This window comes from Scyliorhinus torazame, chromosome 11, assembly GCF_047496885.1.
Source record: "Scyliorhinus torazame isolate Kashiwa2021f chromosome 11, sScyTor2.1, whole genome shotgun sequence".
NCBI lineage: Eukaryota > Metazoa > Chordata > Chondrichthyes > Carcharhiniformes > Scyliorhinidae > Scyliorhinus > Scyliorhinus torazame.
Window position 1 is genome coordinate 74,267,833 of NC_092717.1, and position 144,179 is coordinate 74,412,011.

The 144,179-nt window shown below is 49.1% G+C and overlaps 1 protein-coding gene across 1 annotated transcript; it reads right to left on the bottom strand.

Annotated features, from left to right (window-relative positions):
* Positions 1-14,385: 14,385 nt before the first annotated feature.
* Positions 14,386-102,340, bottom strand: LOC140385346 (proton-coupled zinc antiporter SLC30A8-like). The gene is made up of 7 exons (XM_072467413.1): positions 102,165-102,340; positions 73,286-73,432; positions 61,671-61,824; positions 52,510-52,696; positions 32,021-32,126; positions 22,539-22,673; positions 14,386-14,659 (listed from the first exon to the last, which is right to left on the bottom strand). The coding sequence occupies exons 1-7, from the start codon at positions 102,181-102,183 to the stop codon at positions 14,514-14,516; spliced, it is 894 nt and encodes a 297-aa protein (XP_072323514.1). The 5' UTR covers positions 102,184-102,340; the 3' UTR covers positions 14,386-14,513.
* Between the last annotated feature and the right edge of the window lie 41,839 nt (positions 102,341-144,179).

Consider the following 144,179-nt stretch of genomic DNA (forward strand, 5'->3'; position numbering starts at 1 on the left):
CAAGAGGTACACGGCCACACTCCCCTTCGAAGTTGTGGGCTCATCAAAGGACTCGTTACTGGGCGCACAAGCGTGTAAGGTCCTTCACCTGGTACAGCGCATTATGTCTCTCTCTCCAGATGAGATATCCGACTTCCCGGATGCTGAGTTCCACGCGAATCTCCATTCCCTCCTCGCTCACAACCAGGAGGTTTTTGAAGGCATGGGGACATTGCCACACACGTACAAGATTCGACTCAGACCGGACGCCATCCCTGTCGTTCACGCACCTCGCAGGGTTCCTGCGCCTCTCAAAGACCGCCTCAAGGCACAACTGCAGATTCTTCAGGACCAAGGGGTCCTATCCAAGGTCACGGAGCCCACGCCATGGGTCAGCTCCATGGTCTGTGTAAAGAAGCCCTCTGGCGAGCTCCGTATATGTATAGATCCAAAAGATCTGAACAACAACATCATGCGGGAACACTATCCCATCCCGAAACGAGAAGACCTCACCAGCGAGATGGCGCGAGCCAACCTATTCACTAAATTGGATGCGTCCAAAGGATTCTGGCAGATCCAACTGGACCCGGCCAGCCGAAGACTATGCACATTCAACACCCCTTTTGGCAGATTCTGCTACAACCGGATGCCATTCGGCATCATTTCGGCATCTGAAGTATTCCACCGCATTATGGAGCAGATGATGGAAGGCATCGAAGGGGTACGTGTATATGTGGACGATATCATCATTTGGTCCACCACTCCGCAGGAACACATGCATCGTCTTCGACGTGTCTTTACCCGCATACGGCAAAATGGCCTGCGTCTCAACCGTGCGAAGTGTGCTTTCGGCCAGACGGAGCTGAAATTCCTCGGGGACCACATCTCAAGGTCCGGGGTCCGTCCCGATGCAGACAAGGTTAGCGCCATCACAGCCATGCCACGACCGGCTGACAAGAAGGCTGTCTTAAGATTCCTGGGCATGGTCAACTTCCTTGGGAAGTTCATTCCCAACCTGGCTTCTCATACAACAAACATGCGCCATCTCGTAAAAAAATCGACGGAATTCAACTGGCACCAATCGCATCAGCGGGAATGGGAGGAGCTCAAGCACAAACTGGTCACGGCACCAGTGCTGGCCTTCTTTGACACGACTCGCCCTACAAAGATCTCAACAGACGCCAGCCAATCTGGTATTGGAGCGGTACTCCTGCAAAAAGACAGCACGTCATCATGGGCCCCGGTTGCGTATGCCTCACGAGCCATGACCCCTACCGAACAGCGCTACTCGCAAATCGAAAAAGAATGCCTGGGCTTGTTAACTGGACTGGACAAGTTCCACGACTATGTGTATGGCCTGCCACGATTCACGGTCGAAACTGACCACCGCCCCCTGGTCAACATCATTAACAAAGACCTGAACGACATGACTCCTCGCCTCCAGCGCATCTTACTTAAACTCAGGAGGTACGATTTTGAACTGATCTACACTCCGGGGAAGGAACTCATCGTGGCGGACACTCTTTCCCGAGCAGTGAGCACACCACCAGATGCAGAGGGGTTCGTGCGTCAAATTGAGGCACACGTGACTCTGACAGCAGCAAATCTGCCAGCTGATGATCCTAGTCTGGCCCACATACGCGCAGAGACGGCGACTGACCCTCTGCTGCAGCGAGTGATGCGCCACATGACGGAAGGGTGGCTAAAAGGGCAGTGCCCCCAGTTTTATAATGTGCGAGATGATCTCACCAATATAGACGGGGTCCTTATGAAATCGCATAGGATCGTTATTCCACACAGTGTGCGCCAGATGATTCTTCGTCAACTACACGAAGGCCACTTGGGCGTCGAAAAATGCAGACGAAGGGCCCGGGAGGCGGTATATTGGCCGGGTATTAATGAAGACATAGCCAACATGGTGCTCAACTGCACAACCTGTCAGAGGTTTCAGCCGGCGCAACCTCCGGAAACACTTCTACCACACGAGATGGTGACGTCCCCCTGGGCGAAGGTGGGTGTTGACCTATTTCACGCGCTCGGCAGAGATTACATTGTTATTATAGACTACTTCTCAAACTACCCGGAAGTCATGCCTCTCCATGATCTGACGTCGTCCGCAGTCATTGGGCCTGCAAGGAAGCGTTTGCTCGCCATGGCATTCCAAGGACTGTCATGTCAGACAATGGACCTTGTTTTGCCAGCCGTGAATGGTCGTCCTTTGCCGCAGCATATGGTTTCACTCATGTGACATCCAGCCCTCTGCATCCACAATCGAACGGGAAGGCTGAAAAGGGTGTCCACATCGCAAAGCGGCTCCTGTGCAAGGCGGCTGATGCCGGATCGGACTTTAACCTTGCCTTGCTGGCCTATCGATCGGCCCCGTTATCCACGGGCCTCTCGCCAGCGCAGCTACTAATGGGTCGCTCCCTCAGGACGACGGTACCTTCCGTCCTGGCACCGACAACAGACCATGAGGCGGTTCTTCGGAACATGCAACTGCAGCGTGATCGCCAGAAAGGTCGGTACGACACACGAGCGACGGACCTGCCCCCCCTGTCCTCCGGAGACAAAGTACGCGTCCATCAACCGTATGGTGGCTGGTCAGCACCGGCCGAAGTCCTCCGACAAGTGGCTCCCCGCTCGTTCCTGGTTCGCATGCCGGATGGTTCCGTGCGCCGCCGCAATCGGCGCGCCCTTCGCCGACTTCCACGCTCACAGCCACACAGCACGCCAGATCCTCAACAGGCTTCCGAGGATGACTTTGTGGAGCTGCCGCACATCACGCCCTTTCCATCGCCACCCATGGCCATGCCTGCACAGCAGCCGGTGGTTCTTGATCCACCCTTGAGGCGGTCAACCCGAATTCGTCGCAAACCCATTAGAATGGACTTATAATACAGTTCATATGTTTAATAAGTTGCACAATTTTACATGATAACCTGTTGTTGTTTATCGTTCCAGATGTCGTCTGACTGGACAACTGTTCAAGTTTTTTTTTTCTTCTTCTCTCGTTCGTATTTCTGTTATGTTATCGTACAACTGGATTCATGTGACGCACTCGACATCGCCCCATGTACATAGTTCCGTCATAGACACATGCTGCACACGGCACGCACACACTCTTAGATGCACTCACGTCACGATCATATTTAATACCACGTAGGCACATATCTTTGTAAAAAGGGGGGATGTCATGATATTCAAACACACACATCATGATGGACACACTAACAGGCAAATCAGAGTACACAACACCACAACCAATCACAGACAAGAACACCAACCACATAAAAAGCACGAGCACGACACCTGGTGGTCAGTAGGTCTGGGGAGAAGGGAACAAGAAAGAGCTGTTGAAACGCCACAAGCAGGGAGCCCCCCACGTGCAGAGTCCAAACTGTAAATAGTGAGTTTAAATAAAGAAGCGTTGTACCATATGCAACTGTGTTGGCTCATCTGTGTGTCAGAACACCCAACACCACACTTCTCTTTACAAGTTTCCTCTTCAAAAGGTTTTTGGGGAGGTTCTTTTTTTATTCCTCTCACTCACCCACACGCCGGGTTAGGAGGGTCGAGAGAGAGGCTTCTGGCTGGGCCGGGTGTCCTCCTTTGTTCCGCCGCCTGCCTCGTGGTCGCTGCCCGGGGGGGGGGGGGGTTGATCACTGCCGCTGGCTCGATCCCCGTCGCTGGCTCGGCCCTCGCTCGGTCCCCGCGTTTTTTTTCCTGCCGTGCGCGGGGGGGGGGGGGGGGTGGGAGCACACCGGTTGGTTTGCGCGGTTTTTTTTTCTCTCTCCCCCGGGATCAGGACGTGACTGTCGGAACTCCGTCACCCGCGACCGCACTCCTACCCCGCCGGAAGCCCAATCCGTCAATGAACTTTCAACAAATAATAAAACCTTTATTGAACAAGAAGAAATTAACAATAATACTGTACAACTTAACCCCAACTATACCTTTACAGATATACATAGATTTGTAAGGTGAACAGAAGTTTCAAACTCTTGTACTCCATCGTTATCGGTAAGTACACAGTCCATGTAAACCAATAGGTGAAATGGGTCAGATAGCCCTCACTCTGAAGCCAAGTGACAGATACCAAACAAAACAACCTCTGTGCATTTCCCATCAAATCCACACACCCCCGCCCCAGACGTCTATTACACTGTGAGATAACTGGTCTCACTGGAACTCTGACACTGACCTGATGGTCTCCAAACTCTACTCTAGAAAAACACAGTTTGGAACCTCTTCCCATACAATGCTTACTCTCGGATCCCTTCACCAAGTCTCCACATCCAGGATTTCAACCTCTCCTTTCAGTATTCCTCTGGCTTGGGCTGTAACAGGCATTCAAGCTTCCACACAATTTCTCAGATATTCAACTATGCCAACAGAACACAACTGCTTCACAGGCTGTATTAAAGTTTCACCAACCTTAGGATCATTTCGGATGTTTGGTTTCTTGCTTGCCGACATCTCCATCTGCACCTTTCAACCCTGTCTTGAACTGAGAGCCTCTCTCTTCCCCTATTTTTAACTTAAGTGGCAGTACCTTGTTTGTATTTTTGATTTTTCTCCCTTTGACTTCACTCTTCCTGGGACTCCACTTTTCATTCTCTGGTTACTGGAACTTTCTGTTCTTTAGCTTCTGGGGCTTGCTTTCTGCATCGCTGTATTATCCTGCCTGTACTGGCAGCTTCTACGGAAAGCTTCTTGCTTCTCGATTAACTGAACTCAAATACTTCTGCTTTTCAATGTGATCCTCTGGATGTCATGCAACAGCTTAGCTTTTTTTTAAAAGGTTGTTATTGCTTTTACAATGCAGGAAAAGTTTAAAGTGAAACTAAAAACCATGGACTTGCCAGTACCCTTTTTTAACATGAAGTTAAACTCAAGTTTTAACTCTTTCTTAGCACACAAATAGAGAAATATAAATAAAGCTTGTGTCGTATTTATAAAACACTCAATATAAATATAAATTACTTGAACTATCTCTATTTCCTAACACATGAGGGTCAAGTTTTATCCACAAAGGATGTGGCTGGTGACGCCCATATGGTGGCCTCAGACACTTGCTGAAGGGAAGTACAAAGAGGTTCATGCCACAACCCTGACTTTGGTGGAAACTATCCTAGGGATCCTGAAAATACGGTTCCAATGCCTGGACAGATCTGGCAACACACTGCAGTACATTCCCCAGAGGGTGTCACACAACATCATGGTATGCTGCCCTGCACAACCTGGCACTGCACAATGAAAATGAAAAATGAAATGAAATGAAAATGAAAATGAAAATCGCTTATTGTCACAAGTAGGCTTCAAATGAAGTTACTGTGAAAAGCCTCTAGTTGCCACATTCCGGCGCCTGTTCGGGGAGGCTGTTACGGGAATTGAACCGTGCTGCTGGCCTGCCTTGGTCTGCTTTCAAAGCCAGCCATATAGCCCTGTGCTAAACAGCCCCTCCCCCAGTGGGGAGGAGCTGGCAGATGAAAAGATGGAGGAGCTGCGCATCTCCTCCGGTGAGGAGGGCATCAAAGGCGATGGTGCTGATGAGCTCCTGGGATCTGACAAAGAGGCCATTGCACTAGCCAGACAAGGCAAGCCCTCATTGCCAACAGTTTCCAGGATGAGGACGCCGCACTTTACATCTTTCTGGAATAATTCCAGCCGGAAAAATCCGTAAATCATTAAGTCAGTATTTTTGGAAAATTAATGCCTCAACAGAGATTGACAATTACAGCTATTGAAGTTCAGCTCAGTCAATTTGAGCTTTTGATTGCCAGATGTGGTATCATTAGACTCTTGTCCTGCATATCCACATAACAGTGCAATGAAGGGAAACATTAACAGAAAAGGAACAAAGGAATCATTCAACATTTTGGAAATTACTTTTTCTCTCTATTAGAATGTTAATTTAAACTTGCAATTATTGGAATCAAAGAAATAAACCTAATACAATGGAATATTTCATAACATTTGCTTGAGTTCACTTATGTAAAACTTAATCTAGAATTAAAAAGATGACCTACTTTATCACTTTGTTTTGGAGGATTCCTAATTACATAACTGATGTAACTTATGAAACGTATGATTAATTTTTCATGATCTGCGATCATTAGTGAACAGAAGAAATAAACAATATTCAGTTAAAGCTTTTATCTTGCTGAGTAAGAATGATAAGTTTTCTGGGGAACTATATGTAAGTCAGAATAACAATGGTTTTCTTGTCTGATACTTTCACCACAGTCTTTGAAGATTTAGAGTCCATGGTTTTCACAGCTCTAGGGTCCCAGGTTCGATTTCCGGCTTGGGTCACTGTCTGTGCGGAGTCTGCACGTTCTCCTTGTGGCTGCGTGGGTTTCTTCCGGGTGCTCCAGTTTCCTCCCACAAGTCCCGAAAGACGTGCTTGTTAGGTAATTTGGACATTCTGAATTATCCCTCAGTGTACCCGATCAGGTGCCAGAGTGTGACGACTAGGGGATTTTCACAGTAATGGTAATGCAGTGTTAATGTCAGCCTACTTGTGACAATAATAAAGATTATTATAGTTGGAGTTTCTAGTGGGGGTGGAGGGGGGTATGCCTGATTCTAGTAGAAGGGGTCTCCGGAGGTCCCCCGTCTGGCTGGTTACATTAGAGGGTTAAATGGTCTGGTTTAAAGGTCCAGGGTGTTTGACCATTTGAAGAGTTTCTGCGCAAAGGTAGTCTTCTTGCAGGAGATGCATTTGAGGGTTTAGGATCAAACGAGGCTAAGGGATGGATGAGTCAGGTGTTCCACTCAAATTTTGATTCAAGGTGGAGAGGGATGGCGTTCTTGATTAACAGAAGGATGGATTTTACAGCAGCTAGTATTTTGATGGGCCTGGGGGGGGGGGTTGCGCCGGCGGTTTTAGTGAATATATATGCACCAAATTGGGACACCATGGCGATTGTAATATCAGACCATGCTCCACATTATACAGATGTGCGATTGGTGATGGGCCGAGCCTGGTTGCCACTCTCCCCCTCCGCCCCACCCCCGCGAGGTTAGCTACATCACTCCTTGCAGATAAGGGGTTTTGTGAAAGGGTAGCCTTGGCCATCGGGAACTACATAGATTTTAATCAAAATGGGTAGGTTTGGCCTTCCACTTTCTGGGAAGTGTTGAAGGCGGTGGTCAGAGGGAAGGTAACCTTGTAAAAGGCCCACCGGCATAAGATTGGTAGGGTGGAAATGCAGAGGTTGATTGACTCAATTTTGGAGGTGGATCGGCAGTACTCCACGGCCCCTATGGGAGAGTTGTTAGAGGAGAGAAATACACTGCAAATGGAATTTGAGCTTGAATTGCCGGGGAAGGCGGTGAGCCATTTCACCGCTCGCGAGCGACATTTTATGAGCACGGGATAAGATCGGCAGTTGGCTGCACGGGAGGTAGACAGGTTAAGGACGAGGGGAGAAGATATTAATGGTGGTTTTGAGACTTTCTATTGGGGTTTGTCAAACCTGAGCCACCGGAGGGTGGCTCTTGGATGGAGTAGTTTTTGGATGTGTTGGATTTCCTGTTGGCGGAGAGGGTGAAGAGGCAGGGGTTGGAGGCTCCGTTGGGGTTGGAGGAGGTTATGGATTGTATCAGCTCCATGCAATTGGGGAAGGCATCGGGAGGACGGTTTTCCTGTGGAATTCTACAAACAGTTCATGGCCTTGTTGGTACCACATGTATTGGGGATGTTCAATGTCAAGGGAGGTGCTGCCAGCCACCTTGATGCAGGCGTCGATCTCCCTGATCTTGAAAACAGACAAGGGTCTCATGGAGTGTGGGTCTTATAGGCCTATTTAACTCTTGAATACTGATGCTAAGATATTAGCTAAGGTTCTGGCGAAGTATCTGGAGGGGTGATCTCTGAGGACCAAACAGGGTTTGTCAAGGGCCAACAGTTGCTGACCAAAATCAAGAGAGTTTTGGACATAGCCCTTTCACTCTCCGTGGGGCAGGTATCTGAGGTAATCATCTCCATTGATGCAGGGAAGACGTTTGATTGGGTGGAGTGGAGGTACCTCTTCGAGGTCTTGGGACGATTGGGTTTGGACCAACATTTATCTCCCGGGATAAGACTGTTGTATGCCACTACGGCTAGTTCTGGAGAACTAGATGTGGTGAGATCAGGGTATTTCTGGTTATATAGGGACACGAGGAAGGGATGCCCGCTGTCCTCGTTGTTGTTCGCGCTAATGATTCAGCTGTTGGCCATCACGCTTAGATCATCAGGGGAGTGGAGAGGTATTGATATGGGGGTGCGAGTAGATAGGGTGTCCCTTTATGCGGTTCTGGGTCTCATTTTTTGAGACCATGTTGGAGATTTTGGAGGTTAGGCTGGAGCCATGTCAATTGGTGGTGGGCTTTGCGGTGTCGCACCTGTCGGAGCTTCTTAAGGGGAGGAAAGCTGATGTCTTGGCTTTCACTTCTCCGATAGCGCAGAGACGAGTCCAGCTGGGAGGTCTACCGCTATGTCTAGGTGTGTCGCCAGCATGCACATCTGAGGTGGAGGCAGCCAGTTGCTTACCACATCCCATAGCCTTCGATGCACCTGGTGGGCGTCCTCGGGGGGGCTCCGGGGCCAGGGGTACTGCCGCACCTGTCGGCGGCACATGCACAGCCGTGCGGCCCTGTCCCGTGTGCTGACCTAGAGATGCAGCCTCATCAGAGAGGTGGAACTCAGGGAACTGCTGGCCACCATCCCACTCCATGGGACTCCAGTTTGGCACCCAGTGCCCCCTCCTCCTGCTCGGTGACCATAGGGCCTCGGGGTTCACCTTGGGACAGAGGGGCAGCAGTTGTAGACCCGGCTGCCCCTGCATCATCTGCCAGCCCTGGAAGCAGTCCAATGTCTGCACCATCGTGTTGATGCCCTCGGCTTTGCTCTTCAGTGACTGGGCCATGCTCTGCAATGCTCAGGAATTCCCACCTACAACTGGGACAAGCTCCGCAAAGCCTCGGCTATTCCCATCTGAGAGCGGGACATGTCCCGCAGAACCTCATTGAGGTCGGCCTGGTAATGGGTCACGTCCCCGAGCGAGTCGGACATTCTGCCGAGGCCCTCAGCCATGGCTTGGACACCTTCTCTCATGCTGCGGTGTTGTACACCAGGCTTTCCACTGCGGTCACCACCCTAGCAGTGTTGGCCTCGGTGCCACACATTGCCGGCGACATCACCTGCACCCGTAGCCTCTGGGACTCCTCCAATCGGCTACGAATCTGCTGGAGTGTTGCTGACATCTCCCTTTGAATGTCAGGCCACACCCTAACATCTACATCAGCTCTAGGTAATCCTGTACCAGAGGCTCAGCATCAGGCTGGGACCCAGCTGGGACCTGGGATCCAGCAGACCTCTGACTGCTGTCTCGCCTGGGGGTTCCTGCCTCCACCTGATGTGCGTCTGCAACTGTGTGGTGCTCACTAGATTGTGCCCTAGAAGCCTGACAAACGTTTCCCACCGAGATATGTGTCTCTGCGCTGGTGGAAGGTGGGGATGACAGCTGTCACGCGTCGATCATGGCATCCTCGGAGCTCTCCTGGGAGGCAGGGGAGGGGAGCCACCAGGGATGGACTGCTGCCGTTGGTTGGAACTGCTGGAGCATGGACATGTTTACCACATGTCCATTGTGGACATGTGAAAAATGTTCAACATGTGGGAGGGATGGGTCAGTCAGTAAGGCAATAACAAATCAACGCGTGACAGGTCCTCCGGGTGGGGCTCAGTGGATCCCCACCTCTGCGGCATCCACCACCCTCTGCATTTTCTTTTCATGTAGTAAATGATCTGTTTGAGCTGCACTCAGAAAAATACTTTTCACTGTACCTCATGACAATAAACAAATCCAATTCAATCCATTGGTGATTGCTCCGTCCTCGGCCACCCCATCACCTCCAGGGCCCACTCTTCGAAGGTGGTGAGAATTCATATGTCCGGCACACCTCCACCAGTCTGGGCCCTCTCCCGGCGATTGTGCGAGAGCGTCACAGAGGGCATCATTAGTCACACATGTGGCTCAGTGGTGGGAGTGGCGTGTGAAGTAAGGGTGGGGTCAAGGGAGAGTTGGGAGCCACATGGAGGGTTGGGGGGATGGATGCTATTGTGGGGGTGGAAAGGTTTTGGGGTGGGATGGGCATTGGTGCAGCCCACTGTAGGTTGCTGATCTTCTTACGACACTGGAGGCCAATCCCCCTGGTCACATTCCCCAAGCTCATGGCTGCCTCCACCTCATCCCAGGCAGCACCGACTACCCTGTGGCTCACCTTCCGGAACCCTGGGAGGAATAGGACATCCCTCCTGGCCTCCACCGTATCGTGGAGCCTCACCTGGTCTACATCCCCGAATCTTAGGGCTAGTCTTCTTGGGGCCATGGCTGCGAGCGGAGTGGAGCTGGCTGTGCAAGTGCTGTTTAAGTAATGCTCTCGTCAGCGGGGGACTGGCGAACATGGTACCAGCGAATCGTCAGGTGAGCCTTCGTTTGCAGTGAGATGTCTGTGGGGCCTCGTTAAGTGGACCAATTAATGTTGAATAGCATTGCCGGCCTCGCTGGGCTGAGGGCTGGGAAGGTCGCAGCAGTTCCCGCTCGCTACCACACTTTGAAATCGTTCCAGAGAATCGCGCACGTAAAATTGAAGATCAGGCTAATTTGCATATTCTTCTTTACTAAATATGTCCAACACCGGGCTGCACCAATAAAGATTCTATTTAAATTAAATGTTTCATTTCAGGACTTTTATTCAGAACCACCTCCAAACTTAAATAATGACAGCCCTACAATTTTTTGCTGCTTACTTTAGTTTTAGAGTTCTGACATAAACAGAAATAAAACGAATGTGGCTAATGTAATCAATTAGTATATATTACAAATCAGAGATAAAATAATGTCGAATTTAAAGTCAAATGTTTCAATTATCGCACGTGACATACAGTTTACGTTTTCAGAAAATTACTCCAGTGTTGAAGATTTGTTCCGACATTTTTCATGAGGAAAAAATAAGTTTTATCCTATCATAGATTATCATAGAATTTACAGTGCTGAAGGAGGTCATTCGGCCCATCGAGTCTGCACCGGCTCTTGGAAAGAGCACCCTACCCAAGGTCAACACCTCCACCCTATCCCCATAACCCAGTGACCCCACCCAACATTAAGGGCAATTGTGGTTACTAAGGGTAATTTATCATGGCCAATCCACCTAACCCGCACATCTTTGGACTGTGGGAGGAAACCGGAGCACCCGGAGGAAACCCATGCACACACCGTGAGGATGTGCAGACTCCGCACAGACAGCGACCCAAGCTGGAATCGAACCTGGGACCCTGGAGCTGTGAAGCAATTGTGCTATCCACAATGCTACCGTGCTGCCCTTATTTCTGCTTATTTGCATTGTTTCTCTAAAAATGTTTTTTTTCTTAACCCTGTCAATGCTTCTCCATGACTGGACCAAAGATCAGGGAAAAGTGGCAGGTCTTCAAAGGATTACGTCTTACACACAGGGTGAATGGCCAGTTTTGCCTTCAGTCAAACATATTCTGGGAGCAGCAGAATAAAATGTGCACTAGACACAACTGGGTTAAAATTCTGTGTTCACCTCACATACTTTCACTTCAGCACAAGTGCAGCAGAACCTTTGGAAATTAGACCAGGACCCTGATACACTGAGTTGCGGCATTGCCTTTGTGTTTTATAGATTAGTTGCAGCAAACATGTACCCTAAATAATGTCATTATCATGAGGGGGCCGGGGGGGGGGGGGGGGGGGGGGGGGGGGTGAAAAAGCAATGATTCTCTGTGCGGTGGGATGCTGTGATCTTGGTTCTTAAGGGAACCCTGTGTTTTCTTGGCAATATATGTTTGATGAAAGCAATTTCCCCAACCCCCTCCGCACCTCTCCCAAAGTGTCTTTCAACTGCTCTGGTTGTACTATCCTACTTTCTAGTTGGAGGAGGTGCCCAGAAGTATCCTGTCTTATAGATCATGGACCTCTCCCCCAGATCCTGTAAACGTAGTAGCATCTCATGCCAATGTACATTGCACAGTAGATTTTCATTGTATTAACAATCTGCTTTTGCATTGCTCACAGTAAGTCAGAGGACAGTCTGCTTTATTCTATGTAACATATAATATATTCTAAGACCAATTTATTAAGCGCTTAGTTAACTAAATTTTAATTTTTATTCCAAAGTATCATGGGATCAGCAGTTGTATTTTCAGTTCAAATAACGCGATGATGTCAATACTTTTGTGGACATTATGAACAAGTGACCTTGATTATCAAATCCATTCATTAATTCACTTAGAATTGTGACAGTAAAGCTACTAATATTCATATATTTTTATCTTTCCATGTACAATTTAGCCTAATTTTTCTGTGCATACGCACTATGCTCTTTTAAAGAAAAAAGCTCCCAATTTTTCAACCCAGTAACAGGGAACTTTAGGACTGATATCAGGAAATTCTTCAACATTGAGAAATCAATTTCCAGAATAGGGGCAGCAAGAGTACTAGGAGCATTTAGGAAACAACTGCAGTGGTGGGAGAGAGGAAAGGGCAGAATGTTAAGATCTATCTGAATTAAGATAGGCTGAACAGCCTTCCTCATCCATAATATTTTGTGAATCCTGCTCCTTTACTCCCATCAAAGGAATGTTTATTTTATGCAGGAATTCAATGCAATAATTGTATTTGTGGTAAGAATGATGGAAAATCTAATGGGGCTCATCATTCCTTCATTAAATGCTGCTTTACATGCAGCTGGCAACTAAAGGGACAGATACCCTGCAAAAACATACCTGTATTAATATGATCCTATTGCAGAGCTCATCCTTGGCTGTCTTAAAACTGCTGAGAAAGGTGCAGATTGTTGAGATCATTATCTTGTGTGTAAATCTCTTTCTCAGTCTCTCTCATCAGCTACTGGTAGTTTTATTTTAAAGAACACAAGTACACACACACACACAAAGGAGGTGGGGAATATTCCACTGTATTTCACATGGGAAAGTTAAAATAATTTGTATAAAATAACCCAAACACTAACAGATCAAAATATCAGAGGTATGTGGATAAAAATGAAAGCACAGTACTAGATTACACATGCATGGTAAATAAGGCTGAGGGCTCATATTCACAATTGGATCTAACTATGGTAGACAAAAATGTACCAAAGTGCAGAAATAAAGTTGCAGACAAGGAGAAGTAATGATTCCTCGGCCCTCATAAGTAGACCTTAGGAAGCAAACTGCCTTATTGGAATGCAAATACAAAGCGGGGAATTATTTGGTTAGAGGTCCATGGTCCACTCACTATAGCTTTATGCCATTTCTTTGGTGTTTCTGTCAGTCTCCTGCTGGAGATGACCTTTAAAACCTGAGTGCTTCCAGGCCAATGATCGAGACGCAGTTAATTCATTTCTTTTCAATATTTGTTCAGTTGTAAATGTTAATTATATGGTCATATATTCAGCTTGGCCAGAAATAAAAATAAAAAGCACTTAGAAAACAAAAACACAGTGATGGACTGGTTGAAAGTGCAGCCTTTCATGAGTCCTTTCATTAGCCTATGAGCCATTTTTTCATATACAATTTTCAGCAAAACAGAATGGATAAGTTGTTATGGTAAAATGACAGTTCATGGGCGGGATTCTTCACTCCCGCGCCGAAGTGCCCACGCTGTCGTGAATGCCGTCGAGGCTCACGACGGCGCGAAACGGCCCCTATCCCGACCGATTCAGGGGCCGATAATGGGCTAGGAGCGGGGCCGTGTCATTTACACGCGCCAGGCCTTGTGCCGCGTAAAGGCGCGCCGCATACATGATGTGGCCGGCGCCGCATAACTGGCGTCACCCGCGCATGCGCAGTTGGCCGGCGCCAACCCGCGCATGCGTGGCTGCCGTCCTCTCCGAGTCCGCCCCGCAAGAAGATGGCAGACGGATCTTGCGGGGCTGCGGAAGAAAGGAGTCCTCCATCAGAGAGGACGGCCTGACGATTGGTGGGCACTGATCGCGGGCCACACCCCATTTGAGGTACCCCCCCCCCCCGGTGCAGGATCCCCCCTCCCCCCCCCCCCCCCCGCAGGCCGCCCCCCCAGCGTTCCCGCGCTGTTCCCAACGGCAGCGGCCAGGTATGGACGGCGCCGGGGGGAACCCGCCGTTTTGGGCTGGCCGCTCGGCCCATCTGGACCTGAGAATAGCAGGGGTGCCGAGAATCGCCATTTTGGGTGTCTCGGGCGATTCTCCGGCCTGCGGCGCGCGGAACTTGACGGGGCCGTTCCCGCCGCTTGGGAGAGCGTTGGACCGGCGTCACGGGAAAATTTGGCGGCCTAGGCGATTCTCCCAACCGGCGCGGGAGTGGAGAATCACGCCCAATGTTTCTGCCAACAAACAGATTCAATGTGTAACACATTATTTGCAAGGGTTTTAATGAGACATTTTCTTGGATTTTGTTGTGGTTTATAAAATGATAGTGGATTTGGCTTTATTGGTTTTGCCAAACATGCTAACAAAAATGGGCGCAGTCTCTTAATGCAGCTTTAATCTTTGGGTTCCTGGCAAAATAGGCATGTTGGTTCTTGGTCCGAATACTGCTCCACTTGAATTGTAATAGAATGAACAGTGAAAGTGTCAAAAATTATCTGTGTAATTTTCTTCAGTACTTGTTGAGGATTCACATCATCAGCTGTGGATCACAGGAAAAGTAATTATTGTTAAGCAAGTACTATTAATTCATTAAACATATGCAGATAGGTGGTTCTTAGCATTCTAGCTGATAAATAAACTGGATGAATCAGTGTCTTGATCACACTCTTAGACTGACAGCTCCAATGTCCCATTTCCAATAATTCACTGTGAATTCAGACTTATTTTTCATACTGTTTAGGAAAATTAAAATACCCTGTGTGCCTCTCCGAGGATACCGTTGGGCATCTGTCAACTTGCTCCACTGCCACAACTGCAATGTCTACAGTCCTCAGATTTCATGGCTCTGGATCATGAAGGTGACAGATGTCTGCTTTCAGTGAACAGTTGAATTTAGTCACTTTGACATCACAGCCAGATTGCAGAGGCACAAAGCCAGGGACTTGTACAGATTAGTTGGATTCCCCAGAGTTCAAGCAGCCACTACAGCATACACGTGGAAAGTAGAAACCAAGCAGCCACTGAGGTAAGTCAATAGAAAAGGGTGCCTTTCTCAGTACATCCAGTGTGTCTGTGATACAGACTTTACTGGCTGCTGCAGGGAGCACCCGAGAGCACATTCTAAGGGATACCTTCATCAACTGATCAACTGTAGTAGCAGCAACTCAGCCATTCCTTCTTCTGCACACCCTATAAGATGACACCAAAAGGGGCAACTTTGGCCCACCACGCCAGGGCCACGATTGTACAAACCACAAGTAAACCTCGGCCAGGTAGGGGAAGAGAGGACAGGCCCGCTAAATAGATGCAAATGGGTCATTACAACATTTGCATTTATTCACATATTCGTTCACACTGCCAGTGAGGGCTCAAAACATTGCATTCAGGTCGGCACCAATCTCTATTTTGCCCTGACGCCAGATTCTCCGCCCCATGGGCACCCTGTGACAGTGAATCCAGTCCTTGGTGTTAGTCAGGAAATTAATGCGTGCCTTTATCCAGAATACAGTTCAAAGGTTAGTTAGTGTTGTGAAGAACGAAGATCTCACTCTGTATAATTTTACAAAACATATGTAGAAATGTTCATTGCTTTTTTAAAAAATTTTAAACCGAACAATGTATTTTAAAATAGGTGAACCTATATCAGTCTTTGACCCTCAAACAAAAGAAGCTACCTAACAGTTTTGGGAAAACCTGCATCTCGTTATCTCTGACCAGCCACTAATGGCCACCTGTGGACTGTAAAGCCCAACTTCAAAAAGAGCTTCACAAAGGCGACCTGCATTTCAGAACCCAGGCTGGCCAGAAGGAGATGGTTTGTCTGTTAAGACAGAGGCCTTGTACACACCTGAAGGTAGCAGACCAGGTACACACCTGAAGGTGGCAGACCAGGTACACACCTGAAGGTGGCAGACCAGGTACACACCTGAAGGTGGCAGACCAGGTAAGACTGAGGAAACGGTGGGTAGGTCAGGTGTTCCACTCGGGGCTAGATGCCAAAAATCGAGGGGTGGCGATTCGAGGCGTCGAGCATTGTGGCAGATAATGGTGGTAGGTACATAATAGTAAGTGGTAAGTTGCAGGGAGAGAGGGTGGTACTGGTCAATGTGTATGCTCCGAACTGGTACGATGCGGGTTTTATGCGGCGTATGTTGGGTCGGATTCCAGACTTGGAAGTGGGGGGGGGGCCTGAGAATGGGGGGAGACTTTAACACGGTGTTGGATCCTGCACTGGATCGCTCCAGGTCTAGGACGGGTAGGAAGCCGGCGGCGGCTAGAGTGTTGAGGGGATTCATGGACCAAATGGGAGGGGTGGACCCTTGGAGATTTGCAAGGCCGGGGGAATTTTCATTCTTCTCACATGTCCATAAGGCTTATTCTCGAATCGACTTTTTCATTTTGAGTAGGGCGCTGATAGCGAGAGTAGAGGATACCGAGTATTCGGCAATAGCCATTTCGGACCACGCCCCGCATTGGGTGGACTTGGAGATGGGGGAGGAGAGGGACCAGCGCCCGCTGTGGCGCTTGGAGGTGGGGCTGTTGGCGGACGAGGAGGTGAGCGAGCAGGTCCGAGGAAGTATAGAGAGGTACTTGGAGACCAACGACAACGGGGAGGTCCGAGTGGGGATGGTATGGGAGGCACTGAAGGCGGTGGTGAGGGGAGAGCTGATCTCCATCAGGGACCACAAGGAGCGGAGGGAGCGGGGGGGAGAGGGAGAGGCTGGTGGGGAAGATGGTGAGGGTAGACAGGATTGTTGAGGAAGAGGCGCAGCCTGCAGGCCAAATTCGACCTGGTGACCACCAGGAAGGCGGAGGTGCAGTGGAGGAAGGCCCAGGGGGGCGGTCTACGAGTATGGGGAAAAGGCAAGCTGGATGCTGGCGCATCAGCTTCGGAAGCGGGACGCAGCTAGGGAGATCGGGGGAGTTAAGAACAGGGGAGGGAGCGTGGTGCAGAGTGGGGTTGGCATCAATGGGGTATTCAGGGACTTCTACGAGGAATTGTACCGATCTGAGCCCCCACGGGAGGAGGGAGGGATGGGCCGTTTCCTGGACCAATTGAGGTTTCCAAAGATGGAAGAGGGACTGGTGGCGGGACTGGGGGCCCCGATTGGGCTGGAGGAGCTGATCAAAGGGATAGGAAGCATGCAGGCGGGGAAGGCACCGGGGCCAGACGGTTTCCCGGTCGAGTTCTATAAAAAATATATGGACCTGTTGGGCCTGCTGTTAATTAGGACCTTCAATGAGGCAAGGGAGGGGGGGGGGGGGGGGGGGGGGGGGGGGGGCTTGACCCCCGACGATGTCCCGGGCACTGATCTCCTTGATCCTGAAGCGGGACAAGGATCCCCTGCAATGTGGGTCTTACAGACCGATTTCCTTGCTAAATGTAGATGCCAAGGTGCTGGCGAAGGTCTTAGCCACGAGGATTGAGGATTGTGTTGCGCAGATCATCCATGAAGACCAGACGGGGTTTGTGAAGGGGAGACAGTTGAACGCGAATGTGCGGAGGCTTTTGAACGTTATCATGATGCCGGCGAGGGAGGGGGAGGCGGAGATAGTGGTGGCGATGGACGCTGAGAAAGCCTTCGATAGGGTAGAGTGGGGGTACCTGTGGGAGGTGAAGAGGTTCAGGCTTGGGGAGGGGTTTGTCAGGTGGGTTAGGCTGTTGTATGAGGTCCCGATGGCGAGTGTGGCCACAAATAGGAGGAGGTCCGAGTACTTTCAGTTGCACCGAGGGACGAGACAGAGGTGTCCCCTGTCCCCCCTGCTCTTCGCACTGGCGATTGAACCCCTGGCTATGGCACTGAGAGAGTCAAGGAACTGGAGGGGGTTGGTGCGGGGTGGGGAGGAGCATAGGGTGTCGCTTTATGCGGACGACCTACTGCTGTATGTGGCGGACCCGGTGGGAGGAATGCCAGAGGTAATGAGGATTCTTAGGGAATTCGGGGACTTTTCGGGGTACAAGCTCAATATGGGGAAGAGCGAGCTGTTCGTAGTTCAGCTAGGGGACCAGGAGAGGGGGATTGGCGAGCTCCCACTAAAAAGGGTGGAGAGGAGCTTCAGATATTTGGGGGTCCAGGTGGCCAGGAGCTGGGGGGCCCTGCATAGGCTTAACTTTACAAGGCTGGTGGAGCAAATGGAGGAGGAGTTCAAGAGGTGGGACGCGTTGCCGCTGTCCCTGGCGGGTAGGGTGCAGTCAATCAAAATGACAGTGCTCCCAAGGTTTTTGTTCCTGTTCCAGTGCCTCCCAGTGTTTATCCCGAAGGCTTTTTTCAGGCGGGTTAACAGGAGTATAATGGGGTTTGTGTGGGCGCGAGGGACTCCGAGGGTGAGAAGGGTGTTCCTGGAGCGGAGTAGAGATAGGGGGGGGCTGGCACTGCCCAACCTCTGTGGGTACTACTGGGCCGCCAATGCGACAATGGTGCGCAAGTGGGTGATGGAGGGGGAGGGGGCTGCATGGAAGAGGAATATTGTGGAGTGGAGACGGCATAGGGGTAAGACGGGAGCCTCGATGTGGTCCCCGATAAGAAATAACCATAGGTTTGCTCCGGGGAGAATGGATGGGGGATTTGGAACATGGCAAAGAGTAGGAGTAACACAATTGAGAGATCTGTTTGTAGATGGGACGTTTGCAAGTCTGGGAGCGCTGGCCGAAAAATATGGGTTGCCCCAAGGGAATGCATTCCGGTATTCCTGTGTCCTATGCACAGGACACAGACGTCGTCCTGTGTGGGTACGAGTCTGGGGGCGCTGGCAACGGTGCCGCTGGCAATGGTGCCGCTGCCGCTCCCTCCAAGGAGGTATACCACGAGCCCGGTGGTGGTGCCCCTCAAAATTTGGGGGCAGTGGAGGCTGCATAGGGGGGAAGTTAGGGCCTCGGCGTGGACCCCATTACGGGGGAACCACCGGTTCGCCCCAGGAAGAACAGGTGGAGGGTTTTCGGGGTGGCACAGGGCAGGGATACGAACGTTGGGGGACCTGTTTGTGGACGGGTAGTTCGCGAGCTTGGGTGAGCTGGAGGAGAAGTATGGGCTCCCCCCGGGGAACACCTTCAGGTACTTACAGGTAAGGGCGTTTTCCAGATGGCAGGTGGTGGAATTCCCACGGCTACTGCCACACACAGTACAGGACAGGGTGCTCTCGGGGGGGTGGGTGGGAGTGGGGAAGATCTCGGAAACTTACCAGGTGATGCAGGAGGAGGAGGAGGCTTCGGTGGTGGAGTTGAAAGGTAAGTGGGAGGAGGAGTTGGGAGAGATCGAAGAGGGGACGTGGGCAGATGCCCTAGGGAGGGTGAACTCTTCCTCTTCGAGCGCGAGGCTCAGCCTCATACAGTTTAAGGTGCTGCACAGGGCACACATGACCGCGACAAGGATGAGCAGGTTCTTTGGGGGTGAGGACAGGTGTGTTAGGTGCTCAGGGAGCCCAGCAAATCACACCCATATGTTCTGGGCATGCCCAGCGCTGGAGGCATTTTGGAAGGGCGTAGCGAGGACGGTGTCGAGGGTGGTAGGATCTAGGGTCAAACCGGGCTGGGGGCTCGCAATATTTGGGGTGGCAGAGGAGCCGGGAGTGCAGGAGGCGAAAGAGGTTGGAATTCTGGCCTTTGCGTCCCTGGTAGCCCGGCGAAGGATTCTCCTTCAGTGGAAAGATACGAGGCCCCCAAGCGTGGAATCTTGGATCAGCGATATGGCAGGTTTCATTAAATTGGAGAGGGTGAAATTCGCCTTAAGAGGGTCGGTACAAGGGTTCTTTAGGCGGTGGCAACCGTTCTTAGACTTCCTGGCAGAATGATAGACATTAGTCAATGGCAGCAGCAGCTCGGGGGGGGGGGGGGGTTACTTTATTTTTGTTTATGTTATTTACACTGGAAGGGTCTGAGGGGGTGGATACACCTGTTGTCTTAAGTCGGGGTGTTAATGTTAATTTATTATTTAGGCACGGGGGGGTTTGGGGGGTTGCTTTTTTAGATTGTGTTTTGTACTTAACCCTGTTGGGTTCTTTTTTCTTTCTCATTTTGTTATTGATATAGACAGAGGCCTTGTAACCTTTATTTCAATTTCTAGTGGCTGGGAAATTTAACAGTCTTTGGAGTTGAGATGATGGATACACATGGATAAAAGCAAATTACTGCAAATGCTGGAGTCTGAATCAAAACAGAAAATGCTGGAGAATCTCAGCAGGTCTGACAGCATTTGTGAAGAGAAAACGGAGCTAAGGTTTTGAGTCTGGATAACTTCATCAAAGCGCCTGCTGATCCTATTTGTGCAGGTTTCGGTGCGCCCAGGAAGTGTGAAAACACTTCATCAAAGCCATCTAACTAGCAGCCTCAAAGACAAAGAGCTCTGCCCAAGTAGAATACCTGGTCCTTATCTACAGTGCTTCTGCTGGAAATTCTGTACCATCGTCAATAAGACTCATTCATCTCTGCATGCCTATCTTATTGTGTGAAGTCAAGACTGTCAAAAAAGTTAATTATCCAGCATTGGTTATCCAGATGGTTAGCAGTTTCAATTTCCTAGGGGTGCACATCTCCAAAAATCTGTCCTGGTCCACCCACGTCGACGCTACCACCAAGAAAGCACAACAGCGCCTATATTTCCTCAAGAAACTAAGGAAATTCGGCATGTCCACATTGACTCTTACCAACCTTTACAGATGCACCATAGAAAGCATCCTATCGGGCTGCATCACAGCCTGGTGTGGCAACTGCTCGGCCCAGGACCGCAAGAAACTTCAGAGAGTCGTGAACACCGTCCAGTCCATCACACAAACCTGCCTCCCATCCATTGACTCCATCTACACCTCCCGCTGCCTGGGGAAAGCGGGCAGTATAATCAAAGATCGCTCCCACCCGGCTTACTCACTCTTTCAACTTCTTCCATCGGGCAGGAGATACAGAAGTCTGAGAACACGCACGAACAGACTCAAAAACAGCTTCTTCCCCACTGTCACCAGACTCCTAAATGACCCTCTAATGGACTGACTTCATTAACACTACACCCTGCATGCTTCATCCGATGCCAGTGCTTATGTAGTTACATTGTATATGTTGTGTTGCCCTATTATGTATTTTCTTTTATTCCCTTTTCTTCTCATGTACTTAATGATCTGTTGAGCTGCTCGCAGAAAAATACTTTTCACTGTACCTCGGTACACGTGACAATAAACAAATCCAATCCAACTCACCAATCTCCACGATGGAGTACTTCATTGGACTTTGATTCATGAAACTCACATGAAACAATGGACGGGATTTACTGAGTAATCCGCCATGGGAGGTGGTCTGCCATTGGTCTGTGGCGGGATCTTCTTGTCCTGCCGTTGTCAACAGGGTTCCCCATTGAATGCATCCCTTGCCAACAGGAAACCCGTGATGGGGATATACAGACGGCAGGACTGGAAGATCACGTCGACGTGAATGGCCAGAAATTTCCAGCCAATATTTATTTTCTCTGTGGTCTCTGTACTGTAGAACATTCTTTTTTCTATTCTTCCCGTTACTCTGAATATGGAGGCAACGTTGCAACCCTCTTTTCGTGTTTTGACTGTGTGCAATAAATAACCCTATTTAGTTAATCCCATCTCAAGTTTGCTTTAGAACCATTAATAAAAATTTGGATCACATAAAAGCAAAGGGATTGAGAAATTTGTCACCACTTATAAAAGGGACAAAAAATCAAAACACCTTTCTGTTATGGATGGGTAGCGAGAGGAGAAATTAGTGCTCTTAAAATTAATCCCCCTCCTATCCATATTAGTGTTGTGATTTGCTTTAAGAGGGTGAAGTATGTGGTGTTCAGGGGGATTGAGAGAGTGTGACACGCTACACTTGTCTGCTCGCTGCACTGTTGATCAGTTCTTGGCTTCAGAGAGTCAATGTCAATGTCTACTCCTTGTAAGTTTAATAAATCAAAAAGGCTGGAGCCTGGTGCTTATTTTGTGCAGCTCTTGGAAGTGGGTTTGGTAGTGTTCATCAGGGAAGAGAACTGTGCTTTTTCTGTCTGCTGCCCGGCATGGTGGTCATTTGACACAGCTAGAAACTGAATGGGTATGACTGTGTCAATCTGGACAGATGCTGTGATTGAAGGATGATATCAAATGATTTGCTGGAAATAGCCACTTCTCAGCCTTGCTGTTGCACTTCCGCAGAGTGCCTTGTTACTTATGCCCTTGTGCAATGGACGCTTCCTGGCAAAGAACTTACACTGATTCTACACTTAGGATACATCACAGTGACAGCAAAAATATTTACGCTAACTTACCCAGGATAGCTATGTGTAACTTTGAATGGCGCAACTTTGTGGCACAAAAAGCTATAACTGGCATTGAGGAAATTCAGAGCCCATATCTGTTACTATTACATAAAAAGTCAGGTGTATGACTGAATAAAGAACTGCATTTGAAAATGTTTCTTTACCGACCTGTGACAACATGAGCTGAAAGAATGACCTGGTTCATGGTGAGAGCCCAGAGATAAAGGTTGTGCACTGTTTCCACTCCATTAACAGCCAGAATCTTTTCCTTCACATCACTGTAATTCAGTCCAATTGGCACACCTTAATGAGAACCGAAATAGAGAAATGAAACTAAATACTATTCATATTTTATGTTTTTTACATTACACATATATACACATTTAGATATATAATCTAGACATTTTCATGGTGTTTCTAAGAGATTGAACATCTACCTGCCGATTGAACATCGCGCAGCACGGTAGCATTGTGGATAGCACAATTGCTTCACAGCTCCAGGGTCCCAGGTTCGATTCCCGGCTTGGCTCACTGTCTGTGCGGAGTCTGCACATTCTCCCCGTGTGTGCGTGGGTTTCCTCCGGGTGCTCCGGTTTCCTCCCACAGTCCAAAGATGTGCGGGTTAGGTGGATTGGCCCTGATAAATTGCCCTTAGTGTCCAAAATTGCCCTTAGTGTTGGGTGGGGTTACTGGGTTATGGAGATTAGGTGGGGTTATTGGGTTATGGGGATAGGGTGGAGATGTGGACCTTGGGTAGGATGCTCTTTCCAAGAGCCGGTGCAGACTCGATGGGCCGAATGGCCTCCTTCTCCACTGTAAATTTTATGTAATCTATGTACCTGCCCCGGACAACAAAAGAGCTTAACACTATGCATTTTCTCTCACCCATTTTCTGCCTGTTGTATCGTGTCTCATCACAAGACAAAATCCTTGAACTGTGCACATAACTTCAAATAGTTTTGGATGTGATTTGATTATGAAAAAAGTACTGGAAGTTACGAAGCATCAGTATTTTACTGTTTTCTCATCTGACTCTCTCAAATTCATTGACTCTCTATTATTGTAGTGTCTATGCTTTCACTAATCACAGATCTTCTCTTTTGTTCTTTCTTCCCTAACATTTTTCCTGGCTCTGTACTTGCTTAAATCTGTTACATTACTACTTTCTTCCAGTTTTGATGAACGTGGGCCAGTAAGGAACAATCAGAGTAACAAAGGTAATAAGGAATGAATTGTCATTGTTGATTCAAAGATGATGCCTACTCAGGGTTGTAAGTTTCAATCATGGGTCTCCAAAATGCCTGGACATGATGCAACATGTATTCATAGACAGGGCCCTGTCCTCTGCAAGCAGAAGGAACATGCCCAGGCCTTGCGCCGGTTTTGAATTAAACAAAAATCATGGGCGTTAATGTTTCTCAGGGATATTCACTATGGCAACGTCTTGCCAACCAATGAGCATCTTTTTCACATGCAGTAAAAATTATTGCTCTATTTAAAATGACTATTCTTGCATCTGTCTGGACGACTGCAAGATGAAAAGCTCCACAATCATGATTCTTTTTTCAGCAATACTCAAGAGTAATACAGTGATCATGGGAATTTTAATCTTCATACAGACTGGAAAAACAAAAATTTGCAGTAATAGCTGGAGGGGGAATTCACGTAATCTATACATGATAGATTTCTAGATCAGTATGTTGAAGAACTAATGGAGGAATAGGCTATTTTGGATCACGTATTGTGAAATAAGAAAGGGTTAATTATAGCATTATTGTAAAGGGGTCTCCAGGGAAGAGTCACCATAACATGGTGGAATTTTATATTGAGTTTGAGTGTGATTTAGTTAAGTACGGAACTTTGGTCTGAAATCTAAACAGACCAAATTATATGAATTTAATGGGAAATTTTGCTAAGTTCGGGAAATTACATTTGGGGATATTGCGGACAAGGACTGGCTAGCATTTCAACAATTAATAAATAATTTACAACAAATATACATCACAGGCAGTCCTCAGCTTTATGATGTTTGTGTTCCGTCAAATGGGACTTATAATATTTATAAATTGACACTAGGCAGGGTTCTCCATTTGGGAGATCCAGAAAGGATTTGCATGTGATTTGTGTACTGTCACAGGGCAACTTGGTATCCCTTGCCATGAAAGTTCATGCACAGTGAGGCATACGAGGGATTCCAGAGGGAATCCCACTATCGGGCCACCATTATGAGCGAGCGTCCTGATAGCGAAGTCCCGCGGTAGGCCCGCTCCCCCCGGCACACCCGTTGAAACAACACTGTTTACATAAGAACATAAGAACTAGGAACAGGAGTAGGCCATCTGCCCCCTCGAGCCAGCTCCGCCATTTAATGAGATCATGGCTGATCTTTGTGGACTCAGCTCCACTCTCCGGCCCGTAAACCATATCCCCGAATCCCTTTATTCTTTAGAAAGGCATCTATCTTTTTCTTTAAAACGTTTAAAGAAGGAGCCTCAACTGCTTCACTGGGCAAGGAATTCCAGAGATTCACAACCCTTTGGGTGAAGACGTTCCTCCTACACTCCGTCCTAAATCTACCTCCCCTTATTTTAAGGCTATGCCCCCTAGTTCTGCTTTCCCCGACCAGTGGAAACAACCTGCCCGCATTTATCCTATCTATTCCCTTCATAATTTTATATGTCTCAATAAGATCCCCCCGCATCCTTCTAAACTCCAATGAGTACAGTCCCAGTCTACTCAGCCTCTCGTCATAATCTAATCCCCTCAACTCTGGGATCAACCTAGTGAATCTCCTCTGCACTCCCTCCAGTGCCAATATGTCCTTTCTCAGGTAAGGAGACCAAAACTGAACACAATACTCCAGATGCGGCCTCACCAACACCCTATACAATTGCAGCAACACCTCACTAGTCTTGAACTCCATCCCTCTAGCAATGAAAGACAAAACTCGATTAGTCTTCTTAATCACCTGTTGCACCTGCACACCAACGTTTTGCGACTCGTGCACCAGCACAGCAGCATGTTTTAACATCTTACCGTTTAAATAATAATCCATTCTGCTGTTATTCCTCCCAAAATGGATAGCCTCACACTTAGCAACATTGAATTCCAACTGCCAGACCCTAGCCCATTCACCTAACCTATCCAAATCCTTATGCAGACGTCCGGTATCCTCTGCACGTTTTGCTTTACCACTCATCTTAGTGTCGTCTGCAAACTTTGACACATTGCACTTGGTCCCCAACTCCAAATCGTCTATGTAAATTGTGAACAACTGCAGGCCCAACACTGATCCTTGAGGGACCCCACTAGTTACAAGTTGCCAACCAGAGAAACACCCATTTATCCCCACTCTCTGCTTTCTGTTAGTTAACCAATCCTCTACCCATGCTACCACTTTACCCTCAATGCCATGCATCTTTAGTTTATGCAGCAACCTTTTGTGTGGCACCTTGTCAAAAGCTTTCTGGAAATCCAGATATACCACATCCATTGGCTCCCCGTTATCTACTGCACTGGTAACGTCCTCAAGAAATTCTACCAAATTAGTCAAACACGACCTACCCTTTGTGAACCCATGCTGCGTCTGCCCAATGGGACAATTTCCCTCCAGGTGCCCCGCTATTTCCTCCTTAATGATAGATTCCAGCACTTTCCCTACAACCGAAGTTAAGCTTACCGGCCTATAATTACCTGCTTTCTGCCGACCTCCTTTTTTAAACAGTGGTGTCACGTTTGCTACTTTCCAATCCTCTGGGACCACCGCAGAGTCTAGTGAATTTTGGTAAATTATCACTAGTGCATTTGCAATTTCCCTAGCCATCTCTTTTAGCACTTTGGGATGCATTCCATCAGGGCCAGGAGACTTATCTACCTTTAGCCCCATTAGCTTGCCCATCACTACTTCCATAGTGATAACAATCATCTCAAGGTCCTCACCTGTCATAGCCTCATTTCCATCAGTCACTGGCATGTTATTCAAAAAGCCTGTTCAGTTCCTCAGCCATTTCCTCATCTCCCATTTTAAAATCTCCCTTCTCATCCTCTAAAGGACCAATATTTACCTTAGCCACTCTTTTTTGTTTTACATATTTGTAGAAACTTTTACTATCTATTTTTATATTCTGAGCAAGTTTACTCTCATAATCTACCTTACTCTTCTTTATAGCTTTTTTTTGGTAGTTTTCTGTTGCCCCCTAAAGATTTCCCACAAATACTTTGTATCTATCTTCACTATACAAGACACAAAGATATTCTGGAAGTAATGGGTAACCAAGGATTATAGCAATAACAAGAAATTTAAAGAAATTAATATAAGTGAAGAATTAGTACTGGATGCCCTAGACCTGATGACCTGCATCTTAGGCTTTTAAAAGGGCAGAGATAGCGAATCGTCAGTTCTAATTTTCCAGAATTTCTCAGAATAGTTCCCAAGCTTGGAAGGTAGCAAGCATAACCTCACTATTTAAGAATGGAAGAAAAAAAGAAAATAGGTCAGTTTGCCTAATATACGAATTAGGAGGAGTAGGCCATTCGTGAACTCGAGCATGCTCCACCATTTAATAAGATTATAGCTCATCTGATTGTGGTCTCAACTCCACGTTCCTTCCTATGCCCTATCACTCGCTTGTCTATCAAGAATCTATCAATCTGCTGGAACTATTATCAGGGACGTGGTATAAGGGTACTTCAGAATCACAGAATTGTTACAATGCAAAAGGAGAATTGTTACAATGCTATATGACCCATCATGTCTGCACCAGCTCTCCGAATGAGCAACTCCCTTCGTGCCATACCTCCGCCTTCTCCCCGCAATCCTGCACATTCTTCCTTTCCAGAAAACCGTCTAATTGCCTTTTGAATGCTTCCATTGAACTTGCCTCCACCTATTTCTCAAGAAGTACATTACACTCACTGCATGAAAAAGCTTGTCCTCATATCACTTTTGTTTCTTTTATTAATTACTTTAAATCTGTGCCCTCTCATTGTCCATCCTTTCATGGATGTGAACAGTTTCGCCCTATCCACTCTAACCAAATCTTCATAATTTTGAATACCTCTATATAAATTCCTCTCAGTCTTCTTTTCTCTAAGGAAAACAATCTCAATCTATTTGATAGCTGAAGTTCCTCATCCATCAATATTTTCTGCACCTCTCGTATGCCTTTACATCCTTCCTAAAGTGTGGCACCCAGAACTGAATGTCACAGTCTCGCTGAGGTCGAACTAGTGACTTCCACAGAAGAATCGATAAAATCCCTACAATGCAGAAGGAGGCCATTCAGTCCATCGAGTCTGCGCCGACCCTCCGAAAGAGCAGTCTACTTAGGCCCACTGCCCCCCCTATCCCGTAATTTTGTGTATTGAACCTGACCAATATACCTAACCTGCACATTTTTAGACACTAAGGGACAATTTAGCATGGCCAATCCACCTAACCTGCACATCTTTGGACTGTGGGAGGAAACTGGAGCACGTGGAAGAAACCCACGCAGACAAGGGGAGAACGTGCAAACTCCACACAGTTAAATGCCGGAATTGAACCTCGGTCCGTGGATCTGTGAGGCAGCAGTGTTACCCATTGTGCCACCATTTCAATATAGTTCCATACACCTTAGAAAACCGCAACATGATTAAGATGAGTCAGCATGGATTTACCATTTGGAAATTGCGTTTAACAAATATGTCAGAGTTTTTGAGGATGTAACTAGTAGGGGCAACACGGTAGCACAGTGGGTAGCACTGTTGCTTCTCAGCTCCAGGGTCCCAGGTTCGATTCCCGGCTTGGGTCACTGTGCGGAGTCTGCGCGTTCTCCGCGGGTATGCGTGGGTTTCCTCCGGGTGCTCCGGTTTCCTCCCACAAGTCCTGAAAGACGTGCCGTTAGGTGAATTGGACATTCTGAATTCTCCGTGTACCCGAACAGGTGCCAGAATGTGGCGACGAGGGGCTTTTCACAGTAACGTCATTGCAATGTTAATGTAAGCCTACTTGTGACAATAAAGATTATTAAACTAAATGGATGTGAGGGAAACAAGTGGTTGTAGTCTATTAGGATTTTCAAAAAGCCTTCAAAAAAAAAAAAAAAAAGGTGCCAAAAAAGTGGCTATTACAAAAAATTAGGACTCATGGGAATGGGAAGCTGTAACTAGCAGAGCATTGCAAGGATCAGTACTTGGACCGTGGCTATTTAAAAGCTGTATTCATGATTTAGATGATGAGACTGATGTGACAACCGGAAGACTTTAGGATTATTGGATTCTACGTATTGGGCAATCTAAGGGTAAAAAGCCTGCGGTTAAAGTGTGGTTGACTGCAGTGGTCATTTTTTAAAAAAAATCTGTTTTGCAGGCCCTGGGTGGTTTTAGCAGCCAGAAGATGAAACTGACAAAGGAATATGTTTTTTCAGTCTGGACTAATAGACTGTGGTTTGACCTCGAATGTCCCTGGGGCATTAATGTACTTTACAGCCCGTAGAGATAATTTGTTTTTCAACTTGGGGAGATGAGGTAATTGTTGGGTGGAGCCAAGGAATGCAGAGAAACATTCTGAAAAGCTTTAGAGATACATTTTGAAAAGCTTTAGAAAGGCAGTTTTGTGTAGAAACTTTGGAGAGAGGAGTTGAATTTTGATCTGGCTGACGCTGAGTCCACAATTTTCCCACAGTAAGATAGATTGAGAAACGTATACTGTTGTTTAATGGGAAATTGAGTAGTAGTGGTTAAGGGGTAATTGTAAGCTGTTCTTTTCGGGTATGAACAAAGAACAAAACAGCACAGCAACAGGCCCTTCGGCCCTCCAAGCCTGCGCCGATCACGAGTCCCATCTAGACCAACCGTCTGTATCCTTCTATACCCCATCAGTTCATGTGCCTATCCAGATACGTCTTAAACGTCGCTAACGTATCTGCCTCAACCACCTCACTTGGCAGTGCATTCCAGGCCACCACCACCCTCTGTGTAAAAAAACTTTCCTGGCATATCTCCATTGAACCTGTTTAATATTGTATCCATAATAAAGTTTTGTTTTAAAAATGCACTGGCCCTATTATCTCATGCAATCACTCCTGGCGCGAATCATTCTTTATGCACAGTCTTAGAAATAAACTAAAATATTGGAGCTTCGGTCCAGTATCCTAGCTACTGTTAGGGTCTGTTCTGGGATCATAATAATGTTTCTAATGTTTCCAAGTTGGCTGACAATACAAAGTTAGATGAGAACATAATGGTGAACAAAGATGTTGCAGAGGAACACTGACAGGTTGGATGAGCTGGCAAGAATATGACATATGGAATATAATATGGCAAAGTTTGAAGCGATCTAATTTGGGAGGAAAAATAAGAAAAATATATTAAAATATTTTTTTTAAAAAAAGTTTTTGAATGGTGGGAAATGTTTGTATTTCAGGCAACCCTGATATCCTTGTATGTAAATCACAGAAAGTTAACATGCAGATGCAGCAAGCAATTGGGAAGGCAAATGGCATGTTAGATTTTGTTCTAAAGGGATTATGCAGAAGAGTGAAGAAATCTTACTATAATTCTGCAGGGAATTGGTGTGACCACACCTAGACAACTATGTGCAGTTTTGGTCTCTATAACCAAGAGAGCACAAACTTGCCCTCGAGGGATCGCAATGAAGCTTTGTTAGACTCTTTTGTTGAGAGTGTTTTATGAGGTGAGATTGAGCAGACTAGGCCTATATTTCCTGGAATTTAGAAAAATGTGAGATGATCTCACCGAAACACATTCTTAAGGGGCTTGAAAGAGCAGAAAAAGAAAACAGTCTCAGATTAAGGAGTCAGCCATTTAGGACTGCGATCACGAGAAATACCTCCACTCAAAGGGTTGTGAATCTTTGGAATTCTATATCCCATAGAGCTCTGGATGCTCAATCGTTGAGTATATTCAAGGCAGAGGTTGCTGGATTGTTTCATGCTCAGGGATTAAGGGCACAGTAAGAAGTCTTACAACACCAGGTTAAAGTCCAACAGGTTTGTTTCAAACACTAGCTTTCGGAGCACTGCTCCTTTCCTGAGGAAGGAGCAGTGCTCCGAAAGCTAGTGCTTGAAACAAACCTGTTGGACTTTAACCCGGTGTTGTAAGACTTCTTACTGTGCTCACCCCAGTCCAACGCCGGCATCTCCACATCAGGGATTAAGGGGATAGCGTAGGAAGGTAGAATTGCAGTAGAAGGTCAATCATTATCTTGTTGAATAACAAAGCAGACTTGAAGAGCCAAATGGTCTACACCAGTCCACTTTTCTTCTGTTGCTATGCTCTTGAACAAGGCAGTGAGGAGTTTAAATAAAGCAGTTAAGAATCAGTCACCTGGCATACAACTTCACCCAATAGTTGGTAAAGAACCAACTGTCAGCCTTAAGCCTCAGTTGAATTGTCACTATGGATCAACTGGCTGAAATAATTCCCACCCAAATTGCATTGCATTGAAGTCAAGGGAAAGGAAGAGTATGGAACAGGCGGCCAATCCAATACCATCAGTTTCCTGTACATGAATCAGTTCAAAAGAACCCCCCACAACATGTTACACATGGCATATGATTATTTCTATCTGTACTTGCCCTTCCCTGAATTCTAAGTAATAATTGGGTATTTGTTTTGTCCCTCTGTAAGGATGTTACTTGACTCAACATTAAATGGTTTATCTGGGAGTTAATGCCTTATTTCCACAGTTCTTCAAGGTAAATCTTCCCAATATCCAAAGTTCCAACTGTTTGTAAAACAGAAAAACAAGCAGCATAAATCAAATACAGAAAAACACCAAAGGATTCAAAGGATCAGTACCTTTTGATTGATGCTATCTTTCTACAACATTCATAGAATCAAATTTATAGTGCAGGTGGAGGCCTTCGGGTCTGCACCGGCCCTTGGAAAGAGCACCCTTACTTTTTAAAATAAATTTAGAGTACACAATTATTTTTTTTCCAATTAAGGGGCAATTTAGTATGGCCAATCAACCTAACCTGCACATCCTTGGGTTGAATGGGGTGAAACCCACGCAGACACGGGGAGAATGTGCAAATTCGCATGGACAGTGACCCAGGGCCGGGATTCGAACCCGGGTCCTCAGCACCGTAGTCCCAGTGCTAACCTCTGTGCCACCGTGCTGCCCTAGAGCACCCTTACTTAAGGCCACAGCTCCACCCTATCCCCGTAACCCAGTAACCCCACCTAAACTTTTTTGGACACCAAGGGCAATTTATCATGGCCAATCCACCTAACCTGCACATCATTGGAATGTGCGAGGAACCGGAGCACCTGGAGGAAACACACGCACACACGGGGAGAACGTGCAGATTCCGCACATCACTGACCCAAGCCGGGAATCGAACCTGGGACCCTGGAGCTTTCTTCAAACCCTTCTCTCTCTCGATACACAATTCTTTACTTCTTGAGCTCATTTATGATTTTTTCTTGTACCATCTTCTCTGTTGACGTAATTCACAAGTCCATTATTTCTTATTTGAAAATAATTCCCTTGTTACTCCTTATGAAAAGTGCTAGGAGGACATCATGAAGTCAGTGGTTATATACTTGATGAAAACTCAAACTGTCGCTAATCAGAACATATTCTTCACCCTCTAGAATTGAAATGACAATAGAACTAAAATGAGAATAGTAGAGATAATTACCTTCCATCAGCACCAGCAAAATATCCCGCAGAACTGTGAGCGTTGTCCCCAACACAAACACAGAGAAAATAAATGTGCAGATAGGATCAGCTACTTTGAATTCAGGCTGGAAGAGACAAGAATAATAATGCCAATTCTAAATCTTTATGAGAAGTATCCATGACTCCATGAAGCAGAAAATGGAGCAAGCAGTGCCTAATTGACTAATTCAAAGTTTCATGCTCTGTATTTCCATTCTCCCTCTTTAGGTCTCCGTGATCCATGTACCCATGACAAAACCTCTGCCTATGCTTTGTACCACCATGTCACAATATGTTGGTTGTTGGATCATCTCATTACAAATGCCTATGGTTATTAGCTTCGTGTAATGGAGATTTCACTATTTAATTCTTTGTCTAAAATGTAGATTATTATCTGAATGCAATGTGGAAATTCCCCAGTTATGGCCTACAAAGAAAAAGCAGGACAAATCCAATTCGGCCAATTATGGCCCCACCAGTCTTCTCTCAAACATCAGCGGTGTTAGAAGGTATCGCAGCAGCTATCAAGCAGCACTCACTCAGCAATAACTTGCTCACCAATGCTCAGTTTGGGTTCTAACAGGGCCACTCGGTTTGAGATCTCAGTACAGCCTTGGTTCAAATATGGACAAAAGAACGGAATTCTAGAAAATGAGACACAGGTGAGTGTTCTTGACATAACAGCATTTGACCGAGTGCGGCATTAAGGAAACCTAACAAAATTGAAGTCAATGGGAATGGAGGAAAACTCTCTAGGACATCTATGTGCAGAGCCACAAGAATTGGGTGAGATCCTGAATGAATATTTCTCATCGTTATTCACGGTGGAGAAAGGCATGGATGTTAGGAAACTAAGGGAAATAAATAGTGATGTCTTGAGAAGTGTGCTTATTACAGAGGAGGAGGTGCTGGAAGTCTTAAAGCGCATCAAGGTAGATAAATCCCCGGGACCTGATGAAATGTATCCCAGGATGTTGTGGGAGGCTAGGGAGGAAATTGCGGGTCCCCTAACAAAGATATTTGAATCATCGGCAGCCACAGGTGAGGTGCCTGAAGATTGGAGAGTGGCGAATGTTGTGCCCTTGTTTAAGGGCAGCAGGGAAAAGCCTGGGAACTACAGACCGGTGAGCCTAACGTCTGTAGTAGGCTAAGTTGCTAGAAGGTATTCTGAGAGACAGGATCTACAAGCATTTAGAGAGGCAAGGACTGATTCGAGGCAGTCAGCATGGCTTTGTGCGTGGAAAATCATGTCTCACAAATTTGATTGAGTTTTTTGAGGGGGTGACCAAGAAGGTAGATGAGGGCAGTGCAGTAGACGTTGTTTACATGGACTTTAGCAAAGCCTTTGACAAGGTACCGCATGGTAGGTTGTTGCAGAAGGTTAAAGCTCACGGGATCCAGGGTGAGGTTGCTAATTGGATTCAAAATTGGCTGGACGACAGAAGACAGAGGGTGGTTGTAGAGGGTTGTTTTTCAAACTGGAGGCCTGTGACCAGTGGTGTGCCTCAGGGATCGGTGCTGGGTCCACTGTTATTTGTGATTTATATTAATGATTTGGATGAGAATTTAGGAGGCATGGTTAGTAAGTTTGCAGATGACACCAAGATTGGTGGCACAGTGGATAGTGAAGAAGGTTATCTAGGATTGCAACGGGATCTTGATCAATTAGGCCAGTGGGCCGACGAATGGCAGATGGAGTTTAATTTAGATAAATGTGAGGTGATGCATTTTGGCAGATCGAATCAGGCCAGGACCTACTCAGTTAATGGTATGGCGTTGGGGAGAGTTATAGAACAAAGAGATCTAGGAGTACAGGTTCATAGCTCCTTGAAGGTGGAGTCGCAGGTGGACAGGGTGGTGAAGAAGGCATTCGGCATGCTTGGTTTCATTGGTCAGAACATTGAATACAGGAGTTGGGACGTCTTGTTGAAGTTGTACAAGACATTGGTACGGCCAGACTTGGAATACTGTGTGCAGTTCTGGTCACCCTAGAATAGAAAGGATATTATTAAACTAGAAAGAGTGCAGAAAAGATTTACTAGGATGTTACCGGGACTTGATGGTTTGAGTTATAAGGAGAGGCTGGATAGACTGGGACTTTTTTCCCTGGAGCGTAGGAGGCTTAGGGGTGATCTTATAGAGGTCTATAAAATAATGAGGGGCATAGATAAGGTAGATAGTCAACATCTTTTCCCAAAGGTAGAGGAGTCTAAAACTAGAGGGCATAGGTTTAAGGTGAGAGGGGAGAGATTCAGAAGGGCCCAGAGGGGCAATTTCTTCACTCAGAGGGTAGAGAGTGTCTGGAATGTGCTGCCAGAGGTAGTAGTAGAGGCGGGTACAATTGTGTCTTTTAAAAAGCATTTAGATAGTTACATGGGTAAGATGGGTATAGAGGGTTATGGGCCAAGTGCGGGCAACTGGGACTAGCTTAATGGTAAAAACTGGGCGGCATGGACTGGTTGGGCCGAAGGGCCTGTTTCCATGCTGTAAACTTCTATGATTCCACTGATTGGAGTCATATCTAGCACAAAGAAATATGGTTCTGATTGTCGAAAGCCAAACATCTCAGTCCCAGGACATCGCTGCAGGAGTTCCTCAGGGTAGTGTCCTGAGTCCACCCATCTACAGCTACTTCATCAATGACGTTCCCTCCCTCAAAGGTCGGAAGTAGGGGTGCTTGCTGATGATTGCAGTGTTCAGTACTACTTGCAGATCTTCAGATACTGAAGCAGTCCATACCTACATGCAGCAAGACCTGGATAACATTCAGGCTTGGGTTAATAAATGGTAGGTAATGTCTGCACCATACAAATGCTAGGCAATAATCATTCTGAATGAGAGAATCTAATCTCCCCTTGATCTTCAATGGCATTACCATTGCTAAAACTCCGTATCAATATCCTGGGGGCCAGAAACTTGACTGGACCATATACATACTGTGGCTACAAGAGCAGGTCAGCGGCTGGTAATTCTGTGGCAAGCAACTCACCTTCAGACTCCCCCCAAAACCTGTCTACCATCTACTAGGCACAAATCAGGAGCATGATACTTGCCTGAATATATGACAAACACACTCAAGAAGCTCAACATCATCCAGGACAAAGCAGGCCACTTGATTACTATCCCATCAAACACCTTAAACACTCACTCCTACCACCACCAGTGAACAGCAGAAGCAGTGTATACCATCTACAAGTTGCACTGCAGCAGCTCACCAAGGCTCCTTTGATAGCCCGTGGAAGTTGAAGAAACCATCAGTATAACTTCAAACCCATTGCATGATCCATTGCTGTCATAATATATTGCCGAAGGTGACCCAACTTTGAGGAGTCTGCTGGCTCAGCCTTTCTCTGCTCTCCCTTGAAAGTGGCTGCATTTTGTCAATGTATACATGCAAAGCATCTCTGAGACGCAGGGTGCATGTTGCTTTGCAATTTTGGGGGAGAGTGTTCCCAGTGCTTTTGAGGAAGGCTGTCAAGCAGATATTGTTTCTTACCATGTGGAGGAGATTTCCTTCATCATGCAGCAGCCTCATTTCCATCACCCTATTGCCCTTGCAACAGAAACAGGCGCACAACATCCTTGAAAGGCTATTGATGTGGTGGGAATCCAATGGTGATGTCTGCAAGGACCATGGACGTGAGAGCCATGGAGAATGCTAGGACCACATCATGAGAACATGTTGGTTTCAGCGAATCCTCCATTCCAGGGGCACATGACTGTGAAAGAAGCATTTGCAGTAACAGTGTGGTGGTGCTAGTCATGGATCTTGTGGAATAGTGTAATTTGGGGGTGGGAGAAGTGTTTGGAAAGTGGAGAGTTGCATCAGTGAGGAATGCCTAGTCTGACAGCATGCTGAGCAATGGGTTTTGTGGACAAGCCCATCAATAAGGAATGTTGAGGGTCTCCAGGCCTTCCTCTCATAAGCTTGTGTGTCTCACACTTGTTCTGGCACTGTGTCCCTACTCCGAGGAGCGCCTTGGATACCAGGAGGAGGAAAATGCATTCAAGGAAGCAACGTCACACCAGACTAGCTCAGTAGACATCAGGCATCAGCATAGTTACATGCACCTCAGTGGGTCCATGTGTGATTTTAAAATCAACGGCACTGGGTGATACGCACAGCACTAATGTGCAGAAGGATGTGTCTGAGGCAGAGGCATCTGTCAACAGTCCTGCTCAGAGTGGGGGACGACAGTGACAATGATGCTCTGCAGAACATTGAGCTAAGGCCCCAGGAGTCACAGTCTGGAGCTCATTATTTGGATCTGCAACAGATTTGTGACTATCTGACAGAGTTCTCTGAGGCATTGCAAGCTCATGTGTTGCAATTGGTGGAGTCTATGGTGTAGATCAGCTCAACCATCTCTTGGGAATTCTACCACAGGAGTTCCACCCATGAGAGAGTTGGAAACCTCACAGAGAACCACATGCAGCTGCAGTGAATGCAGGAGCAGCATGATGTCCTGCACAGGGTACATAGCACGTCTCATAGCCTGGGCCATTTAGTTCAGAGACTGGATCAGTCAGTTCAGGTCTGAGTGTGTCAGGTGTGGAGTACATGACGATCTGTGAACCTTGAACAAGACACTCTCGCAGGTGGCCAAAAGGTTCTCAAGATGGTGCCAGTTGACTCCCAGAAACTGACCCTTCTAAGCCATCAGGAAAGCACACCAACGGCTGAGGAATTCCATAGGAAAATGAGGACTCCATGCAGACTGAGGAAAGCTTCCTGAAAAACATACACGGACGTGCAGAAAGTTATTTATATAGTCACAGACTACGTGGACTTTGATGGAATCACTTCTCCTTCCGGTAATGAAGCTATCTGATCTTTCCCTGGGTCCCTTGATCAATGAGGTCTGCAACTCCCTGGACCTGAAGGAAGTGCCAAATAATGTAAAACCCATTGCCCTCTGCGTTTCTGATCTGCATCTTCAGGAAGCTGATGAAACACAATAAGCAGTGTGAGAGACCACATCCTGAGTGAGAGACAGTCCGAGTGAGTATATTTAGGAATTTGGATCAATGTGGGAATTCGGCGCAGAGGGCAAAGAGGTGCTCTTTTGTATTTGCTTTCTAACTTTTTCACTCATCAGAAAGTGGTCTTGCCCTGCTGCAGGAGTAGCGAGCTGTTTGATGTGTATCTGGTATCAATAGGTGCTTAAGGTTTATTTGAATTCTGAAGGTTTAAAATAGTATAGGAACTGTTATTTTGCAAGTTGAAAAAAGCATCATAAATAAGTAAATAATTTAATTAAGTAATTATTTGAAACACATCAAGGATGGCAAGACAGGTTAGGTGTCAAGGCTGCAGCTCATGGGAGCTCCTAAATAACATTGTGATCCAGGGTAAACATGTCTGCAGTGAGTGCTTGCGGCTTGAGGAACTTTGGCTCAGAATCATTGAGCTGGAGGTTAATCTGCGGACACTGCGACACATCAGGAGGGAGACAGTTACCTGTACACCTTGTTTCAAGAGGCAGTCACACCCCTTAAGATAGAGTCTTTTGATTTGGAAAGTGGTCAGGGACAGGGTGTGACTGCAGCTGAGGTAGGAAAGGGGACCCAGAGGGCAGGAGTTTCAGCCTCTGGATTTGTCCATCAATATTGAGGATCGCTCAGCTTCTTTGGATGAGAATGGGGGCTGCAGGCTGGATGAGGTGTCTGGTCCTGGTACTGTGGTTCAGGAAGCCATTCAAGTGAGGAGAGCAAAAAGGAATGTAGTGTCTGTAGAGGCCAGTATAGTGAGGGGGATAGACGGTTCTTGGCAGCAGAGCCAGAATCCAAATGGATATGTTGCCTGCCAGGATCCGGGACACCCGCTCTAGGTTAGAGAGGAATTTGCAGTGGGAGGGGAAGGATCAAGTTGCCTCCAAGCAAGTAAGTCTCAAGTCAATGCTCGCTACGAGATAGGCGCTCCTAGCTACCAGTCCATACCAGCTTTTTAATCCCGCAGACTCAGGACCTGAACGAAAGGCCATTTGTTCCCCTGACCTGGTGGGCCAGTCCGAAGCTAAGTATTGGCCTGTTAGCTATAGAAATAGCCTAGAAAGTAGAGTTTATGCATGAGTAGCGATTTACTGTGTATAATAAATGTGTTTTGATTTGAATCTTACTAATTGGTGTGTTGAGTTATTGATCATTACTTGAACTTGAACCTCGTGGCAGTATCATAAAGATACCTGGCGACTCTAGAGCAAAGGTTATAAAACAGCTAATTGAACCAACCAAAAGTTAGCAACAGGGCATTGGCATTCTTATTTGAGAACGGCGGGCTCGGGGTTCACAGCTCGTCATGTACTCCAAAGAAAATGGATATGGCAGCATTGCAAGGCAGATATTTAGGTAATGATACCAAGGGTGTGACAGGAAGAGACAGAGTGCGCAAACATTAAAAAAACAGCAAATAGGGTCAAAGGGGGACAAAATGGTAAAAGGCAAAATTATTGGCTCTTTACTTAAATGCAGGTTAGTATGTGGCACAAAATAAGGTTAATGGGTATTATTTTACAACCATTACAGAGATGTGGTTACAAGGAGATCAAAACTGGGAACCAAATAACCAGGGATATGTGACTTTTGTAAGAACAGGCAGGAAGGAAAGGGTGGTGGAGTAGCTTTGTTAGTACAAGATGGGATAAGTACAATAGCAAGAAGTGATCTTGGATCGAAAGTGTAGATTCCATATGGGTGGAGAGAAGAAATAACAAGAGGAAGGCTTCACTGGTGAGAGTAGTCTGTAGAACCCCTAACAGTAGCTATACTGTAGGACCAAGAATAAATCAGGAGATAATGGGGGCAGATAATGGGGGCAGATAATGGAGGCAGATAAAAAAGGCAGTACTTTAATCATGGGTGACTTCAATCTTCAGGTAGATTGGGAAAATCAAATTGAGAGGTAGCCATTAATAATAATTATTAGTGTCAAGTAGGTTTTAAGATTATGAGGGGCAAAATTATGAGGAGCATAGACAGAGTGGACAGTCAGAGGCTTTTTCCGAGAGTAGAGGGGTCAATTACTAGAGGATTTAAGGTACGAGGGGCAAGGTTTAGAGGACCAAAGGGCCTGTTCTGTGCTGTACTGTTCTATGTTCTATGTACGAGGCAAGTTTATTTACACAGAGGGTAGTGGGTGCCTGAAACTCGCTACCGGAGGAGGTGGTGGAAGCAGGGACGATAGTGACATTTAAGGGGCATCTTGACAAATACATGAATAGGATGGGAATGGAGGGATTGCGGACCCAGGAAGTGTAGAAGATTGTAGTTTAGTCGGGCAGCATGGTCGGCACGGGCTTGGAGGGCCGAAGGGCTTGTTCCTGTGCTGTACATTTCTTTGTTCTTTGTCCAAGCCCCTAGCACTAAGTGAGTCCCAGTCAATATTGGGGAAGTTGAAGTCTCCCATCACAACAACCCTGTTGCTTTTACTCCTTTCCAAAATACGTCTACCTATCTGCTCCTCTATCTCCCGCTGGCTGTTGGGAGGCCTGTAGTAAACCCCCAACATTGTGACTGCACCCTTCTTATTCCTGATCTCCACCCATCTAGCCTCGCTGCCCTCTGAGGTGTCCTCCCGTAGTAGCTGTGATATTCTCCCTAACCAGTAGCGCAACTCCGCCACCCCTTTTACATCCCCCTCTATCCAGCCTGAAACATCTAAATCCTGGAACGTCTAGCTGCGAATCCTGTCCTTCCCTCAACCAGGTCTCCGTAATGGCAACAACATCATAGTTCCAAGTACTAATCCAAGCTCTAAGTTCATCTGCCTTACCCGTTATACTTCTTGCATTAAAACATATGCACTTCAGGCCACCAGACCCGCTGTTTTCAGCAACATCTCCCTGTCTGCTCTTCCTCAGAGCCATACTGGCCCTATTCCCTAGCTCTCCCTCAATGTTTTCACCTTCTGACCTATTGCTCCGGTACCCACCCCCCTGCCATACTAGGTTAAGCCCTCCCGTGTGACACTAGCAAACCTCGCGGCTAGGAAGAATCTATTGGGGACAGTTTCCTCGAACAATGGATGCAATTTCACAGCCTCGTCACACTGACTTTGTGTCAGAACGAGGGTGTTGAATCTCATGAGAAGCCCTCTTGTAGGATTTGCAATGCTCAAAATGTCTCGCTGGATTTAATGGAGTCATACGCGAAGTCACAATTTGGATTTAGCCCTCACTGGATTCGTGGAATTCTCCCAATGCCTGCACGTTCTCGCCAGGGCACCATTTAGTAGCTTCCGCAAAAGTGGAACAGTCTTAATGGCACCTGGGAGGTCTCCCAGGCCATTAGAGAACACAGGGTGGTTGAGGACAGGGCAAGGTGACACCCAGGCACTGCCAGCCTGGTAGTGCCACTTGGCCACCCTGGCACTGAAATGGTGCCTGGGTAGCACTGCCAGGATGCCAGTGCCAGGCTGAAATGGCAAAGTGCCATTGAATAGTGGGGTGTTTCTTGGCGCCGCAGCCGCTGAGAAACACCATGTTATATGTGCCTAAAACCAGACAGATTTTTTTCTGGTTTAATCACGCCCAATATGTTATGTCACGATAGTGACATTTAAGGGGCATCTTGACAAATACATGAATAGGATGGGAATAGAGGGATACGGACCCAGGAAGTGTAGAAGATTGTAGTTTAGTCGGGCAGCATGGTCGGCACGGCCTTGGAGGGCCGAAGGGCTTGTTCCTGTGCTGTACATTTCTTTGTTCTTTGTGGATCCAACCAGGAATTAGCCATTTTGGATCTTCGAATGTGCAATGAAGCAGGTTTAATAAGCAATTGCAGAGTAAAAGATCACCAGGAAACAGTGACCATAACATGTAGAATGTAGCATTCAGTTTGAGAGTGAGAAACGTGGGTCAAAAACAATTGTACTAATCTTAAATAAGGGCAATTACAAAGGAATGAGGGCAGAGTTGGACGGTGTAGATTGGGAAAGGAGTTTAGCAGAAAAAAAACGGTTGATCGGCATTGGCAAACATTTATAAAAATAGTTCATGACTCACAACAAAGATGTATCCCAGTGAGAAAGGAGGATTCTAGGAAGGGGATAAACCAACTATGATTAAACAAGCAAGTTAAGGATAATATTAAACTGAAAGAAAAAAACATACAATGTGGCAAGGATTAGTAGTAAGCCAGAGGATTAGGAAAGTTTTAAAAAACAGAAGATTACCAAAAAAAAACAGAGGGAGAAGATAAATTATGAGAGTAAACTAGCAAGTCATATAAAAAGATAATAAAGCTAATTTAAATATATAAAAATGGAGAGCCAAAGTAAACATAGGCCCCTGAGAGAATGAGACTGGGGAAGTACTAATGTGGAATCAGAAAATAGCAGAGGAGTTAAGTGACAGTCTTCACAGTAGAAGACACTAATTCCAAAAATACTAATTAATCAAGGGGCAAAAAAAAAAAGGTGTGGGGTGGGGGGGAAGAGGAGGAAATAAATAAAGTAACTATCACTAGAGAAAAAGTACCAGGGAAATGAATGGGGCTAAAGATAATAATAATTGCTTATTGTCACAAGTAGGCTTCAATTAAGTTACTGTGAAAAGCCCCTAGTCACCACATTCCGGCGCCTATTCGGGGAGGCCGGTACGGGAATTGAACCCGTGCTGCTGGCATTGTTCTCCATTACAAGCCAGCTGTTTAGCCCACTGTGCTAAATCATCCCCAGATGGATTAATCCTCTGGACCTGGTGGGTTGCATCCTAGGATATTAAAGGAAGTAGCTACAGAAATACTGGATGCACTGGTAGCAATCTCCCAAGAATCTTTAAATTCTGGAAAAGTCCTAGAGGATTGGTAAACTGCCAATGCTTCAAAAGAGGGAGACAAAAAAATGTTAATAATAGGCAGGTGGCTTAACATTGTCTTTGGGAAAATGTTAGAGTTTATCAGGAGGACTAAAGGAGTCGCACGCTGGCACAATGGTTAGCACTGTTGCCTCACAGCACCAGGGGCCTAGGTTAATTTCCGGCCATGGGTCATCACGGTCTGTGTGGAGCGTGTACATTCTCCAAGTGTCTACGTGGACTTCCTCTGGGTGCCCCGGTTTCCTCCCATCCACAGTCCAAAGATGTGCAGGTTACGTGGACTGGCCATGCCAAATTTCCCCTTAGTGTCCAGGGTTGGGTTACGGGGATAGGGTTATGGGGATAGGGTGGAGTGTACGGAGGAGTCAGCATGGGGAGTGCTCTTTTGAAGGGTCAGTGCAGACTCGATGGGCCGAATGGCCTCCTTCTGCACAGTCGTGATTCCAGGATTCTGTTCTATGATGATAAAGGACTTAATAGCAAAGCATATAGAAATACATAATATGATCAAGCAGTGTCAGAATGGATTTATGAAGGGGAAATCATGCCTGACAAATATATTAGAGTTCCTTGAGGTGATACTGAGCAGAATAGTTAAAGGGGAACCTGTAGATATAATGGGCGGGATTCTTTGATCCTGAGGCTAAGTGTTGACACCGTCGTAAACGCTATTGCCACCAGGAGCAGCGATTCCGAGCCCTTCAGTAGGCCAGCACGGGATTGGAGACCCACGCCGCTCCAGCTGCCGATACCAGCGTCAAATGGGCGCCGCGGGTCTGCGCATGCGCGCTGCGATCGGCATGAATGCGCACATGCGCACTGCGACTGGCGCGATTGCGCACATGCGCAGTGGCTTCCTTCTCCGCTCCGGCCCCAACGCAACATGGCCTCGGGTTACAGGGGCCGGCTCGGAGCAAAAGCGGCCCCCAGCCCAAGAGACCGGCCCGCTGATCGGCTGGCCCCGATCGCAGGCCAGGCCACAGCGGAGGGCCCCCCCCCCCCCGGGGTCAGACCACCCTCCCCCCACACCAGGCCGCCCCCGAAAAGATGCACGCCGAGGTCCCGCCGGGTAAGACTACACGTGGACGGTGCCAGCGGGACTCAGATTTGTTTTGCGGCCACTCGGCCCATTCTGGGCGGAGTATCACCGGGGGGGGGGGGGGGGGGGGGGGGGGGGGGGGATGTAGAGAGGCCCCCAACAGCGCCGATTCTCTGCTCTCCGGAGAATCGGCGGACCGGCATTGGGGCAGCGTCGCACGATTCGCGCCTGGCCCGGCGTGGGCTGAGACAATCCCGCCCAATATATTTGGATTTCCAAAAAGCATTTGGTGAGGTATTGCACAAAAGGCTACTTAATAAGATTACGAATTCATGGTGTTGGGAGATTATGCATGGATCGATGATTGGCTAAATAAATAAGACAGAGAGTTGGGATATGAGGGGCATTTTCAGGATGGCAACTTATAACTAATCGAGTCCCACAGGCATCAGTGCTGGCACCACAATTATTGGCAATATATATTAATGACTTGGACATGAATGTACTTTTGCCAAGTTTGTGGATGACACAAAAATAGGTGGGAAGGCAAGTGGTGAGGACAACACACAGTCGGCAGAGGGATATCGACAGGTTAAGTGAGTGGGCAAGAACTTGGCGGAATGAATATAATGTAGGAAAATGTGAAGTTATACACTTTAGAAGAGAAGAACTGCTCAAAGCTGCAGCACAGAGGGGTTTGATGGTCCTCATGCATAGACCACAAAAAGTTAGCATGCAAGTTCAGCAGGTAATAGGGAAGATAAATGGAATATTGGCTTTTATTTCAAAGGGAATGGAGTATAAAAATAGGGAGGTCTTGCTGAAACTATAGATGGCACTAGTTAGACCACATCTGGAATACTGTGAACAGTTTTGGTCCCCTTATCCAAGGAAAGATAAAATAATAACCTTTTATTGTCACATGTATGAAGTTACTGTGAAAAGCCCCTAATCGCCACATTCCGGCGCCTGTTCGGGTAAGCTGGTACGGGAATTGAACCCGCGCTGCTGGCCTTGTTCTGCATCACAAACCAGCTGTCTAGACCACTGATATACTAGCATTGGAGATAGTCCAGAGAAAGTTCACTAGGTTTATCCTGGGTATGGAGGGATTTTCCTTTGAGGAGATTGAGTAGAGTGTACCACAGGAGTTTAGAAAAATGGGAGGTGACCTTATTGAGACATATATGATTCTCAGGGAGCTTGACAGGGTAGATGCTGAGAGGTTCTTTCCCCTTGTCGGAGAACCTAGGACAAAAGGGCATAATCTTAGTCGCCCATTTAAGACAGAGATAAGGAGGAATTTGGTCTCTCAGAGCGTAGTGAATCTGTGGAATTCTTTACCGTATAGGGCTGTCGAGGCTGGGTCGTTAATTATGTTCAAGGTCAAGCTAGACATATTTTTAATTAGTAAGGGAATCAAGGGTAGTGGGGATAAGGAGTTGAGAATTATCAGATCAGATCAGTCATAATCTCATTGAATGGCAGAGCAGATTCGATTGGCTGAAAGGCCTACTTCTGCTCCCAAGTCTTATGGTGAAGAAAGCATCTGCAACAGTATGGATTCAGCATTGAGTAACCGATTGAGATAATTCACCGAAGTCAACAGCAGTGCCTGAAATGAGGGTCCATAAAACCATAAGACATAGGAGCAGAATGAGGCACTCGGCCCATCAAGTCTACTCCGCCATTCAATTATGGCTGATATTCTCTCATCCCCATTCTCCTGCCTTCTCCCCATAACCCCTGATCCCCGCAGGGCTAAGTACTTAGCCCCCTACTCTACTCCCTGTACACACACGACTGCGTGGCAAAATTTGGTTCCAACTCCATCTACATCACTCTTCCAACTTCTTCCATCGGGCAGGAGATACAAAAGTCTGAGGACATGCACGAACAGACTAAAAACAGCTTTTTCCCCGCTGTTACCAGACTCCTAAACGACCCTCTTATGGACTGACCTTATTAACACTACACCCCCTGTATGCTTCACCGGATGTCGGTGTCTATGTAGTTACATAGTGTACCTTGTGTTACCCTATTATGTATTTTCTTTCTTTCCGTGTACTTAATGATCTGTCGAGCTGCTCACATGAAATACTTTTCACTGTACCTCAGTACACTTGACAATAAACAAAATCCAAAACCAAATCCAGATGAAGAACTAGAGGGGCATGATCACCTTCAGTGCTACTGGCAGAGCTTGCCGATGGATGGTTCTAGGATACAAGGTATCATCAAGGAGGACACAAAGATCTGTTACTATATCCCTGGACAGCTGAAGTTGTCTCCTGTACTGGTGCTCAGACATCTGCAGGTAGGAGGGCCTGTTGCAGTACACACAGACCTGGGGTATCATGGCTCCTTCTGTCCTTGGAACTGGCTGCTGTGATTGTGATCCTTGCTGTCTGGGGAATGCGAGGCTGCTGCTGCAGCTATTCTGCCTGAATGGCCTGTAGTTGTGAGGACACGTACCCATAACCAATATCAAGCTTCCTTACTTGGAGTAGAGATGTCCCAAGTCTCACTGAATGGTCTGATTATGGTGGATTTTTGCTCATGCCCTGGTTGTTGAAGGAGAACACCCCTGCTTCCACCCGTTTCCTGATGCAAATCCAGCACCTTCCCCGAAGCTTTTCTAGTCTAAGAACAGAAAAAATATCCTGACTTGACCACTTTGCACAACTTTCCAGCACTTCTGACAGACCACCCACTATGTTCTTGGTTGCACTGAGTCACCACGGTTAACAAAGTCTTCTGAAGCCCAGACGATTCCTTCAAAATGACTTTTTCAGCAGTCCTTACAATGTTGCACCCGATGTCCTTCACTGTACATGTCGACTCTCGCCTCACTCCTTTCCTGAGCTGCTGAAAATAGTCAATGTTGGAAATGAGGATGGGAATTGCAAATCCAGCTCCTGCTTGACTATTCTTTGCCTATCTGATGCGAATCAACCCCACATCAGGATTGCAAAATCTGGTCATGGGTGTACCTACATGACAGGGACTGCAGGAGTCAAGGCAGCAGGCTTGCCATCAGCTCAAGTGAAATTAGGGATAGGCAATAGATCTTGGTCCTGCCAAGGTGATCACATACCATGAAGGAATAAAAATAAAATTAATTGATTCATTTTTCCTTTAACAAAATACAAGATTAACCAAGCTTAAATCTGTATACAAAGGACAGATGCAGCAAAAGGAACGCATTACAAGGGAATTGGAGATTCTGGACATTACAGGTTTCAAGCAAATAGTTGCATTGCTATTAATCTAACAGAAACTCAGAGAAGCACACATTATACATATATACTGTCGAGGCTGATTTTCCGACTACGTGCTGATGGTGGGGAATCTTACCTGCCAGTGTATAGCAGAAAATTCTGATCACATACTCAGGAAAATTATGCCTACCGTAAACCTGTGGGATATTGCACAGAAGTGGAGGTGAGGAATCCGCATGGTTCGGTTGGAGCAGCAACTGGATGCACTTAGGAGCATGCAGGTGGCGGAAAGCGTCATAGATCGCAGTTATGTAAATGTGGTCACACCCAAGGTGCAGGCAGAGAAATGGGTGACCACCAGAAAGGGCAGGCAGTCAGTGCAGGAATCCCCTGTGGTTGTCCCCCTCTCGAACAGGTATACCCCTTTGGATACTGTCGGGGGGGGGGATAGCCTATCAGGGGAAAACAGCAGCAGCCAGAGCAGTGGCACCACGGCTGGCTCTGATGTTCAGAAGGGAGGGTCAAAGCGCAGAAGAGTAATAGTAATAGGGGACTCTATAGTCAGGGGCACAGATAGGCGCTTCTGTGGACGTGAAAGAGACTCCAGGATGGTATGTTGCCTCCCTGGTGCCAGGGTCCAGGATGTCTCCGAACGGGTAGAGGGAATCCTGAAGGGGGAGGGCAAACAGGCAGAGGTCGTTGTACATATTGGTACTAACGACATAGGCAGGAAGGGGCATGAGGTCCTGCAGCAGGAGTTCAGGGAGCTAGGCAGAAAGTTGAAAGACAGGACCTCGAGGGTTGTAATCTCTGGATTACTCCCTGTGCCACGTGTCAGTGAGGCTAGAAATAGGAAGATAGAGCAGATAAACACGTGGCTAAACAGCTGGTGTAGGAGGGAGGGTTTCCATTATCTGGACCACTGGGAGCTCTTCCGGGGCAGGTGTGACCTGTATAAGAAGGACGGGTTGCATCTAAACCGGAGAGGCATAAATATCCTGGCCGCGAGGTTTGCTAGTGTCACACGGGAGGGTTTAAACTAGTATGGCAGGGGGGTGGGCACGGGAGCAATAGGTCAGAAGGTGAGAGCATTGAGGGAGAACTAGGGAATAGGGACAGTGTGGCTCTGAGGCAGAGCAGATGGGGAGAAGCTGCTGAACACAGCGGGTCTGGTGGCCTGAAGTGCATATGTTTTAATGCAAGGAGCATTACGGGTAAGGCAGATGAAAATAGAGCTTGGATTAGAACTTGGAACTATGATGTTGTTGCCATTACAGAGACCTGGTTGAGGGAAGGGCAGGATTGGCAGCTAAACGTTCCAGGATTTAGATGTTTCAGGCGGGATAGAGGGGGATGTAAAAGGGGAGGCGGAGTTGCGCTACTTGTTCGGGAGAATATCACAGCTGTACTGCGAGAGGACACCTCAGAGGGCAGTGAGGCTATATGGGTAGAGATCAGGAATAAGAAGGGTGCAGTCACAATGTTGGGGGTATACTACAGGCCTCCCAACAGCCAGCGGGAGATAGAGTAGCAGATAGGTAGACAGATTTTGGAAAAGAGTAAAAACAACAGGGTTGTGGTGATGGGAGACTTCAACTTCCCCAATATTGACTGGGACTCACTTAGTGCCAGGGGCTTAGATGGGGCGGAGTTTGTAAGGAGCATCCAGGAGGGCTTCTTAAAACAATATGTAGACAGTCCAACTAGGGAAGGGGCGGTACTGGACCTGGTATTGGGGAATGAGCCCGGCCAGGTGGTAGATGTTTCAGTAGGGGAGCATTTCGGTAACAGTGACCACAATTCAGTAAGTTTTAAAGTACTGGTGGACAAGGATAAGAGTGGTCCGAGGACGAATGTGCTAAATTGGGGGAAGGCTAATTATAACAATATTAGGCGGGAACTGAAGAACATAGATTGGGGGCGGATGTTTGAGGGCAAATCAACATCTGACATGTGGGAGACTTTCAAGTGGCAGTTGAAAGGAATACAGGACCGGCATGTTCCTGTGAGGAAGAAAGATAAATACGGCAATTTTCGGGAACCTTGGATGACGAGTGATATTGTAGGCCTCGTCAAAAAGAAAAAGGAGGCATTTGTCAGGGCTAAAAGGCTGGGAACAGACAAAGCCTGCGTGGAATATAAGGAAAGTAGGAAGGAACTTAAGCAAGGAGTCAGGAGGGCTAGAAGGGGTCACGAAAAGTCATTGGCAAATAGGGTTAAGGAAAATCCCAAGGCTTTTTACACGTACATAAAAAGCAAGAGGGTAGCCAGGGAAAGGGTTGGCCCACTGAAGGATAGGCAAGGGAATCTATGTGTGGAGCCAGAGGAAATGGGCGAGGTACTAAATGAATACTTTGCATCAGTATTCACTAAAGAGAAGGAATTGGTAGATGTTGAGTCTGGAGAAGGGGGTGTAGATAGCCTGGGTCACATTGTGATCCAAAAAGACGAGGTGTTGGGTGTCTTAAAAAATATTAAGGTAGATAAGTCCCCAGGGCCTGATGGGATCTACCCCAGAATACTGAAGGAGGCTGGAGAGGAAATTGCTGAGGCCTTGACAGAAATCTTTGGATCCTCGCTGTCTTCAGGGGATGTCCTGGAGGACTGGAGAATAGCCAATGTTGTTCCTCTGTTTAAGAAGGGTAGCAAGGATAATCCCAGGAACTACAGGCCGGTGAGCCTTACTTCAGTGGTAGGGAAATTACTGGAGAGAATTCTTCGAGACAGGATCTACTCCCATTTGGAAGCAAATGGACGTATTAGTGAGAGGCAGCACGGTTTTGTGAAGGGGAGGTCGTGTCTCACTAACTTGATAGAGTTTTTCGAGGAGGTCACTAAGATGATTGATGCAGGTAGGGCAGTAGATGTTGTCTATATGGACTTCAGTAAGGCCTTTGACAAGGTCCCTCATGGTAGACTAGTACAAAAGGTGGAGTCACACGGGATCAGGGGTGAGCTGGCAAAGTGGATACAGAACTGGCTAGGCCATAGAAGGCAGAGAGTAGCAATGGAGGGATGTTTTTCTAATTGGAGGGCTGTGACCAGTGGTGTTCCACAGGGATCAGTGCTGGGACCTTTGCTCTTTGTAGTATATATAAATGATTTGGAGGAAAATGTAACTGGTCTGATTAGTAAGTTTGCAGACGACACAAAGGTTGGTGGAATTGCGGATAGCGATGAGGACTGTCGGAGGATACAGCAGGATTTAGATTGTCTGGAGACTTGGGCGGAGAGATGGCAGATGGAGTTTAATCCGGACAAATGTGAGGTAATGCATTTTGGAAGGTCTAATGCAGGTAGGGAATATACAGTGAATGGTAGAACCCTCAAGAGTATTGAAAGTCAAAGAGATCTAGGAGTACAGGTACACAGGTCATTGAAAGGGGCAACACAGGTGGAGAAGGTAGTCAAGAAGGCATACGGCATGCTTGCCTTCATTGGCCAGGGCATTGAGTATAAGAATTGGCAAGTCATGTTGCAGCTGTATAGAACCTTAGTTAGGCCACACTTGGAGTATAGTGTTCAATTCTGGTCGCCACACTACCAGAAGGATGTGGAGGCTTTAGAGAGGGTGCAGAAGAGATTTACCAGAATGTTGCCTGGTATGGAGGGCATTAGCTATGAGGAGCGATTGAATAAACTCGGTTTGTTCTCACTGGAACGAAGGAGGTTGAGGGGAGACCTGATAGAGGTATACAAAATTATGAGGGGCATAGACAGAGTGGATAGTCAGAGGCTTTTCCCCAGGGTAGAGGGGTCAATTACTAGGGGGCATAGGTTTAAGGTGAGAGGGGCAAGGTTTAGAGTAGATGTACGAGGCAAGTTTTTTACGCAGAGGGTAGTGGGTGCCTGGAACTCGCTACCGGAGGAGGTAGTGGAAGCAGGGACGATAGGGACATTTAAGGGGCATCTTGACAAATATATGAATAGGATGGGAATAGAAGGATACGGACCCAGGAAGTGTAGAAGATTGTAGTTTAGTCGGGCAGCATGGTCGGCACGGGCTTGGAGGGCCGAAGGGCCTGTTCCTGTGCTGTACATTTCTTTGTTCTTTGTTGTTCTTTGAAACTAATGTTGAGATATTTAACATATATTTGGCATGTCTATAAATGAAAGCCATTTGCTTTCTAGTCAATGATCTCAGGAGCAGGGAAACTACCGTGCTCTGCGGTACATTTTAACAATTCAATCCAAAGGCATCACAAAAAATGTCTTAACCAAATAATTTACCTGGAACTTCTTCAAAAAATTACAAGAATTAACTGTTTTGACTGTCCAAATATCTGTTTCAATGTGAGAAACAACACTGGCCTGCTAACTGGTTTGAGGTTTCCTTGTTCGCAGGAGATCTGGTAGAAATAATTCAGGTGTTGCCACATGCTTCATTGGGAGCTGTAATCTGTCATTCACAACTGCACTAAAGTAGATAATATGATCCCTACATAGCTACACAATCTTGCAGGATTCTAGGTAACTGTTGGTGAAAATTAAATTCAAATAGCATTCTTCTTTTAAGTGCAGATTTCTTGAAGTCTGGATCCCAGAACTCTGGAGTTGAGGAAGGTGGTGAGCTGGCCCGCTGACCATCTGCTCTGTACATCACTTAAATGCTCTCGTTGGAAGTACCTGTACTGGTGCTTGCTGTGGATGAAGTGCATGACACAAAAGTGCTAGATGCCACTGGAATCTATGCCCTGCTCTTCGGAAATGCTTAGGAAAACTGTAGTGGAAAATGTTAAAATAACGGATGAGAAATGTCTGCTCAAACATAACTCATACAGCAATTAGTGATAATCAAGAACTCAAATAATTTTTTATTCAGCTGTGGAATTGGGCGGCGGGCGGACAGGCTGACAATTTCTTGCTACAAAAGCATGCTGGTAACCTGCCAATCTCCCACCTCTGCACTATTTTTATGGAGCTAGATCACCACTTTGCATATGGTCACTTTGCATAGTCAGTATGTGAGCTGCCTTGAGGGCAAAACATGACCGAGGGATGAAGCAATCTCATTGTGGCAAACTGGAGGGGTGTGTGTGTGTCCACCGGTGGTAATTGCTCCATCCAGCTAGGAAACATATCGCTTGCCCCACTCCCTCTCTATAGCCATAGGACCATTGTTGTGGCCATTGGCCATCCAGTGGATTGCTGGCCTCCAAATGATGATCTAGCAGCTGTGGCCTCTTTGCTTTTAAAAATGTGTAAACGCATTTCAAAGGGTGTCTTGTCTTTAGAGCCCTCTATTTCTCTTACCTACGCCAGCAATTCTAACCTGTGACAATGGGATGTCAATCTGTTACTGCGAGAGGGCATCATGTCGGTGTCCAGGCTCAGGACCTGCCACCTTTAATTGGACAGGGCTCCCCGAGGCAGCCACTTAATTAGTTGCCTCTTTAGAAATCACTCTCTGGGTCCAAGCACTGGCACGTGAGCTCCTGACCTGCCTTTCTTCCCAGTCAGGTAGAATTTAAACATGGCTTATTCAAAATGACTGGCCAACCTAAATTTGCATACCCACTCCTATGTGACCAGCTGCATACTGCTAGATATTAGGTGAAATTCTCCGGTATCGGCGCGATGTCCGCCGACTGGCGCCAAAAACGGCGCAAATCAGTCGGGCATCGCGCCGCCCCAAAGGTGCGGAATCCTCCGGCGGGACAGGTATTCTAGCAGCGGGACTTCGGCCCATCCGGGCAGGAGAATCGCGGGGGGGGGGGGGGGGGCGCCAACCGGCGCGGTGCGATTCCCGCCCCTGCCGAATCTCCGGTGCCAGAGAATTCGGCAACCGGCGGGGCGGGATTCACGCCAGCCCCCGGCGATTCTCCGACCCGGCAGGGGGTCGGAGAATCTCGCCCACTATCTTTTGAAGCAAGGAGAGAGATAGTTTGGAATACTGGGATTTAGAAAAGTGTACAGAAGGACAGCCAATCTTCATTCTATAATGGAGCTTGTCTGTGAGTCAATGTTGGCTGGTTGGGTTGTAAACCTAAAAGCAAAACACTACGGTTGCTGAAAATCTCAAATAAAACAGAAAGTGCTGGAAACCCAACTCTGAATAAGTCATACTTGACTCGTAACCTTCACTTTGTTTCTGTCACCAAAGGTGCTGCCAGGCCTGCTGAAAAACCAGCACCTTGTTTTTATTTGTGTTGTAAACTTGCTTTTTAAATAGGCATGCAACATTTCCAGATTGAAGTAACAGAAATAGTATTATCTCCTTAAGAAAGTGTAGCTTGGAAAGAGTTGATTTTTTGGTAGTCTCAGTCAAGGTGTACCAGGGCAGCATACATAATTTGTCCATGCACTTGATTCAGTAAAAGAACAAAATAAGTTGGAACTTGAACGGTTTGTTGACCCAGAATTATTAACAAATTCTAATATGGTAACTGACCTTGAAGAAAATTATAAGGGCACTAATTAGCACACTAAGGCTTTGTAAGAAATCTCCCACAACATGGATGAAAGCGGCTCTAATGCTGGCATTTGGCTGATGGCTGTGAACAGCTTCTGCTGAATGTTCAATATAGGTTGCACTGTGGTTGTGACTATGACCACCCTGATGAAGTGTCAATCCCATTCTGGAAAAGATAAGATTAGATGATTTTTGCTTTTAGGGTTCATTAGGAAGCTGTAAATAAATAGTTGTTAAATTGAATATTTATATACATTAAATATATAATTTGGGGGCTGCATGGTGGCGCAGTGGGTTAGCCCTGCAGCCTCAAGGTGCCGAGGTCTCAGGTTCGATCCTGGCTTTAGGACACTGTCTGTGTGGAGTTTGCACATTATCTCCGTGGTTGCGTGGGTTTCACCCCCACAACCCAAAGATGTGCAGGGTAGGTGGATTGGCCACACTAAATTGCCCCTTAATTGGAAAAAATGAATTGGGTACTCTAAATTTATTATTTTTTAAAAATATCATTTGAGTTTTCATATCTGTCTCATCATAAAAATTGTAATAGTGGTCAGGGTTCACTTCTACACAGTTTATTAAATAAAATAATTTTCCTTTTTCTTTTGTTTCTTATACTTGGTTCAGTGGTAGCACTCTTAACTCTGAATTTCAAACTGGTGAGTTCACCTTGCACCTTACTGCAATCATAGAATCCCTGCAGTACAGAAAGAGGCCATTTGGCCCATCGAGTCTGCACCGTCCTTAGGCCCTATAACCTCACCCTGAGGAACAATCTGGCATGGCCAATCCACCTAACCTGCACATCTTTGGACTGTGGGTGAAAACCGGAGCACCCAGAGGAAGCCCACGCAGACACGAGGAGAAAGTGGAAACTCCACACAGTCACCCAAGGTGGTACTCGAACCCAGGTCCCTGGCGCTGTGAGGCAGCAGTGCGAGCCACTGTGCCACCCCCTCCTGAGACTCACTGCTACTTTTGTCCAATATTTCCTAGATTGCAATTGCCACAATAGTCACTCTAAACTGCACTCCATCACGCAAACCAGCCTCCAATCCATTGACTCTGTCTACAATTCCCCCTGCCTCGGAAAGGCAACCAGCATAATTAAGGACCCCATGCACCCCGGACATACTCTCTTCCACCTTCTTCTGTCAGGAAAAAGATACAAAAGTTTGAGGTCACGTACCAACCAACTCAAGAACAGCTTTTTCCCTGCTGCCATCAGACTTTTTAATGGACCGACCTCGTATTAAGTTGATCTTTTCTCTACACGCTAGCTATGACTACATTACATTCTGCAGTCGCTCCTTCTTTTCCTATGTACAGTATGCGTTGTCTGTATAGCATGCAAGAAACAATACTTTCCACTGTAAACTAATTCATGTGACAATAATAAATCAAATCAAAAAGTATTTCATTGACTTTAGGGAATCCTAAGGTTGTGAAAGATGCTTTATAAAGCAATTTTTTTAATGTTTTATTCATACACGTATATCGGACAGAAACAGAATGGTGAATGTCAACACAGCCAGAATATATTATGCCCTGTACATTTAGAAGTAAACAAGAATATTAGGGTTATGCATTTTGGTTGCGTTGCAATAATACTGTAGAAGTCAGGTTTATAATAGTTAAGAATCAAGCAGAATACAGAAAGTGCAGAAGAGAAGGAACTGAAAAAGAAAATAAGGGGACAAAGAGAATGCATGAGTAAAGGTGAGAAGGTAACATAACAGGAAATATTGAAGTATTTTAGAAACATACATAACTACAGTCAAAGAAAGTGTGGGCTAATTAGTGGCCAAAAAGAAATGATACTTAAGAGGCAGGTGGCATGCTCAGGTACTAAATTAATACATTGCTTCTGCCTTCACAAAATGAGGATTCTAACAATGTCACAGTAAAGGAGGATGTGGTAGAGAAATTGGAGAAGATCAAAATAGATAAAGAGGTAATTAATAGGTTGTCAGGGCTCAAAATTGAAAGGTCACCAGTATAGAAGGGATGTACCCTTGTTTGTTGAAGGAAGGGTGAAAATATCAGAGACTTTGACCATAACCTTTTAATCCTCATTGGATATGGGAGTGATGCCAAGGAACTGAAAACTCAAAAATGTTATGCCCCTGTTCAAAAAAATGGGAGGAGGATAAATCTAGTAACTATAGATCAATCAGCCTAACATCAATGGTGGAAGAATCTCTTATGATCATAATCCTGAGAAAAACTAATTGTTACTTGGAAGAAATTACAGCCATACAAGTGTATTAAAGGTACATTGTGTCTAACATACTTGAATTTTTCAATTCAATAGCAGAAAAGGTGGTGAAGGCACGACAACTGATGTCGCGTACAAGGATTTTCAAAAGGCATGTGATAAAGTGACATACAAGACTTATTAGCAAAATTAAAACTCAAGAATTAATGGGGCAATGGTAACTTCACACAAAACTGGCTGACTGACAGAAAGCAGAGGGTTGTGATGGGTTTTTTTGAGGCAGGATAGAAATTATGCCTCCCAGGTGTTGTTATTAGGGCCATCACTCTTTTTGAAGATAAACTACTTATGTGGATTTGGGTACAGCAGACATAATTTCAAAGACTGCATATCACACAAAGCATGGAAATGTAGTACACAGTACAGAACATAGTAGATGTCAGAAGGTCACAAGACAGACTGGTAAAAAGGGCTGATACGTGGCAGATAAGATTTAATGCAGAGAAGTGTGAAGTGCTATATTTTGGAAGGATGAATCAGGGACAATCTAAACTCAATGGTATAATTTTAAAATAAGTACAAGAACAGGCAGCCCTAGGGGCTTCACATACACAAATGTTTGATGGTGGTTAGACAAGTTGATAAAGCTTTTACAAAAGCTTACAGGATTGTTGGTTTATAAACAGAGACATACCGGTGACATTTTCCGCTCACCCTGTTGCATGTTTCACACCCCCTGGCCTGCCATTGGGGGAATTGACTTTGACTTCAATGTAAAGTAAAATTGGTTGGGTAGTATATTAGGCAGTTGACCCTTTAATGACAATTGAACCGGGGCTTTTGGCACAAATGTGATTCTTTACCAACTATTGGGTGAGTTGTATACCAAGCAGCTAAACTTTTACTGCTTCATTTAAATCTCCACACTGCCTGGTTGAAGAACATTGGAACATTACAAAATGGAACTGGTATCGGCCATTTGGCTGTTCGAGCCTGCTCTTGTCATTTATTCATTGTTGATGTTTTACCTCAATTCGACCTTGCTACACTATCTCCCTTAATGCACAAAAATTCATCAACCGCTGCATCTAGGACTTTCTGGGGCAAAGAATTTCAAAGATCTCCTCATCTCAGCCCTAAATGGCCGATGCTATTAGCTGATGATCGCTGGGGAACCTGCAGGTGCCAAATCCCGGAGGGAGACTGTGTCCTGCCGCCTGTCATGATGTGCCACTTAGGCATATTGTGGGTTGGCATGGAGGAGCAGAACCTTCTCGACGAGGGGATCCGATTTATGACTCCTCGCAGGCTTCCGGAGGAGGACGGGCCCTGGGACTGTCAGCCAGGACGTGAGCAAGACCCCTGAGGTGGATTTCCTAGGGAAGGCAAACATACGTTCGTGAGGGGTCTCATTGGTGGCAGTGCACAGGAGCGACGGGATGGAGTGGAGTGCATCGGGAAGGACCTCCTGCCAGCAGGAGACTGGGAGACTTCTAGAACGTAGGGCCAGGAGGACGGCCTTCCAGACCCTAATGTTCTCCCTCTCCACCTGTCCGTTTCCCCAGGGGTTGTAGCTGGTCGTCCTGCTTGAGGCAATGCCCTTGCTAAGCAGGAACTGACGCAACTCGTCGCTCATGAAGGAGGAACTCCGATCGCTATGGATGTAGGTGGGGAAACCGAATAAGGTGAAGAGACTGTGCAGAGCCTTGATGACAGTGGCAGAGGTCATGTCAGGGCATGGGATGGCAAAGGGGAATCGTGAGTACTCGTCAACAACGGGGAGGGGCCCTTTGAAGTCGATGCTGAGGCGCTCAAAAGGGGCGGGAGGCCTTTACCAGGTGTGCTCTGTCGGGCCGATAGAAGTGCGGTTTGCACTCCGCGCAGACCTGGCAGACCCTGGTCATGGTCCTGACCTCCTCGATGGAGTACGGCAGGTTGCGAGCCTTGATAAAATGAAACACAACGGGTGACCCCCGGGTGACGGAGGTCATTGTGGCGGGCCCAAAGTCAGTCTACTTGTGCGCTAGCACATGTACCGCGGGATAGGTCATCTGGGGGCTCATTGAGCTTCCCAGGTCGGTACATGATATCGTAGTTGTAGGTGGAGAGTTCGATCCTCCACCTCAGAATCTTGTCATTCTTGATTTTGCCCCACTGTGTATTATTAAACATGAAGGCAACCGACCGTTGGTCAGTGAGGAGAGTGAATCGCCTGCCGGCCAGGTAATGCCTCCAATGTCGCACAGCTTCTACAATGGCTTGGGCTTCCTTCTCGACGGAGGAGTGTCGAATTTTGGAGGCATGGAGGGTACGGGAGAAGAAAGCCACGGGCCTGCCCGCCTGGTTGAGGGTAGCGGCCAGGACGCAGATGGTGACATTATCTAGGTACGGGAACGTGGCCCGCAGCCCGTACTGGTCAACCATTCGGTCCATTTCTCGCTGGAAGACCGAGACCCCATTGGTGACGCCAAAGGGAATCCTGAGGAAGTGGTAGAGGCGGCCATCTGCCTCGAAGGCAGAAGGCAGTGCATTGGCGGTCCTCCGGGCAGATAGGGAGCTGGTGGTACGCGGACTTCAAGTCAACTGTGGAGAAGACTCAATACTGCGCAATCTGATTGACCATGTCAGATATGCGGGGGAGGGGGTACGCATCGAGCTGCGTGTACCGGTTGATCGTCTGACTGTAGTCGATGACCATCCGGTGCTTCTCCCCAGTCTTGACAACCACCACTTGGGCTCTCAAGGGGCTGGTACTAGCCTCAATAATCCCCTCTCGTAGGAGTCGCTGGACCTCCGACCTGATAAAGGCCTTGTCCCGAGCACTGTATCTTCTGCTCCTAGTGGCGATGGGCTTACAGTCCGGGGTGAGGTTAGCGAAGAGCGAGGGTGGGGCGACCTTAAGGGTCGCGAGGCTACAGACTGTGAGGGGAGGCAGGGGTCCACCGAACTTTAAGGTAAGGCTTTGGAGGTGGCACTGAAAGTAGAGCCCCAGTAATAGGGCAGTGCAGAGATGGGAGAGGGCGTAGAGCTTAAAGTTAGTGTACTCTACGCCGAAAGGGTCGCGAAACAGTACCCCCGGATTTCTACGGAATGTGATCCGGAAGCCAGGGAGATTTTCTGGGTCGCGGGTACAATTGGGAGGGAGCAGCGCCTTACCGTATCTGGGTGGATAAAGCTGTCTGTGCTCCCAGAGTCGAAGAGGCAGGCCATCTCATACCCGTTGATCCGGACGGTCATCGTGGATTTCATGAGATGATGAGGTCGAGAGTGATGGAGGCGAGCTTCGGAAGGTGATGGGTGGGCTGGTCGGATATGGCCAGCATACGACCGGGTGAGCAGGGGTCCCGGGAGGCGGCGGAGTGGTTCCAAAATGGTGGCCCCCATGGGTCGCGGGTGGCATTGAAGGTGGCGTCAAAGATGGCGGCCCCCATGGGTCGCGCGTGGCGGGTGGAAGCGAAGATGGCGGCCCCCACGGGTCGCACATGGTGGGTGGCGCGGCAGATGTGGGCGGTCCCGACAGATAACAGGCAGCGCTGCTGGGCCTAGGAACTTTAGGAACAGGTCAGGCCTGGCAGACTTTGGCGAAGTGGCCCTTTCTCCCACACCCGTTGCAAATCGTGTTCAGTACAGGGCAGCGTTGTCTGCGTACCCTGGCCGCAAAAGTAGCATTTCGGGCTTCCGGCGTTGGCGGACTGCTGTGCGGCACAGGTTTGCGCCGCACTCGAATCGGGTGATGGCAGCGCCCACGACGTCCATGAGGGTGCCGGGTGGTCGGAGGTGTAGGCCTCCATGTTCTGGAAAGCCACTTCCTGCGAGTTTGAGAGCTGCACTGTCTCTGGGAGGCAGAGTGTACCCCCTTCTAGCAAGCGCTGGCAGATGTAATTGGATTTAGTGCCCGCGACATAGGCGTCCCTGATCGGCAGCTCCGTGTGTTAGACAGCCGATACCGCCTGGCAACCACAGTTCCGGCCGAATACCCGCAAGGCACGCAGGAATTCGGCTTGTGATTCTCCGGGGCGTTGTCGCCTCGTGGCAAGGAGGTGCCTGGCGTACACCTCGTTTACTGCCTTTTCGTACTGTCACTTCAGCAGCATTATTGCCTCCGTATACGAGGGGGCGTCTCTGATAAGAAGGAAAACTTGCAGGCTCACCCATGCATTGAGTATTTGAAGCTTTTGGAGGTCGGTGGCGTCGTCGGTGGAGGATCTGAGGTAGGTTTCGAAGCAGCTTAGCCAGTGCTCGAATGTCGCAGTGGCGTCGGCTGCTTGTGGGCCCAGCTCCAGGCGATCAGGCTTGAGTGATGAACTCATCTTAAAAGTTTAGCTTATTAAATTGATGTGCCATCAATTAACACAAGATGAGTAGTGATCGAAACTGTGGCTTTAATAAGCTAAACAGAAAGCCTCCTGGCCACTGATCCCGAACTGTGGCATGTCCGGAGGTCAGCCACCTTTATACCGAGCCCAAGGGGAGGCGGAGCCATCTGGCAGTGGTTTACCACAATACGTGTAGTACAGTAACAGTTTACCACAATACATATAATACACTAACAGTGGTTTACCACAAATACCACCTCAGTAAAATTCTTGCCAACTGTGAACCAGTCCTCCTGAGGCCTAGGTACATCCCCAAAACATCTGCAGTCAAACAGACAGAGATGATTAACCAACTTTAGTGGTCCAGCACTATCATTGGAACAATGTTGCCACTTATTTTCCTTCTAAGCTCCAGCCTTTCCTTACGCTTGTGTACACTGATTCATGAGGCTCCTGCTAGTGAGTGCCACTGAAGCATTCCACAGATGTAGACTACTCACCCCATCCATGCAAATGATGACCTCCCCCCAATTTGGGGCAGGGTGTTGGCTTCTAAGCATGGTCAGATTTAGGGATTTCTGTGTCACGTTTTCTCCAGCAGAATGACCCTATTAAAAATGGAATCTTTTCCTTCATCTCAAGCATGTATACATCAATTTTCCTCACAACATTTGGTTGTGATTTCTGGACTGCAAGAGATATTTTCCAGACTTGGAGCCCACAGATTTAATAATGTATGTGACAGAACGTTTCCAGATACCCAGGCACATGGCTGGCAGCTTTCTCACCATGGATGTCTCCTTACTGCCGTGTTACTGGTATAACACTGGCTGCAACTGGATGCAGCATAGATCAAAAAGATACTCCAGACTTTGAAGCTAGTTCAATCAGGTTTATTGAACTAATAGCACAGTTCTCTGTGAGTTCGACTCTCTGCTAACTTAAGTGTGGTTACTCTGACTGAACCAGACTAGCTCTTAGCCACATGGTGGGGGGGTGAGATTGTAACAACACCCTTGACTGACTCTCCAGATGTTCATCAGTGGAAAGAGGCAGAGTGTGAGTGCCTCGTGTCTTTTATAGTCAGATCCCACCCCTGAGTGTCCTGCCTGCTTATTGGTCATGTCCTGTTCTCTGTGTCCATTAGCTGCTTGTCTGTATATCATTATGTGTGTGTCCACATATCATGGCACTTACTTCTAAAATAAATTTGTTTACTAGACCTTTTTCTTGCAAATGGGCAGCTGGACTCCATTCCTGCAGTTTTGAGTTAGGAAATTTATTTTACCAGATGAGAAGCAAACGATAAAGCTGCTGGACACAAAACTGGTGAGAGTAGGGGGCTTTGCAGGCTGTCTCTGCAACCTTTCTCCTCATGGTTCACTCCCCATCTTGTCTAATAAAAACAAAGTTTTTTTGTATCTTTGCATACAATACTCTGCCGTTGGGGAATAGTGGAAGCGTTAAGGATTATCAGGCTGAGAATTGAAAGTGCTCCTTCCATGGCCCAACAAATCCTGCAGTGGAACTTGAATTCAAAGCTTCTGGCTCAGAGGCAGGACACTACCATCTGAGCCACCATACCTACTCAAGTCCAAAATGCCTGCTAGGATTTGGGAGATCAGCATTTGGAGGCCCGTTATCTCATATGTCATTCCATATTGGCTGATAACATTAGTATAAACTGGGATGTAATATTATTTAATCCCAGATTGTGGTCTTGATCCCAATTACAGTTCACAATAGTAGTCTGGTCATGAACTAATAAAATTCACCCAATGGAGACAAGAAAAAGTGGCAAGCAGGCATAACATTTGAGTTGGTGATTATCCTTTTGGAATGCATTATATTGCTTAGAAAGACATGATGCAATTTCCGATTTTGCACTCCGAGTGAGGAGTCTTGCCTGGAAATCAGTGCCACATTGCAGATGCTCTTCTGGCGATCCAAATTAATGATCAGAAAATCATACACCCAAATTTCTGACAAGCACTCCCAGTGAGAAAGATTCTACACTAGAAGTGCAACGTTAGAACATTATCCATACGACATTTTCATAAAGTTTCAAAACATTTTTTCTTTCCTGCTCTTGCAAATTCATTGCCATTTTCTCCTCTTGTTCCCTCCTTCCCTGAAGGCATCACCATAAATAACAGCACTCAAATGGCCATTCTTCAAATGATCTTAATCAGTGGAGGATCCAATCACATATAATCAGAGGAATCATCATAGAAAGATTAATCCTACAATACATTTTCAGGTTGCTATTTGACATTGTAAATGTCACTAGAAATTCTTCACAAACACGAGTGATACTGGTATAAGTAACAAAATAAATAATTGACACATTTGCACATTCCAGAGGTCACTGAATAGAGGTCAAGTCGAGGAACTGTAGTTAATATCCTTTCTAATTCAAGGATATTAAAATTAACTGTGCTGTCCCCACTGCTGCCTTGATTAAGATTAGCCATCACTGGAGGGGTGGGGAGATGGAAAGGCATTTACAAACATACATCTAAAATAAAAATTTATGTAAGGGCTGTTCCATTAAAAAGTTGTGCATGTAAGGGAGCAGCAAAATAAATCACAGAAAGATAACTTACATTAAGTTTGCTACCACTGCACAGGTAGATGTTATAAGCATGACCATTCCATCAATTTCGTAATCAGTATTGATCAATCTTTCACAAGCAAGGTAGACCAACACTCCTGTTACGAGCCAAATTGTGACCACTGAGAACAGTGCACCTAGAATTTCTAGTAAAAATAAAATAGGACAAGAATCTAAACATCAGTTGGCAAGCAACATCTTGCATTTAGACAGTATTTTTAACACAGTAAAATGTCACAAGGCCCATAAGAGTTATCAAAAAAATTTGATGCTGAACCACATAAGGAGATATTAGGCCAGATGGCCTAAAGCTTGATCAGAGGTAGGTTTCAAGGAGTATTCTAAAGGGGTTGAGAGAGGTACAGATGTTCAGGGGGGGAATTCCAGAGAAGTCTTTTACAGTTGAAGCTATAACCACCAATGGTGGAACAATTAAAATCAGGGATGCTTCAGGAGTCAGAATTGGTGGAGCTCAGATAACTTGGGAGAGATGTAGGGTTGGAGGTCACAGAGCTAGTGAGGAATAGGCCATGGAGAATTTGAAAACAAGGAAGAAAACTTGAACCAATGCTGTTCAGTGTGCTTGTGAAAATGTGAAGTCAAAGTGCTTATTCCCTGGGAAAGAGGTGTCATCTGAACTGTCATCTCAATCAACAGATGGTGAACAGCACAAGAGCTAATCAAGGGAAGGAATAACTAAAAATTGAAGAATGAAAACTGAAAAGACAGATCTTCACACCTCATGCAAAACAAAATCAATGACGAGAGATCAGTGATGCAGTGATTTGTATTGGCCTAGACACACATAGATAAGTAAAAGATGACCAGGTGGACTGGCTATGCTAAATTGTCCCTTCGTATGTCCCTGAGTGTGGCTGTGTTTGATGTGCTTTAAACCCCTGGTGACAGACTAGCAATCGGTTCCAGGAATAATTATCTACAGAAACAGGCGAAGGTCTGACCTATGCACAGTCATGGTGCGGAAAGGTTGAGAGAGAGAGAGAGCCTGTAAATCAGGTGGCTAATTCAGTATTAGCTTCTATCGACGTAAAATTTTACAGTGAAGGAGGCCATTTTGGAAGGGTCCTTCCTGTTTATTCCCTTTTCTCCCATTTCTTTTATTTTTGCCGATACACGTTTGACCCATGGATGATTATTGGACATATTCAAGGCTTTTCAACAAAAATATAAATATACAGACTATCAAAAGAACATCAGAAGAACATCGCATCAACCCAATAAACAACCACAACCCCCCAGCCCCCCTGACACTGACCCCCAGCCACGTCCGCCTTCCCCATTTTAACCCTCTTCCCCCCCCCCCCCCTTGAAGAAATCAATAAATGGTTTCCACCTCCGGGTGAACTCTTCTACCGACTCCCGCAGAGTGAACTTAATCTTCTCTACCCTCAAGAATTCTGCCAGGTCACTCACCCACCCACACCCCTGCCTTCATCAGCTCCGTGTCCCGCCAACATAGCAAAATCCAGGGCAGCACGGTGGCGCAGTGGTTAGCATTGCTGCCTCACGGCGCCGAGGTCCCAGATTCGATCCCGGCTCTGGGTCACTGTCCATGTGGAGTTTGCACATTCTCCCCGTGAGTTTCGTCCCCACAACCCAAAGATGTGCAGGGTAGGTGAATTGGCCGCGCTAAATTGCCCCTTAATTGGAAAAAATGAATTGGGTACTCTAAATTTATTTTTAAAACATAGCAAAATCTGTCTCTGGGCTATCTCCTCCACGGCCCATTTCCTCACCAACACCCTGCTTGCAGCCCAATAATAATTTATCAAATTTGCCAATGCCAGCACATACATCGGCCTCTCTTTCCCATCTGCACTCCTGGTCTTCAGACACACCAAATATCGCCACCTCCGGACTCGGGGTCACTCCCATATACAGAACCTCGGACATAACATCCGAGAATTTCAGCCAGAGCCCCCTCAATCTTAGACACTCCCAGAACATGTGGATGTGATTTGCACATCGTGCACACCTATCTTCCACCCCTCAAAACATCTGATCATCCTCGCCACCATCATGTGGGCCCTATGCACCACTTTCAACTGGACGAGGCTTAACCTCGGACACAACGAGAACGCATTCACCTGCAAGGCCTCAGCCCATGGTCCAGCTCCTACCTCCTCCTCCCATTTGTGCTTAATATCCTCCAGCAGGACACCCTCACTCTCCATCAGTTCCTTGTAAATATCCAAAACCTTCCGCTCTCCTATTTCATCCTCCGACAAAAGTTTATCTTGCAGCACCGGAAATGGCAACCCTGGGAAGGACAGCACCTCTCTCCTCACAAAATCCCAAATTTGCAGGTATCTGAAACCATTCTTCTTGGGCAACTCATAATTCCTCCAACTCCTCCAGTCCCGCAAATTTGTCCCCTATAAACAAGTCCCTGAAGTACTCCATCTCCACCTGCCGCCACCCCCGAACCTCGCATCCAGTCTCGCCGGCACAAACCTATGGATATCGCTAATAGATACCCACAACGACATACCCTCTAACTCCAAGTGCTGCCTACACTGCCCCATTACCCTCAAAGCCGACACCACCACTGGGCTGACGAAATACCTGACCTTCAAGAATGGCAAAGGCGCCAACAACAAAGCCCTCAAAAACGTTCCACTGCACGATGCCGCCCCCAACCACCCCCAAACTGACCTCTCCTCCACGGCCCATTTCCTCACCAACACCCTGCTTGCAGCCCAATAATAATTTATCAAATTTGGCAATGCCAGCACCCACTCCCCGCACCCCCCCCCCAACCTCCCTTCCCCCCACCTCCCCTCCCCCAACCTCCCCTCCCCCTCCCAACCTCCCCTCCCCCTCCCCGCCACCCCTCCCCTCCCAGCCACCCCTCCCCCTCCCAGCCACCCCTCCCCCGCCCAGCCACCCCTCCCCCTCCCAGCCACCCCTCCCCTCCCAGCCACCCCTCCCCTCCCAGCCACCCCTCCCCCTCCCAGCCACCCCTCCCCCTCCCAGCCTCCCCTCCCAGCCTCCCCTCCCCCTCCCAGCCTCCCTCCCCCCCAGTCTCCCCTCCCCCTCCAACTTCCCCGCCCCCCCCAACCTCCCCTCCCCCCACCAACCTCCCCTCCCCCCACCAACCTCCCCTCCCCCATCAACCTCCCCTCCCCCCACCAACCTCCCTTCCCCCCACCTCCCCTCCCCCCAACCTCCCCTCCCCCTCCCAACCTCCCCTCCCCCTCCCCGCCACCCCTCCCCCTCCCAGCCTCCCCTCCCCCTCCCAGCCTCCCCTCCCAGCCTCCCCTCCCAGCCTCCCCTCCCAGCCTCCCCTCCCCCTCCCAGCCTCCCTCCCCCCCCAGTCTCCCCTCCCCCTCCAACTTCCCCGCCCCCGAACCTCCCCTCCCCCCACCAACCTCCCCTCCCCCCACCAACCTCCCCTCCCCCCACCAACCTCCCCTCCCCCCACCAACCTCCCCTCCCCCCACCAACCTCCCCTCCCCCACCAACCTCCCCTCCCCCCACCAACCTCCCCACCTCCCACCAACCTCCCCACCCCCACCAACCTCCCCTCCCCCCACCAACCTCCCCCCACCAACCTCCCCGCCCCCCACCAACCTCCCCATCCCCCACCCCCACCAACCTCCCCTCCCCCCAACCTCCCCCTCCCCCCGCCAACCTCCCCTCCCCCCGCCAACCTCCCCTCTCCCCCCGCCAACCTCCCCTCTCCCCCCGCCAACCTCCCCTCCCCCCCACCAACCTCCCCTCCCCCACCAACCTCCCCTCTCCCCCCACCAACCTCCCCTCCCCCCAACCAACCTCCCCTCCCCCTACCAACCTCCCCTCCCCCCAACCTCCCCTCACCCCCCCCACCAACCTCCCCTCCCCCCCACCAACCTCCCCTCCCCCCCCCACCAACGTCACCTCCCCCCCACCAACGTCACCTCCCCTCCCACCAACCTCCCCCCCCCACCAACCTCCCCTCTCCCCCCCCCCCCACTCCTCCTTGCCCCGTTCCAAAAAATGCCTGCCGCATCCACGAGGCATTCTCCGCTCACACAAACCCAGCGATCAACCCGTTGACGTTCCTGAAAAACGACTTAGGGACAAAGATAGGGATGTTCTGAAACACAAACAGAAACCGAGGCAGCACAATCATTTTCACTGTCTGCACCCGCCCAGCCAGCGACAGCAAGAAAAAGTCCCACCTCATCAAATCCGCCTTCATCCCTTCCACCAATCAGGCCAAGTTCAACCTATGCAGCTGGTCCCAGCTCCACGCCACCTGGATGCCAAGGTATCAAAGAAGACATCAAAAATAACACAGCTCTAAAGCTCGTTCCCACCACCCTGAACGGCAACTTCCCAACCTCCTTTCCTACTCTCTAGCCTTGGTCGGGAACACCTCACTCTTTCCCATGTTCAATTTATATCCCGAAAACTGACCGAATTCCCCTAAAATCCCTATAATCCCCACAACACAGCCCAACAGGTCTGAAATATATGATAGGTCATCTGTGCACAATGAAACCCTATGCTCGGCAAACCCTGCCCCCCCCCACGACCACCGCTCATTCTCTCTCCAATCACTCAACGCCCTAAACACTATTTGCCAATGGCTTTATCGCCAAGGCGAAAAGCAATGGGTAGAGCGGGCACCTCTGTCTCGTCCCATGGTGTAATCAAAAGTATCCAAACTCACTCGGTTAATCCGTACACTTGCCACCTGTGCCTTATTCAGCACCGGACCAAATCCACAAACCCCTGTCCGAACCCGAACTGCCCCAGCAGCTCAAACAAATACGCCTTCTCCACCCGATCAAAAGCCTTCTCCGCATCCATCGCCACCACTACCTCAAACTCCAGCCCCTCACCCTCCTGAGGGCATCATAATCACACTAAGTAACCTCCGCACAATCGCCGACAACTGCCTACTTTTCACAAAGCCCTTCTGATCCTCCCTGATCAGCCCCGGCACACAGTCCTCAATGCAAGCACCTTCGCCAAAAGTTTGTCATCGACATTCAACAACGAGTCCTTATCCTTTTTTAGAATCCGCGAGATGGAAGCATGTGACAATGTAGGGGGAAGATCCCCCCTTCTCCCTCGCCTCATTGTACGCTCTCACCAGCAGTGGACCCAGTTCCGCCCCAAACGTTTTACAAAGCTCAACTGGGAACCCGCCCGGTTCCTGGGCCTTCCCCTCCTGCATCGCCCCCATGACATCCATTACATCCCGCAGCCCAATCCTCCAGCCCCTGGAGCTGCCTCTCCTCCTTGGGGAACTCCATCCCATCCAGTAACCACCTCATCCCCTCTTCCCCCTCGGGGGCTCCAACTCATAAAGCCTCCTACAAAAGGCCTGAAATACCCAATTTAGCCCCCGGGTCCATCACCATCTTACCCCCCTCGTCCCTCACTCTACCAATCTCCCTAGTTGCTGCCTGCTTTCTCAATTGATGGGCCAGTATCCTACTCACCTGGGAAAATAGCAGCACCCAGAGCAGAGGTACCACGGCTGGCTCTGATGTTCAGCAGGGAGGGTCAAAGCGCAGAAGAGCAATAGTCATCGGGAACTCTATAGTCAGGGGCACAGATAGGCGCTTCTGTGGACGTGAAAGTGACTTCAGGATGATATGTTGCCTCCCTGGTGCCAGGGTCCAGGATGTCTCCGAACGGGTAGCGGGCATCCTGACGGGGGAGGCAAACAGGCGGAGATCATTGTACATATTGGTACTAACGACATAGGCAGGAAGGGGCATGAGGTCCTGCGGCAGGAGTTCAGGGAGCTAGGCAGAAAGTTAAAAGACAGGACCTCTAGGGTTGTAATCTCGGGATTACTCCCTGTGCCACGTGCCAGTGAGGCTAGAAATAGGAAGATAGAGCAGCTAAACACATTGCTAAACAGCTGGTGTAGGAGGGAGGGTTTCCGTTATCTGGACCACTGGGAGCTCTTCCGGGGCAGGTGTGACCTGTATAAGGACGGGTTGCATCTGAACTGGAGAGGCATAAATATCCTGGCCGCGAGGTTTGCTAGTGTCACACATGAGGGTTTAAACTAGTATGGCAGGGGGGTGAGTGCCGGAGCAATAGGTCAGAAGGTGAAAAAATTGAGGGAGAACTAGGGAATAGGGCCAGTATGGCTCTGAGGAAGAGCAGACAGAGACTGGTGGCCTGAAGTGCATATGTTTTAATGCAAGAAGTATCACAGGTAAGGGAGATGAACTTAGAGCTTGGATTAGTACTTGGAACTATGATGTTGTTGCCATTACAGAGATCTGGTTGACGATTGGCAGCTAAACGTTCCAGGATTTAGATGTTTCAGGCGGGATAGAGGGGGGTGTAAAAGGGATGGAGGAGTTGCGCTACTGGTTAGGGAGAATATCATAGCTGTACTACGGGAGGACACCTCAGAGGGCAGCGAGGCTATATGGGTAGAGAGCAGGAATAAGAAGTGTGCAGTCACAATGTTGGGGGTTTACTACAGGACTCCCAACAGCCAGCGGGAGATAGAGGAGCAGATAGGTAGACAGATTTTAGAAAGGAGTAAAAGCAACAGGGTTGTTGTGATGGGAGACTTTAACTTCCCCAATATTGACTGGGACTCACTTAGTGCTAGGGGCTTGGACGGGGCAGAGTTTGTAAGGAGCATCCAGGAGGGCTTCTTAAAACAATATGTAGATAGTCCAACTAGGGAAGGGGCTACACTGGACGTGGTATTGGGGAATGAGCCCGGCCAGGTGGTAGAAGTTTCAGTAGGGGAGCATTTCGGGAACAGTGACCACCATTCAGTAAGTTTTACAGTGCTGCTGGACAAGGATAAGAGTGGTCCTAGGGTGAATGTGCTAAATTGGGGGAAGGCTAATTATAACAATATTAGGCAGGAACTGAAGAACCTAGATTGCGGGCGAATGTTTGAGGGTAAATCAACATCTGACATGTGGGAGGCTTTCAAATGTCAGTTGAAAGGAATTCAGGACCGGCATGTTCTTGTGCGGAAGAAGGATAAATGCGGCAAATTTCGGGAACCTTGGATAACGAGACATTGTCGGCCTTGTCAAAAAGAAAAAGGAGGCATTTGTCACGGTTAGAAGGCTGAGAACAGACAAAGCCTGTGTGGAATGTAAGGAAAGTAGGAAGGAACTTACGCAAGGAGTCAGGAGGGCTAAAAGAGGTCACGAAAAGTCATTGGCAAATAGGGTTAAGGGAAATCCGAAGGCTTTTTACACGTACATAAAAAGCAAGAGGATAGCCAGGGAAAGGGTGGGCCCACTGAAGGACAGGCGAGGGAATCTATGTGTGGAGCCAGAGGAAATGTGCGAGGTACTAAATGAATACTTTGCATCAGTATTCACCAAAGAGAAGGAATTGGTATGTTGAGTCTGGAGAAGGGTGTGCAGATAGCCTGGGTCACATCGAGATCCAAAAACACGAGGTGTTGGGCGTCTTGAAAAATATTAAGGTAGATAAGTCCCCAGGGCCTGATGGGATCTACCCCAGAATACTGAAGGAGGCGAGAGAGGAAATTGCTGAGGCCTTGACAGAAATCTTTGGATACTCACTCTCTTCAGGTGATGTCCAGGAGGACTGGAGAATAGCCAAAGTTGTTCCTTTGTTTAAGAAGGGTAGCAAGGATAATCCAGGGAACTACAGGCCGGTGAACCTTACGTCAGTGGTAGGGAAATTACTGGAGAGAATTCTTCGAGACAGGGATCCACTCCCATTTGGAAGCAAATGGACATATTAGCGTGAGTCAGCACGGTTTTGTGAAGGGGAGGTTGTGTCTCACTAACTTCATGGAGTTTTTCGAGGAGGTCCACAAAGATGATTGATGCAGGTAGGGCAGTGAATGTGTTTATATGGACTTCAGTAAGGCCTTTTGACAAGGTCCCTCATGGCAGACTGGTACAAAAGGTGAAGTCACACGGGATCAGGGGTGAGCTGGCTAGGTCATAGAAGGCAGAGAATAGCAATGGAAGTGTGCTTTTCTGATTGGAGGGCTGTGACTAGTGGTGTTCCGCAAGGAACAGTGCTGGGACCTTTACTGTTCGTAGTATATAAAAATGATTTGGAGGAAAATGTAACTGGTCTGATTAGTAAGTTTGCAGACGCACAAAGGTTGGTGAATTGCGGATAGCGATGAAGACTGTCAGAGGATACAGCAGGATTTAGATCATTTGGAGACTTGGACGGAGAGATGACAGATGGAGTTTAATCGGGACAGATGTGAGGTAATGCATTTGGAAGGTCTAATGCAGGTAGGGAATATACAGTGAATGGTAGAACCCTCAAGGGTATTGACAGTCAGAGAGATCTAGGTGTACAGGTCCACAGATCATTGAAAGGGGCAACACAGATGGAGAAGGTAGTCAAGAAGGCATACGGCATGCTTGGCTTCATTGGCCGGGGCATTGAGTATAACAATTGGCAAGTCATGTTGCAGCTGTATAGAACCTTAGTTAGGCCACACTTGGAGGGGCATAGGTTTAAGGTGCGTGGGGCAAGGTTTAGAGGAGATGTACGAGGCAAGTTTTTTTTACACAGAGGGTATAGGGTGTCTGGAACTCGCTGCCGGAGGAGGTGGTGGAAGCAGGGACGATAGTGACGTTTAAGGGACATCTTGACAACTACATGAATAGGATGGGAATAGAGAGATACGGATCCTGGAAGTGTAGAAGATTTTAGTTTAGACGGGCAGCATGGTCGGCACAGGCTTGGCGGACCGAAGGGCCTGTTCCTGTGCTGGACTTTTCTTTGTTCTTTCACCCTTGACCCTCCCAAACCTCCACAGTTCCCACCCCCAATGCCGCTCCATGAAGCCCCTCAGCCCTAGCCTCTGCCAACCCCTTACTTTGGGCTCGATCAGTCCAGGCTCCGTGTCCAGGACTATATTAAAATCCCCCCCCTCAGAATCCAACTGGTGCGTATCTAAATCTGAATCCTTCCAACACCCGCTTAATCCACATCATCCCAATTCGGGCCATAAAATTTAACCCAGGACCACCGGCAATCCCTCCAGCTTCCCGTTGACTACACATACCTACCCCCCAGATGAGCCACAATGCTCCCCACCCCCAAACGCCACCCCTCATATTGATCGACACCGCTACTACCCTCGTCTTCATATCCATCCCTGAGTGGAATACCTGCCCCCACCCATCCCTTCCTCAGTCATGTCTGATCCTCCAACTTCAGGAGTGCCTTCTGTAAAAACACAACCGCCTTCAGACTCCTCAGACGTATGAACACACGCGACCATTTAACCGGACCATTCAACCCTCGCACCTTCCACATGGCTAGCCTGGTCGGGGGGCTCCCCCATGCCCCCCCACGCTCCCCTGTCGATCAACCATATCCCTTCTTGGGCCAGCCCTCGGCCTGTGTCACGCACCCCTCCAGGCCCCACCCTCGGATATCCACTGCTATCTCTCCCTTCCAACTGCGTCACACCAACCACACCCATGTCAGCAACACTCCTCCCCCCCACCCCCAAACAAAGAACCAACTCCACCCCCCCCCCATGACTTCCTCCTGACGATCCCCCACTTCACTTCCGTTAACTAGCCCATCCAGCTAGCATGAATTTCACATCCTTCTTGAAGAGGCAGCCTTTATCCGGTTGAACCCGGCTCTCCTCTTCGCCAACTCCACACCCAGGTCTTGGTACACCCTCAGCTCACTCCGTTCCAAGGTGCACCACCTGGTCTGCCTCGCCCTTGTCCAAGAAACGGTGCAGCCGCACCACCATTGCCCTCAGCGACTCCCCAACCTGCAGCCTCCTCCTCACCGCCCTGTGCGGCCCGATCCACCTTCAAGGGCTGGTCAAAGGACCCCATCCCGATCAACTGATCCAACATCCTCACTACATTCTTGGTGGCCTCCACGTCCTTGATGCCCTCGAGCATCCCGACTATCCTCAAATCCTTTTGTCTGGAGCGATTCTCCAGGTCCTCCTATTTCTCTCTCAGCTCCTTCTGGCTGCCCACAACCATCCCCAACTCCGCCTCCAGCGGAGTCTCAAGCTCCGCCACTGCCACCTCTACCTTTTGTATCGCCAGGTCCTGAGTCTCCAACCTCTGTCCCATTTTCTCAATCACTGCTCTGAGAGGCTCCACCACCTTAGCCAGGTCTTCCAAGGCTTCCTTCCTCTCCTGCTGAAATGTCTTATTTAAAAACTCCACCAGCTGCTCCGTCGACTACTGAGCGGGCATTATTGCCCTGTTGCCCTCTGCCATCTTAACCTGTGGCACACCAAGAAAACTGTCCTTCTCCAACTGCTCTCTCTTTCTTGTGGCAGTCCTCGTCCTCTGATCTATACATCGATCTCCCCAGAGGAGTATTACCTTCCCTGAGCATTCACATACCTTTTGGTACTCAAAAGGCCCCCACATAGGTGGAGAAGGACCAACAAAATCCACCTTGAGTAGAAGCCACCAAATGTGCGATCACTCACTCCATGGCCGCCACCAGAAGTATCTGGACATGTCTTTTTAAGGCAAGAAGCTTGTTTGAGTCCCAAGGTTTGAGTTTGGTATCACTTTTGATTCTAGCAGCATGATGAAAGAAAGATCCAGCTAACTCTCTCCAGTAGGCTACTGTGAGGTCTGTCTCTCTCGAGAAAGCCGTGCTGTATTCTTGAACCTACAGAGGCCTGAAGACAAAACTCGAACTGAAAGCAAAGTTGGAACAGAAATAAGGTGCCTCTCCAGGAAGAGCTGTGAGTAGTTCATTTGAAACTACAGAGTACCTGCTTGAATAAATCTACGAAGATCATTACATGCTGCAAACCATAGACTTTAATCTGCAAGCTTGTTGTGAGTAAGTGTGCTAAAGAACCATTATCTTAAACAAAAACTCTTTTTTCCTCCACTTATGATTTTTGCTCCTTTCCCCCACTGTGTTTGTCTAGCTTGTGTGAGTGTGTGTGTGTATGATAGGTGGGGCAAGCTAAAGCAGGTTTTAGGTATTAGCCTGTCGTTAATCAGTTGCATTTACTGCATATTTCATTTTTTTTAAATAAATTTAGAGTACCCAATTCTTTTTTTCCAATTAAGGAACAATTTTGCGTGGCCAATCCACCAACCTTGCACATCTTTTTGAGTTGTGGGGGTGAGACCCATGAAATGTGCAAACTCCACACAGAGGGTGACGCAGGATCGAACCCGGGTCCTTAGCGCCATGAGGCAGCAGTGCTAACCACTGCACCACCATGCTGCCCTTTACTGTATATTTCATGATAGTTCTTGTCATAAATAAACCGTAATCGTGTTTTCATTTACAAACCTGGTGACTGTGATTATGGGCAGCCGAGGGACAAAAACGTCAGGTATTTTAATAAGAATTATTGGTTAATTCACTTATGTTGTGACTCCGGGGCACGTAGAGCTGGAATTGACCGTGCACTAGTTGTAACAAATTTCAGGGTTGGTTTCTACGGCATATTTTGGGTATGGGATGCTCCGAACCAAAACATTGCTGAAATTTAGTTTCGAACCAAAACATTGCTGAAATTTAGTTTACACTCGTTAAACTTCAGAAAATAATCCCCCCCCCCCCCCCCCCGGTCCCAATAATTCTGATGCTTCCCTTTAAGCAAACAGAAAACTGCAAGTACTTTTCTGAAATTCTCACCTGCTCTATACCATCCAAAGGTTAATTTCTTTGTGGCCGGTCTTGATGATAACCATAATGAGCACAAGCTAATCAGAAAAGTTGTGACATCTGCAAGAAGATGTGCTGCATCTGTCATAACAGCCAAGCTCCCTGCTAGATAGCCACCTGAGAGAAACAATAGAAAGCTAAGTCAAGACAAACAATGAAATGATTCTATATGGACCTCGTAAAATAATCTAGTAAATACTAAACTCAATTCAATTAATTTTTATTGTAATCCTCTGCTTGTATATGGTCATAGGACATTCTGAGGTGCTTCACATGAGTACCATCAACAAGGTATGACACTGATCTAAGGGAATAATAGGGTCAGTGACCAAAGGTTTAGCCAAAGAGGTAGATTTTAAGGGGCCAGGAAAGCTAGAGAGGTGAAGGCCTGACTGCCAATGCTGGACTGATTAAAATCAGTGAAGGAGTGCAGAGACCTTAAGAGGTTGTAGGGCTATAGTAGGTTGCAATAAGAAGGTCATGCTGGCCGTTGGTGACATCATCTGAAAACACGGATTCCACATATACAATGACAACACCCAGCTCTACTTCGCCACTACGAGTGCCCCTCCACTGTCTAGGGTTGTCATGCTTCTTGTCCAACATCCAGCACTCGATGAGCAGATATTTGTTCCAACAAAATACAAAGTAGACCTAAGCCATTGGGCAGGATCTTCCAGTCTCGCCAAAGGCAACCCCCTGTGGCGGGTTCCACAATAATGGGACAGTCAAGCCGCGTAAAACATCATAAACATCAGCAGGACCGGAAGATCTCACCGACAGCCAATGGGGAGCTGTCTCTGCCATCAGAAAACACACTACTGCGGGTTGGGGGGGGGGGGGGGGGGGGTCCTGCCCCAAACTCTGTTCCCTAGCTACAGACTCCATCCCCACCCTGGCCACTGCTTGAAGTTGAGCCAGACTGCTCGCAATTTCACAACAAGCATAACATTGTCTATCGCTGATCCTGCCTCATAAGAACACCAGTAATAGAAGCAGAAGTAAGCCACCGGGCTCTTCAAACCTACCCCGTCATTCAACACAATCATGGTTGATCTATGCCGACCTCAATTGCTTTTCTGTGCCATTTCCCCATAGCCCTCCATTCCTCGATCTATCAAATATTTATCCACCTCAACTTTAAATACTTCTAATGATCCAGCCTCCACCAAAGAATTCTAGAGATTCATCACCCTCTGTGAGAAGAAATCTTTACACAACTCAGTTTAAATGACCGGCCCTTTATCTTGTAGCTGAGTCTTTCCCACTAATGAAAACATCTCACCATCTACCCTGTCAAGCCCCCTCGGGCTCTTATATGTTTGAATAAGATCAACCCTCACTGTTCTAAACTCCAAAGAATACAGACTCATAATCTCTCTTGATAAGACAACCCACTCATCCAGGAATTAGCCTGGCGAATCTCCTTTGGACTGCCTCCAATTTAACTCTATCCTGTTTTCAGTAAGGGAATCAAAATTGAATGCAGTATTCCATATGAGGACTCACCAACACCATATCCTGTACAATTGCAAGAAAACCTCCCAACTTTCAAACTCCAACCCCTTTGTTATAAAGCTAAAATGTCATTTGCCTTCTTAACTACTTGTTGGACCTGCCTGCTAGCATTTTGTGATGGACTAGAACACCCAGACCCCTCTGTATTTCACTCACCTGCAGTTTCTCTTCAATTAGATAATTTGCCTTTTGATTCCTCCTACCACTTCCCCACATTAAACATCATTTGTCGGGTTTTCACCCAGTCACTCAATCTATCTATATCCCATTGCAGAATCACAATATCCTCATCACAATATGCCCTTCCACCTATTTTTGTATCATCAGAAGATTTGGAAACCTACATCCTGCTGCTTCTTCCAGGTCATTTATGTAAATAGTGAACAACTGCAGGTCAAGAACTTCGTTGCTAGAGGGATGGAGTTCAAGACTAGGGAGGTTATGCTGCAATTGTATAGGGTGTTGGTGAGGCCGCATCTGGAGTATAGTGTTCAGTTTTGGTCTCCTTACCTGAGAAAGGACATATTGGCACTGGAGGGAGTGCAGAGGAGATTCACTAGGTTGATCCCAGAGTTGAGGGGATTAGACTATGACGAGAGGTTGAGTAGGCTGTACTCATTGGAGTTTAGAAGGATGCGGGGGGATCTTATTGAAACATATAAAATTATGAAGGGAATAGATAGGATAGATGCGGGCAGGTTGTTTCCACTGGTCGGGGAAAGCAGAACTAGGGGGCATAGCCTCAAAATAAGGGGAAGTAGATTTAGGACGGAGTGTAGGAGGAACTTCTTCACCCAAAGGGTTGTGAATCTCTGGAATTCCTTGCCCAGTGAAGCAGTTGAGGCTCCTTCTTTAAACGTTTTTAAGAAAAAGATAGATACCTTTCTAAAGAATAAAAGGATTCGGGGATATGGTGTTCGGGCCGGAGAGTGGAGCTGAGTCCACAAAGATCAGCCATGATCTCATTAAATGGCGGAGCAGGCTCGAGGGGCCAGATGGCCTACTCCTGTTCCTAGTTCTTATGGTCCCTGTGGTACTCCACTAGTCACACCTTTCCATTCTGAAAAGAACCCATTTATTCCAACTGTTTTCTATGTGACAACCAGTTTTCTATCCATGCTAACACACTTCCTTCAGTTCCATGGCTTTAATTTTATGCACCAGACTCTTGTCAAATGCCTTTTGAAAATCTAAATATACTACATCTACAGGTTCTACTCTATCTACTCTCCTTGGAACTTCGTCAAAGAATTCGAGCAAATTTGTCAAACATGATTTACCTTTCATAAAACTATGTTGACGAGGTTTGATTATACTCAGCTTTCCTAAATGATTAGCTATTTGCTCTTTGATTATTGACTCCAGCATCTTGCCAATAATAGTATTAAACTAACCGGCCTATAGTTCCATGTCTTTTGCCTTTCTCCCTTTTTGAACAAGGAGTCACATCGGCTGTTTTCCAATCTTCCGGTACAAGCTATGAAAAATTTCAACCAACGGGTCCACTATCTCTGCAGCCACTTCTATTAAAACCCTAGTGTGCAGTTCATCAGGTTCTGGTGACCTGCCCACCTTTAGCCTCTTGTGTTTCTCTAATACTCTATGATTGGGATTTTTGTAAGTTCGACTATATTATTTGAAATCGGCCCGTCTGATACCTTAGGGATATTTGCAATGTCTTCTTCTGTGAAGACTGATGCACAAAGTTTATTTCTTTGTTTGCTGTTATCAATTCATCAGCCTCGTTCAGTAGAGGTCCAACATTTACCTTAGCCACCCACTTCCTATTTATATATCCATTGAAACTCTTTTTACTTTTATAACTGCAGGCAAGTTTTCTCTCAAAATTCATTTTCTCCCTTATGTGGTTTTTAGTCTTTTGCTGTCAATCATGGCTAGATGTTTAAAAACATTGCTTTAGTTTAACAGCTGGTTACTTGAAATCCACTCAAGCTAAAGGGAAATGAGATTAAACAATCCAGACAGCTGGTTGTGTGCAAGCTGTCAATCACATCCTAGTAAAATCAATTTCACACGGATATGAATGAAATTCTTGCAGATCAAAGTTCTGAGGGCGCTTAAACCCAGCTGATGTGCTTTTCTCTTTCTAGGAATTTATAGGTGCTGCTTCCTCCGCTTGAGCCGGCAGGTGCATTGCACAGGTGGGTTTTAAAGCAGTGATTTTGTTTCATCGCCTTTGACTGGATTATTCTCTAGCTTCCAGGCCAGGGGTCTCTGCAATTGGGGCGGGGGGGGTTCCAGGCAGAGGTCTCTGGAATGGAAGACTTCCAGGCAGAGGTCTCTCTTATGGGGGGGGGGGGTCTTTTATGGGGGATGGGGGGGAGAGTTCTGGTGGGGGTGCTCTCTTCTGGGCGGGGGGGGGGGGGGGGGGGGGGGGTTCTAGTGTGGGCTCTCTTATGGGGGATCTCTGGTGGGGGGCTCTCTTACGGGGGTTGGGTCATCCTCATACTGCAGGAGGGGGGGTGACTCAGAGAATCCCATGGATTTTTATTCTCCTTTTTCCATTTTCTTGAGAATCCCATGGTTGGGTGGGTGGGTGGGGAGGCGGAATTGTGTTGCAGGGGGAGGGGGGGCCCAGCCACCGGACCCTTGCTATTGGGCCAGCTGCTCAAAACGTAAACCCAATAGTGAGATTCACGAGAGAATCCCTCGCAATCCTCACCATCCATAAATTTGCATGGCAAGGGATAGTGAACCCCCTCGGATTTGCGAGACATCTCTGCCAGGAGAATATAGGGCGGAATTCTCCCCCCCCCCCCCTCCCCACGCCGGGTGGGTAATCGCCCGGGCGCCACGAGAGTCTCGCCACGCCGCCCCAACACCAGCATGCAATTCTCTCTCTCTTCCCGCCCCCCCCCCCCCTCAACCGTCGCAGCGAGAATCACGGCTGACCGCTGGGGGGGGGGGCGGAGATTCTCTGGCCGGGATGGGCTGAGCGGCCTGCCCAACATGACAGGTTCGCACCGGCGCCATCCACACCAGGTCGCTGCCGGCGGGAACAGCGCAGGAACACTGGGAAAGGCCGCCTTTGGTGGGGGGGGGGGGCTCAAAAGGGATCTGGCCCGTGATCGGTGCCCACCGATCGGCGGGCCAGCTTCTCTGAAGGAGGACCTCCTTTCCTCCACCGCCCCGCAAGATCCATCCGACATCTTCTTGCGGGGCCGCCGCGGGGAGGACGGCAACTGCGCATGCGCGGGTGATATCATTTACACGCACCGGTCGCGTCATTTACGCAGCGCCGCTTTTACGCGGCGCCAAGGCCTGGCGCGCGTAAATGACGCGGCGCCGCTCCTAGCCCCCCGGGGTCGGGAGAATAGGGGGCTGGGAGCGGGCTCCGACGCCGGAGTGAAACACCCCGGTTTTCACTCGGGCGTCGGGACTTGAGGCCTCCCGATGGGAGAATTGCGCCCCATAGTCTCCCAAACGGAGAATTCCAGTCCTTGGTTCTTCAAGTGTTAATTGTTCGAGATTTTTAAAAGATTTCCTTTCTGGCATATTTTTGCACTCTCAGTCTCAATGCACTGTCTTCATTTCTCTTTCTGTACCTGATTTGACATTCACTCGAATTTACATTTCCTTCGGAGGCCTTCCATTGCTTATCATTCAATCTGATCAAATGCTTATTCACACATGTCCCAGATTCCAGGTTTCCTCACTGAGTGGCTTTTAACTCAAACTTTCAACAATTTAGTTGCAAAAATATTCTAGAATCATAGAATTTACAGTGCAGGAGGCCATTCTGCCCATCGAGTCTGCACCTGTCCTTGGAAAGAACACCCTACCTCCACCCTATCCCCACACCTCCACCCTATCCCCGTAACCCCACCTAACCTTTTTTGGACACGAAGGGCAATTTAGCATAGCCAATCCACCTAACCTGCACATCTTTGGACTGTGGGAGGAACCCGGAGCACCCGGATGAAACCAACGCAAACACAGCAACACTGTGCAGACTCCGCACAGACAGTGACCCAAGCTGGGAATCAAACCTGGGATCCTGGAGCTGTGAGGCAACTGTGCTAACCACTGTGCTACCGTACTGCAGCTAACCCGAAAGATGCAGAGACAATTCCAACAGCAGACACTATTTCATGTCCTGCATCAATTTTTGACTATTCCAATGCTCTCCTACCACCTTCCCATCTCCCACCTCCATGAGCTTCAGCTCACCCAAAGTTCTTCTGCTTGTATACCTGTATTCTAACATGCACAAAGACCTGTTCATCTTTTCTCCAGTGCATGTTGGTCTGTATTAATTCCCAGTACTGCAACGTTTCAATTTTCAAGTTCTTATCCTGGCCTTCAAATCAGTCCATGGTCTCACACCGTCCTATCATGGAAACTCCACTGTCCCTAAAACCGTCGGAGACCTGGGGCGTCATTCTCCGGCCCCCCAGAGGGTCGGAGAATGGCCGTTGGCCGCCGTGAATCCCGCCCCCGCTGAAGTCTCCGAAGGGAGAAAAGTCGGCGGGGCGTTAATGGCGCCGCTGCCGCGGAGAATGTCACGGGTCTGCGCAAGGCAGCCGATTTTCGGCCTGCCGATATTCTCCCTTCCGGATGGGCCGAAGTCCCGTCGACGTGATGACCGTTCACGTCGATTTGAATCAAACCTCCTTTTCATCGGCGTGACCCGGTGCTCCAGGCTCACGCCGACCAGCGAGGAGGTGAGTGACAGCCTGGGGGGTTGGCTCTGGGCAGGAAATGGCGTGGCCGCAGACTGATTGCGTGAGGAGAGGTGTGTCTCGGCTTGTGTGTGTGTGTGTGTGCGGCGGGGGGGGGGGGGGGGGGGGGGGGGGGGTGGTTAGAGTAGGCTGGGCTCCGGGGGAGTGCCGGGAGGGGGTCCGTGCTGGGCTGGAGGTTGGGGGTTGGGGGGGGTCCGTGCCAGGGTGGAGGTTGGGGGTTGGAGGGGGTCCGTGCTGGGGTGGAGGTTGGGGGTTGGAGGGGGTCCGTGCCGGGGTGGAGGTTGGGGGTTGGGGGGGGTCCGTGCCGGGGTGGAGGTTGGGGGTTGGGGGGGGTCCGTGCTGGGGTGGAGGTTGGGGAGGGGGTCCGTGCTGGGGTGGAGGTTGGGGGTTGGGGGGGGGTCCGTGCCGGGGTGGAGGTTGGGGGTTGGAGGGGGTCCGTGCTGGGGTGGAGGTTGGGGAGGGGGTCCGTGCTGGGGTGGAGGTTGGGGGTTGGGGGGGGGTCCGTGCCGGGGTGGAGGTTGGGGGTTGGAGGGGTCCGTGCCGGGGTGGAGGTTGGGGGTTGGGGGGGGTCCATGCTGGGGTGGAGGTTGGGGAGGGGGTCCGTGCTGGGGTGGAGGTTGGGGGTTGGGGGGGGGGTCCGTGCCGGGGTGGAGGTTGGGGGTTGGAGGGGGTCCGCGCCGGGGTGGAGGTTGGGGGGGGTCCATGCTGGGGTGGAGGTTGGGGAGGGGGTCCGTACTGGGGTGGAGGTTGGGGGTTGGGGGGGGTCCGTGCTGGGGTGGAGGTTGGGGTTGGAGGGGGTCCGTGCCGGGGTGGAGGTTGGGGGGGGTCTGTGCTGGGGTGGAGGTTGGGGGGTTGGTGGGGGTCCGTGCTGGGGTGGAGGTTGGGGAGGGGGTCCGTGCCGGGGTGGAGGTTGGGGGTTGGAGGGGGTCCGTGCTGGGGTGGAGGTTGGGGAGGGGGTCCGTGCTGGGGTGGAGGTTGGGGGGGGGTCCGTGCCGGGGTGGAGGTTGGGGGTTGGAGGGGGTCCGTGCCGGGGTAGAGGTTGGGGGTTGGGGGGGGTCCGTGCTGGGGTGGAGGTTGGGGAGGGGGTCCGAGCTGGGGTGGAGGTTGGGGGTTGGGGGGGGTCCGTGCCAGGGTGGAGGTTGGGGAGGGGGTCCGTGCCGGGGTGGAGGTTGGGGGGGGTGGGTCTGTGCCGAGGAGGGTGATGGGAGGGCAAGTGAGTTGGTCCACCTGGCCAGGTGCCAGCCTCCAACAGTTGGACCCATGCGGTCCATGCCACCTGGCTGGGGGGAGGAGGGGATATGGGCAATGATGACATGTCGTCGTTCCCCTCCCCCCCACCAGGCCGTCATGTTTTCAGATCATCCAGCGATGTTGGCCGCCGTGGTGGCAGCCGCTCATGTCTATGTTGCCCTGGATGAGGAGGAGGAGGAGGAGGCTGCCGCAGAGGGGCAGGCGGCAGCCGCCCAGGCTGGAGGGACACCTGACCGACAGGACGAGGAGGGGGAGGAGGACGTCGCGGCCCCACGGCAACGGAGGCACCCGAGGGCGCCCCGTGTGTACCGGCCCCGGCAGTCATACCAGGACCTCACGGACCGGGAATGCAGGAGGAGACTCCGGATGAGCCGGGAAACCGTGGCACACTTCTGCCACCTGCTGGCACACCTGTCACCGCGTGGCACTGGCGGGGGACACCCTCTCCCCGTGTCCGTCAAGGTTACGATGGCCCTGAACTTTTATGCAACGGGGTCATTCCAGGCACCGTGTGGGGACCTGTCCGGCATATCGCAGACATCGGTGCACCGGTGCATCCGGGCAGTGACAGATGCCCTTTATGCCATGGCGCACCGCTACATCCGCTTCCCCGTGGACCGGGCCAGCCAAGATGCCCGGGCCGTGGGCTTCTCTGCCGTGGCCGGGTTCCCCATGGTCCAGGGCGCGATCGATGGGATGCACGTCGCCGTGCGGCTACCTGCAGATAACAGGGCCGTGTTCACTAATAGGAAGGGGACCTATTCGATGAACGTACAGGTGGTCTGCGACCACCGCATGATGATCCTGCACGTCTGCGCCCGTCACCCAGGCAGTGTACACGACTCATTCGTGTTGTCGCGGTCATCCATCCCCGGCATGTACGAGGGACGCCATCCCTGGCTGAGGGGCTGGTTGCTGGGCGACAGGGGCTACCCATTGCGATCGTGGCTGATGACGCCTATACGGAGGCCACGCAATGAGGCGGAGAACCGCTACAATGATGCCCATGTAGCGACAAGGGGAGTGATCGAGAGGTGCTTTGGCGTGCTGAAGATGCGTTCCAGGTGCCTGGACCTCACTGGGGGCGCCCTCCAGTATCGGTCAGATAGGGTCGGCCGCATCATTGTGGTGTGCTGCGTCCTGCACAACATAGCCCAGCAGAGGGACGATGTGCCGCAGGCAGAGGAGGGCGGAGTGGAGGAGCAGCAGGAAGAGGCACAGTCCTCCCCAGATGAGGGGGAAGGGGGCAATGGTCAGGGCAGACGGGGTAGAGACAGGCGGGTGGCTGTCCACCATTACCGGCTGGCCCAGCGGGCACGGGACAGACTGATAGACGCCCGCTTCACTGACTAGATGGGCGTGGGAATCGGGTAGTATGGCCACAGACCGCACACCATGGCAACAGCCGACCACCCACACCCCCCACCCATCCACCCACCCAGCACCCTCACCCCCCTCCCCAACCCCACCCACCCCACCCGCATGCACACCACCCCCCCCCCCCCCCCCATTGCCGATCCACCGGCGGCACAACGGGCCGGGCTCACACAGTTGCGGGTGGACGCGTGTCTATCGCAGGCCATGGAGGATGATGACAACCCGCCCTGCGATGAGCTCCTGGCTCTACATCGTTGGACTATGTCTGACCCATGGCCACAGTACCACCATCCACCCGGACCATCCCTGCATGCGGCTGTGACACTGCAGCGCACGGTCCCGTCCTCTGCCCGGGGGATGTTGATGGCGGCCCAGGGGGAAGGGGGCAGACTCACCTGGGGCTGAGGTAAGACCACCCCTCACACACACACTTGCGCTCAACGTACATGACACGCCCGCACACTTTGGACAGAGCACAAAGGCAGCTTCGGTAGGTGTAACATTGACTTTAATAACCAAAGGAGTTCATGCACGTGCCCTAGCCCCTAAAACTCATCTGTGCCCTGCACCCGTGCCAACTTACTCAGTGTCTAATTGTTTGGCCTTACGGGCCCTTTGGCTACGTCTACGTGGTTCCCCAGACGGTACAGCAGAACTGGAGGTGGACTCCTGTGATTCCTGCCCTCTGACACTGGATCCCTTTGGCGGCCGTTTCCTGGGGCGTCCTGGCCTAGATGGGCCAGGCTGCGGCCCGGGCGACTGGGATGGCGAGCTGCCAGCCTGTCCTGCCCGTTGCCCACCCGATGCACCTGGGACGGAAGGGGGGGGGGGGGGGAGTCCGAGGTGTCGCGGTGTACCGGGACCTCCCCTACAGAGGGAGCCGGGACGGACCACACCACCTCCTCCTCCCTCGGGGTGCCCGATGGCCCCCAGGCCTCTACATGGGTGGGGGATGCGAACGGACTGGCCATCCGACGCCCCCCCGACATCTGGCGCTGCCAGTCCTGGAGGCCCGTGCTGGTATCGACAGGGGTCTGCAGGTTTGCAGCCATGGAGCCCAGGGTGTTGGCAAACCCTGTCTGTGACAGTGCGACGCCGGCTCGCACATGGCCACTGGCGCCAATGCCCTCAGCGATGGCCTGCTGAGACTGGGCCATGGCCTGCAGAGACTGGGCCATGGCCTGCAGAGACTGGGCCATGGCCTGCAGAGACTGGGCCATGGCCTGCAGAGACTGGGCTATGGCCTGCTGAGACTGGGCCATGGCCTGCTGAGACTGGGCTATGGCGTTGAGCGCCTCTGCCATCTGGCGCTGGCACTGGCTCATGGCCTCCTGTGAGAGGGCAGCCATTTCCTGGGCCACAGACGCCGCCTGCACGGAAGGCCCCAGGCCTCGCAAACCGTTCCCCATGTCTGACACCGTCGCAACCATTGCCTCCACCGCGGACGCCACCCGTGCGGTGTCAGCCTGGATGGCACGCATGACCGGGACCACTCCCAGCTCCTGGACGCGGGTGGACTCCTCCACCTGCGACCGCAGCCGCCGCAAGCCGCCCGTCACCCTCTTCGCTCGTCTCCGGGTCGGTGGTTGCATCGGATCTATGTGTGGGTGTGGTAACTGCAGGAACCCGGGATCCATCTGGGCGGCAGATGTTCGCTTGGCCTGGGCTGCCCTCTGACCGCCCGGTCCCTCTGCTGCTCCTACCTCCACCTGCTGTACCGGGACGGCTGTGTTGTGCACACCAGTGAGTGTACCAGACGCCTCAACACTAAAGTGCCCAACCGTGGTGAGTGTTTCTGCGATGGTGGAGGGTGTTGGTGACAGCAGTGGCTTTGTGTCGTGCTCTTCGTCCCACTCTGACTCCATGGCACTTTGGGGTGGGGGTTCGTCTCCACCCATCCACTCTGAGTCACTGTCCGGTATTTCGTCTTCCCGGGTAGGGGTGTCCTGGGTAGTGCTGTCCCGGGTAGGGGTGTCCTGGGTAGTGGTGTCCTGGGTAGTGGTGTCCTGGGTAGTGGTGTCCTGGCTCGGATGTGACGGGGGCCTGTGGCTGCCCCCCTCATTGCTGGGTGGTTGCTCCCGCACGTGACGAGGGGTGTCGTCTCCCTGTTGTTCCAGGTCTCTCCGTCTCCCGTGGTGTGCGAGGGGCATCCTGCGGGCGTCGCATGCTGGAGGGTCCGGGTCTCTCCGTTTCCCGTGGTCTCCGAGGGGCATCCTGCGGACCTCGCATGCTGGAGGGTCCGGGTCTCTCCGTCTCCCGTGGTGTGCGAGGGGCATCCTGCGGGCGTCGCATGCTGGAGGGTCCGGGTCTCTCCGCCTCCCGTGGTGTGCGAGGGGCATCCTGCGGGCGTCGCATGCTGGAGGGTCCGGGTCTCTCCGTCTCCCGTGGTCTCCGAGGGGCATCCTGCGGGCGGTGTGCATCTGCGGGGTTGGGTGCCTGGACGTTTGGTCCTGCGATACACAATGAAGCATGCATGGTTAGACATCAGGCAGTGATCAGGTGATACGGGGGAGGGGGATATAGGGGAGGGGGGATATGGGGACGGGCTGTCGGTGGCTCACTTGCTGGTGGGCCCCCGACCTCTGCATCAGCAACCTCCCGGTCTTCAGGTCCGCCAGCCAGTTCCAGGGCCCTTTCCTCATGTACGGTCAGTGGCCTCTCATCAGCGGGCCCTCCTCCAGTCCTCACATGCTCCCTATTGTTGTGTGCGCGCTTCTCCTGTGGGGGGGGGGGTGGCAGGGGTAAAAGGCAACAGTGTTAGGCGGGTATATGAATGCACGCCATCGGTTGCGCGTGCATTGCAGAGGTTAAGGTTGGGGCTGGATTCACTTGGGGATATGGGGGAGGGGGGATATGGGGGAGGGGGGATATGGGGGACGGGGGGATATGGGGAGGGGGGATATGGGGACGGGCTGTAGGTGGCTCACTTGCTGGTGGGCCCCCGACCTCTGCATCAGCAACCTCCCGGTCCTCAGGTCCGCCAGCCAGTTCCAGGGCCCTTTCCTCATGTACGGTCAGTGGCCTCTCATCAGCGGGCCCCCCTCCAGTCCTCACATGCTCCCTATTGTTGTGTGCGCGCTTCTCCTGTGGGGGGGGGGGTGGCAGGGGTAAAAGGCAACAGTGTTAGGCAGGTATATGAATGCACGCCATCGGTTGCGCGTGCATTGCAGAGGTTAAGGTTAGGGCTGGATTCACTTGGGGATATGGGGGAGGGGATATGGGGGAGGGGGGGATATGGGATATGGGGGATATGGGGATGGGGGGGATATGGGGGAGGGGGGATATGGGGGAGGGGGGATATGGGGGAGGGGGGATATGGGGGAGGGGGGGATATGGGGGAGGGGGGGATATGGGGGAGGGGGGATATGGGGGAGGGGGGATATGGCGGAGGGGGGATATGGCGGAGGGGGGATATGGCGGAGGGGGGATATGGCGGAGGGGGGATATGGCGGAGGGGGGATATGGCGGAGGGGGGATATGGGGAAGGGGGGATATGGGGAAGGGGGGATATGGGGAAGGGGGGATATGGGGAAGGGGGGACATGGGGAGGGGGATATGGGGATATGGCGGAGGGGGGATATGGCGGAGGGGGGATATGGCGGAGGGGGGATATGGCGGAGGGGGGATATGGGGAAGGGGGGACATGGGGAAGGGGGGATATGGGGAAGGGGGGATATGGGGATATGGGGGAGGGGGGATATGGGGGAGGGGGGATATGGGGGAGGGGGGATATGGGGGAGGGGGGATATGGGGGAGGGGGATATGGGGGAGGGGGATATGGGGGAGGGGGATATGGGGGAGGGGGATATGGGGGAGGGGGATATGGGGAGGGGGGATATGGGGGAGGGGGGATATGGGGGAGGGGCGGAAATATGGGGGAGGGGGGATATGGGGAGGGGGGATATGGGGGAGGGGGGGATATGGAGGAGGGGGGATATGGGGGATATGTGGGAGAGGGGATTATGGAGAGGCTCACCCTGCCTGCTCTGACAAGGTCGTTCACCTTCTTGTGGCACTGGGTGCCTGTCCGTGGTGTCAGGGCCACAGCGGTGACGGCCTCTGCCACTTCCCTCCACAGACGCCGGCTGTGGCGTGGGGCAACTCTGCGGCCGTGCCCGGGATGCAGGGCGTCCCTCCTCTGCTCCACCGCGTCCAGGAGCGCCTCCACATCGCGTGACTCGAACCTCGGGGCTGAGCGACGGCCAGCCATCCAGTCGGGTGTTGCGGTCGGGTGTTCCGGTCGGTTGGGGGGAGCTGCGCGGCCTTATGAGCCGTCACGCCGTGCAGCGCGTATGACGCTGCGCGGCGTGAACCACTGCGCAAGCGCGGATCCCGTTACGTCGCTGCTAGCCCATTTCGGGCCGGAGACTATCGTCCCATTTTTATGACGTGACGCAAGTGGGATTTGCGCCGTTTTGTGCGCCGATCGGCGGACTTTCCGCCGATAACGGAGAATTTCGCCCCTGAATTCCTCCAATGCTGCTTCTTGGATATCCCTCACTTTAATCATTCCACCATTTGTGACCAAACTTTCATCTGCCTCAGCTCCAAGTTCTAGAATTTCCTCTCTTAAACCTCTCTAACATCTCTCCTTTAAGATGTATTTAATCCCTGCCTCCTCTTTTGGTATTTGCTCTCATATTTCCTTATGTGCCAATTATGTATTAAAATTTGTTTGATGATGCTTCTGTCATACTACATTGAAGGTGATGAGGTTTTTAGTGTTGAACTCCTGCCTTGAAGGATTCACCGATTGTGACAGGTGAAATATTATGAACAGTTATTACTGATCCCCTGTGCTTCAATTTTAGTTGTTTATGTTATCTGTTCTCATGTAGTATCTGGGGCGAAATTCTCCGTAATCGGCGCGATGTCCGCCGACCAGCGCCAAAACCGGCGCAAATCAGTCCGGCATCGCGTCGTCCCGAAGGTGCGGAATCCTCCACATCTTGAGCGGCCGAGCCCTAACCTTGAGGGGCTAGGCCCGCACCGGACTGATTTCCGCCCCGCCAGCTGGCGGGAAAAGGCCTTTGGTGCCCCGCCAGCTGGCGCGGAAATGACATTGCCGTGCGGCGCATGCACGGGAGCGTTAGCGGCCGCTCACGGCATCCCCGCGCATGCACAGTGGAAGGGGGTCTCTTCCGCCTCCGCCATGGTGGAGACCACGGCAAAGGCGGAAGGAAAAGAGTGCCCCCACGGCACAGGCCTGCCCGCGGATCGGTGGGCCAAGCCACTATGGGGGCAGCCCCCGGGGCCAGATCGCCCCACGCACCCCCCAGGACCCCGGAGCCCGCCCGCGCTGCCTTGTCCCGCCAGTAAGAGAGGTGGTTTAATCCACGCCGGCGGGACAGGCATTCCAGCAGCGGGACTTCGGCCCATGCGGGCAGGAGAATCGCCGGGGTGGGCCCGCCAACCGGCGCGATTCCCGCCCCCGCCGAATCTACGGTGCCGGAGAATTCGGCAACCGGCGGGGGTGGGATTCACGCCAGCCCCTGGCGATTCTCCAACCCGGCGGGGGGGTCGGAGAATCCCGCCCTTTTTCTCTGTAGTTCGGTGGATTTAACATACAAGTAAATTTTAGAAAACTCTGGTGTTTGCTCATTCATTTTAAATGGTATAATTTCAGAATATGTCCATGGTTTATTGTCCGTCAGTCTTTTTCAGTCACACGTGATTGAGGCCATTTTTGCATTTTGTTTTTATTGACTTCACTTACAGTTTAATGGATAATTTAAATGGATAATTTGCCTAATTCTTGAGGAACTTGAGGAACAGATCCCCTCAGTGAAGGATGAAAGATTCTTCTTTAAATCGACAGTTCCAACGCGCCACAGCAAAAAACCGCACCGACCTCCTCAGAAGACAAACATGGGACACAACCGACAGAATACCCTTCGTCGTCCAGTACTTCCCCGGAGCGGAGAAACTACGACATCTTCTTCACAGCCTTCAACACGTCATCGATGAAGGTGAACATCTTGCCAAGATCATCCCCACACCCCCACTACTTGCCTTCAAACCGCGCAACCTCAAACAAACCATTGTTTGCAGCAAACTACCCAGCCTTCAGAACAGTGACCACGACACCACACAACCCTGCCATGGCAATCTCTGCAAGACGTGCCAGATCATCGACATGGATACCACCATTACACGTGAGGACACCACCCACCAGGTACGCGGTACATACTCATGCGACTCAGCCAACGTTGTCTACCTCATACGCTGCAGGAAAGGATGCCCCAAAGCGTGGTACATTGGCGAGACCATGCAGACGCTGCGACAACGAATGAACGGACATCGCGCGACAATCACCAGGCAGGAATGTTCCCTTCCAGTCGGGGAACACTTCAGCTGTCAAGGCATTCTGTATCTGATCTCCGGGTAAGCGTTCTCCAAGGCGGCCTTCAGGATGCGCGACAACGCAGAATCGCCAAGCAGAAACTTATACCCAAGTTCCGCACGCAAGTGCGGCCTCAACCGGGACCTGGAATTCATGTCACATTACATTCATCCCCCACCATCTGGCCTGCAAAATCCTACCAACCGTCCTGGCTTGACACAATTCACACCTCTTTAACCTGGGGTTACCCCATCTCTGGATCTGTAAAGATTTAATCACCTGCTAATGCTCATATTCCAAGCATTGTCTGGCATCTTTGAATCTGTCTATATATATGTTTCTGGAACATACCTCTTCATTCACCTGAGGAAGGAGCAGTGCTCCGAAAGCTAGTGTTTGAAACAAACCTGTTGGACTTTAACCTGGTGTTGTAAAACTTCTTACTTTAAAAGGAGAGAATGAACATTCAGGCATTTATAGAAAGTGACGGGCTAGTAGATCAACTGAATGTGAAAAACATAAATGTCACTTATTTCCTACCTCTATTTTAAAACAAGGAATGAATGGATCAATGGGACAGAAGACTCTGCATTTGAAAGACGCACATACACAATTCTAAATGTGTTTCCTATATCCTTTTAGGGATATTTTAGAAAAAGATTCAACAGTCTGAAGGAAAAATACAAGTTTGCTTTTTTGCAATTTTTTCTGGAAAGCCATATAAAATAATACTTTTCATTAACACGTAAAACAAAAATATTCCTTGAATTAAATGAATAGAAAGTACAAACAACATTTGAAGATGAAAAATAAACAAATAAGCTCTAAAGTCATGGGGCCATTCTATGCACTCCGCTAAAGTGAGTCTACTAGAATGGACCGATCTAAAGTCGGCAATGTTAGCACCCAGCCTTAAGTGAAAGTTTCTGTGGTGGGCTTATCAGTAGAATCTTCATTTAGCCCAAAATTAGCACTGACATAAAAGGAAGGGAATGAGACAGAGTCTGAGAAACATCATAAATTGAGTTCTTGTACCATGGTCCTCAGTCAGGATAAAGTATATGGTTGGCACACCTGACCTCACCAGATGTACCTGCTTGATCCTGACAGAATTAGGACCCACTGTGGGGGTTGAGGCTTTGATCAGGAGCTTGATAAGGAGTCTAAGAAGTGTTGGGTCTTGAGGATCGGACATCTGATATGCACCTCCTGGCATCTGCTGTTGACAGTCGTGGAATCTTTACACAGGCCAAGGCAGGAGTGCCATACAAGCATAAACAACGTGATAAAGTAACAGTTATTCAGCACTCTTGCCAAACCTATGTGCTCGAGCATGTTTGATGCAGTGTTCTTTGTCTATCCCAATTTTCTCAAACAAATAATCCAGAATATGTTTAAGCATAACATTATGGATACGTAAAAGCCTCGTACTGTTAGATTATTCCATTGTGGGGCTGAATTTTCTTGACCATTGCGTTGGAGTACACCAAAAAGGTTTAAAAATCAGCAAGTTTGGGGTATGCCAAGTGTGGTATTATAGGTATTACGGTACCTGATAGGCTAAAGTACCATTGGTGGAAACTGTATGCTTTCTATTGGTTAAAATGTATGATAGTTCTGCCCTGCTAGGCAGGGTATAAGAACCAGGGCCACCCCAGCAGCCTTCATTCTGTAGCTGAGCTGCTGGGGGAAACATCTAGCTTAATAAAGCCTTCAGTTGGACTACAACCTCGCTTTAGTAGTCATTCATCGTGCACCAATTTAATAAGCTAGTTTTTTTTAACGAAGAAAGGATGGAGCTCCGAATCAAGCCGGAGTGTCTGCAACTTAGCCCCCACGCAGCAAACACAGCGGCAATCTTTAAGCACCGGCTGGCGTGTTTTAAAGGGTATCTCGGGATGGCCGAAAATGCACCCACGGGAGAGCAGAAACTGCACGTCCTGCATTCAAGGGTGAGCCCGGAGATTTACACCCTCATCGAGGAAGCGGAAGACTTCAATGCAGCAATAGAGCTACTAAAAGGACACTATATTCGCCCGGTAAACCAGGTCTACGCCCGGCACCTGCTTGCAACAAGGCGACGAACCCCTGGGGAAATCGCTGGAGGAATTCTACCGTGCACGCCTGGTGTTGGGAAGAAGCTGCAGCTGCCCTCAAGTTTCAGTGAGCAAACACACGGAACTTTTAGTCCGGGACGCTTTCGTGGCAGGTATGCGTTCTTCACAAATCTGCCAGCGTCTGTTAGAAAAGGACATCCTGGGTCTCAGGGAGGCACGGGCCCTTGCAGGCTCCCTGGATGTGGCCTCCAGGAACGCCCGCGCTTACGTTCCCGACTGCGCGGCAGCCCCTTGGGCAGCGTGGAACCCCTCTGTGGCCGACCCCGAGACTTCCCTCCTTCCCCCACAGGCCTGCGCTGCAAGACGGCCTGGCAACCCGGAGGGGCCCCGCTGCTACTTCTGCGGGCAGGGCAAGCACCCCTGCCAGCGCTGCCCAGCCCGCGCATCCACCTGCAAGGGATGCGGCAGAAAGGGCTATTTCGTGGGGGTATGCCAGGGTCTCCGGCGGCGAATGCGGACCGCAACCACAAACTTCTCCACGGGCCCCGTGCAGCCAGCGGTCACCGCCATCTTCATATTCCAGGGCCATGTGCGGACCCGGTGCCGCCATCTTGTTCCGCGGACGCCACCTTGGAGGGATGGGCGCCGCCATTTTGTGCACTCCCAGCCATGTGCAACCAATGGGAGCCGCCATCTTGGATGAACCCCCAGGACCCCAGCTCAGCTGACCACGCACTGCCCGAAGAGAACTCTCAACTGCTGCGATTAGCCTTGATGATTCTGGATCAGTCTCGGCCTCGAACACTCTCAACTGCTACGACGACCGTATTCATCAATGGGCACGAGACGTCCTGCCTAATCGACTCTGGGAGCACAGAGAGCTTCATACACCCTGACACAGTAAGGCGCTGTTCTCTCCTCATCCACCCCATTAATCAAAAAATCTCCCTGGCTACCGGTTCACACTCAGTGGAGATAAAGGGGTTTTGTGTAGCAAACACCTCACAGTCCAGGGAAGGGAGTTCAAAAATTTCCGTCTCTACGTCCTTCTCCACCTCTGCGCGGCTATACTCCTGGGTTTAGACTTCCAGTGTAACCTTCAAAGTCTGACTTTCAAATTTGGCGGCTGTATACCCCACCGTACTGTCTGCGGCCTCGCGACCCTCAAGGTCGACCCGCCTTCCCTGTTTGCGAACCTCACCCCGGATTGCAAACCCATCGCCACGAGGAGCAGACTCTACAGTGCCCAGGACCGGATCTTTATTAGGTCAGAGGTCTAAAGGCTACTGAGGGAAGGGGTCATTGAAGCCAGTAACTGCACCTAGAGAGTTCAAGTAGTGGTGGTAAAGACCGAGGAGAAGCATAGGATGGTCATCGACTACAGTCAGACCATCAATAGGTTTACGCAGCTAGACGCGTACCTTCTCCCCCGCATATCCGACCTGGTAAACAGGATTGTGCATTATAAGGTCTTCTCCATGGTGGATCTCAAGTCTGCCTACCACCAGCTCTCCATCCGTACTAGTGACCGCAAATACACTGCCTTCGAGGCAGATGGGCGGCACTATCACTTCTTAAGGGTTCCCTTTGGTGTCACCAACGGGGTCTCGGTCTTCCAGCGCGAGATGGACCGAATGGTTGACCGGTACGGTTTACGGGCAACATTCCCGTATCTCGATAATGTCACCATCTGCGGCCATGACCAGCAGGACCACGACACCAACCTCCGAAAATTTCTCCAGACCGCTAAAATCCTTAACCTTACATACAACAAGGATAAATGCGTGTTTAGCACCGACCGCCTAGCCATCCTCGGCTACGTAGTGCGAAATGAGATCTTGTATCATCCCGGGAAGCTAAACGAGCCTCCTGACACCCTGTCCCGCGGCACATGTGCCACCGCACAAGTGGACCGCCTCCAAGCCCTCCACGAGGACCTCTGCCACCCGGGGGTCACTCGCTTTTTCCATTTTGTCAAGACCCGCAACCTGCCCTACTCCATCGAGGAGGTCAGGACAGCCACCAGGGACTGCCAAATCTGCGCGGAGTGCAAACCGCACTTCTACCGACCAGAGAAAGCGCACCTGATAAAAGCATCCCGTCCCTTTGAATGCCTCAGCATGGACTTCAAAGGCCCCCTCCCCTCCACCGACCGCAACATGTACTTCCTGAACGTGATTGACGAGTACTCCCGGTTCCCATTCACCATCCCTGCCCCGTCATGACCGCAACCACCGTCATCAAGGCCCTCCGTAGTATCTTTGCACTGTTCGGGTTCCCCGCTTACATACACAGTGATATGGGGTCCTCTTTTATGAGCGACGAACTGCGTCAATTCCTGCTCAGCAAGGGCATCGCCTCGAGCAGGACGACCAGTTACAACCCCCGGGGTAACGGACAGGTAGAGAGGGAGAACGGAACGGTCTGGAAGACCGTCCTACTGGCCCTACGGTCCAGGAACCTCCCAGTCCCCCGCTGGCAAGAAGTCCTCCCGGATGCCCTCCACTCCATCCGGTCACTGCTTTGTACGACCACCAATCAGACACCTCACGAACGCCTCCTTGTCTTCCCTAGGAAGTCCTCCTCTGGGACCTCGCTCCCGACCTGGCTGGCAGTACCCAGACCCATCCTGCTACGAAAACACGGGCAGGCGCACAAGTCAGACCCGTTGGTCGAGAGGGTCCATATGTTCCATGCTAACCCCCAGTACGCCTACGTGGCGTACCCCGATGGCCGACAAGATATGGTCTCCCTACGGGACCTGGCGCCCGCCGGAACCCCACGCACATCCCAGGCACCAGTCCCACCCTCCCCTCCACCGCAGCACCTTACAGGAGGATCGGTCCTTCCACCGGCCCCATCTAGGCCCCCCCCAACCACCGACGCCCCCGCAGGCGCTCCATCCCAGGTCAACCGTTTTCCCCACCAGCGCCGTCTAGGGGTGCCGAAGCTGCCATGGAGATCAAAGCCATGCTCCCAGAGTCACAGACGCCCGAGCCTCCAACGGAGTCACCACCGAAGCTCCAACGATCACAGAGGAGGACCAGAGCCCATGGTCGACTGATTGCTTCATTTTAATTGTAAACTGTAAATATAAACCATCAAATGTACATAGCAATGAGAATTGTATATAGTTACTAAACACTGTACAGAGGTATTACGGTTCCTCCATAACGAATTATACCATGTTGCCATGTTTTGTAGTTTCAGGCCACCACCCCCGCCGGACTCTTTTTTTTTAACAGGGGCTGAATGTGGTATTATAGGTATTACGGTACCTGATAGGCTAAAGCACCATTGGTGGAAACTGTATGCTTTCTATTGGTTAGAATGTATGATAGCTCCACCCTGTTAGGCAGGGTATAAGAATCAGTGCCGTCCCAGTAGCCTTCATTCTGTACCTGAGCTGCTGGGGGAAACATCTAGCTTATTGAAGCCTTCAATTGGACTACAACCTTGCTTTAGTGGTCATTGATCGTGCATCACCAAGTCCTGCTCCCATTTGAAGTTTCACGTACTGGACTTGCACGAAGTGCAGCCTCAATTTGCACTAGGTATTCGCACATGAAGGACCTGGCATAAGACAGGAGTATAGGAACATAGACAGGACAGTCTGGGATCACAATGGAATAAGCTAAATCCAGTGGCAGTGATCCAGATCAGGGAAAGTGACTGGCACCTCTGAAAATTGGAAAATTTCTTTCCCCAAAACAGGTTTCAAGCTCACTCCTCTTTCGGAAGGGGGAAGCACATAGAGGGCTGAATTCTCTGCTTCCTGCTGCCAGCAGTGAGAATTGCGATCAGGCGGCGAATAGTCTGCAATGGAAAAATCACGATTTGCACCCGGTGCCGATTCTGAGTTCCCTGCTGGCAGCGTTAGGGAGGCTCGCGCCGGCAGGCCAATGCAATATCGTCATTTGCATGGACTTAAATCTCATTAGCGGGTTGCACACTGCATGCTCCACCCCTCCGTGATGCTCCACTCCTCTCAGGCGTAAATTATGCAGATGCAAATTGGTGCAAGTATTTACAAAGGGGACCAGGGTGACACGGCTGTTGAGGGGGAGCAAGAGGGTTTAAAAAACTCTCAAAATGTCTGGGCTTTCTGGGGAGTGGCTGCCTGGGCCCGGGAGTGCTGGCCCATTTGCATGTCCTTAATCACGGAACAAGAAATGACCCCAACGGGAATGTGAGGTGCATGCTATTCAGTTCCAGTGGGAACACTGACGACTGGATTCCCCGATTTTGAGGCTATGTCTGGAGCATGTGTCCAATCTTACGGCCAAAAAGACGGTGGTGCCCCCACACCAATGTTCCGTCCGATGGGGGGGCTAGCAGCTGCGCCACGTAAAGCCCAGCTTTACCTGCAGATACAGACGGAGAATTGCTGGGTCTGTGGCCACACGAGCGCATGTCAGCGACCTGCAGCAGGTCGCGGATGGCCGAGGCGGACCCAGCCTGCCAGATAGTTCCCCCCTCGCCACCCCCAGACCACCCCTCACCAGTACCCCCAGCCCCGCCGAAGACCCCCTGGCCAGAGGAACAGCCCCCACCCCAGCTGTGGCAGTACTGAACACAGTCTGCAGCCACCACTCGAGGTCCCCGAAAATTGTGAGCACACGTGCCCCATGCCGTCGGGAAATCGGCCCATCAGGGGCGGAGCACTGGGTGAGGGCCTCCAGTGACGTCCTGAGGTTGTCCCAACGGTGTACAGTGTACTCAGCGATGACGCCATCTTTGAAGTGGCGGAGCATCCAAAAAATGGCATCGCCCCCGATTTCGGCTTCAAAACGGATTCTCTGGCCAATTCAGAATGCAATTTCAGCATCAGCAACCGGAGAATCCAGGCAAAGAACAAACAAAAGAACAAAGAACAAAGAAACATACAGCACAGGAACAGGCCCTTCGGCCATCCAAGCCCGTGCCAACCATGCTGCCCGACTAAATTACAATCTTCTACACTTCCTGGGTCCGTATCCCTCTATTCCCATCCTATTCATGTATTTGTCAAGATGCCCCTTAAATATCACTATCGTCCCTGCTTCCACCACCTCCTCCGGTAGCGAGTTCCAGGCGCCCACTACCCTCTGCGTAAAAAACTTGCCCCGTACATCTACTCTAAACCTTGCCCCTCTCACCTTAAACCTATGCCCCCTAGTAATTGACCCCTCTACCCCGGGGAAAAGCCTCTGACTATCCACTCTTATGCCCCTCATAATTTTGTAGACCTCTATCAGGTCGCCCCTCAACCTCCTTCGTTCCAGTGAGAACAAACCGAGTTTATTCAACCGCTCCTCATAGCTAATGCCCTCCATACCAGGCAACATTCTGGTAAATCTCTTCTGCACCCTCTCTAAAGCCTCCGCATCTTTCTGGTAGTGTGGCGACCAGAATTGAACACTATACTCCAAGTGTGGCAGAACTAAGGTTCTATACAGCTGCAACATGACTTACCAATTCTTATACTCAATGCCCCGGCCAATGAAGGCAAGCATGCCGTATGCCTTCTTGACTACCTTCTCCACCTGTGTTGCCTCTTTCAGTGACCTGTGGACCTGTACTCCTAGATCTCTTTGACTTTCAATACTCTTGAGGGTTCTACCATTCACTGTATATTCCCTACCTGCATTAGACCTTCCAAAATGCATTACCTCACATTTGTCCGGATTAAACTCCATCTGCCATCTCACCGCCCAAGTCTCCAAACAATCTAAATCCTGCTGTATCCTCTTGACAGTCCTCATCGCTATCCGCAATTCCACCAATCTTTGTGTTGTCTGCAAACTTACTAATCAGACCAGTTACATTTTCCTCCAAATCATTTATATATACTACAAAGAGCAAAGGTCCCAGCACTGATCCCTGTGGAACACCACTGGTCACAGCCCTCCAATTAGAAAAGCATCCTTCCATTGCTACTCTCTGCCTTCTATGACCTAGCCAGTTCTGTATCCACCTTGCCAGCTCACCCCTGATCCCGTGTGACTTCACCCTTTTGTACTAGTCTACCATGAGGGACCTTGTCAAAGGCCTTACTTAAGTCCATATAGACAACATCCACTGCCCTACTTGCATCAATCATCTTAGTGACCTCCTCGAAAAACTCTATCAAGTTAGTGAGACACGACCTCCCCTTCACAAAACCATGCTGCCTCTCACTAATACGTCCATTTGCTTCCAAATGGGAGTAGATCCTGTCTCGAAGAATTCTCTCCAGTAATTCCCCTACCACTGAAGTAAGGCTCACCGGCCTGTAGTTCCCTGTATTATCCTTGATACCCTTCTTAAACAGAGGAACAACATTGGCTATTCTCCAGTCCTCCGGGACATCACCTAAAGACAGTGAGGATCCAAAGATTTCTGTCAAGGCCTCAGCAATTTCCTCTCCAGCCTCCTTCAGTATTCTGGGGTAGATCCCATCAGGCCCTGGGGACTTATCTACCTTAATATTTTTTAAGACACCCAACACCTCGTCTTTTTGGATCTCAATGTGACCCAGGCTATCTACACACCCTTCTCCAGACTCAACATCCACCAATTCTTTCTCTTTGGTGAATACTGATGCAAAGTATTAATTTAGTACCTCGCCCATTTCCTCTGGCTCCACACATAGATTCCCTTGCCTATCCTTCAGTGGGCCAACCCTTTCCCTGGCTACCCTCTTGCTTTTTATGTATGTGTAAAAAGCCTTGGGATTTTCCTTAACCCTATTTGCCAATGTCTTTTCGTGACCCCCTTCTAGCCCTCCTGACTCCTTGCTTAAGTTCCTTCCTACTTTCCTTATATTCCACGCAGGCTTCGTCTGTTCCCAGCCTTTTAGCCCGGACAAATGCCTCCTTTTTCTTTTTGACGAGGCCTACAATATCTCTCGTTATCCAAGGTTCCCGAAAATTGCCGTATTTATCCTTCTTCCTCACAGGAACATGCCGGTCCTGAATTCCTTTCAACTGACACTTGAAAGCCTCCCACATGTCAGATGTTGATTTGCCCTCAAACATCCGCCCCCAATCTATGTTCTTCAGTTCCCGCCTAATATTGTTATAATTAGCCTTCCCCCAATATAGCACATTCATCCTAGGACCACTCTTATCCTTGTCCACCAGCACTTTAAAACTTACTGAATTGTGGTCACTGTTCCCGAAATGCTCCCCTACTGAAACATCTACCACCTGGCCGGGCTCATTCCTCAATACCAGGTCCAGTACCGCCCCTTCCCTAGTTGGACTGTCCACATATTGTTTTAAGAAGCCCTCCTGGATGCTCCTTACAAACTCCGCCCCGTCTAAGCCCCTGGCACTAAGTGAGTCCCAGTCAATATTGGGGAAGTTGAAGTCTCCCATCACCACAACCCTGTTGTTTTTACTCTTTTCCAAAATCTGTCTACCTATCTGCTCTTCTATCTCCCGCTGGCTGTTGGGAGGCCTGTAGTAAACCCCCAACATTGTGACTGCACCCTTCTTATTCCTGATCTCTACCCATATAGCCTCACTGCCCTCTGAGGTGTCCTCCCGCAGTACAGCTGTGATATTCTCCCGAACAAGTAGCGCAACTCCGCCACCCCTTTTACATCCCCCTCTATCCCACCTGAAATATCTAAATCCTGGAACGTTTAGCTGCCAATCCTGCCCTTCCCTCAACCAGGTCTCTGTAATGGCAACAACATCATAGTTCCAAGTACTAATCCAAGCTCTAAGTTCATCTGCCTTATCCGTAATACTTCTTGCATTAAAACATATGCACTTCAGGCCACCAGACCCGCTGTGTTCAGCAACTTCTCCCTGTCTGCTCTGCCTCAGAGCCCCACTGTCCCTATTCCCTAGTTCTCCCTCAATGCTCTCACCTTTTGACCTATTGCTCCCGTGCCCACCCCCCTGCCATATTAGTTTAAACCCTCCCGTGTGACACTATCAAACCTCGCGGCCAGGATATTTATGCCTCTCCAGTTTAGATGCAATCCGTCCTTCCTATATAGGTCACACCTGCCCCGGAAGAGCTCCCAGTGGTCCAGATAACGAAAACCCTCCCTCCTACACCAGCTGTTTAGCCACGTGTTTAGCTGCTCTATCTTCCTATTTCTAGCCTCACTGGCACGTGGCACAGGGAGTAATCCCGAGATTACAACCCTAGAGGTCCTGTCTTTTAACTTTCTGCCTAGCTCCCTGAACTCCTGCTGCAGGACCTCATGCCCCTTCCTGCCTATGTCGTTAGTACCAATATGTACAACGATCTCTGCCTGTTTGCCCTCCCCCTTCGGAGACATCCTGGACCCTGGCACCAGGGAGACAACATACCATCCTGGAGTCTCTTTCACGTCCACAGAAGCGCCTATCTGTGCCCCTGACTATAGAGTCCCCTATTACTATTGCTCTTCTGCGCTTTGACCCTCCCTTCTGAACATCAGAGCCAGCCGTGGTGCCACTGCTCTGGCTGCTGCTGTTTTCCCCTGATAGGCTATCCCCCCCGACAGTATCCAAAGGGGTATACCTGTTCGAGAGGGGGACAACCACAGGGGATTCCTGCACTGACTGCCTGCCCTTTCTGGTGGTCACCCATTTCTCTGCCTGCACCTTGGGTGTGACCACATTTATATAACTGCGATCTATGACGCTTTCTGCCACCTGCATACTCCTAAGTGCATCCAATTGCTGCTCCAACCGAACCATGCGGTCTGTGAGGAGCTCCAGTTGGGTGCACTTTCTGCAGATGAAGCCATCCGGGACGCTGGAAGCCTCCCGAACCTGCCACATCTCACAGTCAGAGCACTGCACCCCTCTAACTGACATTGCGTCAATTAATTAAAATTAAAAGTTTTTTAAAAATGTATATATATATTTTTTTAAAGTTACTGTTAACTATCTGTTTCCTCGCACTAGATTTCTAATATAAATGCGAAAGCTAAATATAGTACTCTCCGATCTCTGGCTTAGATCCCCCTCTAAATTATAATTAAGTAATTATGTTTAATTAGTTACCAATGCTTAATTTTTTAAATTTAGTGTAGATTCCCAACCAGCCACTCAGGTCACAGCTTTTCTGTTTCCCCGACACACACAATTTGAAAAAGGTATCAAAGTAAAAATGAGTAAAAATCACTTACTTACCTTCCTACCTTCTGAGTGTCTTAGATGTTCTCAGGTTCTCTCCCTGACAGAGACTGCTCCTCCTCCTCCTAACGGCTCCCGAAGCTAGGCCGCGATCTTTTAAAATCTCCGCTCTGACTCGCAGGCCTTAGTCTTCCAAAGATAAAATCCAGCCTGGAGTCTTAGAGCCTGAGCAACCCTTCCTCCACTCCAAGAATACCTGGTAACAATGAGGGAGGCAGATGCTCGTGTACCCTCTTAAAGCTCTGCAAACTGTGACAGAAGTAATACAAGGATGCACTGGCAAGTGTAATAATAACAATAATCTTTATTATTGTCAAAAGTAGGCTTATATTAATAACACTGCAATGAAGTTACTGTGAAAAGCTCCTAGTTGCCACATTCCAGTGCCTGTTCAGGTACACAGATGGAGAATTCAGAATGTCCAATTCACCAAACAGCACGTCTTTCAGGACTTGTGGGAGGAAACCGGAGTACTCGGAGGAAACCCACGCAGACACAGGGAGGACGTGCAGACTCCGCACAGACAGTGACCCAAGCCGGTAATCGAACCTGGACCCTGGAGCTGTGAAGCAACTGTGCTAACCACTGTGCTACCAAGTGTGGTCCTTGAATAACTGCCAGGATTGTGGCCCAGATTTTTGACTCTCACTTTATTAGAATATAATTAAATATTCATATTATTATTAATGATTTCTTATTACTCAACTTTAGAGATAGCAGTAGGTGTCGTTAAATTATGTCAGCTAAATTTGGTAATATTCGCACATTAGGATTGGCTGAAGGGTTACCATTGAGAGTGTTGTTTAACCTGAAATTGCCTACAGTGGAGCCTCCAAGAGGAGTGAATCATTCTTTAAGTAGCAGAGGGTTGAACATCGGTGGGCCTTTGATCCTGGCATAACTGTTGCGATCAACCTGTTGTGGTCAACCCGTTTAGATACGCCACTGCTACCCCTGTTGGGGACCTGAAATGTTAATACTGGCCTTGACTTTTACAGTGTGGCTGGAAGGCAGTGTGGAAGTAGCAGGTGGTGCAACAGACAAGATCAGGGACATGGAGACCTTGATGATCTTAATTGCCGGACCTCTTTTAAATAGAACTTTCCAAAGTTCTATCCAACATTCAGTCAGATTGACTACCCGGCTTGTTGATGCAAGTGAAAATTCAGCACTAAGTGGCCTGTGGGAACAATCCTTGGGAGGTTAGTTAAGTGATCTTAGTACATCTGTCAGAATAATGAACACTGTCCTGAGCCTGATCTGTGCAGAACCAGGTCAACCAGGAATACTTCAGGGTGGAAAATGATGGTGAATGTTTCAATGGTCAATTGAAGTGAAGATAAAGCAACAATCTATTGACGGGAACGTTTTGGCTATTTTTAAGCTTGGAACCCAGGAAAGTCTCCTGGCACACAAGGAATCGAGTGACCGACAAAGCTTCAACACCTATCAGGGCCTCTTCTGGCTAGTCAGCTCCATCCGCCATGTTGCTGCTACTGGGATGTCGATAGCGTTGGACTACCCATGTTGAAGAAATCATGAAATCATTTTGAACATTAAGTTGGTCGCCATCAGGTATTAGCAGGCATATCATCTCGTACCTTGAAGTGGTATATCAGGAAGCATCATGGGATCATCCAGGTTTGGCCAAGTTGTGAATCAGTTTTTAAAGTGTTTGCAATAAAATATACAAGAATAAATGTAGTAGGGAGTATGACCTCCTGGCCAGACCAGAAGGCTGATGACTAGCCTATGAACCAGTCCATGATAAGCTGAAGGAATGTGACCTTCATGAAAAGATTTTAAAATGTTGATGATCTATGAGCTGTACCATAACAAACTGACTGCTTGTCCTCAAGAGTCATTTCATATTTGCGTTGAAACTCATTTGTAATTGCGGATGTAACAACTAGACATACAAGATAAGAACATTGAGAGTTAATGATGCGGTATCCCAAAAATGATATAAACAAATAGCTGTATAACTTTGAATTGTCTTTTAGCGGTTCTGTGAAAGCATTTCCCCTGTATGCATACTGTATGCTGAATAAACTGCTTCTGCTTGTTTTTAACCTACAGCTGACTCTGTGTCAAGTGTCTTTTAGATATTCCACAACACACTTAATAAATTTGTAATTACAGGCATACTGCACTGTAGAATTCCATCTTGTCTTTAAGTTAATAAATATTTTTTATTAATTGTTCACATAACAACCGGACTGTTTCTCACTGGGTTGTACACTTCCCCACATTGGAAAAAAAACACACGACTACAAACCAGCGTTCCAAGTTACCCTTCTGGGTTTTGGGGTATCCTCAGTGTGGTTCGTAACCCAGGAAAATGGAATTGAGGCCACAATCAGATGAACCATTATCCTATGGAATGGCAGAACAGGTTCTAGGGACCAACTGGCCTATTCCGGCTCCCATTTCCTTTTCAAAGTGCTTTAGAGCCAAAAATGTACACTTGAAGGGGAGGTGTTGAGAAGTACTCACCAACTAGCTCTCCAATCATGAATATTACACAGATGACCAAAGTTATCCACAGTCTCCTCTTGGCTTGATATTGCTCTATTTGCTTCTGTTCATGAGCCCTTTTATTGCAGTGGCAATGGAAGACCCCATTGGGTTCGCAGGCAGTCTCAGGTGGGATGTGTATCTCCAGTTCTAGATGTGGATGTTGGCTGGATGAGCTACGGAATGACACAGGCTGATAGCAGATTAGGGCCGGGTTTTCATTTGTCAGTTTATTTCTAACACGCGACCTCGCAGGTTCAACACAAGGACCAGAAACCAACCGCCAGGACTCGCCGGCGCTGTTAGGGCCAATGGTGCCTGTGGCCGGGGCTGTACGAAACGGGCGGCCGGCCAGGCCTCCGGGCGACAGGGCCTCATCAGCACCCAGCACTCGGAGATAGCTCAGCCCAGGGTGCGAACCAGGCTCCCCGCGACCCGGTGGCAGGGCGGGGTCAGCGGTGCCGGGGCCAATGGGGGCGGAGGTTTGTGAGAGGGGCCAATCAGGGGAGCTCAGCGTGAGGAGGCCAATCAGGGACGGATATAGTAGGAGGTGGGTAACCAATAGAGATGGGCCAGCGCGGGAGGGGTCAATCAGGGGAGGAACCAGTGAGGGGGGGGCCAATCAGGGGCGGGGCCAACAAGGGAGGGAGTCAATCAGGAGAGGAGCCAGTGAGGGCGGGGCCAATCGGGGGAGGAGCCAGTGAGGGATGGGCCAATCAGGAGAGGGGCCAGCAAGGGAGGGGCCAATCAGGGAATGGGCCAGCGAGGGAGGGGCCAATCAGGGGAAGAGGCCAGCAAGGGAGGGGGCCAATCGGAAAGGCCAACGAGGGAGAGGCCAATCAGGGGAGGGGCCAGCAAGGGAGGGGGCCAATCAGGGGAGGGGCCAATCAGGAGAGGGGCCAGCGAGGGAGGGGCCAACCAGGGGAGAAGCCAGTGAGGGAGGGGCCAATCAGGGGAGGAACCAGCGAGTGAAGGGGCCAATCAGGGGCAGAACCAATGAGGGAGTGGACTAATCAGGGACGTATGCACATACCGGGAGCTTACTGCAAACACATGATGTGGAGATGCCGGCGTTGGACTGGGGTGAGCACAGTACCAAGTCTTACAACACCAGGTTAAAGTCCAACAGGACTTCAATCAGGATTCACCTGAGGAAGGAGCAGCGCTCTGAAAGCTAGTGACATCGAAACAAACCTGTTGGACTTTAACCTGGTGTTGTAAGACTTTGTACTGTGCAAACACATAGACCAGGAGCTTTCTACGCATGCACAGGCAGGGAGCCTTCTGCACATGTATAGACCAGGAGCCTACTGCACATGTACAAACCGGGAGCCTTCTGCACATGTATAGACCAGGAGCCTACTGCAAATGTACAAACCGGGAACGGGCTGCATATGCACAGACTGGGAGCTTTCTGCACATTTACAGACCGGGAGCGGGCTGCACATTCACAGACCGGGAGCTTTCTGAAAACACACAGACCAGGAGCTTTCTACACATGCACAGGCAGGGAGCCTTCTGCACATGTACAGACCAGGAGCCTTCTGTTCATGTACAGACCGGGAAGGAACTTTCTGCACATTTACAGACCGGGAGCCGGCTGCACATGCACAGACCGGGAGTTTTCTGCAAACACACAGGAGCTTCCTACACATGCGCAGGCAGGGAGTCTTCTGCACATGTACAGACCCGGAGCCTTCTGCACATGTGCAAACCGGGAGTGGGCTGCATATGCACAGACTGGGAGCTTTCTGCACATTTACAGACCGGGAGCGGGCTGCACATTCACAGACCGGGAGTTTTCTGCAAATGTCATGATATTCAGGTAAACATCATAGCACATACATACTGATGGACAGACCAACGAACCAATCAACACACACACAACACCACAGGCAAGAGCATACACAGTACAAAACAAGGAACGCGACACTTCCTGAGCATTCCAGCAGGAGACAGCTCAGGGCACAGAGCTCATAGCAAGCCACTCAGTGAGGGATGCACCATGTGCTGAGTGCCACTACAAGATAGTATTAGGAATAGGTCCACAGATTCTAGGGTTATGGTCGAACCTCAGTCACCAGTTTACCACTGAAAATAAATGTCAGCAATAAAACTGAGTTGTACCATTCGCAACCGTGTTGGTTCGTCTGTGTAGCAGAGTACCCAACACATCAGCAAACACACAGGAGCTTCCTACACATGCACGGGCAGGGAGCCTTCTGCACATGTACAGACCGGGAGCGGGCTGCACATGCACAGACTGGGGACTTTCTGCACATTTACAGAACGGGAGCGGGCTGCACATGCACAGACTGGGGACTTTCTGCACATGTACAGACCGGGAGCGGGCTGCATATGCACAGACTGGGGACTTTCTGCACATGTACAGACCGGGAGCGGGCTGCATATGCACAGACTGGGGACTTTCTGCACATTTACAGAACGGGAGCGGGCTGCATATGCACAGACCGGGAGCTTTCTGCAAACACACAGGAGCTTCCTACACATGCACAGGCAGGGAGCCTTCTGCACGTGCACAGACTGGGAGTGGGCTGCACATGTGCAATTCAGCAGCCTAAGTTCTTTGGGCTGAGGAGAGGCCCTGTGTGCCTATGCAAGTGGAACAGCATGAAAACCTGAGTCAGGTGACCGGGAGCGGAGTGCCATGGAGAAGAAGCATCTCAGTCGAGACTGAGAGAGTTCCCTTACGGACCAGAGACCCGATCCCAACACTGGCTAAGATACTGGACTAGAACTGCAAATTATGTTTTATTTTTATGACTGTGTGGAAAAACCGATTCGCTCCAAGAGTAATTGCATGAGAAATAGGGCTTGGTTATTTTTACAAACAAACCTTTATTATCACAAAAGAAAAACAATATTTAAACTCTTAACCTTTGAGCTTAACAAGAACAGCTTACATGTATCTCTTAACCCTAACACATGATTTCCCATTAAAATGCACTTAAAATGAACATACAGCTCTCATCTCCACTTACACAGGCAGGCAAAATGACACTTGCAATACAGAACATATTCCTGCTGGGAGTGAGGGTCTTTCAGATCCTGTCTGAAAGCATGTCCCAGTGGCAGTTGTTTCATGGCCTCTCCCGATTATTCTCCAAATCCTTTTGCGTCCACCTGTCTGAACAGGATACTTTGATCTCTCTGAGTTCCACCCAACCCCTCAAAGATGGTTCTGTCTAGCTGTGTCCAGACTTGAACTCATCATCGCTATCTAGACTTTTGATTACCCACTCCCGTTTACACAAATGAGTTGCTATGAATATGCAACTAAACTCTAATTTACGGACAAAAGAGGCCATCAGACTCAGTAATAGGCTAATGGTTTGTCAGGCAAGAGTGTCCCGGAGGACAATGGTACTTGAGTGAATCACTCCAGCCGAACAGGAGTATCCTGTTTATCCCCATTAACAAGGTTATGTCTGAATGGGATAATGTAACTCAGGCCATGTGTGGGCGTATACCTCTGACTCAGTGCTAGCAGTTTTACCCTCAGGCTGTTAACCCCCAAATTGCTCGCTACATCTTCGATCTAATTTCCTAACACCTCCCAGTTGTTATAGGTCCCAAAAGAAGAGTCCCAGAGAGGGGACAGAGAATGGGGATGAGAAACATGATTGAATGGTGGAGCAGACTTGATGGGCCAAATGGCTTAATTCTGCTTCTATGTCTTATGGTCCCAGTTAAGTTAAAAAGAGAGTAGAGAAACAGACATTAAATAAGAAAAGGACTGTGGATAGCAGACTCAATGAAAGAGAGCCTTGGTAATCGACTGGTGTTCGGAAGAAGACCTGAAGATCCAAGAAAGCAGTTGACTGTTGGTAATTCCGTGCTGTGAGTCATTGCAGAAAAGGTACCCCTTTGGAGCTGAAATGAAATGAAATGAAAATCGCTTATTGTCACAAGTAGGCTTCAATGAAGTTACTGTGAAAAGCCCCTAGTCGCCACATTCCGGCGCCTGTTCGGGGAGGCTGTTATGGGAATTGAACCGTGCTGCTGGCCTGCCTTGGTCTGCTTTCAAAGCCAGCGATTTAGCTCTGTGCTAAACAGCCCCTAAAATCGCTTATTGTCACAAGTAGATTTCAAATGAAGTTACTGTGAAAAGCCCCTAGTCGCCACATTCCGGCGCCTGTTCGGGGAGGCTGGTATGGGAATTGAACCATGCTGCTAGCCTTCCTTGGTCTGCTTTAAAAGCCAGCGATTTAGCCCAGTGTGCTAAACCAGCCCCAATGCTGCAGTGTTCTGCTCAGTGCAGCCAAAGCTCTTGTACTCGTGAGTTGGTACTTCAGTGCATACGCAGGAATCCAGGGGATCAGAATCTTGTTGATGTCATCTGAGTTGGAGCAACGTTTTGAGAGAATTCCCATGTTTGATCTTCGAAGTTGAAGATTGGAATTCCTCTTCAGAGGACAGAGTTCCAATTAGATTGATTGACTCACAATGTTTACTGTCGTCTGGATGGGTCGGGGAGAAATACATGGACACTGTCTTGTCGCCTCTGTCATTTATTGTTGGTTCACATGTATCTCACCTGTATCACAAACGCTGAATGTTAAGAATATAAGATGTACTTTAAATAAAACATATTTGATCCCCCATCCATATCTTACTAAAAGCATGGGAGTCTGGTCAAAGATCATAACATAAATTGAGGGCTCTGCTCCTCCAAAAATAAGAATGGGTAGCACGATCGGTGGGCAGCACGGTAGCACAGTGGGTAGCCCTGTTGCTTCACAGCTCCAGGGTCCCAGGTTCGATTCCCAGCTTGGGTCACTGTCTGTGTGGAGTGCGGAGACACATTCTCCCTGTGTCTGCGTGGGTTTCCTCCGGGTGCTCCGGTTTCCTCCCAGATGTCCTGAAAGACGTGCTGTTAGGTGAATTGGATATTCTGAATTCTCCCTGTGTGTAGCCGAACACGTGCCGGAATGTGGCGACTGGGGGTTTTTCACAGTAACTTCATTGCCGTGTTAATGTATGCCTACTTGTGACAATAAAGATTTTAAAAAATATTTTTTTGATACTGTTACAACACCCTGGGTGAGTGCACGGTCAACTCCAGTCCCACAGACCCCGGAGACGGAGCATTAGTGAATTAACCAATCATTTGTATTTTTCCTGATATCTTTGATCCTTGACTGCTCCAATGAGTTACAGGCACCAGATTTGTAAGTGAAACATTTTTTTGAAACTGGTGGTCAATCTGGTGGAAAAACTGTTTATTAATAACAAGAGTAAAATAGGAACATATAATGGAAATGAGGGAACAATGGTGTACTGGTCTAACTATTCCCCCAAACATTGTCCCAACCTCCACTCACATACTCACATGACAGGCAAGGGGAAGGATCAAAATAATGGGAATTAATTGGGTGTGAGATATTTGAGCATCTTTGCTGCTGGGGTAGCAGTCTTTATGGCCAGCGATCTTTTAACGTTGATCTTTAACTAGAACCTGCAGGCAGTAGAATACTCTCTGGTCAGTCATTTTCACTTTTAACAATCGGGGTCTTCACACTGAGAATTCCCCCTCTGAGGTTTTCTCAGTCCTGAAAGGCCTCCACCAGATTGACCACCAGTCTCACTGAGACAATTTTAGCATTCTGTACCTCAGAATTAAACAAAAGTTGTTCGCTGCTCCACACATCGACCACTTGTCTGCCATTTTTGCAGATAAAGATTCACTTCCAGGGGACCTCCCACAGGTTAGATTTCAGAGAGAAAGGTCAGTTTCAGCTCCCTAGCCTTCATTTCAAGAGTTAGCCCTTCACATGCTTGAAAGGGAGAGAGTGCCTAAACCAGCTCCTGGTTGTTCCTGAGGTCTGAACAGAACTGAGAGTCAAAATGGAGCTTGTCTTCTGACCAGCCTGTCTTCCAGAAGGTTCTGAATGGTCCACCAATCATAATCGAGAACCGGAGATGTCCCGGAATTTCAGAAGCACTGATTGACTGCTTCCAAGTCCATCAAAATGACATCACAGGCTATGCCTTAGAGCATCAAGGGGAATCCTGGGCCAGTACATTAGATCAAGGGTGTTTTCAGTTTGACCAAAGTCTGCAGTTCAAAACAAAATCTACAACTTGTAGGACAGGATTTTTTTTTAAAACCAGAAAACACAAGGATTTAACAAGTTCCCTACTATACTGCCAAATCTAGACCCTCACAGTTGTCTAGAAAAATACAGGGGAAGATTAAACAGGAAAAAAAAGCTTATGATAGTCACAAAAAACACAGATAACTTAGAGGAGTACAGAAAGTACAGGAATTAAGAAAAAAAGGAAATAAGGAAATCAAAGCGAGGGCATGAAAAATATTGGCAGGCAAGATTAAGAAACACCCAAAGATGTTTTGCCAGTATATTGTAGCCATTTAAAATGGCCACCTGCAAAGGACTATGGGAATGTTGGTCAATTTGGGATACAGACAGGTACACAGCCTCTGTGTATTGTGCAAAGAAACCAGACCTGGTAAGAAACTCCCAGTTCAATAAAGATCGATCACCATTTTACCCAAGACAATAGCATTCACATTAAGGACCATCAACGATAGCAGACTAACTGGCGCCACCCCACCCCCCCCCCCCCTCCTTATTTGGAAAGGCCTACATGCCTGGGACAATGATAGCTAGGACCCGCCCAGCTATCGAAATATCCGCCCCCTAATTGGCTAAGATCGATGAGGATGATTGAACCTCTATCGATCCATTGGACCTGGAGTAAGGACCGCCCAAAAGGCCGCGAAAGAGACGAAGGATAAAAAGCCCTGCGCACTGGGGATCAGCCTCTTTTGGGACCGGCCTGTGCGCGACCAACTGCAGCAGAACAACCAAGTTTAAGGACCCGCGACCATTTCCTGAAGGGCGAGCCCAGCTGAGACGAACCCAACAACTTCCAACCAACCATGTGGACCCAGATAAAGGCCTTGTCTCACACAGTACCGGTCACTCGAAGTTAACTAAAGGTTATCTTAGTTATTAGGTATAGTTTAGTACGGAGCCGCATGTATTATTGCATAGAGGTACAAGTCCTGTGTTATTAATAAACTATGTCTTTGAGCTAACATATTGGTTGCGTGGTCATTTGGTCAATATAAGAAACAGCTTGTGGTTCACCTAAAGGGTAAAAAGGCAACATTTATTGGCGACTCTGGTGGGATCTCGATTAGGAGTGACTCTGTTACTCCGAGGGATCTCACAACTTTGAATTAAATTGGGGAAAGAGAACGAACCACAAGATTAAGTTTCATATTGACCAAATACCGAATTCGGAAGTGTGCACTAAACCGCACGCGCAACTAACAGGGAAGGGTAAGGCAAACTCGTCTGACTTGCATGCAAATCTAGAGGGATTCTGAACCGGAATATAGCCGTAAGTCGTACGCATTGTTCGATTGACTCCTTATTCCCCCCCTGTTCCAAATTAAAAGTAGAGAAGAGATGGCAGTGCAGATGATAGAGAGAATGATGAATCCACAGCAGCAACCTGAGGTCGACAAATCAGAGCAGTGCCCCATATGGGAGGATGTGTTGAGAAAGTATTTAAAGGGGAAAGTGATGTGTTGGGTGCTCTGGATCCGTGGAACACATGCAGGCCATCAACACTTAAAATAGTACAACACTATTTTATTAAGCTAGAAATTGTTGAACATACTTTCACTGTGGGTTAACACGATGTTAGATTAAACTAAAGACCTATGCTTGTCCTAACCAGTCTATGCACCCAGCACATGGTGAAGACCTGTGCTGTAAGCTGTAAGCTCTGTCCTTCTGAGAGGCTGCATCCCGAATGAGCAGGAAAACTGATGCCCTCTGTCTTTATAGTGAGTGTGCTCTAACTGGTGATTGGCTGCGGTGTTGTGTGTGTTGATTGGTCCCGCTGTGTGTCCATCAGTATGTGTGTCTGCACCATGATATACTGGTGTATATTATGACATCCCCCTTTTATTAAAAAAATGTATGTTTGTGGCAATAAATAATGTGTGGTGATAATGTTCCTAACTACGTGTGGGGTGCGAAGACATATTTACAGGACCATGTACACGAGAACTAAGCTATTTACATGGGAAGGTGCCTGGTGCAGAGAAGCAGTATGCAACAAGAGTAACGAGATCAACACTATATATAAACCAGGGAAATGATCAAACAAAGCAATGAAACAATTCAGAGAGTCCATAAATTTGAAAAGTTCATAAATTTAGTCTCTGAGGTGGGCGGCAAATTCTTTTTTTTTAAATATTTTATTGAAAATTTTTGGTCAACCATCACAGTACATTGTGTATCCTTTACACAATAATATAACCGTATAAATAACAATGACCTGTTTTATAAACAAAGAATAAATAATATATAACAAAAACTAAAACTAAAACTAAATGGCAACTGCCTTGTCTCAGATAAACACTCTCCAAAAATATGATTTAACCGTCCAAAGTACAATTATTTATAGCAACGACCTATACATATTATACATATATATTAACAACCCTGAGAGTCCTTCTGGTTCCTCCCCCCCCCTCCCCCCTCCCCCCCTGGGCTGCTGCTGCTACCTTCTTCTTTTCCATTCCCTCTATCTTTCTGTGAGGTATTCGACGAACGGTTGCCACCGCCTGGTGAACCCTTGAGCCGATCCCCTTAGGACGAACTTAATCCGTTCCAGCTTTATAAACCCTGCCATGTCATTTATCCAGGTCTCCACACCCGGGGGCTTGGCTTCCTTCCACATCAACAGTATCCTGCGCCGGGCCACTAGGGACGCAAAGGCCAAAACATCGGCCTGTCTCGCCTCCTGCACTCCCGGCTCTTGTGCAACCCCAAATATAGCCAACCCCCAGCTTGGTTCGACCTGGACCGCCACTACTTTCGAAAGCACCTTTGTCACCCCTACCCAGAACCACTGTAGTGCCGGACATGACCAGAACATGTGGGTGTGATTCGCTGGGCTTCTCGAGCATCTCGCACACCTATCCTCTACCCCAAAAAATTTACTGAGCCGTGCTCCAGTCATATGCGCCCTGTGTAACACCTTAAATTGAATCAGGCTTAGCCTGGCACACGAGGACGATGAGTTTATCCTACTTAGGGCATCCGCCCACAGCCCCTCCTCAATCTCCTCCCCCAGCTCTTCTTCCCATTTCCCTTTCAGCTCATCTACCATAATCTCCCCCTCGTCCCTCATTTCCCTATATATATCTGACACCTTACCGTCCCCCACCCATGTCTTTGAGATCACTCTGTCCTGCACCTCATTCGTCGGGAGCTGCGGGAATTCCCTCACCTGTTGCCTCGCAAAAGCCCTCAGTTGCATATACCGGAATGCATTCCCTTGGGGCAACCCATATTTCTCGGTCAGCGCTCCCAGACTTGCGAACTTCCCATCCACAAACAGATCTTTCAGTTGCGTTACTCCTGCTCTGTGCCATATTCCAAATCCCCCGTCCATTCTCCCCGGGGCAAACCTATGGTTATTTCTTATCGGGGACCCCACCAAGGCTCCCGTCTTTCCCCTATGCCGTCTCCACTGTCCCCAAATTTTCAAAGTCGCCACCACCACCGGGCTTGTGGTGTATTTCTTTGGTGAGAACGGCAATGGGGCCGTCACCATAGCTTGTAGGCTAGTCCCCCTACAGGACGCCCTCTCCAATCTCTTCCACGCCACTCCCTCCTCTTCTCCCATCCACTTACTCACCATTGAAATATTGGCGGCCCAGTAGTACTCACTTAGGCTCGGTAGTGCCAGCCCCCCCTATCCCTACTACGCTGTAAGAATCCCTTCCTCACTCTCGGGGTCTTCCCGGCCCACACAAAACTCATGATACTCTTTTCGATCCTTTTGAAAAAAGCCTTTGTGATCACCACCGGGAGGCACTGAAACACAAAGAGAAATCTCGGGAGGACTACCATTTTAACCGCCTGCACCCTCCCTGCCAGTGACAGGGATACCATGTCCCATCTCTTGAAGTCCTCCTCCATTTGTTCCACCAATCGCGTTAAATTTAACCTATGCAATGTACCCCAATTCTTGGCTATCTGGATCCCCAAGTAACGAAAGTCCCTCGTTACCTTCCTCAGCGGAAAGTCCTCTATTTCTCTGCTCTGCTCCCCTGGATGCACCACAAACAACTCACTTTGCCCCATGTTCAGTTTATATCCTGAGAATTCTCCAAACTCCCGAAGTGTCCGCATTATCTCTGGCATCCCCTCCGCCGGGTCCGCTACATATAACAACAAATCATCCGCATACAGAGATACCCGGTGTTCCTCTCCTCCCCTGAGTACTCCCTTCCACTTCCTGGAACCCCTCAATGCTATTGCCAGGGGCTCAATCGCCAGTGCAAACAATATTGGGGACAGAGGACATCCCTGCCTCGTCCCTCTATGGAGCCGAAAATACGCAGACCCCCGTCCATTCGTGACCACACTCGCCACTGGGGCCCTATACAACAGCTGCACCCATCCAACATATTCATCTCCAAAACCAAATCTCCTCAGCACCTCCCACAGATAATCCCACTCCACTCTATCAAATGCTTTCTCGGCATCCATCGCCACCACTATCTCCGCTTCCCCCTCTGGTGGGGGCATCATCATTACCCCTAGCAGCCTCCGTATATTCGTGTTCAGCTGTCTCCCCTTCACAAACCCAGTTTGGTCCTCATGGACCACCCTCGGGACACAATCCTCTATCCTCATTGCCATTACCTTGGCCAGAATCTTAGCGTCTACATTTAGGAGGGAAATAGGTCTATAGGACCCGCATTGCAGCGGGTCCTTTTCCTTCTTTAGGAGAAGCGATATCGTTGCCTCAGACATAGTCGGGGGCAGCTGTCCCCTTTCCTTTGCCTCATTAAAGGTCCTCATCAGTAGCGGGGCGAGCAAGTCCACATATTTCCTGTAAAATTCAACTGGGAATCCATCCGGTCCCGGAGCCTTCCCCGCCTGCATGCTCCTAATTCCTTTCACTACTTCCTCTATTTCAATCTGTGCTCCCAGTCCCACCCTTTCCTGCTCCTCCACCTTGGGAAATTCCAGAAAGCCCATCATTCTCTCCCTCCCATCCGGGGGTTGAGCTTCATATAATTTTTTATAAAATGCCTTGAACACTCCATTCACTCTCTCCGCTCCCCGCTCCATCTCTCCTTCCTCATCCCTCACTCCCCCTATTTCCCTCGCTGCTCCCCTTTTCCTCATTGGTGTGCCAGCAACCTGCTCGCCTTCTCCCCATATTCGTACTGTACACCCTGTGCCTTCCTCCACTGTGCCTCTGCAGTACCCGTTGTCAGCAAGTCAAATTCTACGTGTAGCCTTTGCCTTTCCCTGTACAGTCCCTCCTCCGGTGCCTCCGCATATTGCCTGTCCACCCTCAGAAGTTCTTGCAGCAACCGCTCCCGTTCCCTACTCTCCTGCTTTCCTTTATTGATATCAGCTCTCCTCTAACCACTGCCTTCAGCGCCTCCCAGACCACTCCCACCTGGACCTCCCCATTATCATTGAGTTCCAAGTACTTTTCAATGCACCCCCTCACCCTTAGACACACACCCTCATCTGCCATTAGTCCCATGTCCATTCTCCAGGGTGGGCGCCCTTCTGTTTCCTCCCCTATCTCCAAGTCCACCCAATGTGGAGCGTGATCCGAAATGGCTATAGCCGGATACTCCGTTCCCCTCACCTTCGGGATCAACGCCCTTCCCAAAACAATAAAGTCTATTCGCGAATCGACTTTGTGGACATAGGAGAAAAACGAAAACTCCTTACTCCTAGGTCTGCTAAATCTCCACGGGTCTACTCCTCCCGTCTGCTCCATAAAATCTTTAAGCACCTTGGCTGCTGCCGGCCTCCTTCCAGTCCTGGACCTCGACCTGTCCAGCCCTGGTTCCAACACCGTATTGAAATCTCCCCCCATTACCAACTTTCCCACCTCTAGGTCCGGGCTGCGTCCTAGCATACGCCTCATAAAATTGGCATCATCCCAGTTCGGGGCATATACGTTTACCAAAACCACCGTCTCCCCCTGTAGTTTGCCACTCACCATCACGTATCTGCCCCCGCTATCCGCCACTATAGTCTTTGCCTCAAACATTACCCGCTTCCCCACTAATATAGCCACCCCCCTGTTTTTCGCATCTAGCCCCGAATGGAACACCTGCCCCACCCAACCTTTGCGTAGTCTCACCTGGTCTATCAGTTTCAAGTGCGTTTCCTGTAACATAACCACGTCTGCCTTAAGTTTCTTAAGGTGTGCGAGTACCCGTGCCCTCTTTATCCATACCAGCTCCCCCCTCTCCCCAGCAGCAGCAGCCCAATAGTTCCCCCCTCCCACCCACCCTCCCACCCCCCCACCCCCCCCCGCTAGATCCCCCACTAGCGTAGTTACACCCCCCATGTTGCTCCCAGAAGTCAGCAAACTCTGGCCGACCTCGGCTTCCCCCCGTGACCTCGGCTCGCACCGTGCGACGCCCCCTCCTTCCTGCTTCCCTATTCCCGCCATGATTATCATAGCGCGGGAACCGAGCCCGCGCTTCCCCCTTGGCCCCGCCCCCAATGGTCAACGCCCCATCTCCTCCACCTCCTTTCCTCCCCCCACCACCTCCTGTGGAAGAGAGAAAAGTTACCACATCGCAGGATTAATAACATAAAACTCCTCTTTCCCCCCTTTTTTACCCCCCTCCTCGCCCCCCATACTCGCCCCACCACTTTGTTTCAAACGTTCTTTTTTTTAATAACCCGCTCATTCCAATTTTTCTTCCACGATAAAAGTCCACGCCTCATCCGCCGTCTCAAAGTAGTGGTGCCTCCCTTGATATGTGACCCACCGTCTTGCCGGTTGCAGCATTCCGAATTTTATCTTCTTTTTGTGAAGCACCGCCTTGGCCCGATTAAAGCTCGCCCTCCTTATCGCCACCTCTGCACTCCAGTCTTGGTATACACGGATCACCGCGTTCTCCCACTTACTGTTCCGAGTTTTCTTTGCCCATCTAAGGACCATCTCTTTGTCCTTAAAACGGAGGAATCTCACCACTATGGCTCTAGGAATTTCTCCTGCTCTCGGTCCTCGCGCCATCACTCGGTATGCTCCCTCCACCTCCAGCGGACCCGCCGGGGCCTCCGCTCCCATTAACGAGTGCAGCATCGTGCTTACATATGCCCCGACGTCCGCTCCCTCCACACCTTCAGGAAGTCCAAGAATCCTTAGGTTGTTCCTCCTCGCGTTGTTCTCCAGCGCCTCCAGCCTTTCCACACATCGTTTATGGTGTGCCTCGTGCATCTCCGTCTTCACCACCAGGCCCTGTATGTCGTCCTCATTCTCGGCAGCCTTTGCCTTCACGACCCGAAGCTCTCGCTCCTGGGTCTTTTGCTCCTCCTTTAGCCCTTCGATCGCCTGTAATATCGGGGCCAACAGCTCCTTCTTCATTTCCTTTTTGAGTTCTTCCACGCAGCGTTTCAAAAACTCGTGTTGTTCAGTGCCCCATATTAAACTGCCACCTTCCGACGCCATCTTGGTTTTTGCTTGCCTTCCTTGTCGCTGCTCTAAAGGATCCACCGCAATCCGGCCACCTTCCTCTCCTTTTTTCATCCGTATCCAGGGGGGATTCCCTTCTGGTTCACCGCACAGTACTTTTAGCCGTTAAAATTGCCGTTGGGGCTCTTATTAAGAGCCCAAAAGTCCGTTCCACCGGGAGCTGCCGAAACGTGCGACTCAGCTGGTCATCGCCGCACCCGGAAGTCCGTGGGCGCCGAATTCTGGTTGACAGCCTCAAGGGTGGGTCGAGAGCCGCCGGTCCAGGAGCAGGCAGGACTGCGTCAAAGTCAGGGGGAGGCAGAGTGACAGTGAGTTCTGTATAGTCTGTGGCAGGGTCAACAGGAGGGCGAGGCGACACTGGAGGATCACGTGGCGAGCGTGGAACAAGACGAAGGGCGCGTCGATTGTGGCGCAGAATAGAGCCATCCGGTAGATGAACCAGGAACGAGCGGGAGGCCACCTGCTGAAGGGCAACAGCGGTTGCAGACCAGCCACCATCCGGAAGATGGTCGCGGATGTTGTCATCTGGAGGCAGAGCAGGGAGATCAGCTGCACGGGAGTCATGAGCTGCCTTGTGCTGTGCATGAGACAGCTGCATCCGGCGAAGGACCGGAACGTGGTCGAGGTCTGGGACATGGATGGACGGCGCCGTCATCCTCAGAGTGAAATTCATGAGCGACAGGCCAGTGGACAGTGGGGAGGAGCGATAGGCCAGCAAGGCAAGGTAGAAATCAGATCCAGCATCGGCAGCCTTGCATAGGAGCCGTTTGACGATATGTACTCCCTTCTCTGCTTTGCCGTTGGATTGGGGGTACAGGGGACTGGACGTCACATGGGCAAAATTGTACCGCCTGGCAAAGTTGGACCATTCTTGGCTGGCGAAGCAGGGGCCATTGTCCGACATAACCGTGAGCGGGATGCCGTGTCGAGCAAAGGTTTCTTTACATGCACGAATGACTGCAGACGAGGTGAGATCGTGCAACCGTATCACCTCTGGGTAATTCGAAAAGTAGTCCACGATCAGGACATAGTCTTTACCCAGCGCGTGGAACAGGTCGATGCCCACCTTGGTCCATGGTGACGTGACCAACTCTTGGGGCTACAGGGTCTCGCGTGGTTGGGCCGGCTGGAAGCGCTGACAGTGGGGCAGTTGAGCACTGTGTTGGCTATGTCCTCATTAATGCCAGGCCAGTACATTGCCTCTCGGGCCCATCGGCGGCACTTTTCCACGCCAAGGTGGCCCTCGTGTAGTTGTTCCAGGACAAGCTGGCGCATGCTATGCGGGATGACAATGCGGCCCAGTTTTAGAAGAACTCCGTCTACTACCGCCAGATCATCTCTGGCATTATAGAACTGAGGGCAATTGGCCCTTGAGCCACCCGTCCGTTAGGTGGCGCACGACACGTTGCAGCAAAGGGTCAGCCGCCGTCTCGCGGCAAATTTGGACGAGGCGTTCATCCGAGGCAGGTAGATTTGAGGCCGCGAATGCCACATGGGCGTCAACCTGGAAGACAAATCCTGCCGAGTCACATGGAGTGTTGACTGCCCTGGAGAGAGCGTCAGCAATGATGAGGTCCTTGCCTGGCGTGTATACCAGCTGGAAGTCGTATCACCGGAGCTTGAGAAGAATACGCTGGAGGCGAGGCGTCATATTGTTCAAGTCTTTCTGTATTATATTGACCAGCGGGCGATGGTCGGTCTCGACGGTGAATTGAGGAGGTCCGTAGACATAATCGTGAAATTTACCAACACCGGTCAGAAGGCCCAGGCACTCCTTTTCTATCTGCACGTAGCGCTGCTCCGTGGGGGTCATCGCACGTGACGCATATGCAACGGGAGCCCATGATGAGGCCTCATCATGTTGAAGGAGCACTGCCCCAATGCCGGATTGACTGGCATCGGTCGAAATTTTGGTCTCCTTTGCTAGATCAAAGAAGGCTAAGACCGGGGCCGTGGTCAGTTTTGCCTTGAGTTCCCCCCATTCACGCTCGTGGGCAGGGAGCCATTGGAAGTCTGTCGTCTTCCTGACCAGGTTCCTGAGAGCGGTGGTATGAGAGGCGATGTTGGGGATGAATTTCCCTAAAAAATTGACATGCCCAAAAATCGGAGGACCACCTTCTTGTCCTCTGGTGTTTTCATAGCTGTGATGGCAGCTACCTTGTCCGCATCCGGCTGCACACCCAATTGGGAGATGTGGTCCCCGAGGAACTTAATTTCTGTCTGAACAAAAGAGCATTTGGCCCTGTTGAGGCGGAGGCCATGCTCATGTATACGTCTGAATACGCGCTGGAGGCGACTGACATGCTCCTGCGGGGCGGTGGACCAGGTGATTGTCATCGACATTGACGCGAACACCTTCAATACCTTCCATCATTTGTTCCATAATCCTATGGAACACTTCTGATGCAGAGATGATTCCAAACGGCAACCTGTTGTAACAATATCTTCCAAAGGGGGTGTTAAACATGCAGAGTTTCCTGCTGGATTCATCGAGCTGGATTTGCCAGAATCCTTTTGAGGTGTCGAGTTTGGTAAAGAGCTTGGTGCGAGCCACCTCACATGTGAGCTCTTCGCGCTTGTGAATTGGATAATGCTCTCTCATAATATTGCGATTGAGATCCTTGGGATCAATGCAAATTCTCAATTCGCCGGAAGGCTTTTTTACACATACCATGGAACTGACCTAATCGGTCGGTTCTGTGACTTTGGAAATCACTCCTTGGTCCTGGAGGTCCTGCAGCTGCTGTTTGAGGCGGTCCTTAAGGGGTGCTGGGACCCTGCGAGGTGCGTGCAACACAGGCGTGGCATTCGGTTTTAATAAAATCCTGTAGGTGTACGGGAGCATGCCCATGCCCTCGAAGACGTTGTGGTGCTGGTTGATAATGGCGTCGAGCTGCGTCCTGAAGTCAGTGTCCTGCGTCAGCAGGAGAGAGAGAGTGAACTCTCTGAACTAGGTTCAACAGCTTGCATGCCTGTGCGCCAAGCAGGGAGGCTTTCGAGGAGGCCACGATTTCAAAAGGGAGGATGGCTTTGCGTGACCTGTGCGTCACTTCAAGTTGGCATGAGCCGCTGGCAGCAATGGCATTGCCATTATAATTTACTAGCTGGCAGGCTGATGGCAGGATGGCTGGTTTGACATGAAGGCTTTGGAGGTCAGACTGCGCAATGAGATTGGCGGAGGCACCGGAGTCCAGGCGGAATCATATTTGGGACCGGTTGACCGTAAGGGTAGCACACCACTCATCGTCCGGATCGATGCTGTATACCTGTAGAGGCTGGATTCTTTGCTTCGGGGACACCCTGTTTTTTGTAATGATACCGACTCGAAAAGTCGCCTTCGGGTCCTCGGTGTCAATATCGGGTAGCAGGTCTGAACCGGGCTCGGTGACCGTGGGTTGAATGGCCCGGACATTCCTGCGGGACTGGCTGGAGCGTCGAGAGTTGGCAGGCTGAGCTGATCTGCATAAAGCAGCATAGTGGCCAAGTTTGCCACATTGCAGGCATCGGCGGGATCTGGCAGGACATTGCCGCTTTAAACGGGCGAATCCACAGTTGCCGCACGTTGTAGCGTCAGTACGCTCGCTGCGCCACCGCGCATGCGCGTGCAGCCGTACGTGGTGCGCACCTGCGTAGGACGTTCGTCGGCGTCGGCGTTCCCCTCGTTCGGTGCACACAAACGCGGGAGTCCGCGAAAAGCGAGCGAAATGGCTGCCTTCATCCAGGCTGAGGCCCTGGTGTTGCTCGATTGCTTGGACCCGTTCTGTCTTGTGGGGACCTTGCCGCGCCGTTTCAGCCGCTTGGATGTGGGAATACTGACTAGTGGTGTGTTCATGTAGCACGCAGGTCTCGATGGCAATCGCTAGGGTGAGCTGCTTTACCTTGAGGAGCTGCTGGCGTAGGGGGTCCGACTGAACACCGAAAACGATCCGGTCGCATATCATGGAGTCGGAGGTGGACCCGTAATTACAGGACTGCGCAAGGATGTGGAGGTGGGTGAGAAAGGACTGGAAAGGTTCATCCTTACCCTGCAAACGCTGTTGGAATACATAGCGCTCAAAACTTTCATTCACCTCTATGTTGCAGTGACTGTCAAACTTAATGAGGACCGTCTTGAATTTTGATTTATCTTCACTATCAGCAAAGGTGAGAGAATTGAAAATGTGGATGACATGGTCCCCGGCCGTGGATAGGAAGAGAGCGATCTTCCTGGTGTCTGAGGCAGCTTCCCGGTCTGTGGATTCAAGGTAGAGCTGGAAGCGTTGTTTGAATATCTTCCAGTTGGCCCCTAGGTTACCGGTGATGCGGAGCGGCGGCGGGCGGACGCTGTCCATTTTGCAGGATGGCTGTACGCTGGTGGAAGGCAGATGACTTGCAGGTAGGTCTCAGAAGCTCTAACATCCCTCAACTACTGGTACCATGATGTGTTGGGCGCTCTGGATCCGTGGAACACATGCAGGCCACCAACACTTAAAATAGTACAACATGATTTATTAAGCTAGAAATTGTTGAACATACTTTCACTGTGGGTTAACACAATTTAGATTAAACTAAAGACCTATGCCTGTCCTAACCAGTCTATGCACTCAGCACCGGGCTAAATCGCTGGCTTTGAAAGCAGACCAAGGCAGGCCAGCAGCACGGTTCAATTCCTGTACCAGCCTCCCTGAACAGGCGCCGGAATGTGGCGACTAGGGGCTTTTCACAGTAACTTCATTTGAAGCCTACTTGTGACAATAAGCGATTTTCATTTAATTTCATGGTGAAGATCTGTGCTGCAAGCTGTAAGCTCTGTCCTTCTGAGATGCTGCATCCTGAATGAGCGGGAAAACTGATGTCCTCTGTCTTTATAGTGAGTGTGTTCTAACTGGTGATTGGCTGTGGTGTTGTGTGTGTTGATTGGTCTTGCTGTGTGTCCATCAGTGTGTGTGTCTGCACCATGATATACTGGTGTATATTATGACAGAAAGGATGGTCCCTTTGGTCGAATTTTTGTGCAAAGACCGAGACAGGTCCAGAAAAGATGGGACAGACTTGGTGGGAGAATCTTTGTGCGATATATAAGAAAAACGCAGCAAAGTTTAGAAAGCCAATTGCAATAGTGTGCTGCTTCGCACAGTTGCGAGGTACCGAGGAGATTGTCAAGACACTCTGCAGGCAGTTAGCAGAGAAGGAGGAAGAGAATGAGGGAAACAGTAAAAGAAAGTGAGAACATTATTGAGGAACTCCGGGAGAGGTTAGCCACTAAAGACAGGGAAATCGTCGATGTTAAACGCACCCAGCAGTCTTGCATAGTACACTTTAGCAACTTCCAAACTCAGTACGACAAGGCCTATCAAAACACACAGCTCGCAGTCTTGATAAGAGAGGAGACTGAACACCAGGTCACCCAATTAACAAATAAATGCGCCGATTTACAGGCAGCTTTAAGAGCGCTCCACTGGTCCACTAAAGAAAAAAGACAGAGCACCGTTAACCACGTTAAATGCCAGCGGAAGATAGATAAGCTCCAGTCGTTATTTTCAGTTCAGAATGGTTTTATGTGTGCCTTCGGGACACACGAGACAGATGAGGAAGAGATGGCAGATTGGAAAGAGTTAACTGAAAGCGTGCAAATGTATGTTAAAGGAACAGCACGGTAGCACAAGTGGATAGCACTGTGGCTTCACAGCGCCAGGGTCCCAGGTTCGATTCCCAGCTTGGGCCACTGTCTATGCGGAGTCTGCACGTTCTCCCCGTGTCTGAGTGGGTTTCCTCCGGATGCTCCGGTTTCCTCCCACAGTCTAAAGACGTGCAGGTTAGGTGGATTAGCCATGCTAAATTGCCCTTAGTGTCCAAAAAGGTTAGGAGGGGTTATTGGGTTACGGGGATAGGGTGGAAGTGAGGGTTTAAGTGGGTCGGTGCAGACTCGATGGGCCGAATGGCCTGTTTCTGCTCTGTATGTTCTATGTTCTATGTTCTATGAACGGAAAGTCAAAATCAGCCGCCACGCATCCCAAAAAGAAAGGCACCGGCACCACCGGCTGCACAGGGGGCACCAACCCTCACCCCTGCCCCGACACCCATGAATCCGATAACCACAGAGAGAAGGATTAGAGACCAAGCAGGCCCAGGTATCACCTACACCACCCCACTTTCGGTAACGCACTTAAGGGATGTTTGTGGTAAGATTACTCCATTTCAGCCCACCGTAGACCCACATAGCTTCTTCGAGAAGGTGCGCCAGCAAAAGGTCATGTACGGGTTAGATGAGAGGGAGGAAGTAAAATTGATTGTGATGAGTCTCAGCCAATCCGTATGGTCAGCTTTGCCAGACCCCCAAAATGTAGGAGGAGGAACCCTGGAGGAAATGAAGGCCGCAATATTAGATGCTATTGGATACAACAAAGGGGTTCCGAGGGTTTGAACAAATGCAGGCAAAAAGGGGAACATCCAACCGCCTTTGCCGGTCGCCTCTGGATACATTTCAAGGCAGTGTACGGAAATTTAAACCGCGCCCACCTAGATGAAGAAGAAACCACTAAATGGTACTTTAGTTTTGCATACCAGGGAAGCAGGTAAAAGGGCTTGCACAAACTATGATCCGGCAGATACCACACACAATGAGATTTGGGTACTTAGACGCCTATCCAGGGCATGGGAACAGTCGCTGCAGGATCAGATGGACCAAAACGAATTAGAAGCCACAATGTACCCAGTTAGAACTAGCCAGGAACCCGCATGGATAAATGAGGGCAGAAGAGAGGAACATTACCCCCGAGAACAGCACCCCAGAGCACAAGGCCCAGCCCATGCACCACGAGATTCATAGAATCATAGAATGTACAGTGCAGAAGGAGGCCATTCGGCCCATCGAGTCTGCACCAGCCCTTACAAAGAGCACCCTACTGAAGCCCACGTATCTACCCTATTCCCGTAATCCAATAACCCCACTTAACATTTTTTTTGGACACTGAGGGCAATTTAGCCTCGCCAATCCACCTAACCGCCACATATTTGGACAACGGGTACGGCTTACGGCTATATTCCGGTTCACAATCCCTCTAGATTTGCATGCAAGTCTGACGAGTTTACCTTACCCTTCCCTGTTAGTTGCACATGCGGTTTAGTGCACACTTCGAACCTGGGACCCTGGAGCTGTGAAGCAACTGTGCTAACCACTATACTACCTATTTTTTTCGCCGCTACTTCGCGTCATGTTACAATTGTGGACAAGTAGGACATTTCGCCCACGATTGCAGACAAAATCCCCCGCACAATCAATGACCCCAACAGCCCAACCCCCCATCCAGAAACAATAGGCCAGACCACAATTGCCAGCCGCGGCAGCTAGAAGGCAACGTTCGCCTCATGCATAACGTAACTGCCCGATCAGATAACCTCGCTTATAACTCCCTAGATTGACGGTGTCCAGCATCTCCAACATGGGTCTGTGATAATGTTGGAAGACCGGTAGTCACAGGCACAGTCTGGGGACAAGCAGTTGATTTTCTTTGTTACACAGGAGGATCCCAAACCACACTAAATTCCTCAAACCTGTTCCAAAAAACACCCTGGCCAACCACAGATACTATCACACTCAGTGGATTCACAGGCCACATGCAAGAGGGATTCATCACAGCCCCTATATCCATCCAAATAGGAAACGTAGCCACTACCCACCCCGTTGTTTTAGTGGACCTACCCCTGACTGCGGAACACATCCTAGGGATAGATTTCATGAACTCCCATAACCTCTCGTTCGACCCCGTAAACAAGTGTATCTGCCGAATGTCCAAGACAGCTAGACAGCTAGACCCCCCCCGCCACGCTCTCAGTAGGAGATTACGAAAACAGGATTTGCTCAGTCGGGGACTATTGGTTTAACCCTTCGGCAATTAGCACAGACGACACCATTAGACAGGTATTAGCCACACACAAAGGTGCATTTGCCCAGCACAAGTACAACTGTGGGCAGATTCCAGGTGCGATTATGATCTCAGGTCCTGACCCCAAACCGCAGAAACAGTATGGATTTCCCAGCAGGCTGAGGGTGAAATTTTAAAGGTAATTAACAGTCTGTTAAAACAAGGAGTGATTCGACCCGTAGCTTCCACTAATAATGCCCCGATTTGGCCCGCATAGAAACCAGACGGTTCATGGCGACTCACCATTGACTACTGCGAACTAAACAAAGTTACCCCTTTAACAGCCCCCATCGTTGCTACGAGTCCCACGACCATGCTTAAGCAGGGAGTGCAAGCAAAGTATTTCACCGTGTTGGATATCAGCAATGGTTTTTGGTCCATTCGACTAGATCGGGCTTGCCAGTATAAATTCACATTCACTTTTTAAGGCCAACAGTATACGTGGACGTGTCTCCCCCAAGGATTCCATAATTCCCCCTCCATTTTTCACAGACAGCTAGCTACTAGTCTCCCTAAATTCTCCCGCCCCGAATGCCTAGTTCAGTATGCAGATGACCTGCTCCTGCAAACTGATACCAGGGAAGAGCATGTGGCTCTATCGGCAGTATTACTAACCCTGCTCCAGTCCATCGGATGTAAGATAAACCCCAAAAAGGCACAGATATTGCGGGAAAATGTACTTTACTTAGGCACCATTATTACCCACGGCAAACGTGAAACGAATTGACTCCATTGTGAAATTGCCCCAGCCCCGTAATGTAAGTGCACTCTATGTTATTCTCTAAGTCTGAATAAAGATTGTAGACTTCCAGTTAACACAAATACTTTATTCAGTGGGTTTGTTCTGTTTCCAGAGCTTAACTAGATATAATACAGTCAAGAGGTATGACCAGTGAAGCTAAGGTAAGCTGCCTATGCTGAGCTGTCTCTGTTGCTGTTGCACATTAGCCCTGTACTTCTGAAAGAGGCTGATCCTGCATTGCAAAATTGAACCCACTCTCATACACAGTAGAGACCCACCTCTTGATTGCGATAATACACATAGTCGACCTCACACTCCGACTCCGTAAATGGAAGGCAAAAGCCTCCCTCCCCCCCCCCCCCCATATACACAGTTCAAGCCCCCTTCTTTGGAATTCAATAAAACTGTTATAAGAATGTTAAACTTACAATCAACTGTAACAACTGCTGCCAAAACGGGCCATTTGTGCCTCTGTACTAACAAAATAGGATAAGAAGGAATGTGGTGCTGCTGTTTTAAAACTTTATGTTGTAAATAAGTTTGTTATGTAGAAGCAGCGGCATGAGTGTAGTTTAGAAAGTTTTGTTAAGTTAAAATGTTTTGTACAAATCCAATTTTAGGAATGAAATAGCTATTAGTAGCGAATTGGTTTAATGAATGTGTGTAATGATGAATTAGGTAAGGTTGTGCAATAACTTTAGGACAGAGCAGAGTAGGACCTTTATTGACCTAAAGGGTGACCAAACCAACAAGACAGATATGATCCACCACGCTTCGCGCTCAGGATCAAGAGGACAAAATTTAGCATTCTAAAATGGCCACCTGCAAAGGACCATGGGAAATGTGGTCAACTTGGACACAGCCAAATACACAGCCTCTGTGTATTGTGCAAAGAAGCCAGACCTGACAGAAACTTGCACCCATTAAAAGTCAATCACCATTTCCCCCAGGACAATAGAACTGGAATTAAGGAACAACAACAGCAGCAGACTAACCGGTGCCACTTCCCCTTATTTGGAAAGGCCTACGTGGCTGGGACAATGATAGCTAGGACCCGCCCAGCCACCGAGATATCTGCCCCCTAATTGGCCAGGATCAATGAGGGTGATCGAAGCCCTATCGATCCATTGGATCTGGAGTTAGGACCGCCCAAAAGGGCGCGAAAGAGAAGAAGGATAAGAAGCCCTGCGCACGAGGCATCGGCCTCTTTTGGACCAGCCTGTGTGCGACCAATTGCAGCATATCTTCTATGATTCTATAGATGGTTACATGGGTAAGATGGGTATAGAGGGTTATGGGCCAAGTGCGGGCAACTGGGACTAGCTTAATGGTAAAAACTGGGCGGCATGGACTGGTTGGGCCGAAGGGCCTGTTTCCATGCTGTAAACTTCTATGATTCTATGATTCTATGATTCTATGATATCAACCAGCCAAGTTCAAGAACCCACGATCGCTACTGGAAGGACGAGCCCAGCCGAGACGGACCTGACGACTTCCAACCGACCCACGTGGACACAGATAAAGGCTTATCTCCCGCACAGAGCCGGTCACCCCGAAGATAAGTAACGGTCATCTTAGTTATTAGGTTTAGTTTAGTGTGTAGCCGCGTGAATCATTGCAGATAGAAATAAGTCTTGTGTTTGTTAATAAACTGTCTTTTGAACTAATATACGTTTGTGTGGTCATTCGGTCAATATAAGAAACAGCTTGTGGTTCACATAGAAATAAAGAAGTCAACAAATCTCATGGCCCGGCATATCCCCCACTGTACCAGTGGCACACCAGATGCTCACACTCGTCAGTGCATCATCAGAGGTGCAGCCCAACTACGGGGAAAGCCCAATCAAAGCAAACGTGCATTGTGGCCTTTGGCACCTTCCCTGGCACACGGTCCCTCTCAGGGCAGACGCCTCACCAGTGACACTATCAGCTAGCCCACCCCTCAGGATCACCGGCTGTCTCCAAGCCCACATCCATCCGGTCAGATTGTCACAACATGTGAGTCGCGCCCAGGACCCATATCACACTGCAGCTACACGGCCAGCAAATGCATAATTCCCTCACTCACCCCCACTGTCGTACCTGAGCACATGGTGGCACAAAGTCACCTTCTCAACCGCACAAACAAGTGCCACCCTGTTTGCCGGATAACTCATGGCCCACCCAGTGAGGAAACCCACAGTAGACCCCGTTGGGGGAAACAGGTCAGGGGCCACAGAGTCTATTGCTGACACAGATTGCGGCAGCCACTGGTACCTCTGTTGACAGGGATGGGTGGTGAGGATAGAGGCTCCCCACATCATAGACCTGGTGCCACTCACTGATGGGGACAGAGGTGTAGGGCGGACGGCAACATATCGGGGGGACCGGCTGAGGGGTGGGGGTTGGGGGGGGGGGGGGGGGGAAATGTGTTGAGTGTGGCGCAGAAGTACAACTCAGGGTCATCATGTAACCTGTTGGCATTGGATGGTCAGTGGAATCATGATCTTGCTAACATGTCTTCTCTTTTCCCCCACGCAGAGAATGAATTTTGAAGTAGAGCTAGCTATGCTTGCTATCCATCTAGCTGCAGTTGTATTTGCAGATGCACCGAGGATGGAGGAGAGGGCAAGCTCAGGGAGTACCCTGCACAGGGGCCAACCGGTGAGGCTCAAGTGGCAGACGCTCAATAGGCTGAGGGGGAGATACAATGGAGGCGCTGCGCCAGGGCATGTGTATACCATTGGCGCCTGTCCTTGGAGCTGCTGAACTGCGTGTGCCGCCAAAGACTTTGGCTAGCCAGCAAGACCATGTACCACTTGTGCCAGATGGTAGTGCACCTGGCACCACGTAGATTTGGAGGAGGACACCTGTACACAGTGGCCGTTAAGGTGTTGGTTGCCCTGAACATTTGTGCCTCTGGGTCTTTCCCGGGCTTAAGCAGGAACCTGTGCGGGCTCTCCCAAACATCCGCACAGGGGTACATCCACCATGTGATGGATACCCTAAGCACCCGGGTATTCATAGAATTTACAGTGCAGAAGAAGGCCATTCGGCCCATTGACTCTGCACCGGCTCTTGGAAAGAGCACCCTACTTAAGCCCATGCCTCCACCTTTCCCCATAACCCAGTAACCCCACCTCATCTTTTTGGACACCAAGGGGCAATTTAGCATGACCAATCCACCTAATCTGCACATCTTTGGACTGTGGGAGGAAACCGGAGCACCTGGAGGAAACCCACGCACACACGGGGAGAACATACAGACTCCGCACAGACAGTGACCCAGTCGGGAATCGAACCTGGGACTCTGGAGCTGTGTAGCAACTGTGCTAACCACTGTGCTAACATCCTACCTAAATTGCAGCAGCATGGTAGCACAAAACTGGGCTACCGTGCAGCCCAGTATTGGACTCTATAACTTTCAATCTGGACCAGCAAAATTGTCTTGCATTCTCCAAGTCCAGGGGGTAATCTATGGCATGCCTGTCCCCCTACGAGAACCAGCTTCTCAGGAGATGCACTTCATCAATAGGAACAGGTTCCACTCCCTAAATGGGAAGTTGGTGTGTGACCACCAGCTGCACATCATGCATGTCTGTGCCCAATACGCAAGCAGCATGCACGACGCATACATCTTGGCCCATCCTGAGGTTCCTGGCACTGTTCTGATGCTTCCTTGGGTGAGAGGTTGGCTATTGAAAGACAAGGGGACCCGCTGAGGTAATCGCTAATGACATCTGGCCAGAGTCCCCACATTGACACGGAGACCCATTAGAACGATGCCCATGGAGCAACCAGGAGCATCATTAAGCGGTGCATCGGCATTCTGAAGATGTGTTTCCGATGCCTGGAACCCTCTGGTGGGGCTCTTTAATATAGTCCCACAAGGCTTTCGAACATCGTGCTAGTCTGCTGCGTCCTGTGCAACATTGCACAGCTGAGGGGTGACATACTGGAGGAGGAGGAAGAACGCCAGGCCTCATCTGATGAGGAGGATGAGGAGGGTGTCCAGCAAGAACCAGGCATGGAGCCTGGGCTGGCAGGGCAGGCCGGCAAACATGTGATCCAGGGCTGCCGCACATGGGACATCTTCATCTCCTCCTGATTTGCCAACTAAGAGGCCTGGCCATTGGCGGCTCCGCCACCTTGACCCACATCGCCGCTACCCCGACCCTTCCAAATGGAAACCTCTTCCCCATAACCGCTCAACCTTTCCCTCTGCCTCCTCCCTTTGTCCACCTTCCCCTGTGCCTCCTCCCTTCATCCACCTTCCTTGTCCCTCAGCCCTTCACACCACCTTCCCTGTCCCTTGACCCTACACTCCATCCCACTTCCCCAGCTCCCCATTCCCCCTCAGAGGTCCTACCAGCATCACCACAGAGTGTTGGCCCTGGGTATGGCAGTATCATCGGGTCTTGTCTACGGGACGACTTGCTGTAAAATGAGCTCTGGTGCACCTCATCATTTGACAAAGTCTGTCTCCTGCCTTTAGGATCACATTCCATTGTCCACTCTGCTTGTGTGCTGGCTATTCCAACTCACGGGCCAATATATCCTTTGGGGGAGTTGGGTGTGGCGCAGGTCCATGGATTGTGAGCGGTTACGGCTCACTCACTGTGCAAGCTGTCATACATGACTTCTGACTCCATCCCTGCCACCTCTTGCTGAGGATGACCCCAGGTGGGATGTTCAAGTATCATGGGGGCCCTTCCCTTCCCCATTCTCCAGCCTCCACCCTCCCACCCACAGACCAAGCAACACCCCCCCACCATCACAAACATCCCCCAAACATCCCACACACCCCACCCAGCACACCGTCTACACCCAGCCCCAGTCCATCCGTAACACCCTTCTTACAGAGGTTAGAGGCAGGTCGGAATATTGGGGAAAAAGTGTTTACTGGTGCCTATATTCATTGTTGAGCTCTGACCCCTACCTCAAGCCTATGTACCACACCCTGTGCCAATTTAAGTGGTGTCTAACTTTCTAATTTTACATTCCCTACTGCTCCTTCTAGGTGTGACCCGAGACAGCTCTTCAGACGTGGAGGCAGCCTGCTGCATGTCTCACCCTCTGACTTTTGACTGTCGTCCTCTGGAGCGCCTGGACCTGGATGGGCCCGACCAACATTCAGGTGTCTCAAGTGCCACCTTGTTATGCACGCTGCCCATCAGATGCGCCAGTGCCAGCTGGGGGGGATTCGGAAGTGCTGAAATGTTCCAGCACCACCTTTGCTGGAGGCACCGGCATGGGGCCCTTCACCTCCTCCTCTCTTGGGGCGCTCATGTTGACTTCTTTATTTCTATGTGAACCACAAGCTGTTTATTATATAGACCGAATGCCCACACAACCAGTAAAGTAGTTCAAAAGACAGTTTATTAACAAACACACTTGTTTTATATGCAATGATTCATGTGGCTACACTCTAAACTAAACCTAATAACTAAGATGACCTTTACTTAACTACGGGGTGACCGGCTCTTTGCGGGAGATAAGGCCTTTATCTGTGTCCACGTGAGTCGATGGGAAGTCATCAGCTTCGTCTCAGCTGGGCTCGTCCTTCAGGTAGCGATCGCGGGTCCTTGAACTTGGCTGGTTGATATGCTGCAATTGGTCGCACACAGGCCAGTCTAAAAGTGGCCGATCCCTAGTGTGCAGGGCTTCTTATCCTTCTTCTCTTTCGTGCCCTTTTGGGAGGTCCTAACTCCAGATCCAATGGATTGATAGGGTTTTGATCACCCTCATTGATCCTGGCCAATGAAGGAGCGGATACCTCAGTGACTGGGCTGGTCCTAGCTATCATTGTCCCAGGCACGTAGGCCTTTCCAAATAGGGGGAAGTGGCGCCGGTTAGTCTGCTCCTGTTGTAACTCCTTGATTCGAATTCTATTGTCCTGGGGGAAATGGTGAAATGGTGATTGAGTTTTAATGGGTGTAAGTTTTGGTCAGGTCTGGCTTCTTTGCACAATACACAGAGGCTGTGTACTTGTCTGTGTCCCAGTTGACCACAATTCCCATTGTCCTTTGCAGGTGGCCATTTTAGATGATGACATTCCATCCTCTTGATCCTGAACGCGAAGCGTGGTGGATCACAGTATTTGATCCCATATCTGTCTTGTTGATTTGGTCACCCTTTCGGTCAGTAAAGGTCCTACTCTGCTCTGTCCTAATGCCATTGCACAATCTTACCTAATTCATTATTACATACATTCATTAAATCAATTCACTACTAATGGCTATTTCATTTCTAAAATTGGATTCACATAAACATGTTAACTTAAATTCATATAAAACAGTTGGTTTCTAGTTAAACTTTCTAAACTACACTCATGCTGCTGCTTCTACATAAAGAACTTATTTACAACATAACATTTTAAAACAGCAGCTCCACATTCCTTCTTATCCTATTTCATTAGTACAGAGGCACAAATGGCACATTTTAGCAGCGGTTGTTACAGTTGATTGTAAGTTATACATTCTTATAACAGCTTTATTGAATTCCAAAGAAGGGGCTTGAACTGTGTATATGGGGGGAGGGAGGTTTTTGCCTTCCATTTACGGAGTCGGAGTGTGAGGATGACTATGTGTATTATCGCAATCAGGAGGAGGGCCTTGGTGTTTCGTGCTCGGAGTCCGGCAAGTCCAGCGATTATCCATGTGAAGACGATGTGTCCTGGATTCAACCTGCAGTGTGTCTGTTCTCCGTGTAATCCTAGGGAATCAAGCATAGTGTCATGTCATTAACGTCAGTTAATATCTGTGTGTATTAGTCTTTCTCTCTTAGTTCCAATTACCCTTTATGATTGTCACCATGTGTGCCTCCCCCATTTTGTGTTAAAACATTTTGAGAGGTACTAATCCAAGTGCCGCAATGCAATCGTTCAAGTGTCTCACAGCTTGTGTGGTCGATGCTAGGAGTGGGCGGATGCTTTCTTCGACCAGTCTCCATCTTTACTGACAACCATGGGAGGTTGAGGCTTCGCTTAACCAGCCGAATTTTAGGGCGGCGAGTTTCATAAAGTTTCGTCCCAGGGGCTCAGAGGTAGCAGCAGTGATCAACAGCCATTGTGTTTTTAAGTGTAAATAGCATTTGGAAGCTACCCGAAGGTATCTAAAGGAAAGTGAAAGAAGTAAGGGTTTAGACTGTGGAGCGAAAGGAAGATTCAAGACCTGCCCAGGTCATTGTAGCGTGTAGTAAACCATTCCAGGGAGCATGAAGGGAACATGAGGTGCGTGTGGGCTGCTGCGGGATAAGAATGGGGTCCCCGGGTAGGGCGGCGGTCAGTGCCGTTCACTACCCGAGCTTGACTTGTCCGGATAATTCTGGGGCCCTCAGGTAGGGCAGGGATTTGTGCCGTTACTCCCTACCTGGGTGACCGAAATGAGCGGAACGAATTTGTAGTCATGTGAGATCCAACAGGCATACATTTAAAGGCCATTGTTCAGTAGACCGCATCTTATTTTATGTTTCTGTGAGAAGAGTAACTATGACTGTATAAAGAAATCGGGTGTCAGGCCGACAATTAAAACCATGTATTGAAAAGGAAGATAAGGTAGAAAAGAAGAAGACGGGCAGACTGCATCAGAAATTTGGACACCTTAATTCTTAGCTGGTGTCCGTTTCTCAACATCTGGACACCTCAGATATTTGCGTGCATCAATTCTGTTAAATCATTGCCCAAGAGGGGCTCATTGCTTTCTTCTCCTGGTTGCCAGACTCGTGTCTGCAGATTTCGGGCATTAGTCGCATAGGCGTGCGGATGGTCTGATTCGTCATGTCTTACCTGCCTGCAGGAATTGTCACGGTGCCAAGGAGGGGTTTCGGGGTAGTGGCGTGATGGAGGGTAGTCGGGAACTGGTGAACTGGAAGTGGAAGCAGTGTTGCTGGGAGTGGGCAGAGGATTAGTCCGTGGGTGGGGACGGTCATTGAAGGGGTTGAAGAAATTCAAGACGTCGTTCCGGGGGCTAGGGTAGCTGATGGCGGAGAGATCACTGATCCTGGCCAATTAAGGGGTGGATACCTCGGTGGCTGGGTGGGTCCTAGCTGTCATTGTCCCAGGCACGTAGGCCTTTCCAAATAAGGGGAAGTGGTGCCGGTTAGTCTGCTACTGTTGCTGTTCCTTGATTCAAACTCTATTGTCCTGGGGGAAATGGTGATTGACTTGTAATGGGTGCAAGTTTCGGTCAGGTCTGGCTTCTTTGCACAATACAGAGAGGCTGTGTATTTGTCTGTGTCCCAGTGACCACAATTCCCATGGTCCTTTGCAGGTGGCCATTTTAGATGCTACACTCAGCTACTCCATGGATGGAGGTGAGGCCGGAGTGAGTTCCAGAGGCTTCAACGTCACCTGGTGCTGCCAGTCCTGGAGTCTCGCTCTCGTCTGAGCCATGGTCTCAATGCCCTCAACTATGGATCACTGGGACTGGGACATGCCCCTCAGTGAGTGAGACACGTCCCCCACTGCATCGGTCATATATATCCCTCACTGCCTCGGTCATGTCCCTCTGGCACTGGACAATATCCCTCTGAGATTGTGCCATGTCCCTCTGCGCCTCTGACATGTCCCTCAGTCTGGGCCCAATGCTATCGACACCCTCATCCATGGCCCTTTGCAAGTGGGCTAAGTACTGAAAGCCGCAGCAATGTCCATATGGGCCTGGTACATGTCTGTCTATGACTGGGCTCCCCTGTCCTGAGCCTCAGCCGTTGAGCGCACAGTGGACCTCAAGTCTTGGATGTCTTGAACCATGGGCCTGACTTCTTGCCCCAAGGCCTCCATTGCAGACGCCCCCTGCTCAGTGTTGACTTGGGTACCCCGTACTGTCGGCAAAACACCAGTGCCTGAAGGCAGTTGGACCCCCCCCCACTCATGCAAATCCTGGTTCTATGTCTGCATCTCCACCAATGATGGGAAGCAGAACACCTGTCCAGACTGCAGCTGCTTACTGGGATCGGGCAACCCTCCAATCGCTCGCTTCCTTAAGACTCCCTACCTCCACCTGATGCACTGCAGCATGCGTGTAGTGCACACTCGAAGGTGATCCAGGAGCCTCTTCACTAAAATGCCCTACTGAGGTGATAGACTCTGCAATGGTGAAGGGTGCTGGTGACAGCAGTGACAACAAGAAGTTAGTGTCTTCCCCGGACTGGTGCTCCAGGATGTGCTGCCGATGCAAGGGGGGGGATGTCCCAGCCTCGTCTGATGGTGGTCCTGCAAGACAAAGGACAAGAGACATGGTGAGACCTTGGGAAGGAGTGGTCTGTGGGAGAGTGGGGACATTATTTTCGATTGGGATCTCACTTGGTTGCTGCATGCCAACCTCCCCTTCTGATACTGCCCTTTCTTCAGCCTCGCCCGGCAGCTCCATTGCCCTTTGCTCCATGGGTGTTCGTACTCGCAGGTCTCAGATATCCCCTCCAGTTTTTGGTGCTCTCTGCAATTATGGGCCACTTTGTCCTAGAAGACACAAAAAGGACATGGGGCGGGATTCTCCCCTACCCAGCGGGGCAGGGGGTTCCGGCGGGGGGGTGTAATGGAGTGGCCGGAACCACTCCGGCGTCGGGCTGCCCCAAAGGTGCGGAATTCTCCACACCTTTAGGGGCCAAGCCCTCACCTTGAGGGGCTAGGCCCGCGCCGGAGTGGTTCCTGCTCTGCCGGCTGGCGGGAAAGGCCTTTGGCGCCACACCAGCCGCCGCCGAAAGGTCTTCACATGCGCGGGAGCGCCACCGGCCGCTCACGGCATCCCCGCACATGCGCAGGGGAGGGGGTCGCTTCCACCTTCGCCATAGTGAAGACCATGGCGAAGGCGGAAGAAAAAGAGTGCCCCCACGGCACAGGCACGCCCGCTGATCGGTGGGCCCCGATCGCGGGCCAGGCCACCGTGGGGGCATCCCCCGGGGTCAGATCGCCCCGCGCCTTCCCCCCAGGACCTGGAGCCCGCCCGCGCCTCCTGCTCCTGCCGTTCAAAAGGTGGTTGAATCCATGCTGGCGGGACAGGGTTGACAGCGGCGGGACTTTGGCTCATCGCGGGCCAGAGAATCGCCGGGGGTGGGCCCGCCGACCGTTGCGGCGCGATTCCCACCTCCGCCGATTCTCTGGTGGCGGAGAATTTGGGACATGGCGGGGGCGGGATTCACGCCAGTCCCCGGCGATTCTCCGACCCGGCGGGGGGTCGGGGAATCGCGCCCCCAGTGTGACAATGGTGCGAGTTCTACAGGGGTGTGTGGGTCTGTGGTTGGTGGCATATGTGTGCAAGGCATCTAACCAATGAGGACAATACAGGTGTTGGGGTTTGGTGGAGTGTGGGATGTAAGGGAGATGCAGGCAGGTGGCTTTTGATTGGCCTCTAGTGGGTGGGATTATGATGTGAGGAGTGAGGGACATAAGTGATGCCAGGGGCATAGAGGTGGTGACACAAGCCAGCTGGGCCCCAGTCCTAGTGAGTCCTGGCAAGACTAATCGCCTCTGCCACCTCTGTGACATTATGTGAAATGTTCAGAATATCACGGGTTAATGTCATATCATAATTAACCACTAGATGGAGCTAGATGCAGAATTCAACCCTCCCTTGAAGTTGATGGGTTTATGGAAGACTGAGAGGTCAACACATCCAAACAACAAGCTGATCAGTTTTAACTTAGACTGTAGTGTTACAATTAAAATGGCCAAGCCACCTCACCTGAATGACCTGTGGTTTCATCTGTATTGTTTGCCTTTGTCTCAGAGATTTGGCTGAGAAATGCTTTTGTTCTCAATACACTTTTTTTTGTTTTTAAATGATTGGCTCATGGGATGTGTTGTAATCTAGGTATGTAATTTTAGGATTATTCCCTGTGCCACGTGCCAGTGAGGCTAGAAATAGGAGGATAGTGCAGCTAAACGCATGGCTAAACTGGTGGTGTAGGAGGGAGGGTTTCAGATTTCTGGACCATTGGGATCTTTTCCGGGACACAGATGCCTGTACAAGAAGGACGGGTTGCATCTAAACTGGAGGGGCACCAATATCCTGGCTGGGAGGTTTGCTAGAGTCACTCGGGAGGATTTAAACTAGTATGGCAGGGGGGTGGGAACCAGAGCGTTAGCGGAGAAAGTGTAATAATTGATGGGGAAATAGAGAACAAAAATAAGAGAACAACATCGCCCTCAGGCAGAGCAAAAAAGGCGACAAGTGTGAGAAGGGGGGTGGTCAATGCAGGACTGAGGGCGTGGTACCTAAATGCACGCAGTGTACTGAACAAGGTAAATGATCTTGTTGCGCACACTGAAATTGGCAGGTACGATGTTGTGGGCATTACGGAGACGTGGCTGCAAGGAGATCGGGGCTGGGATCTAAATATACAAGGATATGTGTCTTATCGAAAGGACAGGCATACGGGCAAAGGGGGCGGGGTTGCACTGTTAGTAAGGAATGAAGTTAAATCAATAGCAAGGAGTGATATAGGATCAGAAGGCATAGAATCTCTTTGGGTAGAGTTGAAGAATTGAAGAATCGCAAAGGTAAAAAGATCCTGATGGGAGTCATGTACAGGCCTCCGGGCAGTAGTCAGGAGGTGGGCAGAATATAAATCAGAATATAGTGTTCAATTCTGGTCGCCACACTACCAGAAGGATGTGGAGGCTTTAGAGAGGGTGCAGAAGAGATTTACCAGGATGTTGCCTGGTATGAAGGGCATTAGCTATGAGGAGCGGTTGAATAAACTCGGTTTGTTCTCATTGGAATGACGGAGGTTGAGGGGCAACCTGATAGAGGTCTACAAAATTATGAGGGGCATAGACAGAGTGGATAGTCAGAGGCTTTTCCCCAGGGTAGAGGGGTCAATTACTAGGGGGCATAGATTTAAGGTGCGAGGGCAAGTTTTAGAGTAGATGTACGAGGCAAGTTTTTTACACAGATGGTAGTGGGTGCCTGGAACTCGCTACCGGAGGAGGTGGTGGAAGCAGGGGCGATAGTGACATTTAAGGGGCATCTTGACAAATACATGAATAGGATGGGAATAGAGGGATACGGACCCAGGAAGTGTAGAAGATTGTAGTTTAGTCGGGCAGCATGGTCGGCACGGGCATGGAGGGCCGAAGGGCCTGTTCCTGTGCTGTACTTTTCTTTGTTCTTTGTTCAGGAGATAGAAAGGGCACGTAAAAAAGGCAATATTACAATAATCATGGGGGACTTCAATATGTAGGTGGACTGGGAAAATCAGGTTGGTAGTGGATCCCAAGGAAAGGAATTTGTGGAATGTCTAAGAGATGTTTTTTTGGAGCAGCTTGTGACAGAGCCTACTAGGAACAGATAATTCTGGATTTGTTGATGTTTAATGAGGCAGACTTGATTAGGGATCTTAAGGTGAAGGAACCCTTAGGGAGCAGTGACCACAATATGATAGAATTTACCATGCAGTTTGAGAGGGAGAAGCTGCAATCAGATGTAACGGTATTACAATTAAATAAGGGTAACGACAAAGACATGAGGGAGGAGCTGACCAGAGTTGATTGGAAAAGGAGCCTAGCAGGGAAGACAGTGGAACAACAACGGCAGGGGTTTTTGTGAGTTATTCGGGAGGCACAACATAAATTCATCCCAAGGAAGAGGAAACATGCTGAACGAGGACAAGGCTTCCATGGCTGACGAATGAAGTCAAGGACAGCATAAAAGTAAAAGAAAAAGCATACACAATGGCGAGGATTAGTGGGAAGCCAGAGGATTGGGTATCATTTAAAAGCGAGCAAAGGACAACGAAATAAACAATAAGGGGGGAGAAGATGAAATATGAGTGTAAGCTAGCTAGTAATATAAAAGAAGATAGGAAGAGTTTCTTTCAATATATAAAAGGTAAGAGAGAGGCAAAAATAGACATTGGACCATTGGAAAATGTGGCTGGAGAAGTAATAATAGGAAACAAAGAAATGGCAGAGGAATTAAATAGTTACTTTGCATCAGAATTCACGGTGGAAGACATCAGTGGGATGCCAGAGCTCCAGGGGAATCAGGGGGCAGAGGTGAGTGCAGTGACTATTACTAAGGAGAAGGTTCTGGGGTAGCTGAAAGGTCTTAAGGTGGATAAATCACCTGGGTCGGATGGAGCACACCCCAGGGTTCTAAAACAGATAGCTTAGGAGATTGCGGAGACATTGGTGGTGGTCTTTCAGGAATCACTGGAGGCAGAGAGGGTCCCAGAGGACTGGAAAGTGGCTCATGTAACACCGCTGTTTAAGAAGGGAAGGAGGCAGAAGACAGGAAATTATAGGACGGTTAGCCTGACTTTGGTCATTGATAAAATTTTAGAGTGCATTATTAAAGATGAGATCACGGAGTACTTGGGGGTACATGATAAATAGGACTGAGTCAGCACAACTTCGTCCAGGGAATGGCATGCCTGACAAATCTGTTAGAGTTGTTTGAGGAGGTAACAAGGAAGTTACACAAAGGAAAACCAGTGGACGTGATTTATTTAGATTCCCAGAAGGCCTTTGGCAAGGTGCTGCATAGGAGACTATGAAATAAGTTAACAGTCAGTATTGTTAAGGGTATGATCCTGGCATGGATAGAGGATTGGCTAGTGACTGAGAGCAGAGATGAGGGATAAAGGAGTATTTTTCAGAACGGCAGCCAGTGACTAGTGGTGTGCCTCAGGGATCGGTGCTGGGACCACAACTTTTCACAATATACATTAATGATCTGGAAGAAGGAACTGAAGGCGCTGTTGCTAAGTTTGCAGATGATACAAAGATCTGTAGAGGGACAGGTAGTATTGTGGAAGCAGGTGGGCTGCATAAGGACTTGGACAGACTAAGAGAGTGGGCAAAGAAGTGGCAGATGGAATACAATGTGGAAAAGTGTGAAGTTATGCACTTTGGAAGGAGAAATGGAGGCATAGACTATTTTCTAAATGGGGAGATGTTTAGGAAATCAGAAGCACAAAGGGAGTCCTTGTTCCCGATTCTCATAAGGTTGATGTGCAGGTTCAGTCGGCAGTTAAAAGGCAAATACAATGTTAGCATTCATGTCGATGTCCCCGGCGATTCTCCGACCCGGCGGGGGGTCGGAGAATCGCGCCCCTGGTGTGACAATGGTGCAAGTTCTACAGGGGTGTGTGGGTCTGTGGTTGGTGGCATATGTGTGCAAGGCACAGAACCAATGAGGACAATACAGGTGTTGGGGTTTGGTGGAGTGTGGGATGTAAGGGAGATGCAGGCAGGTGGCTTTTGATTGGCCTCTAGGGGGTGGGATTGTGATGTGAGGAGTGAGGGACAGGAGTGATGCCAGGGGCATAGAGGTGGTGACACAAGCCAGCTGGGCCCCAGTCCTGGTGAGTCCTGGCAAGACAACCGCCTCTGCCACCTCTGTGACATTATGTGAAATGTTCAGAATATCAAGGGTTAATGTCATATCATAATTAACCACTAGATGGAGCTAGATGCAGAACTATATAAAGCACTGACTCACAGGTTTCTGGGAGAAGGCTGGAGAGGAGCAGTGAGAGAGTGGAGAGTAGTTATAGATAGAGTGTAGAGACTCGTGTTAGAAGAGTGTACATTGTAGATTTCTAGATTATTGTTTACTGTAGGAGTAAGTGGTCGAGCTTTAATAGTGTAAATAAAAGTTAGCTTCATTAATGAATTTAGCTTCTGTGGTCTTGGTGAACACTACGACATCCATACTGATAACAGAATCACAAAGAACACCACATGGTACCAGGCGTGTGCTCCTAAAAGCAGTGAGTTTAGCTTCTAAGAAGAAAAGAAGAACAATCACCCCGCTACACAGATCTCGGAGTCAGCACCAAGCTACTGATCGTAAAATGGAAGGTCTGAAAAAGCCAGACCACTTCAGGACGACCGGTAAGCTAAGTCTAAACTGGAAAAATTTCAAACAGCAATTTGAAGATTTTTTATCTGCCTCCGCGTTCGAATCAGCTCCTGATCATCGAAAAATCATGCTCTTCCTCATTTTGGCTGGACCACAGACATTTGAATTATTTAATTCATTTGAATTCGCAGACAGTGAGTATAAGAAAAAATTTGAACGGTCATGGACAAATTTGATGTTCATTGCAAAGCGCAAGTGAATGAAGTGTACGAGCGCTACATGTTCAGAAAATTCTGCAGCTAAAAGGAGAATCGATAGATTTATTTATAACTGATTTAAGACTGAGAGCGCAGTCCTGTAATTTTTCCTCCCTTGCGGATTCGATGTTGCGGGATTAAATAGTGTTTGGTATATATGATGAGCGATTGCGAGAAAGGTTACTAAGAAGACCGATTTTGCCGTGAGAAGAAGCCATAAATCTTTGCAAGGCACAAACGAATATGCAGAGTTCAGGGCTAAAGAAAAAGGCGCGCACTCGTGAAACGTGGCCGACCCCATTAACTCTGTGGCACAGTTCAGAAGACAGCACATCACTGATGGTGGCCATTTTGAAAGTGACATCACCAGTGTGATGATGTACACATGCCATGGCCACGCCCACTATAGAAAATATTGTCCTGCAAAAAGAAAAAAATGCTCACGATGCAGCAAGTTCAATCATTTTGCCTCACAATGTCGTTTTAGTTCAGCGATACCGGCCAAATAATGATTCCTCTAAGTTTACTCTGCAGGGTAACTTCATGGTAGAAGCGATAACCAGAGTTAATGCACTGGACACTGATGATAGAACAATGTTTCAACTCCCCGATTTAATGAAAGACTGGACTGTAATATTATTTTTTTTGTTTTTTAATTTAGAGTATCCAATAATTTCTTTCCAATTAAGGAGCAATTTAGCATGGCCAAGCCACCTAACCTACACATCTTTGGGTTGTGGGGGTGAGACCCATGCAGACACGAGGAGAATGTACAAACTCCACACGGATAGTGACCCAGGGCCGGGATTCGAACCACTGTACCATGTGCCACCCTATAACACTTAATATTAATGGGTCTGATGTTCCATTCAAGCTGGAGACGGGTGCACATGCAAATTTAATCACAGAGACAGATCTAAAACAAGTGAACAAGATTCCAAGAATCAAATTGTAGGTTGACAGACTACAATGGGAACACAATAGTGAAGAAGGGTTCCTGCGGCCTCAAAGTAAAGAATAATGACATCTGTATGCCATTGGAATTTGAAATTGTGGATGATATGAAGTCATCACTAATTAGGATAGATGCATGTATAAAATTGAATTTGGTACAAAGAATACACTCAGCCAGAAATTTAAATGGCTCTCTCAACGATAGAGTTGAGGAAATATTGAGCAACTTCAAGCATGTCTTTAGTGGAATGGGCACCTTACCATTCACATACAGCATTAAACTCAAAAATGATGCTAAGCCAGTGATACATGTGCCCAGAAGAGTGCCAGCGCCATTAAGACACCATCTCAAGGACGAGTTAGATAGAATGCAACAATGCGATATCATATCGAAGCTGACTGAGCCGACTGACTGGGTATGCTCTATGGTGTGTGTGTGTAAACAAAATGGGGACTTAAGAGTATGTATTGATCCGAAAGATTTAAATAATAATATAAGAAGAGAACACTATCCCATACCTAAAAGAGAAGAGATAACCGCAACAATGGAGCATGCCAAGTATTTCACAAAATTGGATGCTTCCAAGGGATTCTGGCAATTATGTCTGGACAATAGAAGCAGAAAATTGTGTATCTTTAACACTCCCTTTGGCTGATATTGTTTTAACCGATTACCTTTCGGCATAATATCAACTTCAGAGATCTTCCATCGTGCGATGGAGACTATAATTGAAGGAATACCTGGTGTTTGTGTGTATGTAGATGATGCGATAATATGGTCCAACACTCCGGAAGAACACTGTGAAAGGCTTATGAAAGTCCTAACAAGAGTTCATTCCTATGGTTTAAAGCTGAACAGAGAAAAGTGCCAATCTGGCATCCAGAAACTAAAATTTCTTGGAGACGTCATATCAAAAGAAGGTGTAGAACCAGATCAAGCTAAGATTCATGTCATTGGTCAGATGCCAATACCACAGGCTATGGATGCTGGTGTAGTTAGTTTTATGGGCAAGTTTATTCCCAATCTGACCGGCAGAACAACAGCTTAAAGAAATCTGATTAAAAAGAAGGTTGAATTTCTGCGGACACCTCAGCATGCAGCTGAATGGCAATACATGAAATCGTCACTAACTACAGCTCCGGTCTTAGCATTTTTTGATTCCACGAAGGAAACAAAAATATCCACGGATGCCAGTCAGAATGGCATTGGTGCAGTTTTGGTACAGAAAGCAGAACATAATCTATGGAAACCAGTTGCATATGAGTCTTGTGCTATGACTCCGATGGATCAGAGATATGCACAGATAGAGGAAGAATGCTTAGGTCTGTTAACGGGCATAAGCAAGTTTCATTACTATGTGTATGGCCTATCGCACATCACTGTGGAAACAGATCATTGTCCTCTGGTCAACATAATAAAGAAAGATCTCAATGACATGTCGCCGAGACTTCCGTGTATGATGATGAAACTACGTAGATAGAACTTCACGATAGTCTATACCCCGTGCAAAGAACTAGTTGTAGCAGATGCATTGTCCAGAGCTACGAGTTACAATGATGAGAAAGCATCAGAAGTAGTATTCAATGTGGAAGCACATGCCTTATGCAAAGCTAAGTTTAATACAGGATCAAATTGAAAATGACACAATACTTCAACAGGTGATCAAAAACCTAAGAGAAGGATGGCCTAATGGCAGTTGCAACACTTTTCAAAGAATCAAGGATGACCTGACTGTTGTAGATGGATTCCTGTTGAAAGGAGGCAGAATTGTCATACCGTCCTGCCTCCGAAGAAGTATTCTGGAAAAGATACATGAAGGGCATCAAGGGATAGAGAAGTGTTGAAGTCGTGCCAGACAGTCAGTATGTTGGCCAGGCATCAAAAGAGATGTTGACAACTACGTGCAAGCGTGTAGTGTCTGTCAAACACATCAACCATCCCAGTGCAAAGAAACCTTTGTAGCAAGTGAGATTGTCACAAACCCATGGTCAAAGGTTGAGATGGACCTGTTCTATTTCAGAGGGAATGATTATTTAATAATCATTGATTACTATTCCAATTATCCTGTAGTCATAACATGATCAGATCTGACTGCTCACTCAGTCATAAGAGCGCCGAAGTCTGTGTTTGCTCGACATGGCATTCCATTAAAAGTCGTGACAGATATTGGACCCTGTTTCAGTAGTTGGGAATGGTTGTCATTTCCAGAAGGATACAACTTCCAACACATCACTTCTAGTCCATTATATCCCCAATTCAATGGGAAAGCCGAGAACGGAGTCGGAATAGTAAAACAACTGTTTAAAAAGGCATTTAATGATAAAAAGGATGTTTTGCTATCGCTGTTAAATTACAGAGCTACTCTTTGTCATCAGGATTGTCACCTGCCCAGATGCTCATGGGAAGGAAGACATTGCCTGTCATAACAATTCCAAACATGAATGAGCAGTTAATACATGAAAAAATAAAGTAACAGCAATGCAAGCAAAAAGCATACTATGGCAGGTATGCAAAACAATTACCGTCACTAAATTAAGGAGATGTCGTCCGGATACAAAATCCAGAGAGTGGTTGGTCAGACATTGCAAATGAGCTTGCACCACTGTAGAAGCCAGCTATTTTCTATAGGTAAAAGTGATAGGTAAAAGATAGCTATTTAGCTTTAAGCCCCTAGTCTATTAAATACCATTTTAAAACTCACTCATAACCTCAGGTCATTTCAAAACACATATTCAGCATGCAAAACATAGCTGCAAACAGAACACAGAACAGCAGAATTCCTATGCAGCTAACAAATACATTTGCAATATAAAGTAACCCAAGGACAAGGCAAGCTCGATGGCAACATGACCATTGTCCTAGCAAGCAAGTTAATGTGATAAGGAAGCCGAATCGCATTCCATAGCTCATGCAAGAATACATTATAGGTTAATGTTGCCTATTAATGACAGACGGCTGAGCGTCGAATCACACTTATTTGATTCTAACCCAAATCAATTAGGATTACATCGGGGTATAGCTAGATGGCTAAAGTCTGATATGATTTAGTATAACTGTGTTGGATCGTACGGCCATTTCTTACTTCATGAATCATCTATACTTTGATCTGACTTACTCGCTGTCTTTCTATCTTTCATATTTCATTTTCTGACTTTGAGCTTTTGAAGTTATTGCAAGCTGTTTGCCATTAGCAAGAAAGTCATTTCTGGTATTACTTGAAAGTTGAATTGTCTACAAGATTGTTTCTATTGAGTCCTTTGCTAGCTGGACTTATTAGAGAATATGACTTCAAATGATTCTCAATTGTAATCAATAGAGACAAATAAAATAGATTCTTATTTGCACCTGAGAAGTTTTAACTCAAATTTCTACTGAGTTTTAGTGTTCGCAAGTGCCACTAGATCCGCATGGTAGATCTCACAACCACAATCATATGTGGTACAAACTGCAGCTCGACTGATGTTTCGTAGAAATCGACGAGCATCATTAAAATTAAAGAATTTGCTGCAGTTTCCAGAGCCAACTATAACAAACCCAGACACTATGTTTTGTAACATTGACTTACCAACAGCGTTATTATCGAATCGACATAAGGAACAGACAAGAGACAATTCCAATGACACTGCAAGGCATTGAGAAGGTCAAAAAGGACAAGAAAACCACCTTATCAACTAAAATTGTAAAACACTAAGGACTGCAACTCTGTAATTGCAATTATGATATGTAATATAACATCATGCATGCACTATATGTGGCGCAGTTGTAGCACTGCAGTCTCACGGCGCCGAGGTCCCAGGTTCGATCCCGGCTG

Excerpts from the sequence above, each read along its gene's own strand:
- LOC140385346 (XM_072467413.1), bottom strand. Across the intron at positions 52,697-61,670 it reads GCAGTGGTAGCAAACTTAAT|AATGGGATTGACACTTCATC; the intron begins GTAAGTTATCTT and ends TATCTTTTCCAG. Across the intron at positions 22,674-32,020 it reads TTTGCTGGTGCTGATGGAAG|GTGTGCCAATTGGACTGAAT; the intron begins GTAATTATCTCT and ends GTTCTCATTAAG.